The 144,179-nt window shown below is 44.2% G+C and overlaps 1 protein-coding gene across 1 annotated transcript; it reads left to right on the top strand.

Moving 5' to 3' along the window:
* Nucleotides 1–32,222: 32,222 nt before the first annotated feature.
* On the top strand, nt 32,223–137,181 carry LOC144784224 (vomeronasal type-2 receptor 26-like). Its single transcript, XM_078662875.1, has 4 exons — nt 32,223–32,444; nt 40,464–40,691; nt 85,281–85,404; nt 136,274–137,181. The coding sequence occupies exons 1-4, from the start codon at nt 32,223–32,225 to the stop codon at nt 137,179–137,181; spliced, it is 1,482 nt and encodes a 493-aa protein (XP_078519001.1).
* Nucleotides 137,182–144,179: the final 6,998 nt, after the last annotated feature.

The raw sequence follows: 144,179 nt of genomic DNA, 5'->3' as shown, positions 1-144,179 counted from the left end.
TAATGATCACACATCTGGGGCGGAGGTGTCAAGCACATCCCAGAGCCACATGGGCTGTGTTCGTGTGGAGTGGGTGTTGTGGATAATGCATCAGAGGTGGTTGGGTCCACTCCATGGGGGTTTGGTGGTTCACTTGCATGTGAAGCTGCATGTGCGGCAGGAGAAGGGTCCGTGTGTATGTTATTGTGGTGGCCTGGAAGCAACTGTTGTGTTGGATGGCATTGAGTGCATGGAGGGTACTGGCGTAGTACTTGAGTCTTGTGTAGTGGCGTTAGTGGCCACAAGGGGTCCTGGCGCTGGGCATGGTCCAGGCACAGATGGCTGCAGACTGGCTTGCTTAAGGTGTGTCTCTGGTGCGCAAGTAGCACAGTCGAGCACAGTTTGGGACATATGGGGATGTGGGAGGGAGGAGCAGCTGGTAGGCGGGAGCAGCAAGTGTGCATGGGGTGGTGGAACAGTGGCACTGAAACCTAAATGGTGTGCAAACAGGGTTAAAATAGTTGTAATGGGGCCAATAATGGGACACTAATATGGTGGTACTGCACACCTGCCAGTGTGTACTCAGCAGCGGCAGCAGGGGCACACAGGGGGAGCTGGGTGTAGGTTGAGCAACATACCAGGAGCAATCTGTATTATCAAAATGTAACGTAATTAGCATGAAGACACAGGAAATGGTCCACACACAAACAACACAGCTGTGATGGCTATGACAGGTGGGATGATGGGAGATGGTAAGAAATCCATGTCCCCAATCCTCAGTAATTGTGGCCTGATACCTGTTGCACACATATAGAGTGCAAAAAGCCACTTGGACTTGCTACTGTGCTGGAATGTGTCCCCAATATACACCAACAAAACAGACATCAGGACATGCACTCAAGTTGAATGTTGCAAGTGTGCAAGCACTGTCTGGCCATGTGCCATGTTTTTGGGCAAACATTTTGAATCCATCAAATGATTCATGCCATGTCATTTTAGGTAACATGAGTGATGATGTGTAGCTTTAACTTTGACATGTTGACACACATCAAACTCAAAAAGGGTAGATGACTGAGAATTGTGCTTTTGTACACCATATGTCAGACATGATCATAAACATACATCTATTTTTTATTTCAGAGCATGGTACACATCCTCATGAGCAGGAACCTATGTTTGAATCCGATGATGACGGCGTGGAAAGTGTACCAAGTGTGGACACAGACATCATCCAGGACCTCTTACTATCAATACAAACTCCCTCTCCCCGCACCAGAAGGCAAACCAGCACAGTGGGATCTCCGCTTGCCCAACCTGGAAGCACTCCTACGCCACCTCCCACAACATCTCTGCCTCACCACTCGCCAAACACGCTGAATTCTTTTGAACAACGTGTCGTGGGTGTACAGGGGCAGTTGGCACAGGAGGTGCGTAAAGGCATTGACACCATGGCAGGCACCCTAGCGGGAGTGCTCCGTTGCCTAACATCCAATAGTGGCAGTGCGGAAACTGGTAGCAGCAATGATGCACCACCACGTACTTTGTTTCACGCCATGAATGAGATATCAGAGGTCATGCAGCAGAGGCACAGACAAATGCCTAACACAAGTGGCAGTCTTGAAGTGGCCAACAGGCTGAGGGAAATTCACGACACCCTTAAAGACATGAATGCAAAACAGGATGCCTACCTGACAAAATTGGCTAACTACCAACGTGATGTAACAGCTGTGCTTGAAAATCACCAACTCATGCTCAGTGCATTCATGCGGTACCTGATGGGCATGGAACATGATGCTGGTACAATCCCATCTACATCTGCAGCCCCTGATGTGTCTATACCTCCTGTGTCTACTGCACCACTGAGTCCACCATCAGCTGTGACAACAAACACATCTGATGAAGAAGAGTCAGAAGATTGTCCAGTCCTCCGCAGAACCATGCGTTAGCATGACATATTGTACCTGGACAATACATATACACTGTCTGGTGCACATAATACTGACATTGTAGCACAGTAATGATGAACAACAAATTACTGCTAGCCAATGGATGTACAATAAATTATCTGTGGCCTCCCTCCGTGAGGTGAACATATGATGTTGACACTCCCTTCTCACACAATAAAAACACTACTCACTCATGCATGTCTCAAATGTCATGTTGATGTATGGACTGTGCATGTACAAACTCAACCCTACTGTATGTGTCCCTTGATCATTATAGTCCTGTCATACATTGCTAATTGCTAAGTTGTGTCACTTACATAAATGTGCACCCACAACATGCAATGTCCAACTGGCAACGTTCATAAAGTGACTAGTAACGTGTGTACAACAGCATTGCTAATGTGCAACATTACGAATGATGACTTTAGTTCGAATGAGTAACACTACAAGTTTGTACAAGGAGGGGGTGACTGGGAACATCAGATATGCTTGCACGCTACCATGATTGTGGGTCAGTCCAAGGTGTATGTATGTGATGATGAAATATCTGACATACCACATGTATGTATGAAAGGAAAACATCAGCAGGTGGCTGGCATCAAAGGCACATCCTAAGGTAAGATGAGTAGCACACAATTTTATTAACTTAAGCATGGGAATAGGGACATGCTTCACACCAGTGATTGAAACAACATCACTCAACACTCACATGGTGTCTCATGTATGAAGTCCTACAAAAAATTCAGTGCTGCTGCAAAGACTGTGGCCCTCATGCCTCAATGCCTTTGATACACACTTGGTACAGTCTCCTACCACTAGATCATCAAAGTGAATGTGAACCTAGATGAACATAAGCAAGGCATACCACACAACACCTTAGCCCAAGTAAGCCACACTACACACCATCCTCTGGTGTCCACATGTCTACATGTTTCACATCACAAACACCGTGATGGACATACTTTAAGGAGCACCCACACACCCCTGCCTACAGCACATCTTCCACAGGGCTGCATCCCCCATAGCACACAAACAGTGACAGTACATGGCCTCCACCATTGGAACATGCACCTCCACAGTAATAGCAAATGCTGAGAGCTACATGACATTAGCAGTTACACCCCTGCTGACCAAACAGATGTCAAGACCCACAGGCACATCTTTCCACACACATATGCAGTCAGTCAGTCAGAATATCTTTATTCGACTTATTCCAAGTCATACAAAGAAACAAAACAAAGAAAACAATAAAATATAACATAGAAAGCATACTTGATCTTCCTAATATCTAAAAAGCATCATACTAGATGTTCATTATAAATACTATTTACAAGATTTAAGATAATACATTTATATCTAAAAAGAATACATATTGACTCATTACAAGAAACGATTTTTAAGACGAAATTTGGCCAACAGCTTTCACCCTCGCAGCGGCCACTAAGAAGTTTGCAAGACTAAACGTTGTGCGTGGATTTGTCATGAGCTGTAAGTAGAGCAGCGCAGGGCGCACCTGTGTGAACCCTGCTTCTTTCAGAATGGGGAGCAAGTATTTTTTCCTCTGCTCATGATACAGACTACAAAACATGACAAAGTGCATTGTATCCTACACAGAAAAATGGTCACAACTGCAGGGGGCGGCTAATTCTGGCTTCTGCCAGCCCTTAAAAGAACCAAGATAAAAATGTAAAAGGTTAAACCTGAGTTTGGTTAATAAAAACCTGTGGTAAGGGATTGTTACAAAGCGGAGATAAGGTGCCAGATAGGGTACGCTAACCAATAAATAGTGAGCCCTGACTGCAGATTTCTGCAGTTCGACTGCCTCACGGCATGCTTCCTTCCTTTCTTTGAGTACCTTTTTTATGTAGGCTATATCCTGGACCCTAATTTTTTCTGGGCAAAGGAAAAGTTCCGGGCGGCCCAGTTCTTGAAATGATTTAGTTAAGTAGGCCAGCCATGGGATTTTACTATATTTATCCAATGATTGGACATCCCTCAAAACTTTATGATTCAGTGGGAGATCGTCGTTTAACCACAATTTCAACCACAGGATCAAGGGCGCTACACTAAGTGAATCCGACAGATATGGCAAACCCACCTCCTTATGGATGGAATAAGTTGGGGTTGACTGGGGCACAGAGAGAAGAGATCTTATGAATCTGTTTTCTGCTCTCTGAATGGGATCAAGATTTGCGTACCCCCACAGAGGGGATCCATATGAAGCGATGGCCACAGGTTTACACTTATAGATCTTTAACATCGCTTCCATAGGCCGGGCTCCCAGCTTACCAGCGAAACCCAAAAGTGCAGAAGCAGATCTGGTTACCGCCAGCCTCTTTGCACTTATCTGCGGTCCCCAGGTACCTTTTTGATCGAACAAAACACCCAAATAGGGGAATGTGGTTACCTCGGAAACAGGGACCCCACAGCAAAAGAATGATTTGTGTCTTCTCTTAGTACACTCACGACCCATGACCATCGTGTGGGATTTGGACACATTGACCTTAAGGTCCAAATTTCCCATAAAGGAACCAAAAGCATTCAGGAGAACCTGGAGTCCAACACCAGTGCGGGCAATCAACACGGCGTCATCCGCGTACAGGAGTGCCGGGATTTGGGCATCTCCTGCGCGTGGAACGTCCGTGCCCTGGCCTCGCAGGTGCGCCCCCAGGCCATTAATATAGATGGTGAAAAGCGTGGGGGCCAAAATGCAACCTTGCCGTACCCCTTTTAAGGATCTAAATAAAGGGGTACACCTGCCGTTGTTTGACACTCGAACGGCTGCAAAAAGCTCCTGGTGCAGACTGGCCATAAACATGACCAGGGCTTCGTCAATGCCCAAATCCAACAGGGTCAACCATAGTTTGGACCTATTAACGAGGTCGAAGGCCGAGGAGAGGTCCATAAATGCGAGATACACTGAACCCTCCTTGGCCACCGTGTACTTAGAGATGAGTAAATGCAAATTAATACATTGCTCGATGGTACCTTTTCTCTCTCTAAAGCCATATTGCAACTCGCACAGCCCTCCACAACCCTCAACATTCTCCCTTAGTCTAAATAAAAGGACTCTGCCCAGAACTTTTATAGTTGAGTCTAAAAGGGATATAGGCCTATAGAATGCTGGGTCGTCCCGCTGGCCTTTATTTTTATAAATGGGGACGATAGTAGATATAGCCCAAGATGCGGGAGCTGAATTGCCATTAACTGCATTAAACACGTTGGACAACACCCTCGACCACATTTTAGGCGAATACATAAAGAAGTCAGCCGGGACTCCATCTGGGCCAGGTGCCTTATGTTTGGTGGTTTCCGCGAGTGCCTTTTCCACTTCTTGGGGATTAAATACGATAGGATGTGCAACCCCACTAGGCAGTTGACCCATATTAATGCCCTCATCAACTACATCACCCCCATATACATTTTTAAAGAAAGACAGCCATTTTTCCTCAGTGATCACACAATCCATGGGTACGTTACTATCCTCCGAGAATAGGGGCTGCTTAATGATCTCCCAGAATCTCCTACTGTCCTTCAGCACCGCCGCCGAAAGGAGATTATTCCATGTTTCACGTTTAATGGCTTCTTTGCGGTTCCTTACGGCTATCTTGTAAATTTTCCTTAGCCTCACGATGTCATCTGTTACTCTCGGAACGATTTTTAGAGCCACCATCAAATCTCTATGGGCCTTCGAACATACAGAATCGAACCATCGCTTGTGACCCTGGACTCCCTGGAAGGGTTTAGCTAAAAGTTCGTTAGAGACCTGGACACATATTTCCTCGTAGGCTACTAACATGAGATTCCCTTGAGTGTCCGGGTTCTGACAAAGCTCAACCTGGTCTTTAATCTTAGGGAAGCATTTTTTGTAAAAATTTTCCGGGATCACATTCGCCCACTTCACTCTTCTATCTTGATCGGTAGTCCTCAGGGGATGGGCTGGTTTTATGATTGATGGTGATGCACCCATATGAGCCCCCCAAGCCACTTCGAGTAGTACTGGATTATGGTCACTGAAGTGAGTTGCTACCATACGATAGGCGGAGGTCCGAGTTAAAATACCCAGAGAGACAAAGATGTAATCTATCACAGTTCCATGGTGGCCGCCAGTAAAAGTTGGCAATCTCAGACCGTGATCGGGTTCGTATAGATTATAGTTTGCAAGTAAATCTTCGAGCTCCTGGCCCTCCACTGAATGTTCGAAGTGAGGCACTACTGGGGCGGCATCATCATCTTCGCTGACTCCTCTTCCCTTACAGGCTAATTTGCATAAATGTATGTTAAAATCACCTAATAAAATAGACTCAGAAGCAAATGCGATATTCTGTAAGACTGTGTTTAAAATGCTGTCCAAACTAGCAATGTTACAGCCATCATAGACACTGTTCCCAGAGTTATAGAAATTAACATATAAGGTCCTACTAGTTTTAATAATGACCCTTTCGACAATTAATATATTATCAGATTCAGAGATAATCTGCCTATAGCTTCCTTTTAGGTCCAAGGCGAATAAAAGCGCCAGACCGCCTTTGGCCCTGCCCATTCTACTAGGGGCAGCAGGTCTTGTGAAACTGGTGTACCCGTCCCACCAGATGTTACTGGCTGTGTCCCAAGTTTCTTGCAGGGCGATGATGTGGTGCTTTGAAATATAGCTCCGCCAAACATGCAGTCAAAATCATTAACCAGAGGGTCATCATGCACCCAGTGATGTTCATAGGAACATAGAACATCCCCAATCCTCCGCCATGACAAACAGCATCAAGAGGTCCCTCCTACATGCCACAACAACATCCACACAATCCTCAAAGTAGGTCACACTGCCACTCCATATACACAATACATCGCATCATTGCAAGAAACAATGTTCCACAACACACTAGCAGTTAGACTCCACTATGGCATGAGGCAAGGTAATACACCACACTGGAATGTCTCCACCCTTGCAGACCGGAGCAGATGATTCAGCCTAATACATTTCACAGCACAACACACAGAGTACTGATGCTGAGTTCCTCAGGGACTGTCCCTCAGTACCTTTGTCTGCTATGTCTACATGGCTCCGCTTGCTGAGGGCATCAGTGAACATGGACTCTGCATAGTACCCTACGCCTAATACACCCAGCTCTGCCTCTCCCTCACCAAGGTACCCAACATCACAGGACACGACTAACCACAATGGATGCGAGATGTGCCAACAAGTATGTGCCTCAGCTGGACAAATCTCCATTTGTTGTCAAAAAATAGTCATCATAATCCCAAGAACCACTACCACATGGAACTATACCTGGGGGTACCCTGGGCTGGATAAACAGTTCTGCACTCATATGTGCCACACAAACTATACATTGTACAGAACACTTCCCTCACCCCGTCATTACGGATAATAGCAGTATCCTCACCATACTTCTTCACCCTCTGCTAACTCTGCAAGTGCCTCAAAATTATTGCCAACTGATGCATTGATTGGATCTGCCACACATCCATCATCATCAGCCTGTGCAATGTGAAAGCCCTCAATAACAGTATCAAAAATACCCTCAGTACAAAAAAGATGAATGTCCAGACAACCGTAGGTAGACGTTCCCTGTGGCTCACATGATAATACCACTTCCGCCTGCACATACAGGAGCTCTACTGCATCCACACCCATACAGATATACTGACACTCAAGGAGCTCACACACACCTACACAGTCAGCCAGAACCCTGGGCCAGCAAACCTCTACCAATGAATCTGCTTCTAGGCCCACAAGACATACGTCTGCAATACAGACCTATCCATGGTCACATTTCCCTGCATCTACATAGCCAGGCTGTAAACCAGCTTTCTTTTCCACTTGCAGGAAAGACGTGGGTCATACTGGCCCTCAGCATTGGGAAACACTGCAAACATTGAGGTACAGTCTCAATACCAGGTGGCCCAATAAATGACGGCCCTTGTGCCATCTGACCCTCACTTGTTGTGACGTTGTGTGATGCCTAACCCTGCCTAACAGTCATCATCCATCACCAAGGCACATAGTCATGGGATAATGCTGCATGCAGCAAATCCAACCCTTGCACGCATTGATCTGTGTTACAGGCACGTGCAATGGGTGTTGCTGGGTGCCTTCCCAGCAACATCCATTGCCTTTTGACACTGCCACAGATGTAATAGGAACATGAAATGTGAGGCACTGTCCAGAAATTACACAGACCCAGTGCAGGCGTGAAGAAGGCTCAATGTTGACAAATATGATGAATTCTCCTTGTCTCCCCCTTTTCTCACAATGCAGTAGACATAGTAAGAGGAAGAGGCCGTTGTGATGATTGATTAACCGAGAGGTGTCCGTTCCTGTACAAGTCTGATGTTCACTGCAAGGCAGACACACTTGCCCCATTGTGCAAAGGTGACTGCGTTAGCGATGAACAGGACATTGTGCAACAGTGCTGGTGAGAACAACAGGACTGCGCAGTAACTAGCAGATACGGCACGGTCCTGCACTTCATCCTGCAAAAGGGTAGCGCTACAGGAAGGCCTGCTGTGCTCCACTACGGAAAAACGTCATGAAAGAGGTCCCAGAATCTTTACACATGATTGTTGATCACATGGGCTCACCTGAGACACATTACCTAAAGTCCCTCAAGGGTGAGTATTGGCCTGTATGAATTTGTGATAGTGTAATGAACATTTGGCTTACAATAGCTAACATGTAACGGTAATCTCAGCTATGAGATGATTGTTGACATTCCTTGGCCAGCAAGGGTAAGGCTCACCCAGAGCTGATTTCTCTACTTCATATGCCTACAAGTACAACTTATTGTAATTGAAACAGATATTTTATTAACAAAAATTGTTCAGACTATTTAAATGTTATGCTAAACTACACTACACTATTCAAAAATATTTATAAAATCCTACACTAATCTAATCTAATGCACTAACATCTACACTTATCTTGTCTAACTGTTCCTATACCTACCTTACACATACTACACAACACACAGATGACCCCCCACCCCCTATTCAACAATCACACATCAGACATACATACACTTAATCTAAACACATACTAATTAACCTACCTAACTAAACAATGATATATTTTTTTTATATTTTTTTTATACATCTCAAAATACATTTAACATACACTATACATCAACCCCCACCCACTCCTAATAACTTAACACTTATCCTAACACTATTCCTAAGTACTACAACTATCCTAAATACTATCTAACTATTTTTAAAATGTAAACAATAACAAGGTCCGTAACTTGACATGTGAAATTCCATGTCATGGACAACGACCACAGTTGTTCACTCTGTGTTCATTCCTGCTCGTCCATTTGTGCAATGGTGGTCTTCATGTCGGCAACCATGGACAGCAGGGTGGCCAGCTGCGGTTGCATGCCCGCAACCTTCAATGTCAGTTCCTTTTGGCCTTTTTCAAAAATTTCCATTTGCCCCTCAATCTTGTTAATTTTGGCCATCAGGAGCACACCGTCGATCTCGGGGGGAGCTGCTGCATGCCCTGTTGTTGTACGTACAACTTGCGCTACTGCAGCTCCACCTGTCCTCGTTGGAAGGGCCTCTGCTGTGGTGGGTTGTGATTTTGGAGCAGTGGTTGTCACTGGGGTCATATCCGAGGGATGTCCAGAAGTGGATTGAGTAGCAGATCCTGAACCAAGACCAGCTGGGGGTGCAACCAAACCAGATGTTGATGGTGCTGATGTCTGAATGCCTGAGGGTCCACTCTGTGTAGGAGATTCAGTGTCCATCTGGGGATGTTGATCTTCACAGGATCCAGTTGGTGGTCCGGAGTGCATGAGTGAGCTTTTAGCCTTTTCCTTCCAGCTCCGCGTGTTGGATGGTGGAGTGGGAGTTGGTGATCTCCATGCTCCATCAGCACGTGAGTGCTCATGTCGGCGTCCCATCTGCCTGAATGAACGACCAACATTCCGTATGTGGCGGTATCTCTCTAGACGGATGCGATACTGCCTCTCCTCATGTTGTGTCATGTTTTCTGTAATGGAGCAATGACATCCACATCAGTCTGCACTAACACATTGACACCTGTACACATGCACATTAATGCAATCTTCATTAAAATTTGTCAAGGGGCTATCGTTCACAGGGCATCAATTTAAAAGCATGGTGGCATCATCATCGATGGTCATACACAGGGATGCTAAGTGATGTTGCGTACTACCTAACATGATAAATAATCTACATGACATGTAAGGCCTCAATACATATGAGATGGTGCATTCCAATGCATTTGTCCTGGCCATGAACCCAATGCTCGCCATTCACATATGCAGGCCCCTTCTCAAAATGATGCCAGTGCATCTGTGTGCAGGCAATGTTTGTATAGGCATTGTAATTGTGCTCTTCATACGCAGATACATAGCAAGGTATATGGACCATCATCCCTGTATGCTGCACAAGCCTACACACATGTAAAATGCACCATGGAAACAAAACATGGCCAAATTAGGATTGTGTTTCAAGGAAAGACACAGGTGTGCACTGCAATTGATTTGTGCACCGCCTCCTATCATTTAACTCTTGTACATGGGGTGCTGCTTGGGAGTAAATACGTGCTGCGTTTTCACACTACGCAACACACACTGCACAACACTTTCATGGTAGACGCATCTTGACAGGGGACGTCATATCATGGTCAGCATCAAGGCCTGGTATGTGAGTTGACTATGCATGATAAATGATGCAATGGCCATTGATACACATGTACATCAATGCATATTTACTACGATGTCAATAGTCAAATCTGCCGGTGGCCCTTTTAGTTGCATAGGTAACTGCATGATTATTGTGCTAATTGATGATGGACTTGCAGCACTGTTGCATCCCTCTAACAATGGCAAGTACTGACACACGTGGGGCACAAGGAAATCCTACTTGTAGGAGGTATGTCTATGTTGTACTACAATTAGCATGTGTCATGTAGCCATGGTCTACATACACTGACTGTCACGTACCCCAAGTCTCCTTGCTCAGCATGACACTCTTCGACATCTCCATGTGCACACTTGCCACCATTGCATGCACACACCACCACAACATACAAACCTATGCCAATGACACCCATCTGGTACAGTCCCTCACCCATGACCCAGCCCCAAACAAAAACAACCTCCATGAAGGAAAGATAGACGCTGCAGAATGGAAGAAGGTCAGTCAGCGGATACTGTAGACACACAATACAGAGGTTATCATTCTTGGCAAATCAACATCCGCCAGGGACGACGCCTATTGGTCCACAACAATGGTCACTGCAAGAACACCCACGGAGCATACACCCCACTTGGGATTCTTCCAGGTCTACTCACTCACAACTAACAAACAAGTGGACGTCATGTCATCCTTATGATTCTACACCCTGCACATGCTCCGATAGATATTCTGGTGGATCACCACCGGAACGTGTGAGACGGTCACCCAGGCCCTCATCAACAGCCAATTGTACAACGGGAAGGCCCTATACACAGGAACCACTGCCAGACTTCACTTACAATTACTACCCATAGTAAATGCATCGGCACAACTCATCCTCGACGGCCCTCACCACTGCAGCATTTCTACAGGCCTACCAACACTGGGTCACCGTCAACACAAGGATCACGTTCTGCATCCTCACCCACACACACACACAGACACATGACATGGGCCCAGAATGACTCCTCAACCGCCTCTCGTTCTCACATCCTACCCGCCACCTCCGCTCCACCAGCCTCCCACTGGCCACCATCCCAAGGATTGACTCATCCACCACTGGACGTAGATCATCCTCCTACCTGGCCACCAAGACATGAAAGTCCCTTGTCGCACAACTACGACTGACCAGGACCATCTTACCTTCATTAAAGAACTGAAGACCTGCCTATTTCATCAGTAGCAGCACACCCCCTCCCTTCAGTGCCTTCAGACCCTCACACCTGAGTATGGTGCTCTATGGAGGTATAGATGTATTGTTTGATTGTGGTCTCATTTTATGTGATAGATACTTACAGCAGCACAAGATTAGTTACTGTGTCCCTTGCACACTGTAACACCTCATACATGTGACCCTTATCATTGAGTTTATGGATTTCCACATGGTGCCATTGAGTCCTTCACACTTCCATGCACATGTGATGTGTAAACATGCTGCATGCAAGAATGATGATTTTGGCACTGTCTGCATACTTGGCATGCACGAGGAGACATTTTAAGCATACAGACAAACATAGTAAGGATTTCACAATCACCAATGGCCTTAGGATCCTTGAAGGACTCCACCTCATCCCTTGTGTATGGTGGTGGACCACCTACAAGGGAAAGACAATAGAGCAGATTCTCAGCGTATGTTGCATATTTCAACACAGTACAGAGATTACATGAGAGTCAGTGGTATCTTCAACATTGGCTTACGATGCATCCCATGAGGCAACCTGATGCATACAACAGTCTCTGGCTAAGTGCTTCACATGTGAAGCACACTCTTCCACTGCATGTATGACACACATGTGATCCCTTGTTTGTGGTGTCACATTGAGATGGCATTTGCCAAATACTTGCACACTTGTCCCATAGCGATAATATGTTTGCATTGTGTAGATGATGTGATTGTGCTTTTATGGGGGACTTCATTTATAATGCAGCACACCATGGTGAACAAACGGCACAGATGCGCCAGGCATCTGTGCGGGAATTGTGGGCCATTGCTGGAGTTGCGTCGCAAGCGCAACGCAGCTCCAGCAAGGCTCGGGGATGCACCATCTGCACAATGCTGCGTCAAGACCTACGCCTGCTTCAAGCAGGCGCAGGGTTTTTACGCAGCATTGCCCAGAAAGTGACTGAGTGAAATTTCATAGATTTCACTCAGCCACTTTCATGAGTGGTTCCTGCGCAGGAAGGCCCCCCCCTGCACAGGAACGCCTTCTTATGGCGCAGTGCTTTACAACGTTGTAAATAGTGCGCTTTATTTGCGCGGCAGTTGGTCAAAAAAAGTGACGCAATTGCGGTGCAAAGAGGCACAACTGCCTCATAAATCTGCCTTTATGTATGTAGCATTTTTGTGTAGCAAATTATGTTTGATATTTAGCAAATTAACACCAACCTGTAGTTGATGGTAAGGTGCTTTTTTTTCCAAACATGCACAATTTTGCTTTTTGGAAGGTGGCAGGTGATGCACACACATGCCCATAGGGCATGTATGTGCACCATATGCACACACATATACTTTTGTGGGCTGCAGCAGTGTGTCTTTGAGACACCCCTGCACCCTTGTAATAATTCACAAATGTCGATTAGCAAATAGCTGATTTGCAATAAGTGTATTTATTTCAAATTATTCCTATGGCCCTCCTGGGCCATGGCATGCATATGGAATTACCCCTTAATTGCAAAGTATAAACATGCAAAGTTGCACATACGAAAGATTAATGATTTCCTAAAATAATACAGATTTTTCTTAATACATACCATTTAGCAAATCATAAATAGGGATTCCTTGATAATCTCAAGTTTAGATTAGCCAAAGGGTTTGTTGATAGATATGGCCCTATATCTGATGTCACAGCGGTGCAAGGGGATCATCAGTGAGACCCCTGTAGTTTCACAATGGAATAGCTTAACCTTACAATACAGCTGTTAATACATGAAATAAATGTAATTTGACTTACCAATTGTTCCCTCGACTTCGATTCCAAGGTGGTCCAGGAGATCCTGCTCACGGTTGATGACATCAGCCCACCGATGCTTGTACTGTCTGAGGGTCCGGTCCACTCCAAATATTCGCAACATCTGGTACCGGACCCTCTCCCACCTCAGCTTCCTTTCTTGGGTTGGGTAACCCAGCAGTACCCTGCCTCCACTCCCAATCATGTTTGGGAGGTAGTGGACAATCAGCCACAGTAGCCCCCCATACTCCTGCTCAGTGAGGTTCCTAGACCTGGGTGACATTGTGACAAAGCACAAGCCACGCTGTGTGAATGCTACAAATAAAATTGTGCCTTTCACAGGAATCCCCCTATTAGTATAAATCCACTAAACAGAACACTAATCCCCCTATTACTAACTTTGAAAACCCCTTAAAACAACACAAATCCCCCTATTAATGAATATTAAAACCCCTAAACAGACAGACACCCCTTTACACACAACACACAGGTAGACAATACACAACACTACAGAGACTATTTGGACACAGTTAGCAAGACACACACTGTAAAACAACTGCAGGACAGGACAAAACTCTCAAGCACTTTGCAAACACACTCCTACACCTCTCTGAGACTACAAAGGAGTGAAAGAGAAAGCGAAAGTATTATATAACTTCCTGTTTGTGACCAGGGCAGGCTGGTTACATCATTTCCTGTTGCGATGCGACTCGTTTCCGTCGATGCGTCATTATTGGCATGCGAATAAAACGTAATTATGTCGCATCGTTGACTTGAAGCATGGTACAGTTAAAATATTTCCCCTTACGGTGTGAGCAGTTCTGGTGGAAGCGTCATTATTGTCATGCAACACAATCTTTATTATGTCGCATCATTGATTTGAAGCATGGGTGACTGATGACATATTCCCCTTACGGTGCGAACAGTTCTGGTGGAAGCGTCATTATTGTCATGCGACACAATCTTTATTATGTCGCATCATTGATTTGAAGCATGGGTGACTGATGACATATTCCCCTTACGGTGCGAACAGTTCTGGTGGAAGCGTCATTATTGTCATGCGACACAATCTTTATTATGTCGCATCATTGATTTGAAGCATGGGTGACTGATGACATATTACTCTTACGGTGCGAACAGTTCTGGTGGAAGCGTCATTATTGTCATGCAACACAATCTTTATTATGTCGCATCATTGATTTGAAGCATGGGTGACTGATGACATATTCCCCTTACGGTGCGAACAGTTCTGGTGGAAGCGTCATTATTGTCATGCGACACAATCTTTATTATGTCGCATCATTGATTTGAAGCATGGGTGACTGATGACATATTACCCTTACGGTGCGAACAGTTCTGGTGGAAGCGTCATTATTGTCATGCGACACAATCTTTATTATGTCGCATCATTGATTTGAAGCATGGGTGAATGATGACATATTACCCTTACGGTGCGAACAGTTCTGGTGGAAGCGTCATTATTGTCATGCGACACAATCTTTATTATGTCGCATCATTGATTTGAAGCATGGGTGACTGATGACATATTACCCTTACGGTGCGAACAGTTCTGGTGGAAGCGTCATTATTGTCATGCGAATAAAACGTAATTATGTCGCATCGTTGACTTGAAGCATGGTACAGTTAAAATATTTCCCCTTACGGTGCGAGCAGTTCTGGTGGAAGTGTCATTATTGTCATGCGACACAATCTTTATTATGTCGCATCATTGATTTGAAGCATGGGTGACTGATGACATATTCCCCTTACGGTGCGAACAGTTCTGGTGGAAGCGTCATTATTGTCATGCGACACAATCTTTATTATGTCGCATCATTGATTTGAAGCATGGGTGACTGATGACATATTCCCCTTACGGTGCGAACAGTTCTGGTGGAAGCGTCATTATTGTCATGCAACACAATCTTTATTATGTCGCATCATTGATTTGAAGCATGGGTGACTGATGACATATTACCCTTACGGTGCGAACAGTTCTGGTGGAAGCGTCATTATTGTCATGCGACACAATCTTTATTATGTCGCATCATTGATTTGAAGCATGGGTGAATGATGACATATTACCCTTACGGTGCGAACAGTTCTGGTGGAAGCGTCATTATTGTCATGCGACACAATCTTTATTATGTCGCATCATTGATTTGAAGCATGGGTGACTGATGACATATTACCCTTACGGTGCGAACAGTTCTGGTGGAAGCGTCATTATTGTCATGCGACACAATCTTTATTATGTCGCATCGTAAATTAGATGCATGGCTGACTGATGACATATTTTCCCCTCAAGGTGCGACCAGTTCTGGTGGAAGCGTCATTATTGTCATGCGACACAATCTTCATAATGTCGCATCGTAATTTAGATGCATGGCTGACTGATGACATATTTTCCCCCCAAGGTGCGACCAGTGTTAGTAGATGTGACTTTATTGGCATGCGTCACAATCTTCATTAATGGCACATTGCAGTTATTATCTGACAATGTTGTTGCATATCTTAAGTGCTGTATGTTTTGACGCTGGCCAAAAGATGCGTGTTTACGCTTAGCGTGAAAGTGTCTCAACAGGAACACAAAATGTTTGTGTGTAAATATTTTATGTTTCTATATTCAGCTGAGTCAGACTATGACATGTGTTGACCAAAGTCACTTTTAGTCCTTGTGTAACGTCACTTTTGTGCGTGGAGTCAGGAATGCATGGGTCAGATTGTGACGTACGCAGACCCAACGTCACTGTTGTGTGTAGAGTCATGAATGCATGGATGAGATTGTGACGTATGATACACCTACTTCATTTATGTGCCTGCCACATTAGTTCTATAATGCAAACTTGTGTGAGCACTGAGGTCTACTTTTTCATGGATGGTCATATTTAGCCTCACATCCACTGTGTAACATATCAATGAATGTAATGTTTGTCCTATTATTGATTTACCTCCAACATGACTTAGCAACATACAAGAAATGTTTAATATTTTTACCTGCTGTGTGATTTCATAATGTGGACTCATCTTCACCTGTGCTTTTATCATTTTCTGCACCACTAAATGGGGATGGTAAATGTTGGTTTTTGACTATTGTGAATTTATACCCTAATTTATGATTTTTTTGTGTAGATTATTACAGCATGCATTCATGCGGCACTTCCCTGCAGCAAGCAAATAGGGCAGGATGGTGCTGTGTCTTTGACATAGGGGAGATTCCTGTGCTTTTCATGTGCGCTGACTCACAATGGCCGGCCTGCCTACATGCACTATGTATGCTGTGTTGCATGGAGGAATATTTTAGTACAGGAACGTTCACCTTCATACACATGTGCATTCATACCCTGCACACAGACACACATGAACTATGGTGCCAGGGTACCTGTGTTGAACATACACTGGTGAGTGTGGCCATTGCAGGTGAAATTGCAAGGCAGTACAATGTAAATGGATGTGTGGCCTGATGTATGTCTGATGTCAGCCTCCAGACATGAGAGTAAATGTCATGTATACCTGGTGACCTATCCTTAGGACACACCCGCGCCGCACGCCCACCAGCTGTCGCGTGTGCCCCCCGCCTGAGTGCCACTGCTCTCAGCCTCGCTGAGCCGTCCTTCCTCTGGCCAGGCCCCCCGCCGCTGCTAGTTCTCCCGCATTTTCTGCCTTTTGTTGTTTAGTTTGTAACTGTACAGCATTCCGTATTTACTTCCTGTTTTGCACTCTGCTTGTACTGGTGTCCCCCCCTGTGTATTTTGTCCCCCGCTCCCCGCTTTCCGCTTCCCGCCACCGGGAGTGTGGACACGCCCCCTCCCTTCTGTGCCCTCCCCGCTCCCGCCTCCCAGCTGCTCCTCCCTCCCTGCACTTGGCCATAAATGGCGACCGTGCGCACGCGCAGCGTTGACGCACAGCGGGAGCGCCGGAAGTGTGCCGAAGGCGCGCCAAAGGTAAGCCCGTCTGCACCCGTCCACGCCTGGACCGCGCCCAGTGCCAGGACCCCTGGCTCCCGCAGACACCAGCCCACCCGCCGGACCTACGCCGCCGCCAAACTCTACGCAATCAACGCCGGCCGAAGCCCAGCCTGGTATGGAGCCACCCCGAGACGCACCCACGGACCCTTCTGCTGCCACTCCTGCAAGTTCACCTGCATCCAGACCTGCACTACACCAGCACCGACCAAGCCGAGCACCAGCAGCAACCACCTCAAGTGCATCCTGCTCAACACCCGCTCCATCCACAGACACGCCGTCCAACTCTGGAACCTGATCGACACCACATCTCCAGACATCGCCTTCCTCACAGAAACCTGGATGAACGCCTCCTCAGCGCCCGACATCGCCATCGTCATCCCGGACGGCTACAAGATCATCCGGAGGGACCGCGTCAACCAGACAGGAGGTGGCATCACCATCATCCACAGGAACTCCATCCGCATCACGACCAACACCGACGACGCCCTCGCACACGCCAAACACCTGCACTTCCAGATCCACATCAACCCCAAGACCACCCTCAGAGGCACCCTCATCTACAGACCCCCGGGACCACGCACACAATTCAGCAAAGACATCACCGACTTCATTAGCCCGCACGCCCTCCTCTCCGCTGACTACATCCTCCTCGGGGACCTCAACTTCCACCTGGAGAACAAAGATCGCAACAGCACCACCCTGCTGAACAACCTCGCCAACCTCGGTCTCAAGCAGCTGGTGACCACCCCCACCCACTACGCCGGACACACACTCAACCCCGTGTTCTCATCCAGCATGGACATCACCTTCAGCCACGCCACCGGACTCCACTGGACGGACCACAGCTGCGTCCACTTCAGCTTCAAAAGGACCACGATCCACCACCACCAGCAACAGCTAGCACGCAGAAGCTGGTACAAGATCACAGCCGACCATCTTGCGACTTCCCTGAGCATGAACCCTCTCACCAGCGCAACTAACCCAAGCCAGGCTGCCACCAACCTCGCAAAGTGGATCATCAACTGCGCAGACGACCTCGCCCCTCTGAAGACAACACCTAGCAGACCCCGCAGCAAGAAAGCCCCATGGTTCACCAACGAACTCGAGAGCTCAAAGAAGAACTGCTGAGCACTCGAGAAAGCCTGGCGCAGAGACCCAACACCAAACAACATGACTGCCCTCAAGCTCCCCACCCGAAAACACCACCAACTAATCCACGCCACCAAGAAACATGCATTCAAGGAACGACTGGACAGCAACGCACACAACAGCAAGGTACTATTCAACATCATTAAGGAGCTCCCCAACCTCAACGGCGGAAACAACGACATCACCCCTTCGCAAGACCTCTGCAAGTCCCTCGCCTCATACTTCCACAACATGATCACAGACATACACAACTGCTTCAGCACTCAACCAACGCTCGCCACGACTGAACGAACGCCCCCCACCACCACCCTCTGCGCCTGGACCCCGATCAGCACCAAAGACACCATCCGCACGATGAACTCCGGATCTCCGACCGACCCCTGCCCTCACCACGTATTCAACAAGGCCGACGCTGTCATCGCACCCCACCTGAGGGACATCATCAACGCCTCCTTCGACACCGCCACCTTCCCGGAGAGCTGGGAGCACGCCGCAATCAGCGCTCTACTAAAGGAGCCTTCATCCGACCCCACCGACCTCAAGAACTACCGCCCCATCTCGCTGCTCCCGTTTCCTGCTAAAGTCATCGAGAAGACCGTCAACAAGCAGCTGGCCGCCTTCCTCAAGACGAACGGATCCCTCGACCTCTCGCAGTCTGGCTTCCGGGCCAACCACAGCACCGAGAGGGCCCTGATCGCAGCCACCGATGACATCCGAGCCCTGCTAGACAGTGGAGAAACAGCGGCCCTCATCCTGCTAGACCTCTCCGCGGCCTTCGACACTGTCTGCCACCGCACCCTAGCGCAGCGCCTCAGCAACGTTGGACTCCAGGAGAAGGCACTGGAATGGATCACCTCGTTCCTCGCCGGAAGGACACAGAGAGTCCGCCTCCCCCCGTTCAGATCAGAAGCCACCACAGTCATCTGCGGCGTTCCTCAAGGCTCCTCGCTCAGCCCAACCCTCTTCAACGTCTACATGAACCCCCTCGCAGCCATCGCACGCCAACACAACCTCAACATCATCTCCTACACCGACGACACACAGCTGATCCTCTCCCTTACCAACGACTCGCCAGAGCCAACCTACACGAAGGGATGACAAACTTAGCCATGTGGATGAAGAACAGCTGCCTGAAATTGAACTTGGACAAGACGGAAGTCCTCATCCTGGGATCCTCACCCTCCGCCTGGGATGACTCCTGGTGGCCCCCCGCCCTGGGCAGTGCACCCAAAACGACAGACCACGCACGCAACCTGGCCTTCATCCTGGACTCCTCCCTCTCCATGACCAGACAAGTCAACGCAGTCTCCTCGTCGTGCTTCAACATCCTGCGCATGCTACGTGAGATCTTCCGGTGGATCCCCACCCAGACCAGAAAGACTGTTACCCAGGCCCTCGTCACCAGCGACTGGACTATGGCAACTCCCTCTACGCAGGAACCACTGCCAAACTCCACTAGACACTCCAGCGGATTCAGAACGCCTCAGCACGACTCATCCTGGACATTCCCCATCGCTGCCACATCTCCGGACACCTGAGAGATCTGCACTGGCTCCCGGTCAAGAAGAGAATCACCTTCCGTCTCCTCACCCACGCACACAAAGCCCGACACAACCAAGGCCCAGGATACCTCAACAGCCGCCTCAACTTGTACGCTCCCACACGCCAGCTTCAATCGACCGGCCACGCCCTCGCCGGCGTCCCCCGCATCCGAAGAGCCACCACAGGAGGAAGGTCCTTCTCCTACCTGGCCACCAAGACTTGGAACTCCCTCCCGACCCACCTCCGCCTGACCCAGGACCACCTTGCCTTCAGGAAGTGGCTCAAGACCTGGCTGTTCGAGCAGTAGCGGACCCCCCCTCCCCTAGCGCATTGAGACACTCCGGGTGAGTAGTGCGCTATATAATAGCTTTGATTGATTGATTGATTGTGTACTCCACATATGAGATTGTCATGCAACTTGCAGTGTAAATTTTGGAAAAATAATCATGCACAAGGGAGTAAAGGTTGTATGATGTATTTTTATTAGTCCTAACAAAAATCAAAATGCATGATGAGGATGTTATTTTTCACATTCTTAAAAACAATTATGCACTATGTCAGCACGTCTGCGGATGCCTGCTGCTGTGCTTTGGTTTACAGGAGCATGGCCGTCCTCCTGGTCATCCTCCGGCATTTGTGGATTTAAATCAGGTCCCTCATCCCAGGGGACTTTTGTGAGCACACATATGTTGTGCAGTATTGCACAAGCCAAAATTAATTTGCACACTGTCTCTGGTGAATACAGCATACGTCCACCGGACTTGTCCAGGCGCCGAAACCTGGCCTTGAGCAGACCAAATGTTCTTTCAACAATGTTCCTGGTCCTGCAATGTGCTTGGTTGTACGCTACTTCCTGTGGCGACTGTGGGTTTCCATAAGGTGTCATCACCCATGGCTGGATGCTATATCCCTGGTCAGCTGTTATGGAATAAATGAGAAGGTGCAATGAAATGCTTGTAATCGTTCTGGTCGAGTACAGGCCATATGTTGTGGGCAATATTTCATTTGACAGTGTCCATTGGCCATGGATGTTGCAGAGAACACACCCAGTGACTCACATGCAAGACACCTTTGGCACATAGTTATGCTGGGAAATGGACACAGATTTGGACGGACATGCATTGACTCCCTATATGCCTCTACATGACCTTGGCCCTCATTTATGAAGGACTTGCGCCACTGGTGTGTGACTTTTTCCCATTTTTTAAGTTAGGCACCAGCAGCGCATGACCTTAATTAATTATGCCCCTTCTATTGATGTATATGTATATGCTAGTACAACATTATTCCATCCATGCCCTCATTAAAGCGTCATTGAAGCAATATTAACAGTATGGTAGGATGGATGGTGCATTGTATCATACTCTTTTGCTTACCTACAAGTAGGCCATTGCCATACTGGCCATTCTTGAAGCGGTCATTTATGATGCAGTTCCGGAATATGAAGGCATCATGTACACTGCCAGGGTATTTTGCCAGCACATTAGTAAATAGTCCACGGTGATCCACAATGGCCTGTACATTGATTGAATATGTATGTTTGCGATTTATGTACAAATGTGCTGTTGCTGCCGGAGGTACTAATTGCACATGTGTACAGTCAATGGCACCCAGCACATGGGGTAAGCCTGCTATGTCATAGAATCCTTGCTTGATCTCCATCTGCTGTTGTGGATTGTTGGGGAAACAGAGGTAGCGGGGTGCCAGTTGGATGATGGCATCCAGGACAGTTGGTAGGAATGATGAGAAAGCTGGCTGGGATATTCCTGCCACTTTGGCAACTGTTGTCTGGAAGGAGCCCGACGCTAGCATATGCAACACAGCCAGGAGCTTTGCCTGTGGCGGTATTTTGGTAGGCCTGTTGGTTCCTACCTCTAGCCTTGGTCCAATGAGTCGCAGTAGATGTAGTATGGTCTGCTTCTTGAGGCGAAATAGACTTATGACCTCCTCATTCCTGAGGCCTCTCAGGACGCTCCTTTGACGGAATAACTGCTCCTTTCTGCGGCGTTGCCTTGGGGGGGGGGGGGTTTGTGGGGCGGGGGGTTGTGGTTGGATTCCTGGTGCTAGTCGTCTCCGTCTGGCAGCTACTCGCAGCATTACCACCTCCATGGTGTGGGGATAGTTGCAGCAATGTCCAGTGTGGCCTCTCCTCTTGCTATGTGCCGATGCGTCATTTCCTGCGCGTCCGTTTTGTAGGCGCACCGATCCTGACGCAACCGCAACGCTGCGCATTTTCCGCAACAGATGCGACAAAAGTGGATTGAGTCATTAATATGGATGCGTCACTTTTGCGCGTGTTTCTCCGTGGTAACACCCACCTTGCATACATTAATACTTACGTGTCGCAGGGCATTTTCACGCAGTGGTTTTCCGTGCGCAGTGGGCTGAAAGTGGCGCATCGTCGGAGATGCGCCACTTTATTAATATGGCGCATGCGTTGCGCCGACGATGCGCCATTATTTTTGACGCACCGGCGGCGCAAGCTCTTCATAAATGAGGGCCCAGGTGTATACCAGGCTCTTTTGAGTGCAGCTTTGACTAACTTTTTCCGATAACCTCGATTTAGCAATTTTGTTTTCAATGTTTCTGCATTTTTAGAGTAATCCTTCTTATTCATACAATTTCGCCTAATCCGGAGAAATTGTCCATAGGGAAGGTTCTCTTTTAAACTGCGTGGATGTCCGCTAGAAATATTGCAACAATCTATTTCTGTCTGTTGGTTTTGTATACAACTAACATCTAGATGAATATTAATATGTATAATCCTTACATCCAGAAAATTGAGTTTTTGATTGTCTTTGGATACAGTACATTTTAAATCATTAGACCTCATATTCAACCATCTATGGAATTCCGTCAGTGTGATGTCATCACCTTCCCAAATCATAAAGATATCATCTATATAGCGACATCAAAACCCAATTTGCGTCTTAAAAGTGTTGGTGTCGCCATATATCCATACCTTTTCAAGTTCATCCATCACAAGATTGGCAATTTCTGGTGAAAAACTGCCTCCCATCGCTACTCCTTTTACTTGTACATAGAGAGCGTTCTTGAAGAGAAATAAATTATTCTTGAGACACAATGTTGCTGAAGCTACTATGAAATCTGTAGGCACCTGATGTGGTCGTTCTATTTGATCATTACAGCTAGTGCCTCGTCTTGCGGTATATTAGTATACAGTGATTCTATATCAAAGGATACTAAAAGCTGCTTGTCTTTATCATAAGGTAACTGTCCTATTTTGGATATCAGGTCCATTGTGTTCCTCACATAGGATCTTGTTTCTTTACCTAATGGTATCAAAACGTGTCAATATATTTCGCAAGCGGCTCTAATAAAGAGCAACAGGCTGACACAATTGGTCTACCAGGAGGACTTTCAATATTTGTATGTATTGTAGGCAATACATATATATTTGGTGTCTTATATGTATCGGTATTTAAAAACTAAAACTCCTTTTTGCATATCCAGCCTTCTTCTAATGCATCAGGAGTCAACTCTAATATTTGTGATTTTAACCTTCTGGTGGGTTCTCTGCCACAGATCTATAATGTGTAGGATTAGATAGTTGTTTCATGACTTCTTTATCATAAGCATTTGTATCCCAAAGTACAATCCCTCCCCCCTTATCCGCTGGCTTTATACTTATAGCCGCATTTTCAGACAAGAATTTAAGGGCCTTGAGTTCTTCTCTTGTAAACAATCTAATTTTCATAAAATCAAGTTTTCAAAGTGCAATATTTCAGATGGCATTAAGGCACGTTCTGGGCAGAAGGTAGACTTGGTCCTTAGTCCACTGACATTGATCTGTTCTCTCGATTCCCTTTCTAGAAAAATAACTCCCTTCCTTGGTGAGATCCTATGCCCACAGTGGGTTCAACTAAGAATCTTTAAGACGTTGAACCATTATATAATTTAGTCTGCTTTGTAGATTTCTGATTATTAGACTGGTCAACATGAATTATACAAACATCCTTAATTGATTATAATTATCCTTATAGAATCTATATTAGGCAGCACCACTTTTTTGACTATACCGGACTAGGTGCGGCGAGAATCGTTTTTCAGGTCTGTCTATCTTTAAAAAGAGCCAATAAGAGATATAGATGTAATAAGTGATGAGAGCACAGCGAAGACCCTTTGGGTTAAGGTGTTTACTGTTTATTCTTCACTTTTCACTTTAGAACTGGTACACACATAAGAAGGACTCATGAATTGTTGTCCATTGATGTACTTTCCAAAGATAAGAAGGGGCGATCTCTTATCAGAATGCTTTTGAGTAACCCTGGGCGAAGCACTACGCTACGCTCGCGGAGTTTGCGAAGTTTTCGCAACTTCGCACTACGCGAGCTGCATGTAGCACAGTGCGAACATGCGTAGTGCAGCATAGCGTAGTGCAGCAGTCATTTTTTGCTTGTTCGCGGTCCTGAACGTCATGTTCGCGAGCAAGCAAAATGACATCCCGGCGAGATTCTCAACGCGAGGAGGTCAGGTTTCTCATTGTGAGTGGTTGCGCATGCTCGCGACCGCTCTCAATGAGAAACTACCTGTTCGCGTTGAGAAAGCTGCCGCTCGAGTAATAATCTACTCGAGCAGCAGAAAACTACAGCTCGCACTGTGCAAGATGCCGTTTTCAATGCTTGCACAGTGCCGGATGCTTGTCCACACTCTGCAATCATTGAAAACTCATCTTGCACAGTGCGAACATCCTACTACGCAGCTCGCGTAGTGCTACGTGAAGTTCGCGTAGTGCGAAGTACACTTCGCGTAGCTTCGCGTAGCGCTACTTCGCGAACTACGCCCACCCTTACTTTTGAGTACATATGAGTAGCATCTCTAGGAGTGAGCAGGGTAATAAGGGATTTTTTTTAGTTGAAATTATGTATAGAGGATGTACCTTTTCTAATTATATGTATATATAAAAAATCATTTTTGAGAGCTACAGTTTGTGTTGGTGACATGCATTTATTTCAAATAATTGTGAGAATTTGGTTCCTTGGAAGGATTCATTAATATTTTCCTATCCATGTATTGGTGACTGTGGTATTGATTCCAATGCATTATCTTCTGTATTTATGAGTTCATGATAACAGTCCAGCCAGAACTGCCAAGCCAGGTCTTCCCTGGACCAGAAACAAGCATCCTGGTACCGGTTTTGGGGTAACACCCTGCATCAACCAGGCTAGCTTGAATCCAGTTGCGAAGCAAGCAAGGGACGCATGTCTGGGTATACCCAGCCAACGTACAAACACAAGCCAAGGAAATCTTTGAAGGATCACTGAAACATTTCAGACACTCATCACCAGTCACAGATATGGGTTGAATCCATCATCATTCTTTAGCTCTCTTCGCCACCCCAGTTCAGACCCATTCATATGCAAATCAATCTTGACCCTGACCTCAGGGGAACAGTCCAGCCCGAACTGCTAAGCCAGGTCTTCCCTGGACTGAAAACAAGAATCTGGGGGTCTGGTTTTGGGGTAACAACCCTTATCAGCCAGGCTAGCTTGAATCCAGTGGCAAAGTGAGCAAGGGTCCCACGCCCGGGCATGTCCTGCCAATTAAAAATGCACATACGGGGTGTACTATGGACAATAAATTATGCCAGGCATGTATTGTTGAAAACATTGAGCCAAGTGCACTGTGACACCTCAAAGGGTCACATAAAGGAGCCTGAGAGAGGGAAAGGGGGTCAGCTGTTTCCCTCTCAATGTACAGATGCAGCAAGTTATATGGGCCATAAAGCCAGTAGAGAGCATGCAAACTCTGAGCTGCCCTATAGTATAGCTCCAGCTCTGATGTATTCAACCCCCCCATACTTATATGCAAAGTAAGAATGTCCCACTTAACCCTGGGTTTTTTACCAGCCCAGGCCAACCTAATAATTAGTGAGCATTGGGTAGCAATTAATGACCTCACGAGTAACATTGCAATATTATGAAACAGGAACCTAGGAAGTATAACCCCTGTCATTAGGGCTATACGCCCCATTAACCCCTTGGCCGCAGCGCTAATTTCGCCACAGCGCTGGGGGGTGTGGGGTGAGCGAGGCGCCGCTATGCTCGCGAAGGAACCATGCCATCATGAGTCACGGGCAGGCTGTGCTCATGATGGCGTGGTTCCGTCATGGCCCCGCCCGCTCATTAATGCTGCGTGGGCAGAGTGGCAGCCGCATGACGGAAACATGCCATCATGAGTACCCGTGTCCCGTGGCTCATTACGGCGGGGTTCCATCATAAGCGGGCAAGGGGTTAAAAATACTGGCACCCTGGTCCAGCAATCAACATCAGTCTCTAGTTTGTGAATCGCTGTGCCATAGTTATCGTTTATTACTAACTCCGGGTCTGTATGTATTTGGATGCCAAGGTACCGCACTGAGTCAGATTTCCATTGCAAGGGAAATTCAAATGTTGAGGGACTCATGGATGGAGTGAGAGGAAATATTATCGTGTTCTCCCAGATAAAGCACAATCCAGAAAGGCCATCAAAACAAGTCACCTCACTGAGAACAGGAGAAAGATTCATCTCTAATTTCTGAATTTACAACAAATTGTCTTTCGTATAATCTTATATGATGAGGTGGTAACCAGGAATATGCAGCCCCTATGACCATGAAATTCTCTCAAAGCACAGGCCAGTAGCTCTGAATTATTCACATGTAGCAAAGGTGATAATGGGCAGCCCTATCGTGTACCTATAGTAATCATAAGGGGTCTGGAACCAAATTTCCAATGCAAACCCAAGGGCTCATATTTAGCACATTCACTAATTGCAGAAATATTTCCCTAGCTTCATTGAAGCGCAGGACAGTCCTCATAAAGACCCATTCAACGAAGTCGAACGCCTTTTTGGCATCTAAATAAATGGTAGCTGCCTTAACCTCAGGGTCAACGCGTTGTATGACAAAGAATAGGGTTCTAAGATTAACCTTTCTGCTATGGCCTGGCATGAAGCCTGTTTGGGGCTTACTATAAATGGGACCAATGAAGCTAGTCTATTTGCCAAGATTTTAGCAAAAATCTTGTGTTAACATTTAAAAGTGACAGGGATTTATAGGAGGAACATAGGTTGAATTGCTTACATGGTTGTAGTATTTCATAGTATTTCATTAGGAATTAAATATATATTTGTATAGTCAATATGATGTATTAGAATGTTAGGTATGTAAGATAGTTTCCAGGCTTAGAGGATTCTGAGCTTGTGGAATGTTGATTTTAGCAATAAAAAACAACGGAGAGAAAATATCGGCCAATTTTCATCACGGCATGTTGATTATTAGTAACTGGATGACAACTAACTGTCTCAAGTTAAATTCCAAAAAAACGGAAGTAATGATATTCGGAAAGCTTTCTCCTAATTGGCCAGGAGCATGGTGGCCCACTGAATTGGGCCTTCCGCCCATACCAGTGACCAAAGTAAAAAACCTAGGAATACTCCTGGACGATAAACTAACATTTGCTGCACATGCAAACTCTATCGTCTCAACCTCTTTTTACAAGCTTAAATCCATCAAGAAAATCCTTCCCTTCCTTCCCCCCAACATTGGTCACTGCTTTTGTCATGTCATCCCTTGACTATTGCAACGGACTTTTCATCAATGCCCAACACAAAGTTATTCATAAACTACAGTCTGTACAAAACGCAGCTGCAAGAATGCTTTCTGGTACTCCAAAGTTCAAACCAATCGCCCAAGTGATCAAAGACTACCACTGGTTGGCGGTAAAAAATCAAATTAAATTTAAGGCACTCTGCATAGCCTATAAAGCCTCCCGCAAACTAGGGCCCCATTTCCTCTTGAAATCCTTGGCATTCTATGCCCCCAATAGAGCACAACGATCTATGAATGCCTTGCTGATGACCGTGCCCCGGACTAAAACAGCTTTGTGGGGTGACCGCCGTTTTACTGTCGCTACAGCTAAACTGTGGAACTCCCTTGATATGGGCATTAGATCTTGCCCCACTCTCACCGTTTTCAGAAGAAAAATAAAAACCTGGGGGCATATTATCAACACAGGCGATAAAATTATCGCTGCTTTTATCGGCAGAAAACTGCCGCAAAAGCGGCTTTAGCGGCAGTTTTCTGCCGCAAAAGCGGCTTTAGCGGCAGTTTTCTGCCGATAAAAGCAGCAATAATTGTATTGCCTGTGTTGATAATATGCCCCCTGGTTATTTAACCAATAATTTTCATTGCCATTTCTCTGGTCTGCCTCCGTTCACAGCTCCGAGACGCCCTTGGGCATTTGTTTGCATTTGTTTGCATTTGTTTGCACTTAATAAATTTCATAAATAAATAAATAAATGTTTTAATGTGATTTGAAGCTCCCAAATGGCTTGTGGTGTATGGGATCTTCCTCCCAGAATAAACTGCATTTGATCTGCCTTCCTGTGTCCATATCATCATTAACTGGATTACTTCACTGGCGTAGTCAGCAGTTGATGGGTGGAGAAGATCTCAACTCGAGTCTTGATGAGACTTTACAATTTTCTACTTAATTCTCATCAAAAAATAAGCTGTGTTTCATCTGAAACAATTTGGAAGACTTTAAAACGATTTGGAGAACTTTAAACCATTTAAACTATTATTATTCCATCACTTGAATATAGTTTAATTGGTCTTTGAATCGTTTCAACGCCTAATATGAAAATAATAGATGGAAATATTTGTTAGCAGAAATTTGGTCTGGATGGATTCAATTGTACATCTATGAACTTCTTCATTTTGATAAGACCGACATTTTATTGAAGTTGATTTATCAGCGTTCTTAACAGTTTCTTCAAAATCATTCTTAAATGAATGTGACTGTTTGATGCTCACAACTTGTCTAAAAAGGCTGAAGATGTGCATGCTTTGTAAGGATGGAAGATGAATTAATTTGTAATTTATTATCGTCATTTTTATAAATTTGCATGTGAATTGAGCTGTGGACAGAGCAACCGATTCAACCGTCTTGGATCTCTTAAGATTTGAATGTACTTTACTCACCTCGTGCTGATCTCCTCGTGCTCTTATTTTTTTTTTCTTTCGTCAACAATGGTTCTTTGCGGTGTGAGTCATTCCTCTTCAAACATTGGCTACGTTCTCTCTGCTAGCGTCCCATTGAAGGTCAGGTTATTTCCTCTAATCGCGGCTAGCGTCATCACGCATTGCATGGACCCATTGTGATTTTCCTAAAGTTACCTCAGGTTCTTTTCTCTAATACCATCTGTGACATCATCATGCACTGATTAGAAACTATCGTAAGTTCGTCCAGCAATTTTTACAGTTACTGGGCTGCAGCAGAAGAATGATAAAAATAAGTTTTTCTTATTGAAACTGGAATCGGTCTTCGTTTAAAAGAAATGGAAAAAATAAACGATACTGTTTTATACCTTGGTGTATTTGTAATACTTTTATATTTTGGTGATTATTTCAGCGTGCACTACAAGGATGATTCTGCAGTGACACGCACACTATTTTTCAGCGTGCACCAACAAATAGCATGCACCAACAGATAGTACTGTGTAATAAGTTGTAGTGATTTGTGTCTCCTTATATTTTTTTGGTTATTACAGCGTGCACTACAAGGATGATACTGCAGTGATGTGTACACTATTTCAGCATGAAGCTTATGTTTTGTTTTTAATGAGACAAATGTTCTGCTTATGTTATTTTATTGCTTTATATTGCAGGTATTTTTCAGTGACACGCACATTATATTTAGCGTGTTCTACATTTTAGGGTATCTTTCAGTGTATCACATTTATATTTTTGTGATTATTTCAGCGTGCACTACGAGGATGATATTGCAGTGACACGCACATTATATTATCAGCGTGTTTACTGTAAGGAATATATCAGTGGTACGCACACTCTTATCTGCATATTCAAGTTGACATTTAAGTAAATAGGTGTAATGACATTGTATTTTTAATTTCAGTGGCATACACAGTTGGTCTTTTCCACGTATTGACGGTTTAATTTAGTGAAAATGAAGAACGTCACTGCTGCTCCATTTTTTTGACAGATCCAGGAGATCCTCCTATTAGGTGGAAAAAGTGGAAAGTAGTCTTTGAGAGATATGCAAGAGTGTGCGGTCCATCACTCAGTGCAGAAAGGAAATCTGCTCTTCTTTTACACTGTTTAGGATCCGAGGGACAGGATGTGTTCCTTCATCTTCCTGATCTCTCAGCTACTGATGCTAGAGGTTTAAATGATTATGAAATCTGTATAAAAAAATTGGATACTCATTATCTTCCCAAGGTTAGCACGATTTTAGAGAGATACGAATTCGCTAAACGTATGCAGGCAGAAGAAGAATCTATTGAAACTTATAGCACTCATTTAAGGAAGCTTGCTTCCTCGTGCAAATTTTATATTCTTACTGATGAAAGAATACGTGATCAATTCATGTTTGGTTGCAACATAGAAAAGGTCAGGGAAGAACTTTGGTTTCGTGATGAGCCATCTTTAAAGGAAGTTTTAATGGTGGCTAAAAGAATTGAAGTGTGTGGCGGTCATCAAGAAGGACAGCAATAAAGATTTAAAGGTTCAAGTGGTCAAACAGAAGCCTGAAAGATAAGGTAAAGTGTTTGTTGGTAATAAGAATGAAACCAGTAAATCTGATATCGAAAGAAAATGTTTTAGATGTGGAAAATCTGATCATCTTGCTAATGATAGGAAATGTCCAGCTATTAATCAAACGTGTAGCAAATTCAAGAAAAAAGGGCATTTCTCATCATTTTGCCGAACTAAGCCAAAGAGCAAGGTAAAGAAGGTTGAAGTGTACAATGAGTGTGAAGGTGAAGAGAGTTCTGAGGATGCTGACTGTGGTCAAGTTGTAGTACAAGTTGTTAGCAATTCAAAAGGTAAACAGAGTTCCCTTGATTTGATTCAAGGGCAAAGATTACCCTAGTGTCAAATGACTTTTATGTTAAAAAACTGAAGGGAAAAGTTCAATTGTTGAAACCTGACACAATCCCACTTGCATACAGTGGTGGTGAACCAATTAAATTGCATGGATATTTCATGGGTTTAATTGAATATAAAGAAAGATTAACCTCTGGGAAAATGTATGTGTCAAAGAGTGGTGATAGTCTTATAAGTTGGTTACATCAAGGAGATTTAAGGGTTTATCTTGATCCAAATTCCAATCCTCCTATTTGTATCAGAGAAGATATGTGTTCTGTTTCTAAATAAGAAATCTGAGTTAAAAAATATTTTTAAAGAAGAATTGGGGTGTTTAAAAAGGTACTGCCACAAGATTAAGTTGAAAAAAAATGCTTTTCCTACATGCTCTAAAGTAAGAAATGTTCCTATTTCTGTAAGGGACGACATGAAAAAAGAAATTCAAAAGTTATTGGAAGGTGGAATTGTAGAGGAAGTTGAGGGCACAGAATGGTTGGCTCCGGTCGTCGCAGCACGTAAAGCCAATGGGGACCTTCGTCTCTGCATAGATTTGAGAAGTCTAAATAAGAATGTAGTTGTCGATAGGTATCCCTTGCCCAATATCAATGAGCTTTTAATTCTCCTCGGTGGTGCAAAAATTTTCAGCACAATCGATTTAACATCTGCATATCACCAGATTGAGTTGCATGAGTCCTCTAGAGATTACACGTCTTTCATCACTCTATTTGGTACGTACAGATTTAAACGTGTGCCTTTTGGATTGGTGACAGCGTCCTCAGTGTTTCAGCGAGTGATGAAAAAAGTTTTAAGGGATCTTCCTGGTGTATGTGTATATTAGGATGGCATCTTGATATTTGCTAAAGACATGTTTGAACATGACTCAAGATTGAGGAGTGTGTTAAATAGCTTAAGTGTACACAATCTTACGGTTAAAGTTGAAAAGTGCAAATTTCGGTCAGATTCCATTAACTATCTTGGTCATAATATAACTGGTGTTGGCATTAAACCTAAATTGGAATTAGTCAACACAATTAACAATGTGTGTGCTCCGGTTAATAAGAGTGAGTTGATGAAGTTTATAGGCATGATAGAATATTATGCTAAATTTGTGAAGGGTTTTGCTTCTTTGACCGTTAACATGAGAAATGTATTATGTAAAGGTGTGGACTTTATGTGGTCTTCACAATGTGAGGAGAAATTTGTTGACATTAAAAAGAGACGTAATGATGCTCCATCTTTGAAAAGTTTTGATCACTCTGCCAAGTCCATTGTGAACACTGATGCGAGTGAAAAGGGACTAGGAGCGGTATTACAACAAACAGATGCTTCAGGAATTCAAACGGTTATGTTTTTGTCCAGATGCTTGAGAGATCCTGAAAAACTTTATTCAGTAGTGGAAAGGGAATCTCTTGCTGTAACATGGGCTATAAGAAATTGAAGACATTTTTGTAGGGCATTGAATTTGAGGTTCATTCTGACCATAAACCTTTGGTTGAGATTTTTAACAAAAAGGTCTTAGATTCCATCTCGGGTAGGATATCAAAGTGGATTATAAGTTTACAGGAGTGTAATTTTGAGTTGAAGTACTTGCCTGGTGTTAATAATGGGGTCGCTGATGTTTTATCTTGTCTCGTTTCTTCTGAATTTTCTTGTGAAGAAGATGCAGACGATGATGATGAGTGGGTTTGTTGTGTTGATCATTAAATCATTTCGGAAGAAAAATGGCGTGAAGAGGTGGACCAGGATCCCACTTTGGTTGAAGTTATGTCTTTGATTCAAAAAGGTTGGACTACTAATAAATGTGGTTCCAAAGACTCTAAACCTTTTTGGGTTTTGAGAAATGAGTTATTCATAGATAAAGGTTTGTTGTTTAGAGGATGTAAATTAGTTCCTCCTTGTAATCTTAGAAAGGAACTCATTGATTTAGTTCACTCTGCTCATACTGGAATTTCAAAGTGCAAAGAGCGTTTGCGTATGTCTGATTGGTGGCCAGGAATGGACAAAATGGTTGAGAGGGTCATTAGAGGTTGTGTTCCATGTTTGCTTAGTGACAAATCCAAGTGCACATATGAACAAGCAATGATGTTAAGAAAGCGTCCTTGTAAGCCCTTGCAAGACATTGCATTGGATATAATTGGTCCTATACATGGCAAAGCATCTGTTTCTTATGCTCTGACGATGTATGTATGTATTCGAGATTACCCATTATTTTCTTCTTATCTAGTATTGATACTAGTTGTATAATTAGCTGCTTGGATAAGGTTTTTGCAGAAGAAGGGTTTCCTGAAATTTTGTTGAACGATAATGGGGTACAATTAATCTCTAAAAAATTGAAGATTATTTGGCTTCAAGGGGTATTGTTCATAAAACTTCTTCGTTATATCATCCCGGGGCAAACGGTATGATTGAAAGATTCAATAGGGTTGTAAAAGAGTCTGTTATGTTGGCTAAATCTCAATCCTTAAACTGGAAAGAAGAAGTTCAGAGGAAAATTGAGGAATAGAGGTTGTCTCCTCATTCTACCACAGGCAAAACACCTTTTCTCTTGTTTAGAGGAAGGGTATACAACACTGTGGTTGAACCTACTTGGGTGAACAAGTATGAATTATTTAAAGGGAAAGAGAGTTTATGTGATGGTGAGGTTGTACAAATGAAAGATGAAGAAGAAGCGAAGCATAGGAAAAGATATTTTGATGCTAAAAAGGGTGTTAAGAAAACCATTGTAAAGATTGGTGACTGGGTAGTGATAAAGCATCCGGTTGTGTTAGGGGGATCTTTTCCTAAATTTATTAAACCTATTAAAGTTATTAAAGTATTTAATGACGCTATTCAGACACAGGACCATCGAATATGGAACTTAAACAGAGTTGCAATTGTCAAAGGTAAATTTGATCATATTATCAAGGATGACAATGTTATGGTGGATGCTCGTAATACTTTGATTAAAGATAATGATTTTTCTCTGAATATAAGACGGTCATCAAGAAGCATCAAAGGTCCTATTCGTTGTAAAGATTTTGTATCATGAAAATGTATTTGTTTTCTTTTTCTCTTCTTTGTTGGTAAATTGTTTGTTGATAAAGAAGGGAGATGTGAAGTATTTCATAGTATTTCATTAGGAATGAAATATTTATTTATATAGTCAATATGATGTATTAGAATGTTAGGTACGAAAGATAGTTCCAGGCTTAGAAGATTCTGAGCTTGTGGAATGTTTTAATGTGATTTGAAGTTGACAACTCCCTTGTGGTGTATGGGATCTTCCTCCCAGAATAAACTGCATTTGATCTGCCTTCCTGTGTCCATATCATCTTTAACTGGATTACTTCAATGGTTTAAAAGAGTGAAAATCAATGCTTCCTGCATTGAAGATGGCATACCATTAGCATCACCCATCTCCTCGTATAATGTAAATAAGTGGAGTAGGAGCAATTCCTGATATGCCTTGCGAGACAGTGAGGCCATCCATACCAGGGGCATCCACAGCTCACATGTTCTTTAATACCTCAGGGATCTCAGCAGGCTCCAGGGGGGTCATAAGGTGCTCCCTGTGCTCAGGGGTGAGCCACAACATGAGTGTGTGCTCCAAGTAATGAAGTATAGCCTCATAGTTGGCAGTAATTCATGAATTGTACAAAGCGGTATAGTATCTGCAAAATCTATCTGCTATTTATTCACTGTCATAGAAGGACCGTCCAGTTTTGTCTAAAATTTCTGTGATTGTTCCGACGTCTCTCCTAGACCGCATCAGCCCTGCCAGAGTAGCTCCAGGTCTTCCACCTTCCCTATACATCCTAGCAGTTGAGAATTACCCAAGTGTTTAATTTCACTGAACACCATGCCATAATTCTTCTTAAGCTTCGTCTTGATGTCATGCTGGGTTTGGGGATCACTGTAACCTTGATGTTCCCTCTCGAACTGTGCAATTTCTACTTTCAGTTTCATGAGACTACCTCTCAAAGACCTGAGAACCCATACGTGCTTTGCAATGGTGACCCCCTGATAGAGACTTTAAATGTCTCTCAAACTGTCGCAAACTTGTCAACTGTGCCTATATTATACAGTTTTGCCTTAAAACGGTATCTAATAAGGAATAGGGTGGGAAGCACAAGGCGAATAGCTCAAATGTTCAAGGAGGAAGTGCTAAATCGAAAATTATTGGTGAGTGGTCATAGTAGATCCTTGGAAGAGGATCACATTTAATTACTCGGCGACCTAAGGTTTTGGACACTTACTAAAACGCAATGCGGGTGTAAATTTTGTGTAAGCCAAATAATGTATATACCCAGTGATTTCTGAGAACGTATGTTTCCATATGTCGATTAGGCACGGTTGCACCATTCAAACCAGGATCGCCTCAGCCTTACTATTGCAATCACTGAGAAAAGTAGATACAACAACCTATTCCTCCTCAGCGTCTCTCTCCAATAACAGCAGCACCCACCCCAATGTTGAAAATGCATGTTGTGCATTACAGTGCACTACGTGGCAGGCACCACACGGTGCCTTCCACTTAGCGTACTCAAATATAGGGGGGTACCTATGCACAAACACCACCCCCATTAGGTGCCTGCAACAGGCCGCCAAACAAGATCTCCACCAGCCTTTTCATGACAGTGTTGCTGCCATGGAAAGGCTGGCTCACAGCCTGCATCATAATATGGTGGACGCGCCTGCTATGCACCACCACCATTTTATGCATGCAGACGGCTCCGCCAGGCATTCGGTCTGATTGCCTGTGGTGGTTCCGTGGTGGAAGGTCTTTCCGTCCGCCATGATTGCAGTCTAGATCACCCGCCATCGTAATGTGGCGGGGGAAATTCACGGTCCAATGGCGGAAGGACTGCTACCGCATGGCTGGCGGTGGCGGTCCTTCCGCCATCGTAATGAGCCCCTTAGTCCCTGGTCCAGTGTTTGTACCTCAATATAGTCACTAGTTGTTACTGCCGCCAGACACTCTAGACGATTTTAGCAAATTATTGTGACTTCTGTTGTGCTGTTTAGCAGAGTCAGAGCCCACTCTGTTCTGAAGCAGAGTCCTCATTATGTGTGGCATGTCTTTTATCTCAGTCACCTTCTTCTTTTCAAATTGAGGTTTTTACTGTGGAAATGTTTCTTCCTTTTTTATTATCAAGTCAGAAGAGCATTGTGACTCCTTCATCTGTTTCACGTACTCCTCCAATCTGCGCTCTGATCGACCTCCTCTCTCCCAGCATTTTTTGGATGACTCCTGAAAGGAATGAGAAGGATGTGTATCAGTGGCCTTATACCTTTAAAGCTGTTCAATTGTTTCATAGTTATGCACATTGTAGCTCATCTCAGAAGACTCCTGTGGAGGAGATCCACCTTGTACTTTAATCTTGTCTTTATTTTTCTTATTATCCCAGCATTATTTTAAAGACTGTGGTGCCTGTTTGCGGTTATCCTTTTCAGAATTATACTTAATTTGTAGTTTGTTAGGCCTGGCCCCCAAATTATCTCAACCTCTAGATGTATAGGCTTGAGCAATAATCATTTTTGGCAGTTCTCACTCCTGATTCACTAATGGTATCTGGGTGAGACATTGCTCTACCGCCAAATGCTGCTGCTTCCTCTTTAATAAAACTAGAAATAATTCAGGAGACTGTAGCATAATTGCTAATAAGTTTAATTCCCAGATCCAGGACATGGCAACATCTATTGATGTTGTATAAAAAGCAGCAATTACTGTGCCCCAGTTGGTGCAGTTTTCTACCGGGGGACCATCTCCAAAGGAAGGCACGTTGTGAGAATTCTATGTTTTTCTTGGGGTCCTGTATGGGGAAACACTGCTTCAAACTGATTTCTTTTGTGCACTCCAGATCGGAATCTGCTCCGTTCTAAGGGGAACCTTACCTATAACTCTGTAATCATTTTGGGCATCTCCAATTGTGGTTATGCAGATTGAACAACCCTTGCTGGGGTTGATCTTATAGCTCGCATAAAAACTTGTATTAGTTGTCTGTATAGTGTTATTATAGCCGTATAAAGTCTACAAATTTCTGCTGCGGTGAGAACTCCTATTTGCGGATATGGTCTATAGCTGGCTAGGACTGGCCATGTTACCTCTGCATTACTGAGGTGACCCAGTCTGACATTTTCTATTGTATGTGGTAGGGTGCCTTGGATGAATGTGAAGGAATCAAAAGCAACTCAAAATTGTTTTTAAAAAGACATACTTCCATTACATTTTGTATAATATCAAGGGCTCACAATAACACGAGTGCAGAGAGAATATCATACAAATATTTCAATTATTCTTAACAAGGTTTTAAAAACACATATTATTCCTTATAATTGTTGTATAAATACCTAGGTGCACATATAAATATTAGCAATCTAACTACTCAAACATCCCATCATTCATGACCTCATGCATTCACCTCACCTAACACTAAAGGAACAAAACATAGAATGTGTGTAATGTAGGCTAATATTAGGTTTTGATAATGATTGCAGGCAACTTGACAGTACTTTTTTTCATAAGAGCGCATAGATTAAATGAATATATAAGGAAAGAGGATTAAGTAAATGTGTATTTAGAATCTGCTAGTTGCTTCGATCTACCCACGTTTCAACACAATGTGAGGAAAATGTGTTTTTTACAAAGTTTGAGGTTTGCAAGGAATTCTGGGTAACAGACCTTGGTGAGAGCCAGACGAGTCACCCCATCCTGTATTCCCCTAGGTTTCTAGTTTTAAAAATTGCATAGTTTTGCTAGGTTTTTATAGGTGCCAGCAGTGCTAGTGTTCAAAATCTACCGCTAGGCTCTTTGCAACAAAAGGGCCAGTTTTCACTGTGAAATTGTGGTGTGTCCACGTTGCGTTTTGGGCCATTTCCTGTTGTGGGCACTAGGTCTACCCACACAAGTAAGAAATCATTTTTCTTGGAAGACTTATGGGAATGCAGGGTGGGTGTAATTGTGTGTATCCACGCAGATTCCAGGAATTTGCACCACAGAAATTTGAGGGATATGTGTTTTTTTTTTACAAAGTTTGAGGTTTGCAAGGAATTCTGGGTAACAGACCTTGGTGAAAGCCAGACAAGTCACCCCATCCTGGATTCCCCTGGGTGTCTAATTTTCAAAAATGCATAGGTTTCCTAGGTTTACTTAGGTGCCGGCAGAGCTAGGGTTCAAAACCTACAGCTAGGCAGTTTGGGCCGTTTCCTGACGCGAGAACTTGGCCTACCCACACAAGTGAGGTACCACTTTTTTTCTGAAGACTTTGTGGAATGTGGGGTGGGCGGAATTTTGTGGATCCATGTATATTCCAGAACTTTCCATCACAGAAATATGAGGAAAATCTATTTTGTTTTACAAAGTTTGAGGTTTGCAAGGGATTCTGGGTAACAGAACCCGGTGAAAGCCAGACAAGTCACCCCATCCTGTATTCCCCTGGGTGTCTATTTTTCAAAAATGTATACGTGCCAGCAGAGCTAAGGTTCAAAATCTACAGCTAGGCACTTTGCAAAAAAAAGGGTCAGTTTTCACTGTAAAAGTGAAGTGTGTCCACGTTGGGTTTTGAGCCGATTCTTGTCGCGGGGGTACTAGACCTACCCACACAAGTGAGGTACCATTTTTATTAGGAGACTTAGGGTAACACAGAATTGTGAAGCAACTGTTATTACATATTGACTTTTGATGCATTACTGCCTTTCAAATGAAAGACAATGTGTAAAAAAGAAGTCACTTATTATCATGCTACTATGGGTACTTACAATTTCGGAAATTTGCAAATAGCTACTGTTTATAAACTCTATATTTTGTTACAATTTCCGAAATACATAGGTGTCTTTCATCCCGATTTCTCACTTTTTTTTTTTTCTCAAATCAATTGCTATATACCTGTTACATAACAAAACATTGCAAGATGCTGCTCAGTTATTGGCTTTGGGTACGTCGGGTTCTTGGTGAACCTACAAGTCATATATACCCCCACGTCCAGGAAGGTCTAGTGGATGTAACTGTATATTTGTTTCAAACATCTGTCATAATTAGAAGAAGTTAGAGGTGAAAACGTTGGCACAAATGGCTGTTTTTTCAACAAATTTTCAATTTTTCCTATTTTCAACTTTTAGTTTCGTTAAAGAAACCCTAAAGGATCTACACAAATGACCCCTTTGTGAATTCAGAATTCTTAACACATTTTCTAAAATGTATAGCTTTTCAGGATCCATTATTGCTTTCATACCCGTTTCTACCATTAATTAGAAGAAGGTTGAAAGCACAAAAATTGCAAAAATAGGTTATGGCCCAGTAAAATGCCAAAACTGTGTAAATATTTTTGGTTTTCAGACAAACGTCTCTCAGTCCCTGAAATCTGGAAAAATTGTCATTTCAGCCCCAAAACCCTTTGTTCATACAATTTGCTTGGAGCACTTTTTATTCGCATTTTCCCCCCAAAAAAAAATGTTGCTGTATTTTGACTAATTTCTCGGTCCCTTCCAGGGGAATCCACAAACCCTGGGTACCTTTAGAATTCCCATGATGTTGGAAGAAAAGGATACAAACGTGGCGTGGATAACTTATGTGGTCAAAAAGTTACAGGGGCCTAAGCGCAAACTACCCCAAATAGCTAAAAAGCGCTTGGCACGGGGAGGGGTAAGGCCGAGCAGCGAAAGGGTTAAAACTCTTTGCACTTGCTGTGCACTGTTGTCATATGGCTGTATTTTCAAAAGATAAAATTATCAGAGATTGACCGGTGATGATACTGAAGCTCGGAGCAGGGCGCCCAGTATGTACGAGAATCCCTTGATTGATAAACAACTCAACAAGCCTCCTCGTGCAGGTGAATAATTATATAACAGCATTAGAACAAAAATGTTCAGAAAATATATAATCCATTATATTTTAATATGTTGCTGAAAATGCATTAATAGGCACTGTCCACTGAATAGCTCCAGTTATTGCCTTCATGGCCTGCCATCATGACCAACTCCTGCAACACCTCTCACTTCACTCTGCCCTGTCTGCCCAGTGCCAGCATCCAACGCTCTTCAACAGCGGCGGTGTGGTCTCTACCACTGATGTCCATCTTGTATCAATAGCACATTCATTGCCTCAAACCCAGTGCAGCAGCTCTTTCCCTGCATGCTCTGTCCACATGACTAAACTGGACAATATAGTTACCATGTGGTGCATTGATTTGGAACCTTTGTGACCTGTGACCCACCAAGCAGGCTTTAATCTCAACCTCCAGTGCAACAATGAAAGTAGCAGCTTAGTCAGGACCCTACTGTAGGTATTATTGCAATGTGGGGTTATTTATTTGCTGTGTCCTCTTTCTATTTCTCTGTCTTCTTCCAGTTACATCATTACATGAGGGATCTTCATTTTAAAACTACCTCTGGGGATGAAATCTACTTCGATGATCTGGGGGACCCGCCCACGCACTTTCACATTTTTAACTGGCATTACCTTGATTGGGGTAATTCTACAAGATTCAAAGTGGGAAGCTACCATCGAAGCCCTTCCGGGGAGGAACAGCTCACCATTGATGACCGAGCCATTCTTTGGCACCCCGACTTTAACCAGGTAATGTCTCCTGTCCGAATTGGGAACAGACTTGGAAAAAAGGTGAGAACCATATGGATGTGCAAGAATAAGAATAATCAACAGAGATGCAATTGTTGCCTCATTTTGAGTTTGTATCAGCAGGTGAATCACAATCTATCATGGTTCAGTTGCCCCACTTAACTCTCAAGGACATATTTACAAGCCATTAGCACCACTGGAATGACACTTTTTTTCTATGCTCCGGTGGCTTGCTAATCTGGCCCTCTGCAACACAGTTTTCTGCAGCAAAGGGACGTGCAATGGATGATGCTGTGGGCATTCCCAGCAACACCCAGGGCTTTTTGACACCGCCCCAGATGTACAAGGATCGGTAAATCTGAGGCAGCACCAAAAATGTGCCTTTCAAAAGGAGGACTTAATGTGATGTAATGAGTAGAAATACTTGTATTTCTCCTAATTTTTTCTATATAATATTTTGATGCACTGCAGCACAGCAAGCCTTCCTGCTGTGCTACTGTGCATCAAAATAAAGGGGTAGGAATGTGCAGTATCTATGAGGGCGCCTGGGTTGACGCATGCCATCCCATTGTGCACCAGTGCAGGGGAGAAGGACAGGAATGCACCACATCTTGTGGATATTGCACATTCTTACCCTTATCTTTTGACGCACGGCAGCACAGCAGGAAGGCTTGCTGTGCTGCAGTGTGTCAATCTATGGTAAATGAGGCTCATAGAAAGAGGTCAAACAATATGAGTTTTCTACCGGTAGAGCCTAAATATTCTCAAGTGGCAGAAACCTTTAACCTGATAGCTTGTCTTCCACTTGACCGCCAGCTTACAGTAGCAAATGCCTGGGCTGTATTGGGCAGAATGAAGGTCACAATGTTTCCCAGTCCTGGCTTACCATGTCAGGCTTGGCGACCCATGGCAGGGAAATTGTCAAATGATGCCCACACTCAAGGACAAAATTCCTCAAATTCCAGGACCATTTACTTTATTGTTTTTCATGAAAAAACTCATGAACTATAATATAATATAAAACACAAAAGTTTGTATCTTGCAAGTTCTTATGCCTTCAAAGCAAACACCACTGCAGTGGATGCTCTGCAGGCTTAGAGGACCCCACCAGGAATGCGGGGTCTCTAAAAGCAAGTGCCAGCACTCTATCAGAGGAACAGAGAGTGTAGCCTTTGCTGACCTCATGGGTAAGCACATTTTCCACCACAGTCTAAATGCCAGTTGTCATGTGTGCAGGATTGGCCACATGCTGATGACGCTGCTAATATAATCAAGTTTACTAACCACGTACAATGGTTGTTGTTAACAAAATAATACACTAAGGGCCACAAGTACAACCAATTCATGTTGTGACTCTCAAAACACAATTTGCAAGTTGCTCAATGAAAAGTACTGTGTATCAGACACATCTTGCAAATGACCTATCTCATTCATTTTCATGAGGTAGGTTGCAATTTCTGACCTATTGGGTATGGCCTGTGATCACAGGGATGGTGGACTTCTAGGGTCAGCCAACCACCATGAGCGTGGTTGCTTTTTAATTAAAGCAATATTCTTTATATTTAAATACAGCCCATTTTCCTTTAAGGAAAACAGGATGTATTTAAAAAAGAAAAACAAAAAGTGTACTTTTCATTTTAGAGTAGGGGACCACTGCCTGCTCTTAAGAAAACAATTGCTGCCATTCACTAGGGGGAAGGGCTCCCCTTACTGTTTGCAACTCGCTAACCACCTACTTGAAGTAGGCAGTAAATTGAAAATATTTTGCGGTCGCAAAATAAGTGTACATACCTCCGTGACCCGCTGTTAAGAAGGGACTCCCTTGGCACGCTCCTTCCTAATAGCAACTAGCAAACCCTATTTACCAAGTCAGAAATAGGTTACTGAGGGTTGGTACATGGCAAAAGCCATTTTAACGGTGGCAAATGGGCTGAATCTCCATTTGCAACAGCTAAAAATGGTCGTATATGTGCCAACTTCTAGTCCTTGTAAATTACTCTTTCAATCAGCCATTTGTAACTGGATCCAAATAAACTTAATTAATTAATTTTAAGCTTCAACTATGATTTATAATGCTTAGCTAATATTTGAGAAACAATTCCTGGGCTATATCTTTAGCTGTCAATCTTTTATTTCATACCAAAGATCAGACAATTTGATGAGTGCAGCGAGAGTCCGGACCAGGGTGGGTCTGCTCAGTTCTTTTGCAGAGATTCACCCAAGGAACCAAATCCTCAAATATTTTGGAAACAACAAATTCTTGCAGTCGGAGATTTGGGGGGTTAGAAATTGAGAGTGCATCAGAATCATACTCTTCTTGTTTCCTAAGAAGGTTACGTTTAGGTAATGTAAAGTGGTGATTCCTTTTCGAGGGTACGAGGATAAGGTCCAGCAACGATCCTATGCCCTATGTGACTGGGAGTAGCTGCTTTATTTCCTGTGCATTCTCTAGAATAGTAGGTGCTGATGGGACTGCTCACTTCACATCAGGGTAGAAGTCTTAAAGATTAAATACTGAGGTGCAGTAGTCTGGTTGACTTCTCACAAGATCTGAGTGGACTGAGACAATGTGGCTCCATGCCTCAAAGACCAATCAGCAAATCCTTATTAAAACACAAAGTTGAGCTCAGCATCTGGGTTGGATGCCAGGCAACAGTTTTGTCCAAATAAAACAGAGTTGCTAGCTGTTTGGTGATACCAAATACAAACAATCACTACTGCAGTTTGGAATAGAGATGCATGTTATGATATGATAAGGTTTTGTTATGCTAATCACCCATGAGGGTACTGAGGCTCTTGAGCAGACATGCAGGCATGTAGTCCCTGTGGTTTTATTCAAAGAATAAATAAATACAAAACAGGAGGTACGTGTTTCTATAGGAAGAAACAATGTCAAATATAAAGTGTAGGTGAAAATGATTCAATTAAGGAGAGGGTCTTCCTACATGGAAGTCCAAGCCCTCAAACACCCGACGGGTATCATGATTCATCGTGAGGCTTTGCTCCTCCTGGGGCAGGACTGCAATTACGCACGGACCTTACTAGAGGGCTACTTGGAAGAAATCTTCTGTTTAAGCGACATAGGTGAGTGGAGGTCTGTGAATCTAGGGTTGAGTGTATGTGGAGAGAACTGTGAGTACAACTACCTAAGGAAATCAAAGAAGTGTAGTGTAGTTCCTATTATCCCAATAGGCTCTGCGCATTGGAATAATACCTTCAATAGTATAGGCCTAGACCAGACGTTAACTAGGTCTTCTACTGTTGATATTAGACTTAAAGTTTTGGGTTTGCCAGCTAGCTCAGAGTTCACTAGAAACTTTCTCGAATAGGCAAGGAGGAGTTGAACCTCCCTGGATAGACAAGAAGGGATTTAGTTTCTGACAACCATAGAACATGACAACTTTGCTCTCCCCTAATCAAGAGTGTATCTCTAGAGTCGTGTGAAAACAAAAGACAACTTATTTTACTCAGTCAGTACGTGCATTCTTAGTCTCACCAGATTGTAGAGAAAAGGAAGAGACGGGCGTGTTCAATAAAAGATGGTATTTATTGATCAGTCTCTTTTCTCATACAAGAGAAATGGATCGATATTATCGCAATACTTATGGTTAAGTAAAGTGCATACAATAAAAGCAGAAGTATAAAATAATACTGTAAAAACATTTATATGGTTTCTAAGCCATAAGGTGGTTTAAAATGGATGAAATAGATACATACATATATACATTTGACTAATCGTACTCAACTGGTGTTTTTACCTACGCCTACCCCAGTGTACCTGACCTAAGCCTAATACGTGGGCGGGAATAGAAAGTAGCAGTTTAAGTTAAGTTTGTTTTGCCAAGTGACTGACTCAAGAATTCTCTGCAAGGGGTTATTCAGTTCTGTACCTGGAATCTAGGATGAATGAGGGATGGTATCTCTCGTCTCTGGTCTCGATATTCCAAGCTGCCTGCGAGGGCTGCTCGGAAGCGCCGGAGCTGGATTTCTCGGCAGGAGAAAGGCAGCGTCTCGTTCTCAGCGCGTCAGGAAGGCGGGGCTGTGCCAGCGGGGTCTGCTCTGCTCTGGGCTTCGGCAAGTCTGGCTGCTCCGATCTCGTCACCACCACGTGTGTTTGCTTAAGGCAATACCGGTAATATTTATACCTGTAAGGTGCCGAGATTGACGTAAGGATGGACATAGATACGTCAATAAGGATGTCATACGACTTGGTCGTTAGCACATTCTTTTGCTGAAGTTCTCGATGAAATCAAAACAATGGCCGCAGGGTTTTTCCCAGGTTGTCATAGGTTTGATTTGTTTTGAGAACTCCGTATGCCTTATCAGGGGCTGGAGGAATATCGCTTGTCTAATTAGATGGCAAGCATTATGACCTAATCAGATAACACGTTCCTGTGCCGTGGTGTGGCTTAATCAGATAACGGTTTCTGCATCATGGGATGGCTGCTAGTTAACTTGTTAACCAGAACAGGGTCAGGAATAGGGGGATCGATACAGAACCTATAGGAATACATCACACCCACTCCACGCTAACTATGGCCATGTTTACGAATCTAGGCATAGTAAAACATACTGTAGAGTATTGTGTATACCGTACCACCCCAAAATACATATAATGCATTTCGAATTTATCTAATATACGAAAAAATAGTCACATGTACTATATGCACTCAAGCTGTAGAATAATGCCAAAGTAATCAAGCATATGTATACATTATTACTAATCGAATATGAGAATTACACATGAAATGGCTCTTAATACAGAAGAAAAAGTTCGAGACCATTCCATCACAGAATAAAATAATTATGAACATACCAGCCGGCAGCTAATGTCTATAAAGTATCTAAAAATAGAAATTTTAGTTCTCTAAGAATAGTTCTTACTTTAAGCAGAAGATAAGTGTCCCGAAAAATCGTAAAAATATTTTGGGGCTGCTAAAAAAATTGCTGTCCGTGAACTGGAGGGAAAATTGTTCATGCTACTTTATTATTTAAAGTTGAAGGCCAAATTCAGGGTGTTGGGAACGCCGTGTGCTAGCTTGCTTCAAAAGTCTCTATTTCTGCTCTGGTGAGAACATCATATCATTTAGACTGTCGAAAAAGCTGTCAACAGCTTCCTGGGAGAGTTCCACTAACTCGGAAAAAGGTGTAACCATGCATTCGTGCGCATGATTGTCTCCATTGACGTTTTGATTAGTATTGCTGACAGAAGGTCGTACCTGATCGATGCTGCTTTCATCTTGAACTTCACTACCCCTTAATCGTAGTGGTGAAGTTTCCACGAATGCCGTCATCAGGATTGGTAGCCGTTGAGGGCAGCACAAAGCATGAGCCTTTATCGGACTCAACAATGTTTCTGCATCCATTGGCGCATCTGATTGTAGCGTCAGACAGGTGTCCAACACGCATTCTTCTCCGCACAGCAGGCACCTTAATACAGGTAAAACACATCGATGCCACATTGGTCGAAATGAAAGAAACCAAGTCATGTTCAGGTCTCTAAGCCGGGATAGTCCCAGGATTTTTGATATCCGGTCCCGGTATCCAATGGCTCGGATTGTTTCTTCCCTTGTCGCAGGTGTTTTGTCTGTGACACGGTTTGCCATAACGAAATATTAGGACCAAGAATAGGATTCCTGCAATTAGTCCCAAAATGAGGGGAAGTCCGCCAAAAATCGAATGGACGAAATCTGAAAAAATACCCAGTATGGCTTTGAATGGTGTTAATGCCATTGAAAATGCTGTGTTAAATACCTTTGAGACTCCACTGGTATCAGAAATATTTAAGATTTCATTCAGGATTTCTGCGAAATGTATGGGGGAATTAGTTGATAACAATGAGTGAATCTCTGCAATCGTCCTTGCGACTAGGAGATCATACGTTTCTTTTGATGACGTGAGCCTGGTCGGCGTCTGAAGGAGCACTGTTTTCATTCTGCTTAAAGTATCAATTCGAATAGAAGTAATTTTCAAGTTGGGCCATGTCCTTGCCTCCCTGTCTGGAAAGGAGCTGGGGAACAATGAGTGTCCACAGCACATGACCTTCGCAGTCGTAGTTACGAGATAAGGAATCCCGGGTAGAAGACTACAACATCTGCGATCCACAATTAGAATGTAACTCCCATTATAGAGTCTTTTAAAGAATGGTTCTATCTCTGTTGCAGGTGCGCCTAGCTGGTGACATGAAAGGTTATTTGAGTTCCCTTCACAGGCTCCATGCAAACTAATTCCATTACACAGAAGTGTACCGCTTAGTGACATCGCACAATTATTGCCACTAAGAAACACTTTCTGTCCTTTATTACTGACACATGCATGTGAATAGGGCAAGTTCCATGTTGTCTTAATGTACCCTTTTCCCAATTTTTCGTACATGCCAGCCTGTATATATTTTTGGCAGTATTGAAACCTGAAGGTTGATATTGAAATATTAATTATCCCATGTATTATCCATTCACTGACAGGTCGTTCTGACATTGTCACTGGTAATCTCTCGAGTTTCTCAATGCTCAGGATTGTATAATCAGCACCCTTCTGTGCCATACTGATTTGTTTATCAGTAAGGTTAAAGATATTGAATAGTGACGTTGTGTTGATTAAACGCCAAGGCACATAGCCTGAATGCAGATTTTGTAACGTCCAGCCAAGCTGTACAATAGAACGCAATTGAGACTGACCGTGTTGTAACAACAGTAAGTCTTGCGATATTATGTCGATTGCTGAAGACACAATGCTGTCCAAAGAAAAAATTCTGGAGGACAGAGTCATTAACCCATTGTCCACTACAGAAAGTGATTTTTCCAAATTAATACGGTCAATTTCCCGTATACTTTCTGCTGTCTCAATTTGAGTCACCTTCCAGGCCTCGTTGTAAGCTGCATATACAGAGGCTGCTATGAAACGTTTCTGACGCTGTTTGCGCGGTCCCATAATGAAATCACGCAAGTCAGCACCATCAGTAAGTAAAGTTAGGTGTTGCTTAATTTCTGTCAGTGTGGAAGTTTGTAGCCATTGAAGGCAGAGTTTGCCCACACTGTAGGTGGTTATTATCCCTGGGTGTTGTCTTTGGGAATATCTAGGGTCTGGCCTGGTCAATGTGAACCCCTGTGTTTTGTTCAGGAATCTATCTTGACAGTTATTAGTATCTGTGGGCCAGATTAACCATTGTTTCCAATCAGGATGTGTTCTGTTTTGGTTTAATACATAGTTTACGTCTATCTCTTCATCTGTAGAGCTATTGCTGTTCATTGTTGGCTTTGGAATAGAGTGTTTATTTAAGTCTTTGATTTTGGCTAGGCCAAGACAGGTAGTTTGTTGAACAGTGTCATTCAAAAATATAATTTGTTCTGGGATCATGCAGGCTCTAAACAATGATTCTATACCTTGTACTTGACATTCTTTTGTACCCCAAACACTGTTTACTTCAACATTTTTGTCCCAATAATCAAAACCAAAAGTATTCATTTGTTCAAAAAATGAGTCTGAATATATCAATTTCGTGTTTGTTAGCATGGTCTTTGTCCCTGTCTTATTTGACAATTTGAAATAAAATGTTTCAGCATTACTTGTGTTGAATCCTGAAAAGTATGAATATTTGTCATAACAGGTTCTTGAGCTTCCTTTTGGAGGGGTTGCACAATGTTCCCATTGATTATAATTTAAAACATTTCTAGGTTGTGCCGATTTATGTAAAAAATGGTTACCATAGTGGTTGTAACAGTACATACTATCATAATTAGTCGAACCCTGCAAATAATCATGTTTGGTAAATTTAGCAGACATCACTAAGTCAGACATCATATTATTTACACTTTCAAAGTCCCAATCATCAGCAAATGAGCTTGGTTTTACAAAGTCACTCAATGAGATCTTGATTTGGTGTGGATATTTCAGGATTTCGACCGGACCATAAATTTCGTAGTCAGTATTGTCCCATGCTACCCCACCCGGTATAGGATTGGCTGTGAAGTTGACTGAAGAAAGTTCTCTTTTCTCGACGTGTGAAGATGTGTGTGGTTTGAGGATCAAGTTGATTTTCTGACTTGCTGTGTCCATTTTAGCATATTTTCCCTCAATGAAGCTTCCCAAAGTTAGTACCATGATGAGCCAAAGTATGAGGATAAATGCACCAAAGCCCACCCAAAAATCAATCCATGGAGAAATCAGATATGTTTCTTTCAGTTGTTTCAAAAGTTCTTTAGCTTTATCTTTAAAGGTTTTTGTTGATGGCTGTGTTTTTGATTCACTTAGGTCTTCAGAGGAATCATCGAAGTTTATGAAGTAGCCGGATGCAGTTCTGTCAATTGTTCCAATTGCTTCAGGATTACTGTTTCTTGCATATTCGTTTGTTACTTCATTGTACGTTGGTGTGTCTCTACTAAATGTTTTTATTTGGGTTTTCAGAGGTTTAAGTTCCATTGCATTGTTGCACAGTCCTTGTTGTTCTTCTGTAGGCGTTTCGAATGTGATTAGCCTCTTAGTTAGGACCTCTGTATTGGTAGCAAATCTTGGTGTTCTACTACTTATCGGGAGTCCACTTGGCCTACTGTTTGTTATCGGCCACATGATTGTGGTTTTACCAGGTCGATGGATACAACTCGGTTCTCCTTTTTGCCAGCAAGCTGCGGTAGTACAACTGATCTTGTCCCGTTGATAGACAAGACAGGAACTGCTTTTCTGTAAGAAGGCCCAAATTCCTTTTTTACCGCGATCTTTTCTCTGACTAGATCCCCGACTTTTGGAATCCAGACAGGTCTTGCTGGGACAGGTGGTGGTTCTTCAGTGGTTGTTGGCTGCTGTTTCAACTTTATGTTGCTCAGGTCTTTTCTTGTTTTGTTTAAGTCCTGCAAAATAGCCAAACGATCTTTGATATCAAAGCTTTTTTCCTTTACCACTGAAGTCTGACTGTCAAGATCTAAGACTAACATCCTAATTCCAAACAATAATTCGTACGGACTGAATCCCTTCAGAGAATTTCTTGGCAGGTTATTTAGACTACGTTGGACACTTATTAGATGTTTGACCCACCCAGCTCCCGAACCTAATATCCTTTCTGTTATAGATAGCTTTATGCCTTGGTTTTTTCTTTACACCATCCCCTATCCCTCAGGAAGGAAGTGAGAAGAATCCTGGATCGCTATGCTCATTTGGCCGTGCTTCCCCACAAGCTTGAGGGCTAAAGTGAAAACATTGGTCAAACGTAGCATGCTCCTAGCGTATATGCCATTTAGACTCGCAAATCTTTGTATAACAGTCCAGACGTCAGCCGAGTGCTGGGGATCTACATTATAAGTGGAAACTAGCCTGTATATGTTAATCGGACGCTTTGCTTTTTACTGTTGATCTTTTCTGGAGTGAAACGCCACGGTAGTATACCGTTTTTCTCGCCACTGCGATCTCTGTTGCAGTCCGGGCATTTTTTTACAAAAATGTGATGCTGCAGGCTCATGCCTGGCCACCAGTACATTGATTGTAATTCTTCCAGAGAATCTTTTAGTTTGAGGTGTCCGAGACCCTCACCCATATGTGCGTCTGCAATTAACAAGGTTCTCCTGTCCATGTTTGGAATTACTCTATCCCCCACTCCAGGGATTCGAGCAAAAGGGACGGAGTTTGCATCGATTATGTATGTATAATTGAGTGGATAGTTGATCGGTAGCGCTGAGCAGTCGCCTTTTGATGACGTTTTCACCGCCAGCACTGTTTCACCGTCAATGTATTTCACTGTACGCTTTTTTCTAGCTACGGAAGCCGATTCAGTTGCTACCGCTGTGGCTGTCTCAGCCAATGAATTCCCTGCAACGTGAACGCCATCACGCTGATGACTCAGTGAGTGTGTCACATGAGTCTTTGGTAGTTCTTTTTGTAACAGAACTATTTGTTCCCAAAGCAGTTTTTGCTTTATTGTTGCACCTGTGTCATCTTTGTAACCGTTTTGAATCCATGTCTGCAAATCGTTGTTATATCATTTGACGCAGGAATATGAATCGGACACTATAAGTGTCGGGAATTCGCGATCCGCATTATCTAGCGCCATTTTCAATGCTATTATTTCAGTCTGTTGTTCTGAATTAGTTTCTACTGAGTGTGTTTTTGTTAATAGAGGTCTTAGTTTACCTCCGCGCCACACTTCTTTTGTAATCTCACATGTGGGGTTGTATGCTTGTTCTCCCCAAACGGAGGGTTGAGCATGTCCGTCTGTATAGATTACACAGGCGTATTGTTGTAAGGGCAGAATGTCGATTGGCAGAGGGAATGTTCTTTCATATTCTAAATTTTTCAATTCCTCTAGTTCTGGATCAAAGTAGTAGTTTACTTTGTCCATTGTAATGGAATTCACCCATTGTATCCATTCCGGATTCAATGCTGTTGTTGGTAAATTACACGGTGTTTTTAATGCCTCAAAGGCTGATTCTGCTGTTCTGACTGTGATACGTCTACCGTCAGCTTTATCTTTTTCTCTAGCTATTGCGGTTTGAACTGCATGAACAATGTTTTCTTTAATGCTGAACTTCTTTTCAGCTTCTGTGTACAAGTGTGATTTGAATGCAATTGGTACCTTTTCTCCCTCATTAGAGGTCAGGTATGTGAATCCGCATCTTCCTGGGATGACTCGAATCACAAGATTGCGTGTGTTATCACGTGTTTCTAATTTTGTTTTTATTAACATGTCTGTTTGTAAGGATCTCAAAATTTCTGTGTGTATTTGAGTCCAATTGGTTCTTTTAAAATCTGGTTTTATTAGATCATAAAGGGGCTTGACCCTTTCTGCGTAATTTGCAATGTATGTTCTTCCGAAATTTAGGAAGCCTAGAATTGACTGTAGGTTTTTTAGTGTTCTAGGTGCTTGGAGTACGGCACATTTCTCTAGGAAATTGTCAGCCAGGCTTTTGCCTTCACTTGATAATTCATATCCTAAGAACAGGACTGTTAGATGGGCAATTCTGGATTTTTTAAAGTTGAATTTGTAACCCTCTGCTGCTAACCCAAGTATTATGGTGTTCACTCTCTTCAAGTGAGTATCCAAGTCATCATCTGTTAGGTATATGTCGTCGACATAAGATAATGCTTCGTCATCATAGGTTTGTAGTAACTCTGTTACTCTCGCTGAGAATAATCCTGGGCTGTTCTTGAACCCCTGGGGTAACCGACAGAATTGTTTTTGAGCGCCATTTATTGAGAACGCGGACAAGTATCTGCTCTCTGGTGCTATATTTTGACAAAAGAATCCATTAGAGATGTCTAATGTTGTTTTGTATTTTTTGCGCACTATGTTATTCATTAGTGCAGCACTATGCGAGTTTTGCACTGCAAAAGTTTTGCAACATGAGTTAAGGTGTCTGTAATCCAAAACTAGACGATATGAATTGTCTGGTTTGGAGACAGGAAACAAAGGGTTGTTCATTTGTGAGGTGCAAGTTTCAATCACCCCCTGGTATTCTAGTTGATCTAGGATTTCTTTTACCTGTTTTTTAGCTTCTTGCTTAATTGGGTACTGTCTTTGTGCAGTAGGTTGTGTTTTTAACTGGATTTTGTGAGGAGGAGAGTCCTCATCCCATCCTACGTGATTTTTATATAAAGCAGGAGCTTGAGCTACTGCCCACTTTCTGGCAAGTGTGTATTTTTTATGAATTGGGATATGATTTGAGAAGGCAGGCATAATTATTTCTTCGCCATGAGGGCAGTCCCTGACAAACTCTGGTGGCCAGTCTTTTTCAGCTAGAAGGATGTCATAGCCCTTGGAGAGATTATCCCAAAATAGTCCCCTTATTTTTCTAGTCTTATCCCCTTCTATACGTAAAGTTATTTCATATATTTTGTGAGTTTTGCTAACTCTGGTGTCTGCAGTTTCCACTTGAAGATATTCATTCGTGTCCACTGTCTCCAGATGATTCATAAGGACTTTGCGAGCTATGCTCACTTCTGCTGCGCAGTCTAGCATTGTCTGAGCCCATTCTCCGTTTTTCAGTTGTGTCCTCAGTATTCTCGGCATTGTTAACTACTTTAATACTGGCTACCTTCTTTTTTGGAAATTGTAATTTCTTTTTTAGATGAGCAGGTTCCTTGTCTTTGGACTTGGCGTGCTCTTCTCTTTGTTCTGATCGTCCTCTTCTTTCCGATTTCTGCGAGGAAGTCTGAAAAGATTGAGAGGGGCGTGTATCAATTTCTTGATATCTATCAGGCTTCTTATTATTATCCCTATTTCTAAGGTTGTATCTTTTCCCAGAGGGCTCACTTTGGGGAGACCTGTGTCCTTGGTTTGGAGATTTTTCTCTCCACCGAGGAGACCTTCCTCTGGACTGGAATTTCTTTTCTTTAGGATTGGATTGTTTGTTTCCATCCCAGCTCTTTTTTTGTGATGTTAAATTATTATTAAAAAATACTTTTTCAGGACTTTCAATCAGTCGGGGTTTTACTGGTATTCCACCTAAACTATCTCTACCTAGTTCCTCATAGGATTTTTCTATAATTCTGGCAATTTCAGCTGGTTGGTCTGCTATATCTGTTTCTTTTAACCTTTGGCGGATCGCCACGTTTGCTGCTTCTCCCTTTATGTTGGCTAGTAATATAGCCGAGACCTGCTTGAAGTCTTTCAGTAATTTCATACCAAGAGTTAAAGCGGGTTCTGGACCGTATTCATCTTGAATTTGTTTTAGCACATCTGGTATTACCGAGATGGATGGAACACCATGCGTTTTTGTGTAAATGGAAGCAAAGACTGTACCCCAAGTGTCACAGTCCTCCACGTGTGGTGCGATTCCCATTGGAAGACAGATAGTCAGAATCCTGTGTTTTTCTAACGGGGTGGTGTCTGGAAACACCGCCTCTATTTGGGTGATTTTTTGTGCTAACCAGAATGGTATTTGTTCCCGTTTAGCTGGTACTTTACCCAGGCAGGATTGTATGTTCTGTGGTGTAATTTTATTTGTGTTCCCCTGATGAGGGGTCAGCTGTGGAATTTTAATTGCTGGTTGGATTGTTGAAGTCCGCATTACATATTGGACTAATTGTCTATGTACTTTTATTAATTGTTTTAGTTGTATTAAAAGGTTTGCTGCAGACATCCCATCGATGTCTGGATGTGGTGTGTATCCGGCTAGGACCGGCCACGTTGCTCCTGGTCTACCTAATGGACCGAGCCTGGTGATGTGATTATTATGTTTTAGGGCGCCATTAAACAAGAGCAGGTGCTCTTGAAATTTAAGTGGTACTTCCACCTCCTCGAAAGGAGTGTACTCATTAGGAGGTTCCTCTGTTTTGTAATAGTGGAAGACCTTTGTTACAGCGTTTGCTGCTGGAAAGTGTATCCATGAATAGAACACCTCTGTCTGCCGATATTCGTGTGCCTCTATTACGAATATGACTGTGCCACCTCTAGGTGTCAGTCCATTTTCTATAAGTTTTAAAGTTACAGATTTTCTTATGTTGACCGCGATGAGTATTATATTCGGGTCTGTTTCTTGCATAGCATTATCAGCTGCTACGAGTTCAGCTGCTATTCTAGCTGCCTCTCTTTCTCCTTCACTGTCTGACATTGTACTGTCCAGAAGGTTATTCCGTTTGTTTGCAGATCAGGTTTCTTATGGAAACAAAGATTAGATGCACAATATTTTGGAACAGTGTATCCTTCAACGTTGACTAAACCAAGAACCATACATAGGAGTTTCCTCCTGCGAGGTTTGGCGGATATGACCTTTCACCCACTCCAGACGTCTTTGGAGTATTATGGGAAAAAAAGGGGTCTGAGTGAAAAAGCACGACTGAGTTACTCTAATGTCTTGCGTTAGTTTTATCGCCTTTCCAAACGTTTGGGCGCCATGTAGTGTAGTTCCTATTATCCCAATAGGCTCTGCGCATTGGAATAATACCTTCAATAGTATAGGCCAAGACCAGACGTTAACTAGGTCTTCTACTGTCGATATTAGACTTAAAGTTTTGGGTTTGCCAGCTAGCTCAGAGTTCACTAGAAACTTTCTCGAATAGGCAAGGAGGAGTTGAACCTCCCTGGATAGACAAGAAGGGATTTAGTTTCTGACAACCATAGAACATGACAACTTTGCTCTCCCCTAATCAAGAGTGTATCTCTAGAGTCGTGTGAAAACAAAAGACAACTTATTTTACTCAGTCAGTACGTGCATTCTTAGTCTCACCAGATTGTAGAGAAAAGGAAGAGACGGGCGTGTTCAATAAAAGATGGTATTTATTGATCAGTCTCTTTTCTCATACAAGAGAAATGGATCGATATTATCGCAATACTTATGGTTAAGTAAAGTGCATACAATAAAAGCAGAAGTATAAAATAATACTGTAAAAACATTTATATGGTTTCTAAGCCATAAGGTGGTTTAAAATGGATGAAATAGATACATACATATATACATTTGACTAATCGTACTCAACTGGTGTTTCTACCTATGCCTACCCCAGTGTACCTGACCTAAGCCTAATACGTGGGCGGGAATAGAAAGTAGCAGTTTAAGTTAAGTTTGTTTTGCCAAGTGACTGACTCAAGAATTCTCTGCAAGGGGTTATTCAGTTCTGTACCTGGAATCTAGGATGAATGAGGGATGGTATCTCTCGTCTCTGGTCTCGATATTCCAAGCTGCCTGCGAGGGCTGCTCGGAAGCGCCGGAGCTGGATTTATCGGCAGGAGAAAGGCAGCGTCTCGTTCTCAGCGCGTCAGGAAGGCGGGGCTGCGCCAGCGGGGTCTGCTCTGCTCTGGGCTTCAGCAAGTCTGGCTGCTCCGATCTCGTCACCACCGCGTGTGTTTGCTTAAGGCAATACCGGTAATATTTATACCTGTAAGGTGCCGAGATTGACGTAAGGATGGACATAGATACGTCAATAAGGATGTCATACGACTTGGTCATTAGCACATTCTTTTGCTGAAGTTCTCGATGAAATCAAAACAATGGCCGCAGGGTTTTTCCCAGGTTGTCATAGGTTTGATTTGTTTTGAGAACTCCGTATGCCTTATCAGGGGCTGGAGGAATATCGCTTGTCTAATTAGATGGCAAGCGTTATGACCTAATCAGATAACACGTTCCTGTGCCGTGGTGTGGCTTAATCAGATAACGGTTTCTGCATCATGGGATGGCTGCTAGTTAACTTGTTAACCAGAACAGGGTCAGGAATAGGGGGATCGATACAGAACCTATAGGAATACATCACAGAAGGACTTCAAAGCTTCAAAGAGCCAAGTCTTCTCCTCTTGCGGAACTCAAGAAGTAAGGAGGAGGCTCAGATGTGATGAGGGAGGTTGTTCCATGTTTTTGTGGGATGTAGGAGAATGATAGACCTTCTGCTTTGCTTTTACGGATATGCGGGGTGCGTGCAAGTAAGAGTGAAGTAAAGCAGAGTTGTTTGGCAGGCTGGTGCAAGTGTATGTGACTTTTGAAGTAAGTTGCTCCAGTATTGTTTAAAATGTATGTGTGCATGAGAAGCTGGAATTAGATGTGCTTGTGCATGAGGAGCCAGTGAAGCTCTTTGAGGTGAAATGTGATGTGGGTGCGGTGTGAGAGGTTACATTTCAGTATTATAGTAGTGTTCTGGAGGGACCTGAAATCTGTGAATAAGTTATTTGGAGATTCCCACATATAATGCGTTGTCGTAGTCTAGACAGCTAGTAAAGCCAGCTAGCAAAGTGTTCTTGCATAACTGTCCTTCTGGTGTTCTGGGGCATCACCTTGAAGTCGTTCATAGTATATGTAGGATGTGGAAGCAGGAGGCACTCTCTGCATTGACCTGTGCCATCATTGTGTTCTCTAGGAAGACCCCCAGGTTTTCTGCATGGTTGGTAGATGTTGGTCCTAGTCCAATGGGCGAAAGTTGTAGCCCTATGAAAAGGTCCTGGTTGCAAAGATCAGAACCTCTGTCTTGTTAGAGTTGAGCTTAAGACAAATGGTTTGCATCCATTCTGCTACCATGGTCATGCATTTGGTGAAGTTGGTTCTAGTGGCAGTTGTATTGCCCATCAGGGAGAGGATGAGCTGGGTGTCATCGGCACAGGGGATGAAGGTGATGTCTTGTGATTGGATGATGTTGGTGAGCGGTGTCATGCAGATGTTGAACTGGATAGGGCTGAGGGACGATTCCTGAGGGAGTCTGCAGATCAGGTGCTTGGTTTCTGATGTGAAAGAGGCAGTCTGGCCCTTTGTGTTCTTCTTTTGAGGAAGGAGCAGATTCAGGTAAGCGTGGATCCGTGGATGACAATGTTATGGAGTCTTCTGATGAGCGTGTTGTGGGAGACAGCGCCCAGAGCAATGGAGAGGTCAAGGAGAATGAGGACAGCTGTGTTTCCTCAGTCCAGGATGGTTTGGATGTCATCGGTGGCTGCCATAAGTGGTGCTTTGATGCCGTGGTTCTTACTGAGTCCTGAATGGGGATTGTCTCGCAGATGGTGATGCAAGAGGTGGGTTGAGAATTGCTTGTTGATGGCTTTCTTTTGCAGCAAGGCACAGCCACGTACAGGCACTATGCTAGACAGTTGCATCAACTTTCTCTGCCTTTGGAAGCTGTTCCGGTTACATAGCCAATTTGACTTGACTGGGTCAGGTACAGACACTGGGAGCCATATTCATCTGGACAAGGAAGAAAAGGCAGAAAATCAGAGAACAATATATTTTATCTTGGGGTAGGAGAACATCAGGCTTGTGGTGTAGAACAACAATCCAAATTCTGGCATGTGTTCATTTCAATTCAGTTTAAATTTTTAACTTGAAGGCTCTCTTCTCTCAACACTCACGCTTGTCCACATCCTTGGGTGACACGTTTAACAAATACTACTCTGGACCTCCAATCAAACATTTTAATGTATTGATAAAGTCATTTCAGAGACAAAGGTCAGTCTAGACAAGGTTGTTTCTACTATTAAACACAGCCTAGTAGGGAATGCCCATCCCTGATGTTATTCTTATGAAATTCTACATATTATGTTACAATAATTTATATTGCACACAAATCACCTCCAGTGGGTTATCTCGGCACAAGGAGCCTCCTGACACCATACCGCTGTCACCACAACAACTATCTCTAACACAGTTCAGTTTTAAGTGATTTGCTACATTTGAGATGATCTGTACAGAAACATAAATGAACAGGGAGAGCATTCCAGTAGAGAGCAGCTAGAGAGGAAAAAGCTCTGCCCTTTAAGAGACTTTTTAATCCAAGGGATTACAAGCAGCCTTTTTCCATGGGAGCAAAGAGCCTTTGTAGGTCTTTCCAGAGTGTGCCTCGAGGTTAAGCATTGTGGGCCCTTCCCTATTTGGACTTTGTGAGTCATACAACAGATCTCAAAGACAATCTTCTTACGAACTGGCAATCAATGTAAAGACCGTAAAAGACAAGCAGATGAGGACTTTGCAGGAGCTTTGCAGATGAGGAGGGCTGCTGTGTTTTGCACCACCTGTAGTTTTGTCAACTTGGACTCATTGATAGAAGTGAGTAAAGCATTGCCATAATCCAAGTGACTCCCCACTAAGGCTTGGACCACGGTCTTCCTTATTGACAAATGAAGAGGCGGGATGGCACTTCTTCACAAATATAACATTTAAAAACAAAGTCCCACAGTTTTGCACACCTGAGCTTCCATAGACAGGGATTGGCCCAGGAACACTCTGAGATGTTTTACAATCATCTTATTGGTTGGAGCAATACCAACTTCTTGTGACCACCAGTTTGAGGCCCATAGGTTGGACTCTGTTAGAAAGGGGGTCTCTAGTTGGTAGAGATAGGCACCTTTGTCCAGACCCCTGGAGCGGAACCCCTTTCCAGAATTGTAAGGGTACCTGTGGCAGGTGTCCTACCTAATCTGCCCACCAGTTCAGGGGTTCTATCCTGCAACTGGGATCCCAGCCTAGGGTCTGTACCCTTATACTGGGCAGAGGTCAGGGGTGAGGCTGCTCTCTACCCGACCTCCTTACTGGGACCCTGCACCCTCCCACCTAGACCGGTGCCCCGAGAAATCAACCCAGTAGAGGTACTGTTAGCAGTCTCCCCTTCCTTCAAGTCAGGGGGGACACCCTGAAATTGGCCCTCCAACCCAGGGTTTGTACCCTTAGGCTGGACCTGTGCCTAGACTTCTGGGGGAGAACACCAACACCCTCTAAGGGAAACACACTCCTCTGTGTAAAAGTCAATCAATCAATCAATCATGGGCATTTGTATAGCGCGCTACTCACCCGGGAGCGTCTCAAGGCGCTGGGGGGGAGGGGTCCGTTACTGCTCGAAGAGCCAAGTCTTGAGGAGCTTCCTGAAGGAGACATGATCCTGGGTCAGCCGGAGGTGGATCGGGAGGGAGTTCCATGTCTTGGCTGCCAGGTAGGAGAAGGATCTTCCCCCGGCGGTGGCTTTGCGGATGCGTGGAACGGCGGCGAGGGCGAGGCTGGACGATCGTAGCTGGCGGGTGGGCGCGTAGAAGGTCAGACGGTTGTTGAGGTACTTGGGGCCCAAGTCGTGGAGGGCCTTGTGTGCGTGGGTGAGGAGTCTTAACGTGATCCTCTTGCTGACGGGGAGCCAGTGCAGGTCTCTCAGGTGGCCGGAGATGTGGCTGTGTCGGGGGATGTCCAGGACGAGTCGTGCAGAGGCGTTTTGGATGCGCTGGAGTCTTTCATGAAGTTTGCCTGTGGTTCCGGCGTAGAGGGCGTTCCCGTAGTCCAGCCTGCTGGTGACGAGTGCCTGGGTGATCGTCTTCCTGGTTTCGGTGGGGATCCAACGGAAGATCTTGCAGAGCATGCGCAGGGTGTTGAAGCACGACGAGGAGACGGCGTTGACTTGTCTGGTCATCGAGAGGGAGGAGTCCAGGATGAAGCACAGGTTGCGTGCGTGGTCCGTTGGTTTGGGAGTCGTCCCAGGCAGAGGGTGATGATCCCAAGATGAGGATTTCTGTCTTGTCTGCCTGGTGCAGGTCTCCTGCCTCTTGTCCACCTGACAGAGCATGAAGACTCCCCAGGCCTGAAGTGGCCTCAACAGGGTTAGTCCTGGGGGGCTCTGACATCAGAGCTGGCAACCCCTGACCGACTGTTCTTTCCACTGGGGACTGCATCCCCCCTCACCCCTCTCTCTAAACTCACATACCCCCCAAATGGGGAGGGGCTGCCAGTCAACAGAGCTGGTAGAATGCTAGTTACAGCAGTATCCCATAGCTCAACTGACACCTTTGGATCCCCTCAGGGAATGGCCTCCCAGTACAGACTAGACACCCCTCCTGATGTTCCCTCATGGAACCAACCACGCCTTGAGACTGGGTGTTCGGGCACCTCAGGACACAGCCCACTCCAACTCCTTCTCCTCTGAGACAACACATGGAACCCAACACCCCTCTCACTACTCTGGGACCTAACTGGGCCATCTCGACCCTCCCCTACTTCACTTGGTTGGGGCAAACCTTCAGGATCAACCCCAGATGCCTCTTGAGACCCTACAGAATCCACCAAAAGGTCTGCTTCCAGTGTGAGCTCCCTAGGGTCAGAGAACTCATGCTCCACCATGTGCTGGCATAGCTCTGGAAAACAGGGATTTAAAATATGCTCTCCACCAATTGAATCACACAGCCCCACACAGGTGTTAACCAAGTTACCCTTTGCCTCAACATCCAATACCTTCCACAAGTATCCCACATAACCCTCCTGAGATTGGCAAGACAGTGTCTGACTGTCTCTGTCACTCAACCTACACTCTTCTGGGTGGTCTCCACACTCACAGACTAGGACATCTAGCAAGGGGAACCACTATCCCTGCAACTCTCATCTAGAGTCAGTAGAGTGTCCCTCCCACCACTAGGAATATGATCCCTGTGCCAATTCTCCAATCCACTTCAGTGACACTACGTACCACTGGAGCTACCTCATCAACCTGAAACCCGCGGTGTATGTCAAGCCCTTCCTTCAAGTCAGGTACCACATCCCTAGGTGTGTATGCTGCTCCCTAAGCACTAGATAACACCTTTCAGCTGACACCACCTGAGCTGGACTCCACCTCCAGCCCAGCAAAGCCTACTTCCTGACCTAAACACATTTCTTTTTCAGCAAAGGCCCGCTCTATGGATGACAAACGGCTGCCTGAAGCTCAACTCTGTGAAGACTGAAGTCCTCATCCTCGGACCCTCCACCTCCACCTGGGACAACTCCTAGTGGCGCTCTGCCCTCGGGAGTCCGACCACCCCTACAGACCACGAACAGAACATTAGCATCATCCTTGACTCCTCCCTCACATGACACGCCAGATCAACTCCATCGCCTCCGCCAGATTCAACTGCCTTCAGATCCTCCACAAGACAGTCAAATAGATACACCCGAATGCAGAAAAAACGTCACTCGCGCGCTCATAACAAGTAGACAGGACTATGGTAACAACCTCTTCGCCGGAATCAACAAAACTCTTCTATGCAGGCTTAAACCATCCAGAACACCACAGTCAGACTTGTCCTCGGAACCCCACGACACAAACACATGACCCAACACCTATGAGAGGTCCACTGGCTCCCCAACAAGAAGAGAGTAACCTCAAAACTGCTCACCCAGGCCCACAAATCCCTCCAAAATATCGGACCCAAATACCTCAATGAGAGCGTCTCCTTCTACGTGCCCAAGAGGAACCTCTGCTCCGGCAACCTCACCCTCGCGGAGACCCCTCACGTCTGCAGAACAAGAGCAGGAGGAAGAGCCTTCTCTTACGTCACAGCCAAAACCTGGAACGAGCTCCCAGTCAACATCAGACGATCCCCCACCCTGCACTCCTTCAGGAGGAACCTCAAGATCTGGCCCTTCGACTGAACCGGAGCTGCCCCCTTCTCCCCAGCACATTGAGACCCTCATGGGTAAGCAGCGTGCTTTATAAATCCCTGATTGAGTGATTGATTGAGTAATCTGCCTCCTCGAACTCCCGGTCCAGCTGCCTCAGCCTCCGGTAACAAGCACAAATCAGATTTCTCACTTCATGAGCCAATCTTTCCCAAAATGTTTCCTCCTCAGGGACACGGCCCTCTTAGTATTCTGGCTGGGGATCCTCCCCTCACATTCCTCCTCAGAGTCATCTGCTAGTGTTGCTTCTCAGTGTAGCACCTCATAGCTATGCAGGGCTGCCTCAAAATCCTGCCTTGTGGTTCGCCTCATCACAGGTAGCCCCCTCTCCTTACAAAATACTTTTAGTTCCCTTATCTTGTAGATGTGCAGGTGCCAAAAGTTGACTTCCATTTTGACAAGGCCCAACAGGTGCAACAATTAACCAGAGTTTCATCAACCAAATTCCAAATGGAAATAGGGAAAAATAGTATGTGGTTGTGTAATGGTCTGCACTGTACTAGTAGTGTATACCACTTACTGTATGTGATACACAAATGGAAGGCCGTATCCTCACCGCTAACCACCAATGTTAGAAATAGACATCTCTAGTTTGCAGTGGTTGGTCCCTTTGACCAAATAGGGATCCTTGTGTCTAGTCAGGGTAAGGGGCTACACTTCTAAAATAACCCCTGCTCACCCCCTTGGTAGCTTGGCATGAGCAGACAGGCTTATCTCAGAGGCAGTGTGTAAAGCATTTGGTGAACACATACCGTAATACAGTGAAAACACTACAAATGGACATCATAACAGTTTAAAAAAATGTGTAATCCTTATCTAAACCAAACAAGACCAAAAGGTAAAAAATCTACATTACCGTATGGAAAACATGACTTTCAAATGGTAGAAATATTTCAGTTCAAAGCAAATTGAAGATGCAACACTTTTTACTCAAAGTACCTTGGATGCGTCACGTACACAAACAAAAAGGGTCACAGGGAAGGTGATGCGTCCATTTCTTACACTCAAGGAAGATGATGCATCAGTTACTTGCTCCGGGGAGGTGATGCAGTGGTTTTGCTGCCCAGGGGCGATCAGTGACTGAATATCGAGGGACACAATATTGAGTGCCTTAGTGAGTGTCCAGAATATAGAATCAAAAATATCGAGGGACATAATATTGAATACCTATTTACAAACAGGTAAGTACCAAAATATCGAGTACAAAATATCGTTGTTAAAAATATAGGTAACTAAAATATTGATTTTTTAAATATATTAAAACTAATATAAAAGTAATTAAATAATAAACACAATTAAAAAACATAGTTAAAATAATGTAAAAAAGCTTAAAATGTAAAATTAATAAAAGTAATGTAAAAAAATGTATTTTTTAACATATATATTAACTTAATAATATTAAAAAATAATTAAAATTCTTAATGATAAAATCTTTAAAACATTATTACAAATATAATTATGTATATATATATAGATATATATATATATATAAATAAACATATTATATATATATTTCAAAATAAATAATATACAATTATATAAATAATAATATTAATATTTTTAATGCAAATTACTATTTTACACTACATTAAATGGAACGATAATAAAAATGTTGCATAGTGTAGTGAATAAAAATAGCATTCACTCTAAAACAAGTGCAAAAGTATAGAATATGTTGGATAGCGGGTGGGTGCCAATTACTATTTCCTCTCAAATGAATGGAACAGTAGGGAAAATGTTGGATAGCTGGTGGGTACAAATTACTATTCCCACTCCTACGAGTGCAACAGTAGGGAAAGTGTTGGATAGCGGAAGGGTAAAGATTACTATTCCCACTCCAATTAGTGGAACAGTAGGGGAAGTGTTGGATAGCGGGAGAATAAGAATTACTATTTCAACTCCAGTGAGTGAAACAGTAGAGAAAGTCTTGGATAGCGGATGGGTAAAAATTACTATTCCCACTCCAGTGAGTGGAACAGTAGGGAAAGTGTTGGAAAGCAGGAGGATAAAAATTACTATTCCCACTCCAAGCAGTGGAACAGTAGGGAAGATGTTGGATAGTGGGAGAATAAAAATAACTTTTCCCACTCCAGTGGGTGTAACAGTAGAGAAAGTATTGGATAGTGGGTGGGTAAAAATTACTATTCCCACTCTAGGGAGTGGAACAGTAGGGAAAATGTTGGATAGTGGGAGGATAAAAATTACAATTCCCACTCCAGTGAGTGGAACAGTAGGGAAAGTGTTGGATAGTGGGAGGGTAAAAATGACTATTCCCACTCTTATGAGTGGAACAGTCGGGAAAGGGTTGGATAGCGGGAGGATAAAAATTACTATTCACACTCCAGTGAGTGAAACAGTAGGGAAAGTGTTGGATAGCATGTGGGTAAAAATTACTACTCCCACTCCTACGAGTAGAACAGTAGGGAAAGTGTTGGACAGCAGGAGAATAAAAATGACTATTCCCACTCCAGTGAGTGAAACAGTCGGGAAAGTGTTGGATAGTGGCAGGGAAAAATGTATTATTCCCACTCCAGTGAGTGGAACAGTACGGAAAGTGTTGGATAGGGTAGAGGAATAATTTAGTAGACACAGTCCTACAATTTAATTGAAATTAATTAAATAATAATTAATTATTTAAATTTAATTTACCTCCCACTATTTTCCTCTATAAACGTCACCTCCAATAGTCTAAAATATTAATACATTTACATAATGAATTAACACTTAATTAATTAGCTAATCACAATTAACAAAAACATAATAACATTATCTAAATTAATCAACACAATTAACATTATAAAATAACTTTGATTAAATATTATATAAATATTAATACAAATTTATTTTCAATTAATTCAATATACACCATACCCCCTATACACACTCAAAACACTCCTCCAAAAATGAACATAATTAACATATTAATACATTAATTATTAATAATGCATTACTAATTAATTACTAATTAATAAAAATTTCCACAATTTGCATAATTGTCAATTAATTAAAAACGTGTATTAATAACGTTTTGAATATTTAATAATAAATGAATTAACATAATTACCAATATTAATTATTTACCATACAATCATTAGTTAATAATTTATAATTTTTGTAAATTAAATTACTTCCCTCCCTATTCGTCTATAAACCCACAACCCGCTATGGAACTAATACATACACAAAAAGTTAATTACCAATATTAATTATTAAACAATAAATTATTAATGAATACATTATTTTTGTTTTTTAATTTAAATTAGATTACTTCCCACCCTATTCCCCTATAAACCCACAACCCGCTACGGAAATAATATACGCAAAAATGAATTAACATAAAATTCATTACCATAAAAAATTGTAACGTACATTAAAAAAATATTATATACTTTTAACACATATACTAACATATAATACAAATAAAAATCAATCGATATAATGACATTCTATATAATGACATTCGATATAATGACATTCGATATGACGACATTCAATATTACTTACTTATATGTCAATATTATTTCTAACTATTATATGTCTATTCTATATTCTATTCTCTCGATATTTTCTATTCGATATTGTGTCCTTTCGATATTTTAAATTCTATATTTTGGGTGTTTACCGCCCAGGGGAGGTGATGGGTCTGTTTCTTACTGCATGGGAAGTTGATGAAGCAGTTTCTTACTGCGTCCCCCAATGATGTGACAGACTTGGCGCCTCGATGTGATGCAATGATCTGTGATGATCTGTGATGATGTGTGGGTTCTTGCGGCCGCACAGCAGTCCTTGTGTCAGAATCAGTTCTGTTATCTCAGACTTCGGAGATCGGTGAACTTGATGCACCGTGCGGTGATATCTCGAGCCGGCGGAAGGTGCTGTGACAATTTCTTTGGCGATGCATGAGAAACAGGTGCAAATGCGTCGTGCTTCTCAAAGTTGTGTTACTTTTCCCCGCTTCTAGCGGCAAACTGCATGCAGAGGTCCAAAACGATAGCAGGCACCTCTTAGCATGAGCAAAATCCCAGCAAGGAACTTCAGGAGAACTGGTGGTGAAGTATTTGTGTCCCTGAGACTTCAGAACAGGAGTCAAAGTGAGGTTCAAACCCTTGGAGATCTTCCTCAAGAAGGGACACAGCAAAGTCTTTTCTCCTTTCCTTTGCAAACAGCACAGGGGCAGTATTCCACCTCAGCTTCTCCAGCTCTTTTCCTTGGCAAAGGTTCCTCTTGATTCCCAGAAGTAATCTAAAAGTCTGGGGTCAGGGCCCCTCTTTTTATACATTAAGGGCCAGATGTAGGTAATGTGAATTTACCGATTCTTAAATACTGAATTTTACCGATTCTGTATTTAAAAATCGGTAAATGATATGTAGGTAAAAAAATCTGTATATTTTACCGATTCGGTAAAAGTCGGTATCGGACGATCGGAAAATACCGATCGGTATTTACCGATCGGTATTTACCGATCGGTATTTACCGATCGGCTTTCCCAATGCATTCCTATGGGCCTTTTGGCCCATAGGAATGCATTGGAAATACCGATCGGTAAATACCGATCGGTAAATACCGATCGGTATTTTCAAAAACGAGCAGAAAACAAAAGTGAAACTTAACACAACAGCCAATCAGGTGCAACCACCCTCCCCCTTCCTACCAGGAAGTGCCTGCCCAGCCAGCTGCAACTCATTAGAAAGTTCTGGAGGCAGGCAGAGCTGAGCAGACAGACAGAGCAGCAGGGAGAGAGTTGTTTGGACTGAAAAACACAGAAAGAATGGCAAGCAGCACAGAGAGCCAGAAGGCTGAGAGAAAAAGAAAATTAAAGTTTAGCAACATGGAGTTGCAGGTACTAGTTGAGGAGGTGGTCAGGGTGCACACCCAACTGTTTGGAAAGCTGTCCCTCACACTAGCAGAGTCAGAAAAACGAAAGCTCTGGCTGCACATTGTAGAAAGGGTGAATGCTGTTGGAGTCACCACCAGGAGCATGGAAGAATTAGAGAAACGGTTCTATGACCTCAGGAGCCACACTAAGAAGAAGATGCTGAGCTGCACAAACAGGCTGGACTCACCGGGGGAGGCAGGAATTCAGCACCCCCCCTGACTGACCTGGAGGAGTTGGTGGCGTCTACCATCGAGCCTGACAGTGTGGTGGGACTGGGAGAAGTGGACAGCTCTGCCAGAGCCAAAAACAAAAGGTAAGAAGCATGCGCAGCACAACACCCCATACCGAGCAGCATCCCTTAACCCTTTGTGCACAGGCCAATCCCAGTCCAGTACTGCTAGCACTATACAGGAGCAATGCATTATGGGAAATGTAGTCAGCTAATATTAGACCATGTATAACTGAACAGACATCAGCAAGGCAGTGAAAGTAATGCAGATTAATGAAAGTTAAATGTGTAAAGATTTATTTTAAGTCAATGTGACACAGTAGCACTCAGTTGACATACGCTTATTTACACCTAGGGGCACCATCAGCCAGTCAAGGCACACCGACAACAGGGACTGCAGCAGCGAGGGAGGAGAGTGAGGAGGCAGGGCCAAGCCATGTCCGTGCATCGCAGAATGAGGAGGACACAACTGCCATCACACAGGAAGAGGAGACCATCCTGACCCCCGAGTGTCCACACTCCCCACACCTTTCCCAATCCCCAGCATTGCAATTCTCTCCTGAGACATCCCCATCAATGCTACAGGCTGCACCTGCAACCCCACCAGCCAGGAGGCGACTCGTGGCCCCACTGTCAATAATGGATACCACAGAAGCTGAGGAAGATGACACTGCACCTAGGCCTCAAGCTGCACTGCAGCCCAACACAGATACTGACACCATGTGCAGACGTCGCCGCATGCCCAGCACTGCAGGTGGCTCAGGAGATGGCACTGTCTTCCGTGGGCTGGAGGGAAGCATGGTGCGCATCCAGCGCATGCAGGGCAAATATATACAGGCTTGCCACCGCCAAATCCGTGCCCTAAATCAAACAGTAGGAGAAATGGGGAAGGGCATTATTGACATCGCACAGAGCAACAGGGACATTGTAAAATCTAATGATAACCTGGCTGCAGGAATTACTTCTGCAATCACGCAGCTGTGCACTGAAATGAACAACATAGAGCATGCAAGGCGCAGGGACGCCCGAGCAACCAATAGGGCCATTAATCGCCTCGCCACTGCCACTGCCCAGCTATGCCGTAGAGGCAATATTATGCAGGGAAGCCTCACCCAGAACACGGGCGAGGTCACCAGGGGCATGGCCAGAATAACCAGTGCCCTAGAGGCAATGATGATCTCCCAAGCAGCTCAAAATCCTGCCCTGCATGTGCCTGAAGGAGAGGACACCAGTAGCCGCAGCAGCTTGGGAAGTGCTGTGTTGCCACCTCGTAGGAGCCGCAGGCGCCCAGCTGAGCCTGCAGCTGAGCCTGCAGGACAGGAGGAAGGTAGTGAGGAAAATCCCAGTGGCTCTGGGAAGCGGGCGCGAAAGTGACTTTGCCAGTGTGGGTGATGTAACCCAGGACATGTTGTCCCCACCTTTGTTTAATTTCATTAGTTGCACTTAAGTGCTTTAACTTCGTGGCAACATATAAATACTTTTGTTACATTCACAACCTGTCTGTGTCTCATTACTTACTCAGAAATAGTTGCTTGTTATTTCCTCACGTCTGTATCTGCCGTCACTTGGTGTTGTGACTCCAGCAAGTTGTCTCTCAGGCACAGCATTATCGTCGTCATGATCCTCGTAGTCAGACAACTCGACTTCTGTACCCTTCCTCACAGCCAAGTTGTGCAACATAGCACAGGCAGCTATGATCTTGCAGCAGGTGGTGGGGGTATACTGCCTTGCGCCTCCACTCTTGTGAAGGCATCTAAATCTGCTTTTCCATATGCCAAATGTCCGTTCTACCACATTGCGTGTACTTTTGTGGGCCCGGTTATACCTCCTTTGGCTGGGTGTGGAGGGGTTGAGGTAGGGAGTGAGGATGAATGAACGTAGGGCATATGCACTGTCTCCTAAAAGGGAAATGGGAATACATTACTCACATGCATACTTGTAATTCTCACTGCAATAGGTGTGGAAGGGGTCGCAGACTCTCTCTTACCTAGGAGGTATCCTTCGCCAAATTCCCCTGCTGACAGACGTGCATAGATGCCGCTGTTCTGAAATATATAGGAGTCGTGGGTACTTCCAGGGAATTTTGCAACAAGGTCTGTGATGGCATACTTTGCGTTGCAAATCACCTGGACGTTGATGGTGTGGCTTGACTTCCTATTGCGATAAATGTATTCTGTGGCAGCAGGGGGACAAATGGGGATGTGCGTGCCATCAATGCATCCGATGATATGGGGAAATCTTGCCATCTGGTAGAACTCTGATTTTGTTTGCACAAGTTCAGCATGGGTGGATGGAAAAGAAATGTAATGCTCCATCCTGTGCAACATGGCGTCAAGGAATTTGTGAAAAAACCTTGAGAGGCTTCTCTGGGTCACCCCTCCCACCGCAGCAACCACGCTCTGGTAGCTCCCTGACGCCAGCAGGTGGAGACTGCACAGCACCTGCACATGGGGTGGAATTGCATGTGCCCTTGGGGTAGTGTGCTCCAGCAGTGGGTGGAGGTCCCTGATAAGCTCCAAGATGGTGTCTGGAGCCAACCTGTACCTTTGTAGTATCTCTTCCTCTGTGAGCATGAACAGGGTCACCCTCTGCCTGTAGACCTGCTCCTGTCTCAGCCATTCCCTCTCTCCTTCCTCCCGTAGCCGTAGCCGTCTTGCTATGACATAAAATGCCGCCATTGTGCAAACTGAATTGCATTTTGGGTCCTTTTTTATAGGCTGCACCTGGTTACCACCTGATTTGAATCCATGGTAAATACCAACTCTTAAATACCGAATTTGAGCCAAATTCGGTATTTCAGAGCCTCCCTACATCTCAATGTTCAATTTTACCTATTCTTATTTACCGATCGGTAAATTTACCGATCGGTAAATATACCGATCGGTAAGTTTACCGATCGGAAATGTTACCGATCGGTAACTAAACCGATCGGTAAATTTACCGATCGGTAACATTACCGATCGGTAAATCTTCATAATCGGTATTTTACCGATCGGTAATTTTACCGAATAGGTAAATTTACCGATTCGGCCTATTTTCTATCACCTACATACCGAACGCTCAATACCGGTCGGTAACGGCCGAAAATCGGTATTTTCGGCCGTTACCCACCGGTATTTGGCTACCTACATCTGGCCCTAAATCTATTTGTTCTCTTCTGGCCCAGTGCTCTGAGCCCAGTCCAAACCAGTTCTGGGGGGGGCACTTTGCAAGTGTACAACAACCTCCATTTTCAGTGTAAGCCCTGGCTCCAGACACACCACAGGGGGGCAGAGCCATCAACGATTGAGGTCCGTGTCTGTTTTGTCCATGGAGTAGGAATTGAAAAGGAGCAGAGTAGTTTTATATATATATGTATGTTTATCATTTTTTGGGTGGAAAAGGTATGTGTAGTAAAGGCATATCTGTTTGAAATAAAAGACCTTCGTTGTCATGGCCTTTGTTGTTCTGACATACAGCCTTTGTGTAAATGCCTCAATGATTTTCTCATAGTAGCTAACAGTTGAAATAAAAGAAAATGAAAATTGGTAGGAAAAAATGTTAATTGTGACAACATTTTTATTCGTAACTTCTCCTCATGATGGCCGATTTACAAAAGCAATATGCTATTAAATCTGCTAGAGACTTCTGGTTGTGGGGATATTTAGGGTTTGTGGCTTTCCAAGAACTCAAGGAACCCATAGCCAATAACTTAGCTGCATCTTGCAATGTTTTTTCATTGTTTAATGAGTAAAGAGCAATTCACATGGTACAATTATAAAGAGTGAAAATAGGTATCAAGGAAACCTATATAATAACAGGTGAATTAGATGGCAATTCTCAAAACTTCTTCTTTCTTACACACTGGGTTACATTTGGAAGGCACAGATGCAGAGAAACATATTTTGTAATAGCACTTGTTCTACTATTCAATGTTCCCCTAAGTCTCCTAACACAAATGGTACCACACTTGTGTGGGTAGACCTAGTTTCTGCAATAAGAACGGCCCCAAAACACTACATGGGCATCACATATTTCCACTGAAAACTGACCCTTTTTTTACAATGCGGCTAGCTGTGGATTTTGGAACATAACATTAGCAGGCACCTAAGTAAACCCAGCAAATATGTGCATTTTTCAAAAGTAGATATCTGGAAAAATTTACAGTGGGGTGACTTGCATGTCTCTTACCAGGGTTTCTTACCCAGAAGTCCCCGCAAACCTCAAACTTTAACTAAAAAACACATTTTCATGAAATTTCTGTGATTGAATGTTATGGTTGTGTAGGCAGAAACTAATGTCCCACCACCTACCACTCCTCTAAGTCTCCCAATTAAAATGGTGCCCCACATCTGTGGATAGGGCTGGTGGAAAGGTGCCAACACATAACACAGACACATCAGATTTTTCCACTGAAAACAAACATATTTTTGCAAGTGGCAACCTGCACATTTTTAAAAACTAAACACTTGGGGAAATCCTGTTTGGGGTGACTTGCATACCTCTCACCAGTTTTACTTACTCACTCTTACCTTGCAAACCTCAAACTTTGACTAAAATTTCTGTGATTAAATGTTCTGAAATCGTCAGGAAGCAACCATTCCCCTACGTCTCCCTATAAATATGGTACCTCATGTCGGTAGAGTTAGTTCCTGGGACAGGAAAGGTTGCAAAATGCAACAAGCACACATCACATTTTTCCACTAAAAACGGATCTTTTTTTTTTGTAATGTGGCTGGCTGTGGATTTTAGGCCCTAGCTCAGCCAACACCTATGGAAACCTAGCAAACCCATACATTTTGCAAAAATGCTGATAAATCCTGATAAAAATGGTACCTCACTTGTTTTGCTAGGGCTAGTTCAGTCAGTCATAATACTTTATTCCGGTTTTTGTTCAAAACATAAGGGTACATATACGATAATAACACAAATAAAAAATACATTTGTTATAGGGACTTATCTGATAAAGTGCAAGAGTGTACTGTCTACATTACATACAAATCAAAAGATTAAGAAAATAAATTCATTGCAAGAATCCACTACTGATCCAAACATTTTCTCAGTTTAACACTTAATTTTAAAAATTCAGTAATTTGGAGAATACTATCACTGTGCAAAAGTTGTAAGTAAATTAACGCCGGTCTGATCTGAATAAAATTGAGTTTTTGGCCTAACCAGCAGATGATGAAAAAGATTCATCCTGAACCTTGTTAGTAGGAACTTTTCATGGGAGGTCAGGGAGCCCAATAAATATTGCTCGGTGGTTACAAACGTTTTCAACATGACAAATTTTCTCACACTTTGGGGTCCATTAGGATGGCGGGCGGACTTTGTCTGCCCGCCACCCTAACGGAGATCAGGACCGCCCGCCATAAGGGCGGGGGTCCCGTTCGGGGTATTAGGATGTGCCCGCCACAGTGGTGGGCACATCCTATATGTTTTACATTGTGGCGGGCGGTGGTCTCTGCACCGTCCGCCACAATGCAAAACATAAGTTGACGCATTTACATATGCAAAGCGGCAGGCACCGCGCGGTGCCCGCCGCTTTGCATATGTAAATGTAGGGGGGTACCAAAGGTACCCCCCATGTGCCCCCCCCCACAGTGGCGGCAACCTGGGGGCCCTGCAGGGGGCCCCCGCAGCAATCTTCGCCCGCCTTTCCGTGGCGGCATTGCCGCCACGGAAAGGCCCCTACATTGTGCCATCGTAATATGGCTGGCGGTGTCCATTGGACACCGCCACCATATTAATCTGTTACCGCCGCGGTCGCAAGGCGACCGCGGCGGTAAAGCGGCGGACGGTCTTTCCGTCCGCCGCTGTCCCCTCCACCATCCTAATCTGGCGGAGGGGAAAACGAGAGTGGTTGTCGGGAGGATTGCCTCCACCAGGGTGGCGGTGGCCACCGCCACCCTGGCGTAGACAACCCGCCCGACATCCTAATGGACGCCTTAGTTTCTGGAGCTCCACTCCTCCCCTCTGGATCTTCCTATCCATAAGGAAGGCCCCTTTGATTACCTCCAGATCTCCCTTGACAATCCGGCTTGGATGTTCAAACAAATCAGGACGCCCCAGCCTGGCAAAGATGGATTTCAAGTATTTTATCCAAAGGATTCCCAGTGCCTTGTCCTGGGACAAACAGTCCCTCACAATCAAATGTGTCAATGGAATATCCGGATTAAGCCACAGTTTTATCCAGCAAGTCAACGGGCGTAAGGAGAAAATGTCACATAAATGTTGCGTCCCCAATTCTTCGTGTACTGCAAGATTGGATGTACCTGCGGGGACACACAAGAGACGCTTCATGAAGGAATTTTCAGCAATCTGCAGCTGCTCACCACCGACATACCCCCATATTTCACTACCGTATGTAGCCGATGCCACGGATTTAGCGTTGTAAAGTTTCAACATGGCACCGGTAGGTTTTTTTCCCCAGTTTCGAGGCACAGTTAAAAATGGAGGCATTCACCCTGACCAATTCTCCTTTCTTTTTAGCGAGATGCGGACCCCAATTTAGTTTAGTATCAAAAAGAACCCCAAGATAGGAGAACGTTTTTGATATCGGGATTACCGCTTCATCAATTTTAAGTAAGAAATTCCTACTTGGTTGTTGCCCAACTTGCATGACAAATGATTTTGAGTTATTAATCATAAGGTCTCTATCTGTCATGAAGGTTTTAAAAGCATTTAATAAAACTTGGAGGCCCCTTTCAGTTCTAGATATTAAAACAGCATCATCTGCATATAAACGTACTGGAATTCCCCCATTGCCGACTCTAGGACAGTCAGCCGGTATCTTCTGCAAAACACTATCAAGATCATTGATGTAAAAATTAAAAAGGAAGGGGCCAAAATGCATCCTTGGCAAACACCCTTTCTAATTTTCAAAATTGTTCAAAATTGTTTGTTACGCTCAAGTCTTGAGAGTATCTGACATTAGCTCTGGTATTGCTGTGAAGATCTGTAAGAAAATCAACAATACCACTGTCCACCCCCTTCGCCCTCATGAACTGCCACAACTTCCCCCTGTTCACGCAGTCGAAAGCTGAGGACAAGTCCATGAAGGCGAGGTGGATGGTGCCCCTATGAGCCACTGTGTACTTGCTTAGGATTAAAAATAGGTTAAGGCATTGTGTTATTGTCGAGCGACCACTGCAGAATCCGTACTGGGAGATGGACATGATGTTGTTTTCCACCACCCAGTCTGAGAGTCTCTGCAGTAGTATCCTTCCAATTATTTTAACCATAGAGTCTATTAATGAAATAGGTCTGTAGCAGTGTGGACTAGACTTGTCACCCTTTTTGAAAACCGGGACAATCATGGAGACCCCCCATGATTGTGGGCAACCACTTTTCATTGCAGCGTTGAAGACAGACTCTAGTATAGGAGCCCAAAAGGTTTGTTCAGACTTAAATAAGTCAGGAGGGATCCCATCAGGACCGGGTGCTTTCTCGGCTGTTAAACCCATAATACCCTCAATGACTTCACCCCTATCAATACTAATCTGCTCCCCGGAAGTAAAAGGTGGTAGGTTCGAAGTTTCATCCATCAGGCAATAGTATAATTGCTTGAAGTGTGCTTCCCACTCCCCCTTTGGTATGTAACATTCTAAGCCATCACCAGGCTCATGAACCAGAAAAGGCTTTTTCATTACAGCCCAGAATCTGGAACTGCACCTTAAAACAGTGGGATCAAGGATCTCGTTCCAGGCCTCTTCCCTTAGGTATTCCTTACGTTTGGCAATAGTAGATATATATTCTTTTCGACAAAGTTGAACAGTGGCCTGTATTCTTGGTTTAGCTACTAGAGCCAGCCTAAGGTTACTTGGTGCTTTGGAACAGTCATGGTTAAACCACTTTGGTCCCACATTAACTAAATTTTTTGCTGGTACCGACAGCAGCTTAGAGACCTTATCCGAGAGTCCTTGGAACGCACTAAGTACCTTACTCAGCTGTACGCCTTCTTGAGTGCAGGTAGTGATTTCATCTACACAAATGACTTTAATGTCTTTATACAGCAGATCTGGGGTGATCTTGGACCATCTCACTCGGCGTCTCCCATCAGTTGTGGTCACCCTACCCTGAGTATGATTCGGCCCTTGTTTGGCTATCCACGGTCCCGACAAGTGCACAGTGAGTGGATTGGGGTCACTGAATTCACTGTCTTCTACAGTAAAAGAGTCCACAAAAGACTGCATTGATAATGAGATTAATATATAGTCAATGAAAGTTCCCCTCCCATGCCCCTTAAAAGTCGGGATCTCAAAACACTTAACAGGATCCATCAGTGCCATGGTCAGTGTCACATCCAGATCATTCAATAAGTCATTAAAAAGTTCCCCCTCAGTTGTATGTTCTAAATGTAAACCATTAGATCGTACACAGTTCAGATACAGAATACATTTAAAAAGGGGGTCGCCACAGGGGTGAACATTAAAGTCGCCCATAATCATAAGGTTATGAAGGCTCTGTTTCATTGACATGCTAATAAAAACATTTAGCGCAGATACATGACTAGATTCTGAGCGTGGATTAACAGAATTATAAAAATTAACCAAACCAGCTATGCAGTTTTCACCAGTTAAAATTAGACCGATAAATCCCTGGTTGGCAGATGGTACTCTACGTACTTTACAAGTCAATGCAACAGAAATGTACGTAACCATCCCCCCCCCCTAGGTCTTCCCCTGGTGGTTGCAATGGCGGGGACGTAAAAAATGCCTTGTACCCTTCTAAAAAATGATTGCATTCAATGGACCAGGTCTCCTGCAAACAAATTATATGATATTGTTTAATGTACCTAATCCAATTACAGTCCTGCACCTTAGCACCCAGACCCGCAATGTTCCAGGAAATTACATTGTTATGACTCCTCTTTACTCGTGTGGCTTCTATGCATCCCAAGTCAGTCGGTATCTCCCTACCCTGTTCCACAGAGTCCTCACGTCAATCACACGCCTCTAGGCCTGAAAGTAGGTCAAATCTATTTTGTGTCACAACATTGAACCCATTCCTACTGCCGTTATCAGGATTATTGAGTTGTGTTACTACAGGGGCAAGACAGTGAATAGGAGTGAATGGTCTACTTCTACTCGGATCAGGAGGCGCTTTAATGAGATGAGTGTAGAAGTAGCCGAGTGGTCGTACACATATACTATTCACATCATAGACTAAGGAGGCTGCTCTTAACAAGGCTGTTGCAACATGTTGCGGTTGTTTAAAATTAACAATAAGACAATCACCACTGCATGTCTTTCTAGACGGGCCAATCCAATTTACTCTTCTGGTGGACAGTATTTGCTCAGAGTAAGTAATTGGGAAGCCACATCTCTTGTTCAGCCATGACACTGTTTTATTTTTAAGTGACTCAGGAGATTCCTCATGGGGTTGAGCAGGATGATGATCAATAGGCGGGACATTGTTTAGAACGACCACATCGGGTGCACAGTCAGGGGGAAGATTAGTAAAGCGGCTTTTCCTTACCACTCTAAGACCCAATTTACCTTCTGGTACTGCTATAGACTGTTTGTTCTGACAACCTGTTATTGTTGGATCAGGCAGAGCAGTTTCAATTGCTGGTATTAGCTGGGTAGATTGATGTGGAGTACTTTTACTAGTACCCTGCCCCTCTCCAGCAGGACCCTTAGCGACAGCCTTAGTCAATTCAGCAGAGGCCAGATGTGTTGCTATCAAACTTCCTAGTCTGTTAACTTCTAGAGCAACAGTATACAATTTGAGAACTAGAGGTTTAATCATCTCTTCCATCTTAGCCTCTATCTTGGCTTCTATGGCACAAACTACTAAATCAAATTGTTCAGGGTTTATATTTACACTGGCTATGCTTTTTCTTTCCTGTGGGTCAATTCCACCAGAGGGGCTATTATGGGGTAGTTGGGTTGATTCTGCTCTTTTTTTACTACGATTCCCCCCACGTTTAGTTTGTAATTTCCTACAAGCCCTCACTGCTCTGGGGACTGGCGGGCACTGCTCCGTTGCCTCAATAGATGTGTCCAGGATGTCCTGATGAGGCTCAGAGTGAACCTGCGTTACAGTCATTACAGGTACCTGATTACCCAGATCAAAGCTATCATCCACTGGTAGTTCCAACAGTGGGATAGGAGTGACTGGGTGTAAAGCAGGGGGACTCCCCCGTCCTAGTGAGGCTCTCCGGTCATTATTGATTTTGTTGACCACTTTCACTAAGTTATTGTCTATTGTAGCCAGCCCAGATGCGGTTTTATCAGATTTAGATTTAGACATGATCAAATCATTCAAAAAATATTTAAATGTTTCAATAACAAAACAAACTTAAAACGGAAATTACCCTAATACAAGGGTTACAAACATATCTCCTAAGAAACTGACTGGACAGGGCCCTGCCCAAAGTCAAAAGTTAGAAATCTCACTTGGGGGATATGAATCCACAGCTGCAAAACCAGAATCTGTGGCCCAGCCCAGCCTCGTCCGGCACCGGACGGCCACAGACGGCCCCCCCTTTGTCAGGTCCTCGTCCGGCTCGTCCCGCGCGCGTCCAGCGGAGCGTGACCCGGATGTTGTTATAAAGTACCGGTGGGCGGGTGGGCGTGCCTCCGCACATGTTCAGTCACGCACGGACTCCTGGTTACTGGAGTCCTGTGCGGCGTGCGGTTTTGCCCCCACAGCAGGTGTTGGTCTCTGGCCCCTTAACGTAGAGCCCCTCCGGGGGCGACAGCAGCTCTGATTCCAGTAAGCTGAGGAAAGCGATGCGGGACCCGCACCAGCGTGTCCGGCGAGGTGTTTTCAATTGCGGGTGGGCGTGCCTCCGCACAGGTGCAGTCACGCACGGAGTCACTGGAGTCCCGTGTGGCGTGCCGGTTTTGCCCCCACGATTCAAAAAGGGGGGTGGTGATGGACAGAGTATCTGAATTAAGCAGGACACTCCTACCTAGTCAAAAGATCAGGGCTTGATCCATCACCGTTTTTTAGCTCACTGAACCATCCCAGTTCAGAACCTGGCTACATGCAAATTAGTCTGGCCATGGCCCAGTGCATCATGGGAACAGGGCAGACCAAACTACCAAGCCAATTCTTTACTGGGAAGGAAACAAGCTTCCGGGGACCGGTTTCAGGCATTGCAGCCGTCTTCGGCCCGGCTTGCTTGAATCCTGATGGTGCAATGAGCAAGGGACTCACATCTGAGTATACCCTTCCACACTTGATCTTTTGACTGGGTAGGAGTGATCTGCTTAATTCAGATGCTCTGTCCATCACCACCCCCTTTTTGAAATTATTTTGGCCACCAAGAGTGTGGAAGGGTATGCTCAGACATGAGTCCCTTGTTCGTATCTAAGTTGTTTACTGTTTGGGTTCTACTGTCTTTCAGGCACATTATACCACACTATTTTCGTGTTCCTTTGTATCATTTATATTTTATATTTTTTATTTTTCGTATTTTGTTTGTTGAGTGTTTATGTATTTTACTCTTGTAGTCCACTGTCTCTTTTTCTACTCTCTGGTACACACTTTCACCTGTCCGCTTTCTATGTTCATGTTACACTCGTTCGTGTATTTACTTCCTGGTTTCTCATTCGGCACTTCCGTCCGTCTGATTTACCCGCTTTGCGTGTAACTCGTGTCTTGACTCCGGTAAGCCTTGAACACTTTATACGTTTCACACGGGTGATTCTGCACAATAACTTTGTCTTTTTAATTCGGATATTATCCACATTTGTAGCGTTTCTCGACCTGCGTGCACCCTTGTTTTTTTTCGATGTTTCAACTTCTGGCACTGTCACCTTCCCATCTTCCGATAGATTTTCTCTTTATGCTTTTAAGGTATTCAAGATACCACACGCGTTTCCTTTGCATGTCTATTTTTTCACTATCGATTAATGACTATCACAAATCATCCTTGTTTGAGTGCTATGTATTTATTTCTACACGTTTTGGAGGTAGTTCCCCTTCCTGATACATTGTAAACTTTCTTTTATTTTTAGATTGCGACATGTCCGCTGACGAAGGGTTTTAGTCCCGAAATGCATAGGGACACTAATTATGCAATCGGATTCCTTCATACTTGAATCATGTACTATGGAGAAAAAATACTTTAACTCAGTCACTATGATGAAGTATGTGACTTTCTGAATAAATTGCACCTATGAACATTGATGCCACAGCATTATTCCATTTTTGAATCTGTAATTATCCATTGAACTTTGTTTGAAGAAGTCTTCTTCTCTCACCGGAGTGCCATAGGATACAGTGCAGGACGTCTTCTGCACTCCCTTATTTACCCTAATAAAAATGATAACATTTTAGTAGATTGATTTAAAGTCTGTTTTATTTCCATGTTCAAATGGCGGGAACTTATAAGTGTTTAAAATCTCTGTTAAATATAATCTCCAGGTGCTGACTTACTCTGTCTTTTTTAGGTCGAGCCTGAGTCAGCGCGCATGCGCTTCTCCGGAAATCTGCTGTTGTAGAGTATAGAAGAGAATCCCCGCCCACTCTCGCCCCATATTTGTCATTGGCTTCTGTATTTGTTCTTCGTAAATGCAGGCTTCTGATTAAGTAATGGTTTGTTAGTCCCTCCTTAGTACTGCCTTTTCTTCATTTGTATCCTCCCATGGCTACTGGCCCCTTTACTTGGGTTGTTACACAGTACGTGTTATTCAGTCTTGTAGGCAATATTTTCTTGATTGTTTTCTCTTCCTGCAGGCATGACTAGCTTTGCTTACATTCAGTGCCCCGCACCCTTGTTTTAACCTCCTGCTCTATTAGTTACCCGCCCTCCCTGGCCTCATTCCCGCCCTGCTTATCTCTTCACTTTTCCACTTTTCTCTCTCTTTGTTCTAAGGAAAAGCAAAAGTAATTACCCCAGCGCATCGGTTAACAAAGTGCTGCACCCTTTGTTACCGTGGTCTGGTGTTGGCTGGCCCAATGCTTGCACGCAATTAAGAGAAAAACTACACTTGCCTGTGCCAAAAACAGTGAAATAAGTGAATTTATTGCAGTGATCGCATGACGCTGTTCAAGCAGCGGGCAGAACTTTCTTGTTCGGTTGTTTATTTTAGAAACATAAATGTGTTAAATGCCTTCTGCTTTACCCTAAAGTGCATCCCTGTCTCAGGCAAGCAGAACAATGGAGGTGACATTGAGGCAGGCACTCCCTGCCTCCACTGTAAGGTTTTATTGCACCAGCTGCCAGAGTGCGAGGCTCACAGATACAAGGTTCCACTTTCACTTCTGCTTGCCGCCACCAAAAGCTTCACACAGTTATGGCTCCTACTGTGGCAGAAACAGAGCAGTTAGATCAGAACAGCACAGAAAAGTTGGGTCAATCTGAGAAATGGAATTGAGTCTCCAGTACCTATGTTATGTTATGTTATGTTATTTTTATTTGTACCGCGCACAGCTGCCCCAGCAAAGGGGCGTCCTGGCGCTTTGCAAAGGTAAACACAACACAGCATTAAAAAGCAGGTAAAAGAAAGAAGAGACACCGCGAAGGGACTAAAGAAATAAAAAGGTCTTAATGGCCCGTCTAAACTGAAGGAGCGCATCAATGGCCCGGATTTGCGGAGGTAGAGAATTCCACCAGCTCGCCGCCAGAACTCGGAAGGAGCGGCCACCAGCTCTGCTCAGCTTAAAACGCGGGACCACAGCTAAATTCTGGCCAAGTGATCTGAAAGTGCGGGAGGGGACGTAAGGAATCAACAGGTTCTCCAAAATTTGTGGGGATATACCCTTGAGGATCTTAAAAGCAAGGCAAAGAACCTTGAATCTAATCCTCTGCTGCACAGGGAGCCAGTGAAGAGAGCGCAGGGTGTTAGACACCGGGCACCGCCTAGGCAAATCTGTCACCAGTCGGGCCGCGACGTTTTGAACCTGCTGCAGTCGGGAAAGTTCTAACTGGTTAACCCCTGCCAGTAGTGAGCTGGCATAGTCCAACCTGGACAGCACTGATGCTTGGACCACCAGTTGTCTTGTGGGTGCGTCAAAGAACTTGAGGATGGGTCGGAGTCCTCTAATGATGCCATAGCAAAAAGATGCCACATTCTTGGTATGGCAGATGAAACTCAGAGAGGGATCAAGCGACACCCCCATGTTTTTTAACTCTGACGCTGGGAGGGGGGTCACACCCAAGTCCGATGGCCACCATTTGTCACCCCACAAAGCCACCTGTTTACCAACCACCATAATCTCCATCTTCTTGGAGTTTAACTGGAGACAGTTGGAATTCATCCAGTTAGCCACTTCCCGCAGACCATCACAGAACCTGGGAGCCTCCAGACCTGAGTCCCCACTCAGTGTGACCGCCAGCTGCGTGTCATCTGCATACGAGACCATAGTCAGGCCACACCGCTTTACGACCGCAGCCAGCGGTCTCAGATAAAGATTGAAAAGGGTGGGACTCAGCGATGATCCCTGTGGGACCCCCTGGTCTAATGGGTAAGATGGCGACTTGCCGGGCGGGAACGCCACCTGGAATGACCTATCTGTAAGAAAGGATCGAAACCAGCACAAGGCGAGGCCAGAGACGCCCATCTCCTCCAATTTCTGAAGCAGAATCCCGTGCGAGACCGTGTCGAAGACGGCACTGAGATCTAATAACAGTTGTGCCGCCGTTTGACCCGAATCCAGCACAGAACGCAGGTGCTCGACCATTGAGAGAAGGGCTGTCTCTGTGCTGTGACCCGCACGGAACCCGTTCTGAGTAGGGTCAAGAATGCTAGACATGTCTATGATAGACATCAGTTTGTGTCAGCAACAGCCTAGGCAACAGAAGAGTGGAAACTAAATATAAAAAGATAGTGCATTGAATAATGGTGTACACAAAATGTGTGTAATACCAATACAATCGTACACAAATGTGTGGTGAGTTAAGGGAAGGAGGATATACCGCTTCGCGGCCGGATGCCTGCTTTCACCTTGTAGATACCCTGCCGGGGTATCTCACAGGGGAATACCAGGACGGGTTCCCTAAGCAAGCGCTTAGATACCGTGTCGGTGATTTGCGCTATATAAATACATGTACATATATAAATACATGTACATTCTTCAAGCGGGGACTGTGCTCACCTCTTAGTCAATAGCTATTCTGGTGTGCAGATGATAGGGTGCACAATTTATCAATCTATTTTGCAAATTTACACTTATTTGACATAAATTAGCTTTTACAAATGCAGAAACAGTTCTGCACATTTAAACACAGCACGGGGTAGGATGTCACACACCCGCCTCCACTCTACATTGTCAGCAGAAGAGGCCTCGCCTGGGATAACAGGGGCAAAGAAACACATGAATCGCAAATATCTGGATTTTCTGTCTAGTAACTGGTCAAATACCGAGAAAATGCTCAAAAGTTTGACAAGTATGCATATCATGATGTTATTACACTCACAGTGTACATATCATAATACTACTACACTCACACTATTGATAACAATAACATTATTTTTAATAATTGTCAGCTCTATTGTTATTATTAGTTCTACTGCTTTTTGTGCAATTGTTGTGAATGATATAAACAAGAATGAGGATGTGGCATAAGGTCTGGAGCGGTCGACATTCCAGCTGGGAACTAGGAATCTCGGCAGGGACACTCAACATCCTGTGATTCTTGGCAAATCACGTAATCTCCCTGTGCCTAGAAATGAATGTGTCCATCTGTAACGCAACTGGTGCTCATGTAAAGTGCTCTGATCTTTGGGTCGAGCTCATGCTACATAAAATTCAAATACATAATATTAACTTTATATAAGACGCTAAATGATCTTTGGGCGCCTAGATAACACAAACTGTTACTAGCACAGTCGGCTCCCGCCCTCAGCCTGGTTGAAATTCTGCATCTGCCTTGCTTAGTCCTCATGTCAGCACCGAGCTCATTGTGTTCTCTCTGAGGCCTAGGACTTATGGGAACTCAGTCTAGATGGTTCTACATTACTAGGTGTGAAGTGCTTAAAAGTGACACAAGATAAGAACCTTACATGTAGGCTACACTTTGTAAACAAGAGAGGACCCTGGAACTGCTCTGGAGCTTTAGATTATCTAAAGCTGGGAGTGGAGTCTCGACACTAAAGGAAATCCAGTAGATTTATGACAATCCGGAGTCTATGTTTTTAGGCTTATGAGGGTGGCGCAGAATAGATTTCTCGCCTGATGTGATACTGTGCGTAATATGATCTATGTTACAAGATGATGCTGAGTGTAGTGTTTGCCAGTAGTTACTGGTTGTGGCATGCTTATAATATATTCCTACTTGTACTATTGTTACTTGTGGACACTATCACGAGTGTCTTGTGGGCTTCTTAACAAAAGGGTTGATCCCATTTTAAACAAAGTTCTATGATGTTTGGTGGGCTTCTGCCAACCATGAAAGTATTGATTTGCCCTTACAGGGGTGGAGGGATAGAATACAAACAAAAAGCCCCAAAGGGGAGCGACCCTTGCCCATGGGGTCACTTCCCACCATAATTGCAAAAATTATATCCCTGGGGTCTAGTTGGTACTGATTCCCCCGGGGGCGGGGGAAGGGGGGGAGGGGGGGGTAAATCAGCGGAAAAAGAAAGGCCTAACTATCCCGTGGGGGAGCTGAAACATAGTCATAACATTAGCCCCTAAGGAGAGTGACTCCTGCCCAAGGGACCACTACTCCAACAAAAAAGAAACTCCCATTGGCCTGGTAGATTCAATTTCTTGCTCCACAATCACAGTCCCATCCGCAACCATAGAGCAGACATGCGCTACAGACAGTCACGGCAGGAAAGGAAAAACTCTCTCCTTTCCCCCTATGTGGGTCTGCTTAGTAAACTCCTCTCTCCCGAGAAGGACTTATCTAAAAGGAGTCCTCTCTCTAATCCATGCATGCACTAACATCATCGGAATGCTGAAGGAGGATGTAAGTGCTGCTGATACCCCCAATGAGGGCATGTCATGGGGTGGCATGGGGGTACCCCCAGTGTTCTCCATATGGGTGGGTGCCCGGACAGCCTGGATTTCTCCCCAGCACACATGCACTGTGGCAGCGGATGGCTCCAGACCTTTGGGAGATCCCCTTCATCTCTCTTCTCCCTCCAAGGACTTGTTAGGTGACTGTAACATACACAAATTAAATTGTAAAACTACTTCTACAGGTTCATCCAACATTTAATTAAGATTTTAATTATTTTTGGAATTCACAAATACTTTCAGAGTAATCCAGAAAGTGATTGTCGCACTACTGTTAATATCAATGTAGAAATCCCAATCTTTGAATGAGAAATTGTGCACATACATTCATCAGAAAAACCCTGAGGAAGTGAAGCTTACTTGCTCACTTTTTCATTTTCTCTACGCAAAAAAATATTTTTCCGAGGGCAAAAACACTTTTTTGCATTTTCACCAATTTTGGGGTTGTTTCCTTCACATTCACACTTTGCAAATGGATTTCCACCTGCCCTTGACCGATGTGTATCTCCACCATTTACCAGGTTGTTATGGATCAGCAAAATCTTGTCAACCCCTTCAAACAAGAATGTTTACTCAGAAGAAACTCTAATTTCTAAAGTATGTTTACACTTCATAAGGGTTTGAATATGTAAACTACACCTACACATTCAAATAGGTCTGTGAATTGACAGCCCTGTTCCTCCTCCTTTGGATGCTCCGTCTCTTAGTAGTGTCTTTTAACCTGTTGTCCTCAGACCGCCTGGCTGTGTAATAATATGGCATGTCTCCCCATGAAGACTCTGACTCTGTTATATTAAGTGCCCTTAAATATGTCCTCTCTGTTTCACTGATGTTATCTCATCTGCCCCACACCTCTTCCTTTCTGGATCTCTCACACTAACATTATCACGTCTTCCCAGGCTCTCTGGACAATGGATACCTCACACTGAGTTATCACATCTTCCTCACACCTCATTCTCTCAGGACCCTCACACTGATAGTATCACATCTGCCCTGCATCTCTCACTACCTGGATCCCTCACACTGATAGTATCACATCTGCCCTGTATCTCTCTCTACCCGGATCCCTCACACTGATGCTATCACATCTGCCCTGCTTCTCTCTCTACCTGGATCCCTCACACTGATGCTATCACATCTGCCCTGTATCTCTCTCTACCTGGATCCCTCACACTGATGCTATCACATCTGCCCTGTATCTCTCTCTACCTGGATCCCTCACACTGATGCTATCACATCTGCCCTGCTTCTCTCTCTACCTGGATCCCTCACACTGATGCTATCACATCTGCCCCGCATCTCTCTCTACCTGGATCCCTCACACTGATGCTATCACATCTGCCCTGCTTCTCTCTCTACCTGGATCCCTCACACTGATGCTATCACATCTGCCCTGCATCTCTCTCTACCTGGATCCCTCACACTGATAGTATCACATCTGCTCTGCATCTCTTCCTTCCGTAAACCCTTGCACTGATACCACCACAGATGCCATTCATCTCGTCTTCTCTGGAATCCACTCACTAATATTATCACATCTGCCCTGCATCTCCTCCTCCCTGGATCCCTCACACTGATGCAATTACATGCTCTCACATCGTTCACTCCCTGAATCCCTCCCACTGAACCTTTGACATCAGCCCCTTATTTCTTTCTTCTCTGATCTCTCACATGACAAACTATACAAATTCTTTCTCAGTCCGCAGGATGTGTGATAATGTTGCATGTCCCCTTTGTTTCTTCCCCTGTTGATGTCTCACACATCTCCATCTCTTCCTCCCCAGATCCCAACCTCTGTGTGCAGTGAGAGTTGTCCTCCAGGATACAGGAAGGTCCCTCTAGAAGGGAAACCTGTCTGTTGCTATGCCTGCGCCCTCTGCTCAGAAGGAGAAATTACTAACACGAGTGGTAGGTGATAAAGCATTGCGTGACAACCAATGATCCTTTTCAAAGACCTAAATGAGAAGATGTTCAATTTCCTCATGAGTGTTAGTTATCTTGGCAAATAGCCCTCTTCATTTAAATATTTACTTTACATATGTTCACCATGTCAGTCACATGGAAATAAAGTTATTACAACAGATGATAATATAATTTAAGGATCCGCCAAACCTAGAATTAGTCCATGGTCATCAATAAGCCACACCTTTCTTTCTTTTATTTCCTCTCCATTCTCCCAACCCAATGATGGCTTTGAGGTGCTGTGACTGGTACAGTGGCACTAGGTGCCAATGTCAAGGAAGTGCCCTCTGCATGGCAGACTGAACTGAGATAAGAGGATCCTGCAGAGATCTTTGTGTGAGCAGCATTTTCAGGTGGTATTTAAACTAGAATGACAACTGTGGTGGTAAATGCACTTGAGGGAGGATATTAGATTTGTCTATCACAGTTTTGACTCATGATATAGAAGCATAGAGGGTTAATGTTCCTGCTGCAATGCACAACATGTAACATGCAGATCACAGATTAGTATTTTATGTCGATAGCTTACTGGGTTATCGCTTTTATCATATAGATCCTTCTGTACTTGGAGTTTAAAAGTGACAATCCTTCAGATATAACCCATTGAGCTATGAACTGGCCTCAACATCTTGCATGCAAATAAAAAGGCAGATGTTTAGATCATTATTGTTTTTCTTCTCAATCTTTTGTTATTCCAACATTGCTAAAAAGGCATCCTTTGGGGAGCAATGCAATTTTATTAGCTTGAATCCTCGATCATGTGTTACATTTATGGCCAGGTTTACAAAGACTTCGTGCCTGGTTTGCTTCAGAAAAGTGATGCAAACCTGGTGCAAAGTATTTTTGGGGGGCTTACCATGGGCGGCAAATTGACCTTCCCATGCACTCACCCATAGATTTTGATTTCCATTTACTAACGTTGGTATGAAGGGATTGAAATAAATAAATCACGCATCAATGAGACAGACATAAAGTTTGAAGAAGCATTTATTTTCTCCAAACCTTTCAAACTTGGCATAGGTTCTGCACAGTACAACTCACATACAAAGTGGTAAAGGGTTGCACTTTGTCAAATATAGAATTTTGTGCTGGAAGGGCACCCTTACAGTATAAAACCTAAGCTTGAAATCACCTGCACTCCTGATAGAGATCGTAGGTCACCCGACCAATAATTTCACCATATAGTTTTCGGGCCCATAAAATTTAATTAATCATATACATTAATCGGATGACCTCACAATTCTACCACCAGTAACCCTAATTCCTTCCTATTGTTCCTAGTGTACCCGACTTACCATCCTCCGTTACGGGTACCTATGACCATGATAGATCAGGGAGCTAGCTGTAAAAGAAAGGCAGGCAAAATGCAAATACCAACTTTAATCTCTTAATTTGTATTCATTGAAAATGACCACGGACAACTGAGAAGTTTTAAAAGTTGTATCTAGAATTCGTTTTCTGAGAGCATTAGGCTTACAGTTAAAAGGCAATCAATAATCAGGATAACGAAAACCATATAACCATAAAGGAACAAGGTAAGGGCAATCATTTAGGCTTTCTGAATAATAGTTAGACAGGGAACATGCTAAGTAGATTGAAATGCAAGATTGGATATCTATAAATGGGCAAACCTATGCACATATAAGATTACACTATTTGGATATACTTCATGAGTGAGTTTCTAGAAAAACCCTATACAACCTATAGGAAGGGTAGAAAGTGGAACACGCTATAGTTCTAGCATTATTACTTAAAAATTCAGAATTTAGAGAAATTATAAACCATATCAATAATTCAAAAACAGTTTGAGAAATTGTGCTCTAAAAGGTGGGGCAACATAGGAACATGCTATGGTAAATATAGACTTTGGGCCCGATTCACAGAACTAACTTAAGACAAAATCCTAAACTTACTACTTTTGGTATTCACAGAAGTTAGGATTTTGTCTTAAGTTTGTCTTAAGACAGACTTAGGACAAAATCCTAACTTAAGTCTGTCTTAAGTCTGTCTTAAGTCTGTCTTAAGACAAACTTAAGACAAAATCCTAACTTTTGTGAATACCATAAGTAGTAAGTTTAGGATTTTGTCTTAAGTTAGTTCTGTGAATCGGGCCCAGTGATTCTTCATATAGTAGATTGCGGAAAGCATGGAAAATTTAAGGTATGCAAAGGTATGTCTTTATTGAAGCAAAGACAGAAAAATAGAAAGGTGCAGTTTTAGAGTTTCGCTCTTATAATTACCTAGACTGGTGTGAAAACCAACCCTGGCCACGGGTCAGTCAAGGACAGGAAAACCCTCAAGGAAGGATAACCATCAATGGGACAGCAGGTGCAGAATGGACACCCCAGGACAGGACAGGAAACCCAGATTAGGATCAGGACAGGACCACCAGGACGCGACCAGCACCCGTAGTTTGGAAGCAACGCCTGCGCTCCACCCTCTCTGCAGATATCAGTCAGAACCCCGATTGGGTTAGCGAACTCCCCAGCAAAGTGCTCCGCCAGCACTTTAAGTTTTAGTAAAACCTTTAAAAGTCTATGGTCAAATTCGGACAGAGTGCTCCGCAGCACCTCTGTATCAAGTCACCTATTGAGTGCGATGGGTCAGTGACAGGTCAGCTATTCAGACAAGTCGGACAATTTCTCTAGCTGAACCCAGGCTAGTTATACTGTTTTCGGGTCAGTGTACCACCCCTCAATGTTGCAAAGTGTCAGAATCCCCAATTTCGATTGGTCCTAAAGTAGGATAGGTTAACACACCAATCAGAACAGACTACTGTAAGCCTAAATTTACATTCTAGGGATCCGCCTAGCAAGTTTGGGGTTCCCACGGAAAAGTAGCACAGAATACAATAAAACATTACAAATGTTACAAATAGAGAACAAATTCTGCTCCATCCTCCTGGGTCAGAGGTGGCTTTCGCAGGAGCATCTTGACTGTGGCTGCCAGCTGGCTGAGTTCCACTGCTCAAGGCTACATCTCTCCCTGGCTGCACGATTCTGCGCAGAAGGGACCTTCAAAATGGTTCTTGTCTCATTTAGACCCCCCAGTTATCGCGGTACATGAAAAGTAAGCGAAAACAAATTAAAACATAGAAATAAATGAATGAACTACATCTTATATGTGGGTACTTTATATTTCGCCTTATAAAAATATACTATGCAAGTATATATTAGTGCAATACACAATAACACGAGAGCATCTGCACGAGCTTCACCACGTTAATATGATGAGTAGCCATCTTAACTGCATTACGCATGCGCACCCTTTCCCTCCAAGACTCCAACAACGTCACGTCACGTGAGTATGACTAACGCATGCGCAGAAGCAAATTTCAAAGCAGCGGCCATCTTTAGGAACAAGAGTTAATGGGATTAGTAAAACACATAGGCAAGCATCACTAAGATACACGCACATTCAAAAATAAATTAAATTAGTAAAACGAACAATTCGGATTACCGGGTTATAACAGATTAGAGGTTCATGACTCGAGCAAGTTGCGTAATATGCAAATTCTTGCTCTATCAATCCCCTCTTTGATGATATTTACTATCATCACAAACAAATGGAACCAGATGCCAACTTCTCTCATACTTTGTACATCTCAATCTCTTCCAACAGGCGATTCATTTTCTCTTTTACTTCCTTATCAGGGTGAGAATTTTTCACCTTTTTGTAAATCTGATTATTCAAGTCCTCCAATTCAAGTTCATCCACACTTCGTTCACACCTCTTCTATTCACAGTGTATTTCTTCGGGTGTTTGCGACATTTGCAACAAATGAATATTAGGAAAATGATGAAGCCTATTACTCCAATTGGCATCAGTACCTTTAGCAATAAACTTTTACCTAAATTAGCAAACCAATGACCTACATTGGAGAGACCATCAACAAGCCTCTTCCAGGCACTATCAACCTCGAGTGGTTTGGGTTCCTTTTCCAAATTAGTAATGTTTTTCACATATCTTTTGATCTGTACACTTTTGTCCGGTATGTAAGTGCAACAATGTTGCGCCTTCAGCATCCGGCAGACTCCGCCCTCTTTTGCTAATAAGGTGTCAAGAGCAAGTCTGTCCTGCAAAACCATTGATCTGATCGCAACCATTTCGGTATTGACCAATAGAAATCCATGAGCTGTGTCAGTAGACAGCACATCCACTATTGTGGATAATTTGCAAATTCTGTGTGTGTTCAGAACCACTCCCACTCCAGGTATCAGTGCACTAAAAATACTACCCATTATTTAACCTACGCTTTCTCTTTTACTACGCACTAAGCCATTAGTGTTTTCATTGCTTCTAGCAATTTCATTCACATGGTATATTTTCGGGAAGACAATGCCAAAGTAGCAGCTTCCATACCAGTGATCCGGCAATTTGAAATAAGCCTTGTTCCCACATATATAATAAATTCCGGGAAACACAGGTTCTGACCCATTTTTGAAACCCCAACCTCCAATTACCTTGTAATTATGTTCACATTGACTGGAACCAATGAAAATGTTATTATAATAACTAGTCTTCTCGCGGTGAAGACAGAGTTTCCCTTTCTTTTCGAAATCCAGCAACAAGGCAGGACCAGCCCCACCATTTGAGGTGCTTTCCATGTTTTCAGCCCATTTAGGAGTTTTCTGTCTCTTGTCATTAGCCTTTCTTTGGAAACTCTCCCTTCTTTTCTCTGCCATGTTTAGAAACATTTTCTCTTGTTCATGTAATGAACAGGTCAAGTTGTCTCTGTGTGCTTCATTTAAATCTATGGTACCTATAGTCAGAAAGTATTCACCCATATAACGTGTAACATCACTTTTAGTGTGTACAGGATTCAGATTTCCACGTATAGGGAGTTCAGAAAATATCACGTCTGCGTTAGAGTAGTAGTACTGTAACGGTCCTCTTTTGTAAAATAAGCTTGCTAAAATACTACAGGAAATTCCATAAGTCAGGGGTAGGTGATGATAAGTCACGCCTTCAGCCACAGAAGTAGGTAGCTTCATACAAACATAGCAGTCTTCTATTTTCATTGTTTCTACATAATGCACTAACAGGTTTGCGAAAACATTTAACTGAGTCTGGTTTTTAACTCCGTGGTAATGTAGTCCTTCCTCATCTGATGCTTCTAAGTCTCTCTTTGTTTGTCTGAGTGCTTTTTCACGTCTTTCTACACTTCGTGTTGTCAGTTCTTCAGTGTCAGTAGTCACAGTCTGTGTAGAGTTAATGTCAGTACTTTTGCTTATCATAAAAGGAATGAAAACTGTTAGTCCTATCCATATTATTATCACTATAGCTATACTACATATGCATACCTTGCAACATGTTTTGCAACAATTGCGTTTAGGCCTTCCATTCACTATTGAATCAGACATTGTGCTCAGAAGAAGTTTTCAACCCCTCTTTGTAACTTTACACAGGTAGCTTACTCTGCGTAATTTCAGGTGAGTTCGTCTTCTTCGGCAGATAGATCAGCAATCTGTTCTTCGTCACTTTTGTCAGTTATATCAAGATCCTCAAACTCTTCTAAAATTAGGTATGTCCATTCAGGATCTTGGTATTTCTCGTTCAGCCTTTTTATTCGATCACTCCTTCTTTTGGAGCTTTCTCCAGCTTGCCCTGTAATTCGTGGACTTTTCCTTCTTTCTGCAAGTTTTTCCTCTACTGTTTTTATTCTCAGTCTCAATTTCTTAATATATCCTGATTCAATATTTTTCTTTTTCTTGAGTCTTTTAGCTGGCACTGTAATTTGGCTTTCTTCTAATGTTCTTTTGTTTTCATTTACTTGTGGCACTTCTGCTTCTGTCTCTTCCCTTCCTGTCTGACTAGTCCCAGGTCTTGTATCTATTTCTTCTGCCTGGTTACTAAGCTGGCCTGGTTCAGGTGAATTTTGATTTTGGCTTTCGAATGTCTCTGTTTCTGTGTCCTGAACACGTTCTTCTAGTACTATCTGATCCTGTTCAAACACTTCGATCCCTTGATTTTCTTCTGCTCGGACTTTTGGACTAGCTCTAGTCTGTCCCTTTTCAATTTCAGGAGTTTGTGGAGGTGTGTTGATCACTTGCTCTGCCCCTGTCTGACCTTCCTCTTCGTCCTCAGATTTGACGTGAATCTCAATGATCTGAGGGTCTTCGCCTGTGCCTATCTCGTCCTCTCTATTCCACTCTCTATCTTCGTAGTTTCGCTCTCTTGTTCTGATTGGGTCTTCAGTAAGGTCGATTATTGGTATCCAATTATCTTGACTGGTGCTCGGTTGTTCGTCTTCAGCTACTTCAGGACCAACGTTTGCAGACCCCTCAGCTGGACAACCTTCAGCGCCCTTTTCCTCGTCTGGAGTCACCTTCTTTGTATGGCTGGCATGGATCCACTTGGGAACGCCTGCACACTTCACCGCTGTTGTGGTCACCAGTATGATTTGGCGTTTTTCTCCCCACCTCGGTGCAAGGCAACTCGAACGAGTATGTTTCTTGATTCTGACCCAGTCACCAGGGACCAATTTGTGAACTGGAGTCGTTGGATTGGCAACGGCGTCTTCCCCAATCTGGCGAGAGATAGAACGCACTTGGTCACCTAGTTGCTTGCAGTACTCAAGTACCAAATCATCAGAAATGCTTAACAGTTTGTATCCTGGTACCCATGCTTGTCTCATCACTCTTCCCATCAGGATCTCATGGGGACTCAGGCCTGTTTTTTGGTCTGGAAAACTTCTGAGTCCCATCAGAACAAGAGCTAAGGCATTTACCCAGTTCATGCCAGTAGAGTCACACATTTTTGCTAATCTCGTTTTGATCGTGCCATTTATTTGCTCCACTATTCCAGAAGCCTCTGGACGATATGCACAGTGCAGCTTTTGTGTGATTCCAAATGCTTTACAGAGCTGATCGATCACTGCACTCTGAAAATGTTTGCCTCTATCTGATTCAATAGTGACTGGAATTCCGAACCTAGGTATCAATTCTCTTAGTAACAATTTTTGCAACAGTAATGGCGTCACTCTGTTTGGCAGGGTAGGCTTCCACCCATTTTGAAAACAGGCAGACAATGATAAGGACATATCTTTTTCCCTCACAACAAGGCATTGTAATGAAATCAATCTGTATTCTCACAAAGGGACCCCCGGATTTTCCAATTTTCCCCAGTTCAACTACTGTTCTTTTCCCAGCGTTGAACTGCTGACATGTCAAGCACCTCTGGCAGAGTGATTCTGCCACTTTCATGAATTTTGGATTGTACCATGTTTGTTGGAAAACCAGAACCATGGTGTCCCTACCAGTGTGTGAATTCCCATGTATCAATCTTGCCATAGAGGAGAGTAGGTGTCTAGGTAACACAGGCATACCATTTGGGCCCACAATGACACCATCCTCATTCCTTGGTCGACAACCAAGTTCCTTCCACTTCTCTCTATCTTCCCAGGGCACAGCATGCTGCCATTCTCTCACTTCATCCCAGGTAGGCACTTCTTCAAACACCATAAGTTGGCAGCTGTTTCCAGTCCCTCCCAGTTTAATATTTATTGACATGCGGTCTCTAGCACATTGTTTTGCCACTTCATCAGCAAAATGATTTCCCAAAGATACAGCGTCAAGGCCCTTCTTATGAGCAACACATTTGACCACTGCCAATTCTTTTGGTAATTGGATTGCCTCTAGTAAATCTTGTACAACCCTTCCATTCCGAATAGGGGTACCTGATGAAGTCAGGAATTCTCTTTGTAGCCACAATTGGCCAAAGTCATGCACAACCCCATAACAGTACTGACTGTCAGTATACACTGTTATTCTCTTGTCCCTCCCCAATTTGCAAGCTCTTATCAAAGCTACCAATTCGGCTACTTGTGCAGACTTTACTCCAAATAAACATGATGCTTCTTTAATTTTGTCTAATGCGACCACAGCATACGCAGCACTTAGGCCCACCAGTTCGTGTCTCATACATGAGCCATCTACAAACCATTCCTCATCATGTACAGGCAAAGGTGTTTCTTTAATGTCTGGGCAGGGTTTTGTACTGCACTCTGTCAGGTCAATACAGTCATGCTCGTTCTCTCCCTCATCTTCTACAATCATTGAGTCAGGGAGCAAAGTGGCTGGATTCAAAATATTACACCGAGTAATGACTACATTTGCAGCACCCACGAGAATCCTCTTGTATTTAGTCAGCCGACCAGGGGTGAGATACTGGGTCTTAGTTCGGGTCAGTAAAATTACAACTGCATGTGGAACATATACAGTTACAGGATGTCCCATCACAATGGATTCACTCTGTTCTAGACTTGTGCAAGTTGCAGCTACTGCTTTCAGACATCCAGGCAATCCAGCAGCCACTGGATCCAAAGTGGCAGAGAAATATGCCACGGGGCGTCTAGTCAGGCCATGCTCTTGAGTTAGAACTGACAATGCACAATTATCTCGAGTGTCACAGAATAGGGCAAACTCTTTAGAATAGTCAGGCATCCCTAAAGCAGGGGCTGTACACAGGCAATCTCGCAATTTAGTGAATGCTGTTAAGCTTTCATCATCCCATTCCACTGGGTCCTTTGCTCCTTTCTTTGTCATATTTATCAAAGGCTTTGCCAGGATTGCAAATCCCACAATCCATTGCCTGCAGTAACCTACCACTCCAAGGAACATTCTGATCTCTTTCTGAGTACGGGGTAACTGCATCTTTTGAATTATTCTGACTCTCTCAGAAGTTACTTTTCTGATGCCTTTTTCTATCTGGTGCCCCAGATATTTCACTGACTTTGAACAGAACTGCAATTTTTCAGGGGCCACTTAATGTCCCCTTTCACCTAGGTGATTCAGCAAGGCAATAGTGTCAATCACGCAATCTCTGTGACTTTTAGACGCCACCAAGAGGTCGTCTATATATTGCACTAACACAGACTTTCCAGGTAAGACTAAAGTTTCAAGGCATTTTTTCAAGATCTGATTAAAGATAGAGGGGCTTTCTGTGTACCCTTGAGGGACACGATTCCAAACATACACGTGACTGTTGAAAGCAAATGAGAAAATAAACTTGCTGTCTGGATGCAATGGGATCGAAAAGAATGCATGACATAGGTCTATCACAGTGAACCACTCAGCATCCCAGGGAATCTGATACAGGATCACAGCTGGGTTCGGGACAATAGGACAGCAAGGAACAACAATTTTGTTTACCTTTCTCAGGTCCTGCACTACTCTGTACTTGCCACTAGGTTTCTTAATTCCAATTATGGGAGAGTTACATGGGCTACTCATTACTTCCTGTATGATGTTTGCTTCTAGCAATTTCTGTATTTCAATGGCAACTCCTGCTCTCACTTCTGCACTCATTTTGTATGGCTTGGTATTGGGGTAAACTGCATTTTCTTTCATGGTTATTTGTATTGGATCTACATTTGCCATTAATCCTACATCTTTTCCTGTAAAATCCCATACCTCTGGTTTCACTGTCTGTTGGAGTTCTTCAGGTAAGTCTTGTATAGTCATTCGTTTAATTTCTGAGTCAGGTCTGATTAACATTAATTTGTAGATGCCATCTTCGTCTGGGGTTTGAATTTCGACGCCCTTTGGTGTGCAAAAGATGGTGCAGTTCATTTTGCACAACAAATCGCGTCCCAGTAAGTCTACTGGACTGGTATCACAAACGACAAACCTGTGCATTTCTTTGAAATTCCCTATTGTGATCTCCATGGGCTCAGTAACGGGGGTACTAATCAGTTGATTAGATACGCCCACCACTTGGATTGCTTCTCCCGAGAGGGGTAGGTTTGGAACGTCCGCTGTTCTCACAGTAGAACGGGTAGCACCAGTGTCCAATAGAAAGGTGACATCATTTCCATCAACCTTTCCTTCAATATATGGCCCTGTCTGGTCTACCGGCAAGGAGGCACCAAGTACATACTCCTCGTCCTCCCCTCTCAGGCCCCGTCAGTACTGGTCATCACAGAGAAAAGTGTCATTTAATAAATACTGCGAAGTTGCTGTATTTCTGTTCTCATTGCCTCCCCAGATTTCTATGTCGTCACCCTGCGGTGATTTTCCCTTAATATTCGGTTTTTTGCACTCGGGGCACTTGGATTGTTTTTACCTGCTGCTGGTTCTTTCTTGGCTTTTCATTCTGCGTCTGTGGAATTAAATCAGGGGATTGGGTATTATCATGCTGTAAATATGGACACTCGTCTCGCCAATGTCCAATTTCCCCGCACTGGTGGCAGGGGAATTTCTTTTTAGCTTCTTCTCTGCTCATTTTTACTTTGGGCTTTCCCCCACCCCCAGGGCCTTGATTTTGGGTATTCTTACTTATTTTACTTAATTGCTTTTCCTGCTGTTAGGCGAGCTTTACTTGTGCCCACATCACATTTTCCTTCAACGCCTTTCTCTTTTCTGCCATTTCATCCTCACAGTACTTTGCGTACCGGAGGACCTCATCCATTTTCTTTGACAGCCAACAAATTTTATTATCTTTGATCCACTGGCAAATTTCGGGTCTTAAACCGTTTACAAACCTGTAAATGAAGTGGGTCATGTCTTTCATTTCGATGTTATCTATACCACTGTATGTCTTAAACACCTGTAATAGTCTTTCATAAAACGAATGTACAGTCTCATCCCTTTCCTGCATGGTTCTATCTATTTTGGTCCAATCTGTTTCCTTTGCAGGCACCTTTTGCTTCAGATGTTGGATTACTTGTTCGTATTTTTTCATTACTTCAATAGAGGGTTCCCCTGTTTTAGAGTCCCTCGGGTATTCCTCACTAGGCCAAGCTATGGCAATCTTACACTCGGTCCATAAATCCACAGGGACCACAATGTCAAAGAACCCATCCAGGTCCTTCCACAGGCCTTTTTGCACCTTTACAAATCTTTCCACTTGTCTACACCAATCTACAGGTTTCTCTCGTAATTTTGGAAAGTCATTCGTAAAGGACACAATATCCTGTCTGGACCATGGAACATGCACGTATTTTCCACCTGGTACTTCTCGCATAGGATATAACTGCTCTGGTTTGTCAGCTTCCTTTAAAACAAATTCGGGAGTTACTTGTTTAGACCTAGCCTCATCCTTCTTTTTGGCCCATCTGGCTTTCCATTTTTCCACATCTCCCCATTTCTGCAACACTGTTAATAATTCCTTGACTTGTGCCTTTTTCCCGGACACATTCAAGTTTTCTAAATCTTTGTCCGAGAAATCTGCTCTATACGGTTTCTGCAAGGGTTTCGGTTTTGAGATGTCTATTCCCATGCTAGCAGCAGTGTCTGTTAATTTTTCATGAAATACTCGGACATTTCGGGTGAGACTTTTACAAATAAACAGCAGCTCTTCTTCAGAGTAGTTATTTAGTCTGTCTAATCCTACATTTCCGGCCAACAGTTCTTCTATTTCTATTCTTAGTTTGCAAAGATCTAAAGGTTTCGACTGAGGAGCTTGTTTTTCTATTTCTCGACTCCATCTCTCAATTTCTTCAGGAGTAACCACTGTGACGCTCTTTGTACCTGAGGCTGATTCCATTTGAATCTCTCTTGTATTGAAAGGAATATGTCTTTTCTGCATCCTTTTTCCGGTGTCCCTAATGGGCAGATCCATTAGTGAAACTTCAGACTCACATTCACTTGTTAGATCATCTACAATTAGGGGCTCTGGTCTCGGCTGAGCTACAACTGGGGTAATAACTGGAGTTTTTGGACTCCCCTGTCGATCCCCATACAATGGAACCACGGGTCCAATAGTAACCGGGATGGTTAAGGACTCAGGACTTGCATTTAATTGGGAGATTTTCTGAATTATTTCAGCTCTCTGCTTAGCTAGAGCATCTCGTTCCCTGTCCTCCAATATCCTTTCGACTGAATTGTCATGTATTACCTGTGGGGTCAACGTTGGAGCGTAACTCGGGGCAGTGGGATGTGTCTCTCTCAGTCCCTCACTATAATTAGGTTTTGGAAATAAACTTCCTGTGCTTAGGGATCTTGGTTCTTCCTCATAAAGAGGGTTTAAGGTCGGCATTCCTGAACTTGATGGTCTTCCCTCACTTTCGTAGAGAGGTCTAGGGAAACGATCTCTTTCGCGTGAGTATCTCGCCTCTCCACCTGCGGGTATTCTTGGGTATATATCTCTCATATCTATGGGTCCCAAATTCTCAGTATAGGGAGGTATTTGACAACCCCCTCCCACACTTGCAGACCTGGCCTCCTCCTGGGGAGGAGGTCTTCGGGAAATATCCCCCTCACTGGAAGGTCGGTGTCCTTCATTATAAGGAGGCGGACTTCTCATACACATGTCATCTAATAACTCATCATCCGATTCTCCAATGGGCACCCAATGTTTGCATTTTTCTGTCCTTTTCTCCCCCCCGGGAATACCACCCGCTGGCATCATTGGAAACAGTCCCTCAACAATCATATTCTGTCTCCACTGTTTCATCTTTTTGTCTCGGGTCTCTTGTTTTAATTTCGGATAACATTTTGTTAACCCTTTATCCATTCGGGGCTTGTCCCTTTCAAAAGCCTCGATTTCCCATTCCTCTAGTGCTTCGTACTGCGTTAGTCTAGGTCTGGGATGTAAATCATTCATTCGGGTCCTCAAATTAAATAGAATCCTGCCATTAAATGTACCTTCTAACGGAAAAGCCAATACTCCGTCATCTTTTGTGTATTCCGCCCAATTTTTCAACCATACACATGAGTGGTACCCTTTATCAAACATTATAAAAGATGCGGGAGTATTAGGTGGCGGAATGACAACACCTTCTCGAGTCCTAATTGGTTTGACCTTTTTGAAATAATTCTTTACTTTGTTCACAAGTGACAACTTTCTCTTATTTCCGTACATAATGCTAGTGTTATGACCTTTCCACTGATCATTCTCAAACCCTAAATGCCTTGGATCTGGTCTAGTATGCGGTCTGTACGTATGCCACATATAATCTCCTTCAAGCGACTCTTTGTTTACAAAATAACTTCCAATCTAAATGCGTCTCTTATTTTCGTGCGTCTAATGAAATGCACGAATTCAAATAATCTCGACCAATGGGTCCGCGGCCTTTTCGCGAGACAGACTCTCACGCTTCGGCACTCACCCCTCCTTTACAATTTCAGCTCCGCTACACACCCGCTGCGTCTACCAATCCCAGCGCGGCACGGAGTGACGTCAGAGCAGCTTCGCGACTGACTCCCTCCTTCACAAGGTAACGGCAACTAAATTTCCCTCTAAAGTGCTTGTGCTTGGTTATTTAACAACGAATACACATTCGCCACTGTACTCAAGTGTCTAGACAGAAAAGATTTTTGTTTTACTGCAAGTAAACTACTTCCATTTACTTTTCACACGCTACGGATAGATCTCTTCCGCCTACCCTTCACTCAAGCATTAGGGAACCTGTTACTTCCTCAGACTCATCCACTTTCTGGGATATGTGCTAAGTCTAAAGTTTCACCTGCGAACCCCTTTGCTATCACACAAGCTCCGACGAACCTGCTACTCCTTCCTATGTGACCCTAAATAGGTTGTATCACACTAGAAGTTTTGCCAGTGATCTCGTTGCTAACATTTATTCAAACATGCATTCGAAAAAACCCTAGTTAGTGCTTCCAGTTCTACCTAACCTGCACCAACTTTCCTTAGAGTCAGTGACCTCACAACGAGTGGATTCTCTTCACCACTCGCTATTCAATTCCCCGGGGATTCTTAACAAACATTTAAAACACTTTACTAACAAATGGGTTAATACATATATCAGTATAATAATAGAAAAAAAAATTTAAAACATTTCATAATTTTTCAAAGAAAAACATTTCACGCGAGTGATCGGTTCACCTGAATTTGTTTAACTTTTCACAGCAGCATAAACACAAAAAATATAAACCCTTTTAGCAGCATCCAACTTTATCTAGCTTAACTAGTCCTACTTAACTTTAACTAGTCCTAACCATCTTCTCTGCTACCAGAAAATTACTGATAGAGATCGTAGGTCACCCGACCAATAATTTCACCATATAGTTTTCGGGCCCATAAAATTGAATTCATCATGTACATTAATCGGATGACCTCACAATTCTACCACCAGTAACCCTAATTCCTTCCTATTGTTCCTAGTGTACCCGACTTACCATCCACCGTTACGGGTACCTATGACCATGATAGATCAGGGAGCTAGCTGTAAAAGAAAGGCAGGCAAAATGCAAATACCAACTTTAATCTCTTAATTTGTATTCATTGAAAATGACCACGGACAACTGAGAAGTTTTAAAAGTTGTATCTAGAATTCGTTTTCTGAGAGCATTAGGCTTACAGTTAAAAGGCAATCAATAATCAGGATAACGAAAACCATATAACCATAAAGGAACAAGGTAAGGGCAATCATTTAGGCTTTCTGAATAATAGTTAGACAGGGAACATGCTAAGTAGATTGAAATGCAAGATTGGATATCTATAAATGGGCAAACCTATGCACATATAAGATTACACTATTTGGATATACTTCATGAGTGAGTTTCTAGAAAAACCCTATACAACCTATAGGAAGGGTAGAAAGTGGAACACGCTATAGTTCTAGCATTATTACTTAAAAATTCAGAATTTAGAGAAATTATAAACCATATCAATAATTCAAAAACAGTTTGAGAAATTGTGCTCTAAAAGGTGGGGCAACATAGGAACATGCTATGGAAAATATAGACTTTGATTCTTCATATAGTAGATTGCGGAAAGCATGGAAAATTTAACGTATGCAAAGGTACGTCTTTATTGAAGCAAAGACAGAAAAATAGAAAGGTGCAGTTTTAGAGTTTCGCTCTTATAATTACCTAGACTGGTGTGAAAACCAACCCTGGCCACGGGTCAGTCAAGGACAGGAAAACCCTCAAGGAAGGATAACCATTAATGGGACAGCAGGTGCAGAATGGACACCCCAGGATTGGGCAGGAAACCTAGATTAGGATCAGGACAGGACCACCAGGACACGACCAGCACCCGCAGTTTGGAAGCAACGCCTGCTCTCCACCCTCTCTGCAGATATCAGTCAGAACCCCGATTGGGTTAGCGAACTCCCCAGCAAAGTGCTCCGCCAGCACTTTATGTTTTAGTAAAACCTTTAAAAGTCTATGGTCAAATTCGGACAGAGTGCTCCGCAGCACCTCTGTATCAAGTCACCTATTGAGTGCGATGGGTCAGTGACAGGTCAGCTATTCAGACAAGTCGGACAATTTCTCTAGCTGAATCCAGGCTAGTTATACTGTTTTCGGGTCAGTGTACCACCCCTCAATGTTGCAAAGTGTCAGAATCCCCAATTTCGATTGGTCCTAAAGTAGGATAGGTTAACACACCAATCAGAACAGACTACTGTAAGCCTAAATTTACATTCTAGGGATCCGCCTAGCAAGTTTGGGGTTCCCACGGAAAAGTAGCACAGAATACAATAAAACATTACAAATGTTACAAATAGAGAACAAATTCTGCTCCATCCTCCTGGGTCAGAGGTGGCTTTCGCAGGAGCATCTTGACTGTGGCTGCCAGCTGGCTGAGTTCCACAGCTCAAGGCTACATCTCTCCCTGGCTGCACGATTCTGCGCAGAAGGGACCTTCAAAATGGTTCTTGTCTCATTTAGACCCCCCAGTTATCGCGGTACATGAAAAGTAAGCGAAAACAAATTAAAACATAGAAATAAATGAATGAACTACATCTTATATGTGGGTACTTTATATTTCGCCTTATAAAAATATACTATGCAAGTATATATTAGTGCAATACACAATAACACGAGAGCATCTGCACGAGCTTCACCACGTTAATATGATGAGTAGCCATCTTAGCTGCATTACGCATGCGCACCCTTTCCCTCCAAGACTCCAACTACGTCACGTCACGTGAGTATGACTAACGCATGCGCAGAAGCAAATTTCAAAGCAGCGGCCATCTTTAGGAACAAGAGTTAATGGGATTAGTAAAACACATAGGCAAGCATCACTAAGATACACGCACATTCAAAAATAAATGAAATTAGTAAAACGAACAATTCGGATTACCGGGTTATAACAGATTAGAAGTTCATGACTCGAGCAAGTTGCGTAATATGCAAATTCTTGCTCTATCACTCCCTTGCAGCATGGTGCAAGTGTGTGTGCATTGGTGCAAGGCAGCCTAAAGTATGCAAACACTGGAGGAGAGAGCAAAAGCATCCAATTTCCAATTTCCAATTTAAAACATTTATAAAGCGCAGCGTGCACCGTACGGTTTCTTGGCGCTAGTGGTGAGTTCGACAACTGAGGCAAAATAAAACCTGTCATAGGAAGGAGGGGAAATTACACGGAGAAGGCCTGTTTGAAGAGAAACGTTTTTAGATCTTTACGGAAGGAAAGATAATGAGTGGCAGAGCAAAGGTGATCAGGGAGGGAGTTCCAGAACGTGGGGGCTAGGGTAGAGAAGTTAGTTCCACCCCACTTTTTACGTTTGAAACGTGGGATCTGGAGGAGGGATTTGGAAGAAGAGCGAAGCTCTCTGGTAGGGACGTATTCATTTATTAGCGAGGAGATGAAAGCGGGGGCAGTGCCTTGACGGGCCTGGAAGACCATGCAGCCGGTCTTGAACAAGGAACGTTCCTTAATAGGGAGCCAATGAAGCTCCCTGAGGAGGGGTGTGGAATGATGATAACGTGGGAGACCATAGACCAGCCGGGCCGCCTGGTTCTGGACCATCTGGAGTCTCCGCAGGCTGTATGCTGGAATGCCGTTGTAAATGGCATTGGCATAATCAAGCCGCGATATCACCAGTGCGGCCATGATCAACTTGAGTGCCTGTAGGGAAAAGAAACGGGAAACAGTGCGGATGGTTCGGAGGGTGAGGAAACAGGAAGAGACCACAGCACTGATTTGTGAATGAAGGGTGAGCTGGTTGTTCATTCTGACCCCCAATGTTTTAACTGTGGTTGAAGGAGTGGGGGAGGGACCAAAAGAGGAGGGCCAGAAGAGGGAGTTCCAGGGACTGGACGAACCACCGGTGAGAACCAACTCGGTTTTGTACGGGTTCAATTTAAGATGGTTGTGTTTCATCCAGTCCCTGATGAAGGTCATAGTAGACTGAAAGTTAGAAACAGAAAGAGGAGAGGAGGACAGGTCAAAGATGAGCTGGAGGTCGTCGGCATAATTGTACACGGTGACCTCCAGCTGCTGAAGGGCGAAAATAAGGGGAGAGATATAAAGGTTGAATAATAAAGGAGAAAGAGAGGAGCCCTGGGGAACACCACAAGTGACAGGAAGTGGAGTGGTCGTAAAGTCTCCTAGCCGGACCGCCTGAGTGCGGTCCCTCAGGAAGGAGGAAAGCCAAATCAGGGCTGAACCCTCAATTCCAGCCGCCCTGACACGGGACAGTAAGATGGTGTGGTCCACCGTGTCAAAGGCGGCAGAGAGATCGAGGAGTACCAGCGCCTGATAATTGTTATTGTCCATACCCTTCCTGAGGTTATCCAAGACCGAAACCACAACTGATTCGGTCGAGTGCCTGGGGCGAAAGCCAGCCTGGCGGGGGGCCAATCCCCCATTAGCCTCTACGTGGGTGCTGAAAACCGCGGTGGCATGGCGTTCCAGCACCTTGCCCAGGTAGGGCAGCAGGGAAATGGGGCGGTAGTTGGCTGAGATGGATGGGTCAGCGCCAGGCTTTTTTAAAATGGGCACTATAGTGGCTGATTTGACCGCCGGGGTCACTATTCCCTGCGCAAGGGAGTTGTTGAGGAGAGTAATGGGGGATTCAGGGCAGGAGGAGTAGATATGTTGCAGGATCCGAGCCGGACAGATGTCTGCCGGAGAACCCGACTTTACTTTGGGGAGTATCTCCCGGAAACTAGCCTCAGTAAGGGGAGGGATAGAGGTGAGATGGCAACGAACAGTGGGAGGGGAGGGATCCACAAAGACAGATGAAGGGGGGGGGATATTAGCCTTGATGATAGCGATCTTCTCCAAGAAGTAAATGTTGAGTTGGTCGCATAGTGACTGGGATGGAGGGATTTGAGGTGAAGCTCTATCGGAATAGGCCAGGTCGTTCACTATACCGAATATTTCTCTAGATTTGTTTTCAGCTGCCATTATCTTTGTAGAAAAATAGGTGGTTTTGGCAGAGAGAATTGCAGTTTTGTAATCGGCAAGTGATTTAAGATAGAGGGTTTTTAATGAGGGGCAATAGTTTTTCCTCCACTGTCTCTCTGCCTGTCGAGCGGTCAGTTTTAGTTCTTTTAGGTGGTCATTGAACCACCTGTTGGAGTCCTTTGGTCGCCGGATGGAAATGCGACGCAGGGGAGCCACTGAGTCGCAACCTCCAGTCAGCCAGGTATTAATGGCGGTGGCTTGAGAGTTGGAAGAAAGACCGGAGAGAGTCGGAGTGGAGTTCCGAAGCAGGGAGGACAAGGAAGGGAGATCGACTCTGTTCCAATTCCGCGCCCAGGTATTTTTGACGTTTGGGACTTTGGATGCACGGTTGTGAGAGATGGAAAAGGAAATAAGGGCATGGTCAGACCAAAAACAGGGGGATACAGTCACCGAGGATATTTGAAGATTGAGGGACCAAACCTGGTCAAGTGAATGACCGTGAGAGTGAGTGGGGACAGTTATGTGTGGAACAAAGTTCAAAGAAGAGAGAGATTCTGTAAACTCTTTCGAAGCAGTGCACTCAGAGGGATCCGAAGGCCAGTAATTAAAATCCCCTAGCACCAAGACCGAGGCGTAATTGACCACCAAGTTGGCTAGCAGGTCTTGAAATGCCGGTAGGAACAGAGACGAAGACTGGGGTGGGCGATACATTAGGAGACAAGTAATAGGGGGAGAAAAGGATAGGGAACGGACTACAAGGAACTCAGTGAGGGCGATGGGAGGAAAGGGAAGAGTTTGAAAGTTTAATTCTGATCGAGCGATTAACGCCACACCACCACCAGCCCTGCCTGCCGGACGATCGGCACGCAGGGCAACGTAGGAATGGGGGAGGGTAGCCAGGAGAACAGGAAGGGAAGAATCACAAAACCAGGTTTCGGTCAAGAGCAGTAAGTCAGGCTTCTCAGTATCAAGCAGGACAAACAGCTCATGATGGTGCTTGACCGCTGACCTGGTGTTGAGTAAAAGAGCAGATAGCGACGGAGTAGGGGGGAGAGGGTCAGGCGGGGAAGAGCCATGTGGCGGAGGGATCGATCGGGAAGGCGGCGATGTAGGAGTGGAAAAGGAGACAAGACCTAATGAGGCGATGTGCCTATGGACAGTTTCTGAGAGAGGCCAGTGGCCTTGGAGGATGGTAAGCTCCTCAGAAGAGTATGAGGTGAATTTGGCATGGGGTCGTGCCCCTGGCCCCGTCCGGCCGCGGACGGGCGCAGACGGGCTTGCCTTAGGCGTGCCTTTGGCGCGCAAACGGCGCGCCCGCTGCGCACGTCCGCTGCGCGTTCTGGGATTGCACATTGATATGGGAGATCTAAAGGCGGGAAGGGGGCGTGGCCTCTAGGTGGGCGTGGCCAGGCGTGGAGGAAGCCGGAGGGAGGGGGTCACGTGAGCGCTAGATCCGCTGCACGGCGCCCTCGAGATGTAAATAGCAGTGGGAGTCAAGGTAAGTTTTAAAAACACAAGTTACACAAATATCACGGTTAAAAAAGCACACTCCCGGCTATTTTGCCTCAGGAGACTCGAAATCAACTGAGCGCTAGCGTTTCAGCGCTTTAGAAGGGCGGGAAGGAGGCGTGGCCTCTAGGTGGGCGTGGCCAGGCGTGGAGGAAGCCGGAGGAAGGGGGTCACGTGAGCGCTAGATCCGCTGCACGGCGCCCTCGAGATGTAAATAGCAGTGGGAGTCAAGGTAAGTTTTAAAAACACAAGTTACACAAATATCCCGGTTAAAAAAGCACAATCCCGGCTATTTTGCCTCAGGAGACTCGAAATCAACTGAGCGCTAGCGTTTCAGCGCTTAAGAAGGGCGGGAAGGGGGCGTGGCCTCTAGGTGGGCGTGGCCAGGCGTGGAGGAAGCCGAAGGAAGGGGGTCACGTGAGCGCTAGATCCGCTGCACGGCGCCCTCGAGATGTAAATAGCAGTGGGAGTCAAGGTAAGTTTTAAAAACACAAGTTACACAAATATCACGGTTAAAAAAGCACACTCCCGGCTATTTTGCCTCAGGAGACTCGAAATCGATCATATCATATCTTAGTGCCTCTTCGTTTCTCCATGGCAAGCACTGTAAATTGTAATGCCTACCTGTGAGAAAGTCATCCTTTTTACCCCGATCAGCCCCATTGTTTGATTGATACTGGTGGTAAGTCACTCTGAATGTGCCCTGGGCCATGAGAACCAAACCCAGGGCCAGTAGTCTGTGTCACCCCTAGGTGCCCCAGGGGTAGGGTGCCTTGCAACTATAAATAGGAACATTATATAAGAGATGTTTATATGCCCAGGTGTAAGAGTAACTGGATATTTCCCTATTTTAGCACATGGGCTCCAAAGGCTAACATAGGAATACTTTAACACATGATAACTATTGATAGAAGCTAGCTGATAATGCACTTCAAATATTAACATGATCATTAGAATACATCCAACACCTTGCCATGGTTAGATGTATTATAACTATCACAGAAAATAACGTAGAGAACTATCGGCCTGATTCATGTACATGCCGTTTTGCGTGTCCCTAATAGCGAATCATAGCGATTCGCTATTGAGGACACGCAAAACGGCATTCATGTAGGAATTGCTACTTAAATAGCGATTCCTACATGTTCTTTATTTGCGAGTAGCAATTTGCTACTCGCAAATACTTCCCATTCATTCCTATGGGCCAAGAGGCCCATAGGAATGAATGGGGATTTGCGAGTAGCAATTTGCTACTCGCAACTAAGATAGCGATTTTAAGGGTGCCAGGGGTGTCCAAAGGACGCCCTGTAGCACCCCTAAAATGCACTTTTGGACAGGTGTTGCGCACACACATGTCCAAAGGACATGTGTGTGTGCTACATGCAACTTTGAAAAATGCTTTTAAAAGCATTTTTCTGAGTTTTTGCTATTTACCGACAGGTCTGACCTGTCGGTAAATAGCGGCCCCAAAAGTCCAAAATCGCTATTTTGTTTTGTGTCATGAATAGCATTTGAGGAATCTCTATTAGAGATTCCTTAAATGCCATTCCACGCAAATATGCGAATTCTTACATAGCGATTTTTGCATTTGGTATCATGAATACCAAATGCAAAAATCGCACTCGCAAAGGGCCAGATTCTCAGAATCTGGCCCTTTGCGAGTGCAATTTACCTACATGAATCAGGCTGTATGTTTTATGATGTAGTAACAAGCCAGCCTTCCAGCAGTCTCTCCTGATTGGCCAGCCTTCCAGCAGTCTCCCCTGATTGGCCAGCCTTCCAGTAGTCTCTCCTGATTGGCCAGCCTTTGACCGGCTGGTCCACATTGCTCTGATGAGGTGTGAAGTGGCCTGAGCTGGGACAAAGGGCATCCGGTAGGAGGAGATCTGAAAGCTGCAGAGCAAAAGGCAGGGTGGGCGTGGAGTAGCTACATTGGTTTTTAAAGTGGGAATGAGAGTTAGGACAGGGCACAAGCTCACACTCACTTCCTGCACCCCACGCCAGACAGGAGCCCCAATAATTGAATTAGCAGAGGAGCTTGAAAGGAAGTGTTAAGGAAACTTAGCCATGCCTGTGGTTTGGCTTAGCCAGATCTTAACCTCCAGAGATAACTCTCCATTTTTTATTTTTAATAAATAGTGTTTCTGGGACAAGAACATGCCACACATTGGAGGAAGTGATCATACCTGCGGGTGGCCCCCTGCACCCCATTGATCAGGAGAGCCCTCATGCTTATCACCCAAGAACACTGGATACATCTGGGAGAGCTGCCCAGCAACTTAGATCCCTGCTTGAAACTACAAGAAGAAGAAGGACAGACCCGCTGGAAGTCTGGCCTGCACCAAGAGGACTGCACTCTGAATGACTGCACCTGCTGCACACTTTTGGAACTACAGATTTAAGGTCTTTGCCTTGCCTTAAAAAGAGAAGGAGTGGACTCCCTGAAAGCAACATGTTAAAAGAGCTCCACGTGCATCATCTCCACCAAGAAGAAACCAGCTGACAACCTTCGACTGGACTTTAGAGGATTTGGCCAAGTTCATTGCAAGACACATAGTAACAACATCCCATGGAGTCACCCAGGCCCACGTCACCAGCCGGCTGGACTACGGAAACACCCTCTACGCCAGAACCACAGCCAAGCTACAGAAAAGACTACAACGCATCCAGAACGCCTCTGCCCGACTCATCCTAGACATCCCTCGACGCAGCCACATCTCCGGCCACCTGAGGAACCTGCACTGGCTCCCCGTCAACAAGAGGATCACGTTCAGGCTCCTCACCCATGCACACAAGTCTCTCCACAACCTGGGCCCCAAGCACCTCAACGACCGCCTGACCTTCCACACGCCCACCCACCAGCTACGGTCTGCTAGCCTCGCCCTCGCCGCCGTACCACGCATCCGAAGAGCCACCGCCGGAGGCAGATCCTTCTCCTACCTGACGGCCAAGACATGGAACTCCCTCCCCATCCACCTTCGGCTGACCCAGGACCATCTCGCCTTCAGGAGACAACTCAAGACCTGGCTGTTCGAGCAGTAATGACCCCCTCCCCCAAGCGCCTTGAGACCCTTCCGGGTGAGTAGCGCGCTATACAAGTATTTGATTGATTGATTGATTGATTGACTCAGAGCTTCTCGAACCTTGCATTGGTGTTTCTACACTTCAGTAACCCAAAAGTTCATTCTGGAAAAATGTCAAGAAGTTTGGAGATGATTAGAGAATTTTTGGTAAAAATCACCATGATGGTGACCCACCCATTGACGGGAGTCAAGCCTGAGACGTTGAATTACAACCCGGCCTGATATTCACAATTGCCCTGCTAAAGCTCTGGAGCTTTTTATTGCTGACAAGACTTCCAGGAGATGACCTAGGCCTCGCAGTGAGCCAAACTTCTGTCATTAACTTGAAACCGGGCCTGACAAGGTACCTTGCTTGACCTCAAGAGAGAAAGCTCCAAAAAATGATGTAGTCAGAAGGTAAAAACTTGACAGAGCCCTACTGCTAAGTGTCAGTCCAGAAACTTTGACTTTGCTCCGGTTAATCACAACCAGAAGTCCCAAAGTGGTGCTTTTAGGTTTTAGACATTAGTAATAGTTTATTCTTTAAAAAACAATGTTTCTAGTTCCCTACATTGGGTTTTTGTTGTCTTGGTGTCATTTTAATCATAAAATGATTTCCTATTTTCATAAATTGGTGTTGGGTTTTTCTTATTTAACATATTGGTGTTTTTAAATGCTTTGCAAACCTATCGCCTAAGTAAGGCCTGTATGCTCATAGCCAGCTTATAAGGGTTGAGCAAGGGGATAATTTTACCAGACCTTGATTGGACCTTATATTGTTATTGGGGCCGTATTACTAGTGGTAGGTACCTACCTTCATCTACTAATAAACTCCATTCCAAACCTAAAATGGGGGTGACACGTGACTCCTACATATTTTAGTCATTATTGTTTTAAGTGACATGTCCTATTCATTGGTTTACACACTTTTACGGCTCTCGGTATATGATGTGAAGTACTATGACAGTCTATGTTGGGATGATTAGCGCTATAAAATAAATACATGCCAGGTAGTGGCTAACGAGAGATGGGGGCACCATTGGTGGGTGGCAGAGCGGGAATATATGAAGAATAAGGCTATGGCGCGGTCAAACAAAGATTGTTGCACCGGGCGACACTAATGATGATGCCGGCCCTATTTCAACCCCTCACTGAAAGACCTTCTCTCCCTTTTCTTCAGTTTTCAGGATAATGGATCACTCACTTGACCCTCTTGTCCTGTCAGCACAGCACACTCTCTTCCTTTCCGTTTTCTCGGTGCAGTGATCTCTCATTATTCCTTCTGTCCCCTCCTTGCAACACATTTTTCCTTGATGTCTGTCTTTGTCAGTCTGTCGGTCTCTCTCTCTCTCTCTGTCTCTCTACTCCATCAAACTCTGTCCCTCCTACCCTCTTTCTCTTTTCCCCAGTTGTCTCTGTCTATATCCATCTTAACCATGTTTTCACTTTCTCTCTTTTTCATTCCTTTTACTCTCTCTTCCTACACTGCTTTGTCTCCATTTGGGTCTTTTGTTTCCTCTATCCACTGTTGTCTTCCCTTTCTTCTCTCAATTCTCCTGGGTTCCCGTTCACTCTGCTACTCTGTCTCTCTATGTTGTGCTCTCCTCCTCTCTCCATTGTCTGCCTTTCTCTTCATCTATGTTTTATCTCTTCTGTCTCTCATCTGAAGCCACCTTTGCCACACTACTCCCCATTAGACCATCTATACATATGAGCAGGAGACAGAGGTGAAGTGTAAAGACACAGAGGTTTGAATAAGAGGGGGAGAGGCAAACACCTATGGTATCAAGCAAAGAGGAGAGATAAACTAAGAGAGACAGAAGGGGCCAAGGAAAAGATCAAAGATCAGACAAAGATGTTGATACTCGGGTCAATTCAAAAGCTGCATTTTGTAGCACAAACAATAGTACTAATCACATAATACAAAATACTATTCAACAGTCTACATACAGAGGCCTACGTCTCTGTCTCTCCTAATATTTAAATGCCGAGATCTCTCTCTCGTTGGAGGAGATCTCCATAAACATACATCTATGTTTTTGTTGTAAATGTGGATTAGGAGCAGGGTGCAATTACTTACTACAAACTGAGAGGGGACTAGAGAGGGTTAAGGAGGAGTTAAGGGAGGCTCAAGGATGGATTTTGGGAGGGACAAGCATTAACCCACAAAAGAGTAAGGCCATTGCTATTCACAGACCTAGACTAATCCCTGCACCATGCACAGCCACTCACTGGTACTGCAACACTCCTAGAGCAATAATACAGCAAATATTGTTAAAATATATTAATGTATTTTTAATTTTTATATATATGTAATTCTAAATGCAAACCTATTTCCAATGTGTTGTAAACATAAGAGGTCCCACAAACACCCTATACTCTCCCCATGAGGTCAGGGGACTTCTACCCTGACCCCTTCTATCACTCTCATTGGTTAATTTCAGCTCCCGGGGACCGCGTCCTGCTACATAACATGGTGGCCGCAACTTTCTACAGAGGTTGCTCCCAGCCAATCACAGCATTCCTGTTGGTCCTCGAATGTGTGATTCATTGCAAAATAGGCCCAAAGGATCTGTGCATATAGATATATAAATGTATTTTTACATTAGTATCTCAAAGCCTACAGAAAGAACCCTTTTTGTTGTTTGGTGTAAATTCATTCAGTAGTTTTCGAGATATTTCAGGAAAAACAAATGTCTATATCAAAGATGCAATATTCATTTTGTATTCATATAAAATAGTTTAGCAACAGTTTAAAGTAATAATAAATGTAACCTCAGTTATTTAAAAAATGAATAGATTTAAATACATTTTCTCTATAATTTTTGGTCATTTTGTACTACATAATAAATAAATAAATATAAACATGTTACGTTTGGTAGGGTTTTAAAAAATAAATCTATAAAAATACATCTTTGTTAAATTTAATATATTTTAATTAATTAAATATTTAGTTCAACATTAGCCTACTTGTGCTGTAGTATTACTTTATTTTGTTCTACTGAGAAAATACATAGTTAATATTAAGTTATATTAATAGTAACCATGGGAATATGTTTTAGATGTTTTTTTAATGTTGAATATATTTTTTTAAATTTCACTCCACTTTACCATGGGGAGATATCTGCCCAGTGGTTAAGAACTCCGCCTATATGTGAAACGTTATTAGTTGTGACTTTCCATTTATAAAATGAGGCTCTTCCTCCGTGCTTCATGGAGTGGGGACACATAATTTTACACTATGAAGCCGTTTACGATGAGGCTCGTAAAGGCTCTGACCGGCAGTCAGAGCCTTCAGGGCCGCATCGTAATGGGCTGCTTGGTTTTGGTTCTAGGTGGTCAGAAAGTAAACCAGCTGTTCATACCGGCTGGCTTCCGATGGCCAGTATGAAGCCAGCCAGTAATCTCAAGGGTAGGCCTTTCTGCCCTTGAGGGTACGATGCACAGTTTTCAGCAAGGTTTCTATGCCGGCCTGTCCGGCATGAAAACCATGTCAGAAACATGTTTGTAAGCCCACAATGGGGCCCCCTGGATGTGCAAAAGAGGGCACCTATTGTGCCTCCCTGTTGCTCCCTGCATCCATGGCAGGCTCCAAACCTGCACCCCATGGCAGGCACCTGTAGGTGCCTGCCACGGGCTGCAAGGATGAACCACCCCTCCCATTTCCCTATGGGAGCATGCATTACGGCCATAATGCATGCTCCATAGTGAAATGTAGGAACGTGACTGAACAGTGTTCACTCACGTCCTAATTACGGGAGTGGGACCGCTGACCGGTTGTCTGTCAGTCCCAGGACCGAGTCAGTGTCGGGCAGAAGAAATTCCTCCCGACATCAAAATAAGGCCCTATGTAGTAAATTTACACGCGGAAATAGTGAAAAGCCAAAATGAATACATTTACTACAAAGTGTAAGAGTAAATTTAAATGTGTGGATTTTCTCATTTGTGAATTTCCTACATTTGGTTATTCACCATGCCCAAATGTAATATTAATACATAATAATTTTCAAATAACATTAAAGAAAAGAAACAACCTAGCAATTTTATTTTCAGTTACTATTTATTAAACTTGGCACAGGCACCCAGCCGGCCCCCACACTTTTTACATTGGTCACCACCTTTTGTTTGGCCTCTCTCCTGGCTATGTTGGATCCTGCTTTTGCCTGTTTCAGTGGCCTCTGCCTCTCTTGGGGCACATTGTGGAGGGGGCTTGTATATCCAGGATGATGGGCCAGGCCATGAACAGAGCTCCTCAAAATGCCTCATTCCTGACTGCCATCTTAGCCTTGCCCCCATTTGCTACTGTTGTGTCACCATTAGGGCAGTAGGAACCTGCTGTGTCACCACTAGGGCAGTAGGAACCTTAGGCCTGTAATTTGTGAATAACAATGGTCTTACTTATTTGTGGGCGTATGCTGGTATTAGCATGTTCATTAATAAACTCCTCCTTACCTCATCCTAAACCTCTCCTTGCTCCTCCCTAAACTACTCCCATTTATTTACAGCTATTCCCTATTTTTGCACCGCACCCAGATTCCCTTTTACATTAACAACAAAGGGCCCAAATCCGATGTCGGACGGGCCGGAGTTCATTCGACATCAGTTGGGAACTGGAACCAAATGACCTCCTGTCTTTAGTTCCAGCTTCGCAAATAGGGTTGGTCGCAATCCTGTTCTTTACAATGGGAGCATGCATTCTGAATGGAATGCATGCTTTCATTGCAAAGAGCTGAGGTGCAGTTCATCCCTGCACCTCAAAGTGCCTGTCACCGGGTGCACGGTTCATCAGGGCGGCACGATAAGTGCCCTCTAGACTACCATTTGGTGGCCTTGCACCATGGGGGCCCTGCTGGGGGCTCTCAAACTCAGACTCCCAAAGCCTTTCTGTGTCAAAAAGGCCAGCACTGAAAGGCTGTGGGAATTGGCCATCGTAATCTCTCGGCCAGAAAGAGCCGGCCGAGGGATTACGGAATGCTTCGGAATGGCAAACGGTGTCTCTGAGCCCATCAGAGGCCATTCAGAAATTAGTTTCAGATTCCCTTTCGACCGACCCTATCAATATGGGTCAGTTGGAAAGGAATCCAACCTGCCGATTATGATGCGGTCTGAAGGGTTCCAACCGACGGTCAGAGCCGTTTCAGCTTGCATCATAATCGGGCCCTTAGAAGGGGTGGGTGGAATTTGCGAAATTGACTTTCGCAAAATTCCGAAAAACGGCAAAAAACTCAGCAAACACCCGGAATTTCGTTTGCAGATATTTTAGGGGTGGGGCTTCTTTGCGAGTTCACATGCCTCTTGTGTTTATAAAAGGTTAGAGACCGATCAGAGCAGCAGATGAGGAGAGAGAAGCTCCTGGTCATATGAACTGTACGGGGATTGCGCTCGTGAAAGACAAGGATGCAAAGGCCTGAATCAAGCATCACAGCCCTGCATATTTATCCAAGAAGACGCCACCATTTTTTGCAATACCTCTACTCAACTGGAGTACTTTCTACTGGCTAATCAGTAAGTGCTACCTCGTTGGGTAAATGTATAGTGCTTTTCCTACACTACAGTTGCGTAAAGGGCCAGAAGATTTGTTTCCAGTGACCATGTGTGTGTAACTTTGCCATCACGCTGAAGGGCACCACAGTCCCTTGAGTGAGCTGTCCATCATAGTGGGTAAAGGGTGGGAAGACGGTGCACACCGCTAGTGTGTGTGGCGGGGCCACCCGGGCGGGGCTTCTATGCGAGTCCACGTGCCTCTTGTGTTTATAAAAGGTTAGAGACCGATCAGAGCTGCAGATGAGGGGAAAGAAGCTCCTGGTCACAGAAACTGCATGGGGATTGCGCTTGTGAAAGTCAAGGATGCAGAGACCTGGATCAAGCATCACAGCTAATTTTCAACAGCAGATATGGGGAGAAAGCACACCTGCCCAGCCTTAACAAAGCTCACGATTTTTTTGGGCTGATTAATGAGTTACTGAATTTGAGCTTAAACTCAGGCACCTGCTTTATTCATATCTGTAAGTGCTTCCTGTTGAGGTTTAATTTTTGTGACGGGAGTACTGTGCCAGAAAGATTCCTGCCCTGCATATTTGTCCACGAAGATGCCACCATTTGTGCAAAACAATTCTGATCTGCCGCGGATCGCCTAAGTTTTGACATTTTTGCTTTCCGAAAATGCCAAAATTTCACAATTTCCGCGAGCGGAACGGTATTTGACGCCCACCCCTAGCCCTTAGTAGAAAACACATGCATGTTAAATATACAACAGCTGGTGGTGGAGATTTTGAACCGAAGGTTTTTGACCTGCAATATGTAGGAAAGAAGGAGTACTACAGTAGTACTACTTTATGTACTACAAAGTGCAGTTTATGAAATAGACCCCTTGTATGCCCTTCTCTGAATGTAAATGGGTTCATCATGCTTGAAGAAGGCTGAAGGAGGTAGAGTACGACTTGTACAAATTATTTGCCCCCAGGATATTCAGGATGGTGCCCCTTTTCTACCACACACACTCTGGGCATGGACATAATTTTCTGCATTACGGTTCAGTACCTTGCAAACTCAGGGCTCATACATCATTTTTTTCAGTAGAGTGAAATATCTTACTCACTCAGGCCACAGATCTCAGTTTCTGCAGTACTCTACACTACTGTAGACACTCAGGCATAGAACAGTACAGTACATTGTACACTGATTGCACAGATGTTAGTGTCTGCAGCACAGTATGGTACTGTGCACACTCAGGGACAGATTTCACTTTATGCAGCACAGCGCATTATCGTGCAGACTCAGGGCACAGGCATTCAGTTTACAGATCAAATATGAAGCTCCTACGTTGCAGACATGTAACTGGAAAGTCATTTACGTAACATCTTAAATGGCAATCAAAGACCTCTTGGCATATGTGGCCCGGCTGCATTAAACTTCTGGTCTAAAGATAGACTTTAGATCTAAATTTAGGGATATATTTACAATGCCCCAGTAGCAGTTTTACTGGGCATCTGTTTTGTGACGCTACGTAGGCGCAGTGTCCCGGCCTTTAGCCACAAGGCCAAGCAAAGACACCCTGTGTGGCTTTTCATGGCCTTGTAACTATGCATTAAGGCAATGCCTTACTCTGCCTGAAAGGGACGTTCCATGGGTGTTGTTGTGGGTGTTGACACTCCCTCAGACTTACAACATAGCGTAAATCTGAGTCAGTGTCAAAGCCAATGACTTCCCGAAGCATACAGAGAACGGGAACAATGTCCCCTTTGATGTCCCTTCCTGCTAAAAAATAATCATGCCAACGACACAGACTCCCTTACACCATTGTGAAAGGGTGCATGCATTGGTGCACGGCTGCAGTTTGTGTGCCAGCGCTGACAGAAAGGACAGGAATGTGCTATATCTTGTAGATACGGTGCATTCCTCCCCTTATCTTTTGCTGTAGAGCAGCACAGCCAGAAGGCTTGTGGCGCTGCCCTCTGCAAAAATATTTTGAATATGTGCCATAAGGTCTGAAGTTAGAATTCAGATGTAGAGTTTGATTTTAGGTCTAAACGTAGAATTGAGGTCTAAATGTTGATGTCAGGTCTAAAGATAGACTTTAGTTCTAAACTTAAACATCAGGTGTAAGTTAAACTTTGTGAATCTGGCCCCCTTCCTCTTTAGTTTACACATGTGACTTGGCCCAGGCTACCTAAGTAAACCATAGATCCATTAGCAGAAGAAATTCCGAAAATGCCTCAAACACTCCCTTCTGAAGAAAAGCGTTCAGGTGCACCAGTTACAACAGAGTATCCCACCTGTGTGGCTAAGAGACCGGCTCCAGCACACAACATGTGTCAATCCATGATCTTTTGCACTATGACATTCAAACATTATCCGAGGAATTGGTTCTAAATTGACTAGAATAAGATTTGTTTCCTCAAAAAACAACACTCTTTATTCTGGAAAATATATTATAGGATTGATTCAAATTAGATTTTGTAAAGCAACCATTGGGAATATTTACAAGGGGATTGCGCCACTGGAACATCCCTTTTCCCAATGTTCCAGTGGCGCATTGCCCTGCATCAGATCTATAAAATGGCGTTAAGCCACTTTTGTGGCTTAACGCCACTTTGTAAATATGGTACCCGTTTATGCAGGTATCTGCATGAAAGGGGTGTGCAATGGGTGTTGCTGTGGGTGATTCACCGCAACACTCATCTTTTTTTGATGCTGCCCCAGATTTACATGAAGCCAGCGCCATGCAGGAGCGGGCATTAAAATTGCGAAACGAGGAGCGCACACATAGAAAGAACAAAATGTCATTTTTGATTGTTTATGTCAACATTTATCAGAGGAAAACTTTGAGGGTGAGATAATTACCCCACAAACATGTGCTTGCACTGGGATCAAAGTTCAGACCTACACATGCAATCAGAGCCTAAATGAGAGTAGTGGACTCTCAAATCTGAGGTCAAAGCAGCCCAGCTGAGCAAGATTCCTTCCTCTCTGTAACACTCACCGAAGGCGTCTCCCGACCTCAGGAGGTCTGACAGCAACAGAAGAAAAATAAGAATAGCACAAGTCAGTCAAATTACAATGCTGATATGGTTTAGAAAGTCCACTTGTGTTTGAGAAGACAACATTCTGGCAAAAAATCTATGGATTGCAAGTGTACATTTCCTCACAGTCTAAATATTGTTTTGTTGTTTACAGTATGATATTTATCTATTTATAGTTCAAAATCTGACAGTGGAAACCTTAATTAGAGAGCAAAGAGCTGTGCATGGAGGTATTGGGATGCAAGCACAGAGAGAGGAGACATTTCAAGATTGTGTCTATACTGCAGAGGAGAGGTCTTGAAGTTAATGGGGCTTATGTAACTTCAGGAGATTAGGTTAAAACATTGAGAAATTCACATAATGTAGCATAAGGGGCTGTATTTCCAACCCAGCAGCACCAGGGTAAATACAATAAGGAGACTTTTTCCAAGCAGGGGCCAGCCCCCTACATTACAGGTGGTGCTAGATGATCCCTTCTCTAAAGATTTTCTTTTATTAGTTGAGGACATGCCTCTGTGAAAAGGAGCATCTTAATGTTGCCTATGTGCAGGACCCAAGTGCTGGACTACTGCAATTATCTTTTACTGGCCTCCCCAAATCCCACTTGTCCCCCCTGAAATCTGTTCTCCATTCAGCAGCTCGTTTCATTTATAGGGCCAAAAGAAGCGACCACATCACACCGATGTTATCCACCCTCCGCTGGCTTCCCATCGAGGCTAGAGCTATCTACAAGACTGCCTGTATCACCCACAAAGCCTTGCACTCCTCCTCTCCTTGCTACCTGGCGAATACACTGAAACTCTCGGGAGGCTCTAGATCATCACGTAATGCAGAAAATCTACTGCTTGAACCTCCCACTTTCAAGAAGGAAAGATCGATGGCCCAATCCTTTTCAGGCAACGCAGTGAGAATCTGGAACTCCCTTCCACCTCAGCTCCGGACCACCACTTCCTCCTAGGCCTTCAAAACGGACCTCAAAGTTCTCCTCCTCCAAAGACACCTCCAAAAGTAATTCATGCCCTCTCTATTATCTGAAGGAAGACCTCCCATTACTGAAAATGCTATTCTCCATGACTATGGAAGTGCCTTCCCAGTGTGTTCTTGTGGTTGGAGTGTTTTATTGAAGTATTATCCGTGTACCTGTGTTTGGTACTCTTTTGTAACATGCTGTAGTGTAGTTCCTATATTCCCAATAGACTCTGCGCATTGGAATAATATATTCAGCAGTGTAGACGTAGGACTGAGGTTGACTAAGTCTCTACCGACTATATTAGACTTAAGGTTTGCCAGCCAGCTCAGAGGTCACTAGAAACTTTCTCGAATAAACGAGGAGGAGTTTAACCTCCCTGGATAGACAAGAAGGGATTAGCTTCCGACAACCATATAACATGACAACTTTGCTCCCTCAGAATAAGAGTGTATCTCTAGAGTCGTGTGAAAACAATAGACAGCTATTTCACTCAGTCAAATGTGCGTACTTAGTTTCACCAGAATGCAGAGAAAAGAAAGACAGGCGTTTTCAATAAAAGGTGTAATTGATTGAGTAGTCTTCTTCCTCATTCAAGAGAAATGAATTGCCACTATTGCAATACTTATAGTAAAGTAAAGTGCGTACAGTAAAAGGAGGATTGTAAAATAATACTGTAAAAGCATTAATATGGTTTCTTAGCCATATGATACTTTAGAAATAGATAAAATATATACATACATATATACATTGACTAACGTACTCAACTGGTGCTTCTAAATACGCCTACCCCGGTGTACCTGACCTAAGCCTAATACGTGGGAAGGAGTAAGTAAGTAGCAGTTTAAGTTAAGTTTGTTTTGCCAAGAATCTGACTCAAGAATTCTCTTCAAGGGTTTAGTCAGCTCCGTACCTGGGTAATAGAAAGCAGGAGGTCTTGTATCTCTCTCTCAGGACTCGATATCCCAGTAACCCGCGAAGGTATCTGGAAACACCGGAGCTGGATTTCTCGGCAGGAGAAAAGACAGCGTCTCTATCAGTGCGTCAAAAGGGAGGGGCAGCGTCCGTGGGCTCTCGCATCAGCTGGGCTCTCGGGCAAGTAGATAGCTGCTCTGCTCCAAAACCACCACCGTGTATTTGCTTAAGGCAACGTTGGTATATTTATGCCTGAAAGGTGCAGGGTTTGACGTAAGGGTGGACATAAGATGTCAATAAAGATGTCACTAAGAACTGGCCGTTCTTACAGTGCTTTACAGGAGTTCTAGGACGAAATCAAAACAAAAGCAAGGGGGATTTCCCAGGTTGCTGGACGTTTGGTTTGTTTAGAGAACTCGTTCTGCTTTCTAGGAGTCTGGGGAAGTAGCCTTGCTTAATGTGACAGCATGTGCTACGACTGAATATGGATATGGTTATTATGCCGTTATATGGATATTATTGATTATAACCGAACAAGGGCATAAAATAGAAATATCGATTTAGGCTCCTAGATAAAACACAATACCCACTCCACGATCTAATGTCCATCATTACTAAAACTAAGCAATAGTAAACATTTAAAGGTGCATGTGTCTTCCAGCCCACCCCAAAATACATTTTTGCATTTGAAATGGTGTATACGAAATACATGAATATGATATTGGTACTGTACGCTTTTCAAGCAGTGTAATCATTCAGTTAAAACGATGCATATATATGATTAGCTGAATGATTTGCGAAATTTACACATGAAATGGCTCTTAATACAGAAAAGAAGGTCGAGACCATTCCATCACTTATAAATACAGTCGCTGTAAATGTGCTAGAGGCTGAGGTAATATATTGTCACTAGAGTTCCTAAAAATAGAAGCTCTGTTCTCTAAGAATAGTTCTACTTTAAGCAGAGTACGAGTGCCAAAAAAAAGGTAAATATTTTGGAAGGGAAGAGAAGAAAAAATAATTTCGCTTTCAGGGGAAAAAATAGTTCTAAATATTTTCAGTAGCTTTTGTTTATCAAAGCTGAAGGCCGAATTCAGAGTTCAGGGAACGCTGTGTACTTGTTGCTTAAAAGGTATTCTTTCTGTTCAGGGGAGAACATCATATCAGACAGACTCGCAAAAAAGTTGTCTACGGCTTCAGGTGAAAGTTCAACCAAGTTTGAAAATACCGCAACTTGTACTTAACTACGACCTAATCGTAGTGAAGAAGTTTCAACGAATGCCGTCATCAGGATGGGCAACTGGTGGGGACAACACGATGCATGAGCCGTTACAGGACTTAGCAAAGTATCTGTATCCAATGGTACTGCTGATGGTAGTGTAAGACAGACGTCCAACACGCATTCTTCTCCGCATAGCATACATCGAAGCACAGGTAAGATGCAGTTCTGCCAGATGGGTCTGAATGAAAGAAACCAGGTCATATTCAAATGTCTTAGATGGGCTAATCCAAGGAATTTAGTTATGCGGTCCCGATAGAGTATAGCTAGGATCGTTTCTTCCATCGTTGCTGGAGTCTTGTCTGCAACTCGGCTTGCCATATCGAAGCAGAAGTAGCAAAAATAAAATTCCTGCTACGAGTCCCAAAAGGAGTGGTAGGCCGCCAAAGACAGAATGGACAAAATTAGGAAAAATGCCCAGACCTGTTTTGAAGGGTGTTAACAGTCCTGAAAAAATTGTCTTAAATACATGTGGGATACCACTGGTATCAGACATATTTAGGATTTGGCTTAATGCAGGGGGCAATTTGTTGATAATAGGGTATGTATCTCTGCCGTTGTCCTTGCAACTTGCAGATCATACGTTTCTTTTGATGACGTCAAGGGCACAGTTGTCTGTAAAAGAACAGACTTCATTCTGCTTAAAGTATCAATTCGAATAGAAGAGATTTTCAAAGAAGGCCAAATTTTCGCCTCCGTGTCTGGAGTGCTGTTTGGATACAATACTTGCATACAGCAAGTGACCATGGAACTAACGCTCACAAGATAAGCTTTTCCTGGCACCATGCCACAACAGCTGTGGTCCACTATTAGAATATAGCTCTCGTTAGAAAGCCGTCTAAAGAATGGCTCTATTCGTGTTGCAGGTGTGCCATGCTGGTGACATGAAAGGTTATTTGGAGTCCCCTCACAGGCCCCATGCAAGTTAATACCTTGACACAGAAGTATACCGCTTAGTGATTGTTTACAATTGTTACCACTAAGAAATACATTCTGTTTCTTTTCACTATAACATGTGTGTGTGTAAGGCAATTTCCATGATGACTTAATGTACCCTTTACCCAACCTTTGACCAACCTCCACGCTGCTCCCGACCTGCCTCCCCTTACAACCTGGTATCGTTGTTCTCCCCAGCTGCTTGCACTCGCCGCTACCATTATTTCACATCGCTCTGCAGGACCGCTTATTTGCATACAGCGCTGCTATTGATTTATTTATTTAATCATCTCGCATTGTAGGAGCGCTCTATTTGTTTACACCGCTGCTAGCAATCTAACTATCCCGCATTACTGGACCGCCTGAACTGCAATCATTGCTGCTAATCACTTAATCATCTCTGACTGCACGCTTTCATTGCAAACATCGATATTACTCATCTAGGCTACTCGCATTGCAAGACTGTTATCTTTGTAATTTATGTGCCTTAGAACGCAGAATCACCTCGCCTGCTACGTAGTTGCTGAGATAATTGTGCCATCGCTGTGTTGCCTTGAATGACTTTTATTTCGTGTCCTCTGCACACTTTGAATAACTTTGCCTGCTTGCTCCGTCCCGCCGGCCATTTTGTGTTGATATTATTGTTGTCGCCCTGCCCGAGTCTCCGCCCCGCTCCCGCCTTCCCAGCTGACCCTCCCTCGCCCCTCCCCTCCCACTACCCACTTATGACAGATGCATTGGCGCGCAGCGTTCACGCGCCGCAGTCACGCCGAAGGTGCGCCAAAGGTAAGCCCGTCTACGCCCGTCCGCGCCTGGACTGCGCCCAGCGCCAGACCCCCTGGTCCCCGCCGCTCCCAACCCTCTAGAGTCACATATGATGCCGCTACTCTCCTCGCCCTCAACCCCGGACGCACCCCACTATGCTGCGAAGCTTCCCCAGGACGTACCCACGGCCCATTCGCCTGCCTCTCCTGCAAGTTCAACTGCTTCAGGACCCTCACCAAACCCACTTCCTCCACACACAGCTCCGAACTCAACAACCTGAAATGCATCCTACTGAACACCCGCTCGGTCCACAGACATGCAACAGAACTCTGGGACCTAATCGACACTGCGTCACCTGACATCGCCTTCCTTACTGAAACTTGGATGAACGCATCTTCTGCCCCCGACATCGCCATAGCCATACCGGACCGCACCAATCAAACTGGAGGAGGCATCGCCATCGTCCATAGAAACACCATCAAAATCACAACCAGCTCTGACGACAATCTTGCAACCGCCGAACATCTCCACTTTCAGATCCACACCGACCCCAGGACCACCCTTAGAGGCACCCTCATTTACAGGCCTCCAGGCACCCGATCTCGATTCAGCGACGACATCACAGACTTCGTCAGCCCGCACGCCCTCGCCTCCGAGAACTACATTCTTCTAGGAGACCTCAACTACCACCTTGAAAACATACTCGACAACAACACCACCACCCTTCTGGACAACCTGTCCAATCTCGGACTCAAACAACTTGTTGACACCCCCACTCACACAGCCGGACACACGCTCGACCCTATCTTCACCTCCAGCAAGCACATCTCCTTCGATCGCACTACAGCTCTCCACTGGACGGATCACAGCTGTGTTCACTTCAGCTACAAAACCACCCTAACCAACAACCGTCCACAACCCATTCCCCGGAGAAAATGGAATAAAATCACCACCGACCAACTCCTCACATCACTCAACCAAAACCCTCCCACCCTAGCAACGGACCCAGACCAAGCGGCCACCAACCTCAGGCAATGGATTACCCACAGTGCGGACGAACTAGCACCCCTGAAAAAACACCAGTTGAAATCATCTAGAAAAAAGGCTCCCTGGTTCAATGATGACCTTAAAAAATCCAAGAAGACATGCCGCACCCTGGAGAAGATTTGGAGAAAAGAACCAACCCCAGACAACATGGCCTCCCTCAAGACAGCCACCCGCAAACACCACCAACTGATTCGTTCCGCCAAGAAATCAGCATTCAAGGACCGTCTCGACAACAATTCTCATAACAGCAAGGAACTCTTCAATATCATCAAAGAATTCACCAACCCTTCCGCAGCATCCAACGACATCACTAACTCCCAAGACCTCTGCGATGCGCTATCCTCCTTCTTCTACAACAAAATTGCCGACATCCACAACAGCTTCAAGAATACTCCCAGTGACCAACCCGCCCCACCCCCTTCAGATCCCACCCCTCCAATTAACAACCTCAGCTCCTGGAACCCAATCACCATTGAAGACACCATTCGCATCATGAACTCAATCCACTCTGGCTCGCCTTCTGACCCCTGTCCCCACTACATCTTCAACAAAGCTGACTCCATCATCGCTCCCCAACTCCGCGATGTCATCAACTGCTCTTTCAACTCTGCCACCTTTCCAGAAATCTGGAAACGCGCTGAACTCAGCGCCCTTCTGAAAAAACCCACAGCAGACCCCTCAGAACTGAAAAACTACCGACCCATATCCCTCCTCCCTTTCCCGGCCAAAGTCATCGAGAAAGCCGTCAACAGCCAACTCGCCGCCTTCCTTGAATCCAACAACTCCCTGGATCCCTCACAGAACGGCTTTCGAGCCAAACACAGCACCGAAACCGCCCTCATTGCGGCGACCGACGACATCCGAGCACTCCTAGACAACGGAGAAACAGTGGCCCTCATTCTACTCGACCTCTCCGCCGCCTTCGACACTGTCTGTCACAGCACCCTCATACAACGCCTCAACAACATCGGCATACAAGGAAAAGCCTTGGACTGGATCATCTCTTTCCTAGCTGGGAGAACCCAGAGAGTCCGACTCCCCCCATTCTACTCAGAGCCCACCGAAGTCATCTGCGGCGTACCTCAAGGTTCCTCACTCAGTCCCACCCTCTTCAACATCTACATGAGTCCTCTCGCCTCCATCGCACGTCAACACAACCTCAACATCATCTCCTACGCCGACGACACCCAGCTAATCCTTTCCCTCACCAAAGACCCCAACACCGCCAAAACCAATCTTCACGAAGGTATGAAAGAAGTAGCCGAATGGATGAAACAGAGCCGCCTAACACTCAACTCAGACAAAATGGAGGTGCTCATCCTAGGATCCTCCCCCTCAGCTTGGGACGACTCTTGGTGGCCTTCCGCTTTGGGATCAGCACCCACACCCACAGACCATGCACGTAACCTTGGCTTCATTCTAGACTCCTCTCTCTCTATGTCCAGACAAGTCAACGCCGTATCGTCCTCCTGCTTCAACGTCCTTCGCATTCTCAAAAAGATCTTCCGCTGGATCCCCCTCGAGACAAGAAAGACTGTCACCCATTCACTGGTCACGAGTCGACTAGACTATGGCAACACACTTTACGCCGGAATTACAACAAAATTGCAGAAAAAGCTCCAGCGTATCCAAAACGCGTCAGCGAGACTCATATTAGACATCCCGCGCCAAGAGCACATCACCGGACACCTAAAAAACCTCCACTGGCATCCCGTCAACAAGAGAATTACTTTCCGCCTTCTTACCCACGCACACAAGGCCCTTTATAATCTGGGACCCGAATGCCTCAACACCCGACTGTCCTTCTACATTCCCATCCGCCAACTAAGATCATCCAATCAGGCCCTCGCCGCAGTCCCGCGCATCCGAAAAACCACCATGGGTGGCAGATCATTCTCCTTCCTGGCTGCCAAGACCTGGAACTCACTCCCCACCCACCTCCGCCTTACTCAGAACCACATCTCCTTCAGAAAAGAACTGAAAACCTGGCTATTCGACAAATAGTGAACCCCTCCCTCTAGCGCCTTGAGACCCTCTGGGTGAGTAGTGCGCTATATAAATGCCCGAACTTGAACTTGAACCTTTCATACTGGCCTGCTGGTATATACTCTTGGCAGTATTTAAATTGGAAAGTTGTTATCGGAATCGTTATTATCCCGTGTATTATCCATTCAATGACAGGTCTTTCTGACATTGTCAATGGTAATCTCTCAAGTTTTTCAATGCTCAGAATTGTATACTCTGCTCCTTTTTGTGCCAAACTGATTTGTGTATCAGTAAGGTTAAAGATAGAGAATAATGACGTTGTGTTGATTAAACGCCAGGGCACGTAGCCTGAACGCAGGTTTTGCAACGTCCAGCCAAGCTGTACAATAGAACGTAATTGGGACTGACCGTGTTGTAACATTAGTAAGTCCTGCTCTATTATATCAATAGCAGATGACACAATACTGTCCAGTGAATATATTCTAGAGGACAGAGTCATTAACCCATTGTCCACAACAGAAAGTGAGTTTTCCAAATTAATACGGTCAATTTCCCATATTTTTTCTGCTGTTTCAATTTGCATTTCTGTCCAAGCTTCGTTGTAAGCAGCGTATATACCGGCCGCTACGAAACGTTTTTGACGCTGTTTGCGTGGTCCCATAATGAAATCACACAAGTCAGCACCGTCTTTAAGTAAAGTCAAGTGTTGCTTAATTTCTGCCAGTGTGGATTTCTGTAGCCATATGAGGCAGAGTTTCCCTACACTGTATGTTGTAACTATCCCTGGATGTTGTCTCTGGGAGTATCTAGGGTCTGGCCTGGTCAATTTGAACCCCTGTATTTTGTTCAGGAATCTATCTTGACAGTTATTTGTGTCTGTGGGCCAGATCAACCATTTTTTCCAATCAGGATGTGTTCTGTTTTGGTTAAAAATATGTGATACGTCTATCTCAACATCTGTAGTGCTATTACTGTCAGGTGTTGGCTTTGGAATAGACGGTTTGTTTAAGTCTTTAATTTTGGCTAGGCCAAGACAGGTTGTCTGTTGAATGGTGTCATTCAAGAATATAATTTGTTCTGGGATCATGCAGGCTCTAAATAATGCTTCTTAACCTTGTACCTGCCAATCTTTGGTACCCCAGATGGTTTTTGTTTCAATGTTGTTTTTCCAAAAATCAAAACCAAATGTAGTCATTTTTTCATAAAATGTTTCTGAATAGATTAATTTAGTTTTTGTCAGCATTGTTTTTATCCCTGTCTTATTTAACAGTTTGAAATAGAGGAGGAGCCTAGCCTGCAACCTTGATGGCCGCCTAGATTCTCGGCTCCGCCGACCCTCGCGCTTTCCCCCATCATCCTGTCTTTTATCCTGCTTTTACACCCAGCGAGTGGAATGGGGAAACGATCCTGAACATAACGGCGTGTCTCCCTGCTCATTCCGGGCAATTTCGGTGGTGAACCGTCCTCGCTCCTTTCCCGGCCCTACGTGGCAGTGGTGGGTCTTTGTCTGTGGGGGTCGGCCGGGTACGGCCACAACAGCAGCGCCCATCGCGGAGGAGGAGGAGCCGATCGGCTGGTGAGAGGCTGTCGCGTTGTGCTCGTCGGCGCAGCGCTTCATTCCGCCCAGCGATTTTGCACGCCTGGATACATTGTGCCTGCTGGAAATATTCTGTATCATTGCCCGGCTTGGAAGTGGTCTGAACAGTTTCTTTGTTACCCCTGCCTGTAACGGAAGCCATTTTATGCACCGCACTTCAGCACCTGCGGTAGAATCCTCGGAGCGCGCTTGGGGGTCCAGACGCTTGTTGAAAGCGCATCAGCCGGTACTGCGATGCCATCAGTTGCCCCCTTGTCTCTGGCCCAGTTGTACTTGGCGGAACGTCGGCGGAGTGGTCTGTGGGTGGCGAGTGACAATGGTGACCGGCTTCCGGAGCGGCCACACGTCCGTGAGCCTGGAGTAGAGGACACTGCTGCATCCTCTCTTCCTGAGACACCGCTGGGGATCGGTGCAGTCTTGTTCGCTCTGGGGGCTGTAAAAGTTGCTCTTCATGTCAACGCCCGAGATCTGGAGAGCCGGCTTGATGCTATTTCTCCTGTGGGCCGTGGTTGCCCCCAAGTGCTGCACACTGCGCCACACTCTACACCAGATCGCAGTGAACTCCTTGCCGAGGTGCCTATGGAGGTGTTGGCGGCTCCCGGTTCTGATTCTGCTGAGGTGCTGATTGCAGTGGTTCGGAAGAGGTCTGGAGTTCGTGGTTTCATGCATTGGTTGGTGTATCGTCCCCGGGCGCCATGTTTGCCATCTCCTTTGTGTTCTGGTTGCGTGACTTTTCGTCCCTTCCTGGAACTGTTGTTGTCGCTCTGGCCTGCTGCTTCCGATGGATTGTTGCGCTGCCTTGATCCTTTTTGTATCACTCTCGGACTCGCAACAGTGGTTTTCGTGGACTTTTGTGGACGACCCCCCATTCTGTGTTGGCCGTCCCGGGCGCCTCTCTCATCCACGGCGCCGGCCGGACTGTTGGACTCCATTTACCAACTTGATCGCAGGGGGCAAGGTTGAGGCCGTTTTTTGGATCACTATTCCTTGCATTGCTGTGACTGTGTGGGATGAGCGGGACATTGACTGAATCGACCGTTGGTATCATATCGGTTGCGGGGTCCGGGAGCGGGCGGCCGGGAATATATCTGTTGATTGTCCTCCTCCTCTGCTGATCCGTACCACCTTTGTTGTTTATTTCTCTCCTCCTCCACTTCTTGTACTTTTTGTACTTTTTCCCTTCTTTGGGGCAGTTCCGGGGCGACAGGCACGCTGTTAATGGGTTAGGCCGTAGCCATTACAGGGGTGCAGGGTGGCGGGTGTGGGGGGGGGTTTTGTTATTTTAGTTTGTTTTGTTCTGTGGTCCCTATCGCTCTTTTCTAGCTTTGGGAGGGTTCTACCTCTTTAGTGGGGTTGGCTGTCTCTTGGTCTTGCACCTTATTTCCTTTTCGGGCGTCTCCACAAGCCCCTGTTTCTCACTTCTTTGGGGTGGGGATTCTGGGGTATTTAGGGATGTTGTTTATTGTATTATGGCCTGTTGTTTAGTATTACCGCCATGCTTGCCTTGATTATTTAGTTGCGACAGTCATTGCCTGCCTCCGCTTGCCAATGGGGTATGTCCCCCTTGTCTCTTCTGGTCTTTCTGTGAGGTGCTATGTCCTTGTCGCTGCAGCCCCTACTCTTCTTCAAAATTTAAAAATGAAAACCTCATATCCTTTGTTACAGTCCCCACTACCGCGTCTGATGTACTTTAACATATCCTATTTGCCGATTGGTTTGCATTTCTCCTGTTTTTAATTGACTGTCTTTGCGGCCGGCCATGATGGTTGTGGGCCTGCGCATGTATCTCCTTATTTCTCCGAATAAAGGTTTTAAAAAAAATAAATAAAAAAAATAAATAAATAAGTTTGAAATAAAACGTTTCTGCCTTACTTTTGTTAATCCCTGAGAAGTATGGGAATTTCTCATAAAATGTTTTTGAACTACCTTTTGGTGGAGTTGCACAATGTTCCCATTGATTATAATTAAAAATATTTCTAGGCTGAGCAGATTTATGCAAATAGTGATGTGCAAAGTGGTTGTAGCAGTACATTTCTTCATAATTAGATGAACCCTGTAAGTAATCATGTTCTGTAAATTTTGCTGACATTACTAAATCTGACATCATATCATTAATACTTTCAAAGTCCCAATCATCAGAGAATGTGCTCGGTTTTATAAAGTCACTTAATGAAACCTTAAATTGGTGTGGATACTTATAAAGTTCGACCGGGCCATAGATTTCGTAATCAATTTTGTCCCAAGCTACCCCACCGGGTATTGGATTGGCTGTGACATTCACTGATCATAGTTCTCTTTTCTCGATGTGAGATGACTTGTGTGGCTTTAGGACCAAGTTGATGTTCTGACTTGCTGTGTCCATTGTACTGTATTTTCCCTCAATTAATTTTCCCAAACAAAGAACCATGATGAGCCAAAGCAGGAGGAAAAGTACACCTAACACAATCCAAAATTCAATCCATGGAGAAATCAGATAGGTTTCTTTGAGTTGATGAAAGAGTTCTGATGTTTTGTCTTTAAAAGTTTTTGTTGTTGGCTGTTCTTCAGGCTCGCTTGGATCCTCAGAAAAGTCATCGAAATTGATGAAGTAGCCTGATGCAGTTCTGTCAATTGTTGGAATCGCTTCTGGATTTTCATTTGCTTTTGGAATTTTCTTTGTTTCATTAGCATAGTCTGAGGCTACATCGTTGTAGACTGGTGTTTCTTGACGAACTGTTGCAATTTGGGTTTTAAGAGGCATAAGTTCCATGGCTTTGTTGCATAGTCCTTTTTGATTCACTGTAGGTTTATCAAATGTGATTAGACTCTCAGTTTGAACCTCTTGTATTGTAGCACGTTTTGGTATTCTACTACTTCTTGGGAGTCCACTGGGCCTACTACTTATTATTGGCCACATGATTGTTGTTTTACCAGGTCGATTGATACAACTCGGTTCTCCTTTTTACCAGCAAGGGGCGGTAGCACAACTGATCTTCTTCCGCTGACAGCTAAGACAGGTACTGCTTTTCTGTGAGAAGGCCCAAATTCCTTCTTCACCGCGATCTTCTCTCTGACCAGATCCCCAATCTTTGGAATCCAGACAGGCCTTGCTGGAACAGGTGGTTTATCTTCAGTGGCTGTTGGCTGCAGTTTTAACTTTACGTTGCTCAGGTCTTTTCTTGTTTCATTTAAGTCCTGTAAAATAGCCAAACGATCTTTGATATCAAAGCATTTTTCTTTTACCACTGAAGTCTGACTATCTAAGTCCTGAATATGCATTCTAGTCCCGAACAATAGTTCGTACGTACTGAAACCTTTTAGAGAATTTCTTGGCAGGTTGTTAAGACTACGTTGGACACTTGTTAAATGTTGGACCCACCCATCACCCGAACCTAATATCCTCACCGTTACAGATTGCTTTATGTCTCGGTTTTTTCCTTCCACAATCCCATTTCCCTCAGGATGGAAGGGACAAGAGTACCGCAATGCAATGCCCATGCTGGTCATGGCCTCCTTATAAGCTCGAGAGCTAAAAGCAGGACCCTGGTCAGAATGTAGCATGCCGATTGCGTATGTGCCGATATAGACTCGCAAATCTTTTATAACAGTTCTGGCGTCAGCCGAGCGCTGGTGTCTACATTTTAAGTGAATCTAGTCTTAAATGTTATATGTAACGCATTTTTCTTGCTGAGTTTTGTGTATAGATAGCCTTGTGCGTTATCTATTAGAAGAACCATGGCAATACACCGGCGGGTTCGCCACTGCGATCTCTGTTGCAGTTTGAACAGCTTATTGCAAATTTGTGATGTTGCAGGCTCATTCCCGGCCACCAGTATTCTGATGACAATTCTTTCAGAGATTCCTTGATCTTCTGGTGTCTTAGACCCTCACCCATGTGTGCGTCTGCTATTAACAAGACTCTCCTGTTCGTGTTTGGAATTACTCTATCCCCCTCTCCAGGGATTCGAGCAAAAGGAATGGAGTTTGCATCAATTATGTATGTATAATTGAGTGGATAGTTCACGGGTAGTGCTGCACAGTCGCCTTTTGAAGACGTTTTTACCGCCAGCATGGTTTCCCCGTCTATGTATTTTTCTGAACGCTTTTTTGTGGCTATGGAAGCCTGTTTAGTTGCTTCCGCTGTGGCTGTATCAGCCAATGAATTCCCTGCAACGTGAACGCCATCACGCTGATGACTCAGTGTATGTATCACGTGAGTCTTTTGTAGTTCTTTCTGTAAAAGAACTACTTGTTCCCAAAGCGTTTTATGCTTGATTGTGGCACCTGTGTCATCTTTGTAACCGTTTTGAACCCATTTCTGCAAGTCATTATTGTAGGATTTGACGCAGTAATGCGAATCGCACACTATTAGTGTCGGGAATTCTCAATCGGCAATATCGAGCGCCATTTTTAAAGCCAATAATTCAGTTTGTTGACCTGAATTGTCTTTTATAGATTTAGATATTGTTACCAGTGGTCTCAATTTACCTTCGTGCCACCGGCATTTAACAACTTCGCACGTAGCATTATAAGATTGTTTTCCCCAAACTGAGGGTTGTGCTGATCCGTCTGTGTATATTGCACAGGCGTATTGTTGTAGGGGCAGAATTTCGATTGGCAGAGGATATTCTTTTTCATATGTTAGATCTTTCAGTTTTTTCATTTCCGAGTCAAAATAGTATTTAAATTTTTCTGTAGCAAGAGAATTTTCCCATTGTATCCATTTTGGATCTAATGCCACGGTAGTCAAATTGCATGGGCTTGTTAATGCCTCAAAGGCTGATTCTGCTGTTAAAACAGTTATCTGTCTGCCTTGAGCTTGGGCTCTTTCTTTTGCTACAGCTGTTTGAACTGCATTTACAATGTTTTCTGCAAGACTGAATGTTTTTTCAGCTTCTGTGTACAAATGTCCTTTGTATGCTATTGGTACCTTTTCTCCCTCATTAGAGGTCAGGTACGTGAATCCATATCTTCCTGGGATGACTCGGATTACAACGTTGCGTGTATTATCGCGAGTTTGTAATTTTGTTTTAGTTAACATGTCTGCAATGATCTCAAAATTTCTGTGTGTTTTTGAGTCCAATTGATTGGTTTAAAATCAGGTTTTATTAGTTCATAGAGAGGTTTAACCCTCTCTGCATAATTTAGAATGTAAGTTCTTCCGAAATTCAGGAAGCCTAGTATTGATTGTAAGTTCCTCAGCGTTTTAGGTGCTTGGAGTACAGCGCATTTCTCTAAGAAATTGTTTGCTAGGCTCTTGCCTTCACTTGATAATTCACAACCTAAAAATAGGACTGTTAGATGGGCAATTCGTGACTTTTTAAAGTTGAATTTGTAACCCTCTGCTGCGAACCCAAGTATTAAGGTGTTCACTCTTTTCAAGTGAGTATCCAAGTCATCATATGTTAGATAGATGTCATCGACATAAGATAATGCTTCATCATCATATATTTGTAGTAACTCTGTTACTCTTGCTGAGAATAATCCTGGGCTATTCTTGAATCCCTGTGGGAGTCGACAGAAATTTTCTGCGACCCCATTATTGAGAAAGCGGTCAAATACCTGCTTTCAGGTGCAATGTTTTGACAAAAGAATCCATTAGAGATGTCTAATGTTGTTTTGTATTTTTTGCGCACGATGTTATTCATTAGTGCTGTACTGTGTGAGTTTTGTACTGCAAATATCTTGCAACATGAGTTAGGGTGTCTGTAGTCCAAAACTAGACGATATGAATTGTCTGGCTTGGAGACAGGAAACAAAGGATTGTTCATTTGCGAGGTGCATGTTTCAATCACCCCCTGGTATTCAAGTTGATCTAAGATCTCCCTGACTTGTTTTTTAGCTTCTTGCTTAATTGGGTACTGCCTTTGTGCAGTTGGTTGACATTTTAACTGGATTTTGTGATGAGGAGAGTCCTCATCCCATCCTACATGATTTTTATATAATGCAGGAGCTTGAGCTACTGCCCATTTTCTTGCATATAATGTTTTTTTATGTATTGAAATATGATTTGAGAAGGCAGGCATAATCATTTCTTCGCCATGAGGGCACTCCCTGACAAACTCTGGTGGCCAGTCTTTTTCAGCTAAAAGGATGTCATAGCCTTTGGAAAGGTTATCCCAAAATAGACCCCTTACTTTCCTAGTCTTATCTCCCTCTATACGTAATGTTATTTCGTATATTTTATGAGGTTTGCTAACTCTGGCATCTGCAGTCTCCACCTGAATGTATTCATTCGTGTCCACTGTCTCCAGATGATTCATCAGGATCTTGCGAGCTATTGTAACTTCTGCTGCACTGTCTAGCATTGTCTGGGCCCACTCTCCGTTTTTCAGTTGTGTCCTCAGTATCCTCGGCATTTTTGATTATTTTAATGCTGGCTACCTTCTTTTTTGGAAATTGTAATTTTTTACTTTGATGAGCAGGTTCTTTGTCTTTAGACTTGACGTGCTCTTCCCTGTGTTCTGACCGTCCGCTTCTTTCCGATTTCTGCGAGGAAGTCTGAAAAGATCGAGAGGGACGTGTATCAATATCTTGATATCTATCAGGTTTCTTCAGATTATCCCTATTTTTAAGGTTGTATCTTTTCTCAGAGGGCTCATTCTGGGGAGACTTGTGTCCGGAGATCTTTCTTTCCGTCGAGGAGACCTTCCTCTGGACTGGAATCTTTTTTGTTTGGGAGTGGATTGTTTATTTCCATCCCAGTTCTTTTTTGGAGTGTTTAGATGATTTTTAATACATATCTTTTCAGGATTTTCAGTTAGTTGGGGTTTTACTGGTTTCCCACCCTAACTATCTCTTCCTAGTTCTTCATAGGATTTTTCTATGATTCTGGCAAGTTCAATTGGTTGGTCTGCTATATCTGTTTCTTTCAATTTCTGGCGGATCGCCACAGATGCTGCTTCTCCATTTATGTTGGCTAATAATATAGCAGAGACCTGCTTAAAGTCTTTCAATAACTTCATACCCAGAGTTAAAGCAGGTTCTGGACCGTATTCATTTTGAATCTGTGTTTGCACATCTGGTATTATCGCCATGGACGGAACACCATGTGTTTTTGTGTAAATGGAAGCAAAGACTGTGACCCAAGTGTCACAGTCCTTCACATGTGGTGCGATCCCCATTGGAAGACAGATAGTCAGAATTCTGTGTTTCTCAGTAGGGGTAGTATCCGGAAATACTGCCTCTATTTGAGTGATTTTTGTGTGCTAACCAGAATGGAATTTGTTCCCGTTTTGCGGGTACTTTACCCAGACATGATTGTATGTTCTGTGGTGTAGTTTTGTTTGTGTTCCCCTGATGAGGGGTCAACTGTGGAATGTTAATTGCTGGTTGGACTGTTGAAGTCCACATTATATATTGGACTAATTGTCTATTTATTTTAATTAGTATTTTTAGCTGGGCTAAAAGTTCCCGGTCTGACATTTTTTCTATGTCGGGATGTGGTGTGTAGCTGGCTAGAACCGGCTACGTTGCTCCTGGTCTACCTAGTGGACGGAGCCTGGTGATGTGATTATTATGTTTTAGGGCGCCTTTAAACCAGAGCAGGTGCTCTTGGTATTTTAATGGGATTTCAACCTCCTCGAAAGGAGTGTATTCATCCGGAGGTTCCTCTATTTTGTAATAGTGGAAGTCGTGTCTAACAGCGTTTGCTGCTGGAAAATGTATCCATGAATAGAATACCTCTGTGTGCCGATATTCATGGGCCTCAATTACGAATACGACTATGCCACCTCTTGGTGTTAGTCCATTTTCTATAAGTTTAAGAGTTATAGTTTTCTTTATGTTGACCGGAATGAGTATAGCATTCGGGTCATTCTGCAGGAGTTTAGCTGCTATTCTAGCTGCCTCCCTTTCGTCTTCACTTTCTGACATCTTACTGACAGAAAGGTTTTCGTTGCAGATCAGGTTTCAAGGAAACAAATATTAAGTGCACAATATTTTGGAACACTGTATCCTTCAACGTTGATTAAACCAAAAACTATACATAGAAATCTCTTCCTACTAAGTTCCAGCAGATTTTAACCTTTTACCCACTCCAGACGTCTTTTGGAGTAATTACGGGAAAAAAGGGTCTGTGTGAAAAAGCACGACTGAGTTACTCTAACGTCTTGCGTTAGATTTCTCGCCTTACCAAACGTTGGGCGCCATGTAGTTCTTATATTCCCAATAGGCTCTGCGCATTGGAATAATATATTCAGCAGTGTGACTGAGGTCGACTAGGTCTCTACTGACTATATTAGACTTAAGGTTTGCCAGCTAGCTCAGAGGTCACTAGAAACTTTCTCGAATAAACGAGGAGGAGTTTAACCTCCCTGGATAGACAAGAAGGGATTAGCTTCCGACAACCATATAACATGACAACTTTGCTCCCTCAGAATAAGAGTGTATCTCTAGAGTCGTGTGAAAACAATAGACAGCTATTTCACTCAGTCAAATGTGCATACTTAGTTTCACCAGAATGCAGAGAAAAGAAAGACAGGTGTTTTCAATAAAAGGTGTAATTTATTGAGTAGTCTTCTTCCTCATACAAGAGAAATGAATTGCCACTATTGCAATACTTATAGTAAAGTAAAGTGCGTACAGTAAAAGGAGGATTATAAAATAATACTGTAAAAGCATTGATATGGTTTCTTAGCCATATGATACTTTAAAATAGATAAAATATATACATACATATATACATTGACTAACGTACTCAACTGGTGCTTCTAAATACACCTACCCAGGTGTACCTGACCTAAGCCTAATACGTGGGAAAGAGTAAGTAAGTAACAGTTTAAGTTAAGTTTGTTTTGCCAAGAATCTGACTCAAGAATTCTCCTCAAGGGTTTAGTCAGCTCCGTACCTGGGTAATAGAAAGCAGGAGGTCTTGTATCTCTCTCTCAGGACTCGATATCCCAGTAACCCGCGAAGGTATCTGGAAACACCGGAGCTGGATTTCTCGGCAGGAGAAAAGACAGCGTCTCTCTCAGTGCGTCAAAAGGGAGGGGCAGCGTCCGTGGGCTCTCGCATCAGCTGGGCTCTCGGGCAAGTAGATAGCTGCTCTGCTCCAAAACCATCACCGTGTATTTGCTTAAGGCAACGTTGGTATATTCATACCTGAAAGGTGCCGGGTTTGACGTAAGGGTGGACATAAGACGTCAATAAAGATGTCACTAAGAACTGGCCTTCTTACAGTGCTTTACAGGAGTTCTATGATGAAATCAAAACAAAAGCAAGGGGGATTTCCCAGGTTGCTGGAGGTTTGGATTGTTTAAAGAACTTGTTGTGCTTTCTAGGAGTCTGGGGAAGTAGCCTTGCTTAATGTGACAGCATGTGCTACGACTGAATATGGATATGATTATTATGCCGTTATATGGATATTATTGATTATAACCGAACAAGGGCATAAAATAGAAATATTGATTTAGGCTCCTAGATAAAAACACAATAATGCACGCGCCACTTTTCTCTTGTAACACACTGTTTGCTACCTCTCACATTTTGTTTGCTTTTGATACTTGCACAAGTGCCACCATTGCCTACGTAACGTTTGTTCTTGTGCCTGAGTGTCTAGCATATATTGCAGTATTATTCCTCTAAATGTACTTTGTTTTCTCTTGTAACCTGCACACTTGTCACTTTTTCCTCCTGTAATGCACTGTTTGCTACCTCGTGTATTTTGTTTGCTCACAATTGTCACTTTTACCTCATGTAACTCAACGTCTGCTTTTGTAATTTGTTCACGTGTTATTTTCTCATATATCATTACTGTTTCTATTGTGAAGCGCTCTGACGCCTTTGGGTAAAGCCCGCTCTATAAAAAAACGCATAAATAAATAAATAAATTGAAGACTAATACTTACATGAATGTAGACAGGATGAGTGTATCCACACCCTTTCAGCCAATCACTTCAAAAATATGTTGGTACTACTCCTAGGTTTGTGATGGCACTCAAGTGCAGTATGGTGACTCCTGCAAGCTGGCAGTTGTGCCTATGTCTGTCTTTCTGGACACCTCGATGGAGATGCCGGGTCAATATCCTTTTTTAGTAATGACTTGCAAAGCCCAGTGTGCATGTTTCACAGACAGTACACCCGCACACAGGTACACATCTAGCCATAGGAAAGGTCTAAAAAACTATATTGTGTCACATTCCACTCATCTCTCCCTACTTGAAAGTATCTTCGGTAATACTGAACAATTTTCTTTTCCTGCAGATATGGCAAACTGCTTAGCATGCCCTGAAGATCAGTGGTCCAATCAAAATAGAGATGCCTGTATTCCACGGGTGATAGAGTTCATAGCCAATGAGGATCAGCTGGGAGTTGCCTTATCCTCTATTACAAGTTTCTTCTCCCTCCTCACTGCTGGAGTGCTGGGAGTCTTTATTAAATACAGGAACACACCTCTGGTTAAAGCCAATAACAGGGATCTCAGCTACATCCTCCTCCTCTCCCTCCTGCTGTCCTTCCTCTGCTGTCTTCTGTTCATTGGACGCCCTTCAAAGACTTCCTGCCTCCTCCGGCAAACTGCCTTTGGGATCATTTTCACTATTGCTGTTTCTTCGGTTTTAGCAAAAACTATCACAGTGATCATCGCCTTCAACGCCACAAAGCCGGGCAGCAAGCTCAGAAACTGGGTGAACCCACGAGTGTCCAGACTTTTGGTGCTCTTCTGCTCACTTGGGGAGGTGGTGATATGTGTTGTGTGGCTCCTCCGCTCTGCCCCATTCCCAGACATTGACACCAGATCAGAAATTGGGAAGATGATCTTACAATGCAACGAAGGTTCTGTGGCTGCGTTCTTTGCTGTGGTTGCCTATATGGGATTCTTGGCTCTTCTGAGTTTTGTTGTTGCCTCCATAGCTAGAAAGTTACCAGCTACTTTCAACGAGGCCCAGTTTATCACCTTCAGCATGCTGGTGTTCTGCAGCGTCTGGGTCTCCTTCATCCCAGCATACCTGAGCACCAAGGGCAGGTACATGGTGGCCGTGGAGATCTTTGCCATCCTGACTTCTAGCGCTGGATTGCTGGGCTGTATCTTCATCCCCAAAGTCTACATCATCCTCCTTAGGCCTGAGCATAACACCAAGGAATATCTAATGGGGAGACAAGGGACCCCCTGAGACTTACAGGACTGGGATAGTTGTATCTCACAATACTGAGTGACAAATTATCGTTCTGCAAAAATATCAAGTACAGAATATTGGATAGCACTATATCGTCAAGTTAGGCATATATAAGTGTGTATTTAGATTTACTATTCTTAACTTTACATATATGGAACTAATTTGGATGTCGGACAGACTCATGTGCAACCCATCCCTGTACTTGTTACATGCTGGTGAACCGCCATGGAAAGGCTGGCAGGGTGGGACCATCCTAATCCAAACGGCTGTGCCTGGTGTACAACGCCACCATTTTAGGGATTGGGAGGCCTCCACTGCATCGGTGGTCTCAAGGAGCCCGTGGGATTCATGGCAGTCTAGATTTCCACCCGCTTGCAACCCGCCAACCATCAAAATATGGTGGGTGGAAAAGCTGCATTGGATTGCGGGGAGACTGCCACCAACAGCCTGTCAGTATCTCCACCATTCTAATCAGCCCCTAAGTATCTTGACAATAGTTATATCATCAAGGCACATTGATGTGGAGGTAAAAATATTAAGGGGAGATTTATATGGGTTCTAATCACCCGTGGGCCCCTCAAGTGGGTGCAAGGGCCATGTAAATTATAGGGGGGATTCATCAAGCCATGCAAGGCCACCTTACGTGGCCCTGAGTGGCACGATAAATACAAAGTGACGCAACTCAAATCGATGCGTTGCATTACTCTGCCCTGGGAAAGGGGTTCCATGGGTGGATGAGTGGATGTTCCCAAGTATCCACCCATGGATTCTGAAGCATCAGATTTACCAATACTAGTAGACCTGGGAATACATCAGAACTGCCACGCCTTCCCAGGTGAGGCGTAACAAGGAGAAATATCAGTGTATCCCCCTGTTGCTTCATCTTTAATGTGTGCTGTACTCGGCAGCACACACAGAAAGAGGAGAATGCCTCAGGGGAATGTTTTAGTGCAGGGAGAGTCCCTGCTCAACACACAGGCACCCTTGCACCATGGGGCAAGGGCGCCTCCAATGGTGCTAGCCAGGACATTGTGTGCCAGTGCAGAGAAATGACAGGAATACAGCATATATTGTTAAGTGTGCCACATTCATGCCCTTACTCCATCACACTGTGCAGTGCAGCACTGATATCTTGACTTACCAATGTACTTACCTTGACATTACAGCTGCAGATGCTGTCCTGACTTGATATTTTTGCAGGCCAATATTCTGCACTCAGTTTTGTGGTAGAAAATCCACCAGAGCCCAACGTATAAAAAACAAATAGGTGTCATGTTGTACTGGTGTATTGTCACAGTTGATAATTTACACACAATTAGCTTTGTATTGTGCACAGCAAAGTTTTACGGACTCGAAGATGTGATCCTTATTGAATACGTTATCAACTTGTTGTTCTAGTGATCAAAGCTTTACTGTTGAGAGCAATGATTTTGATTTAAGTAAATGTGTGCCTAACATTATAATTCTGCGCTAAAAGAAATACACTGCACTTGGCAAAACTATATTTTGCTGTACTTGTCAGAACTAGGTGCAAACTAGGCCTAAACTCCATCTTGAATTCTAAAGCATCCATGATGTGTGTTTTAATTTCTTCTCTCATCACATGTGACAAAATGTGCATCATGCGTTGACAAGCTGTTGTTTAAGAATGTCGAAGGAAGAATTTACTTCATTTCAAGGCTCCTACGGCCTGTACTCCTGCAGTGGAACTTGATTTGCACTGATTATGACGTAGAGTAGTTTACTCTGAGATTTGACTTCATGTCTTTCTCTTTGCTGCATTTGACTCATACAAATTGCCTGTATTGATGTACCATGCATTTTGACTCACTATTACATGTGGCTTCTGTATCACACTTTATTATTAGATAAACCTTCATGGATTCAAAGTCTTGTATTTGAATTTAATTTGAATTTAAATTTGAATTTAAAAACATTTGTACAGCGCACTTTCACCCAGCGGTTTCATGGCGCTATTTAAGTTGCAGTAGACGGCAGCAGTTGGAGGGGGTTAGACAGAGTAAGCTTGCGCAAATAAGAGGGTTTTGAGTTCCCTCCGAAACTGAGCGTAAGAGGGCGTTGTACGGAGGGAAACAGGGAGAGAATTCCCGAATGCTGGGGCCAGGACAGCGAACCTGGCTCCACCCGTCCTCTGTTTTTTAAAGCGGGGGATGACTAAGAGGGCCATGTGAGAGGAGAGTAGCTCTCTGCCTGGGAGATAAGACACAATGGCAGAACATATAAATTTAGGGGCAGTGCCTGACCTAGCCTGAAAAGTGAGGCAGCCAAGTTTAAAAAGGGCACGCTCTCGCACCGGCAGCCAGTGTAGAGCTTTAAGTAATGGACTGGCCCTATGATATTTAGGGAGGCCATGAATCAGGCGAACAGCCTGATTCTGCACCAGCTGCAGACGGCGGATCGCGTAGGCTGGAGCCCCATGCGAACAGCCTGATTCTGCACCAGCTGCAGACGGCGGATCGCGTAGGCTGGGGCCCCATTGTAGATTGCATTACCATAATCGATACGAGACAGTACCATGGCCATGACAATAATTTTTAGAGCAGGGAGGGAAAAAAAACGAGAGACTTTCCTAATTATTCTTAGGGAGAAAAAACAAGAAGAAACGACTGAACCAATATGTGAGTGGATAGAAAGTTGTGAATCTAAGAAAATCCCAAGGGTTTTAACTTTAGAGACAGGAAGTGGAGGGGCACCAAGTGAAGGGGGCCAAAAGGAAGGGGACCACGGACTGCAACCACCTCCGGTCAAGACCGACTCGGTCTTGTCTGGATTGAGTTTGAGGTGGTTGCAGTTCATCCAATCCTGGATGAACGTCATAACTGATTGGACATTCTGGGCAGATGAAGGGGAAGGGGAAAGGTTGAAGATTAGCTGGAGGTCATCGGCATAATTAAACACCGTGACCTCTAGCTGCTGTAACATAAAGATGAGGGGTAGATGTATAAATTAAATAAAAGGGGGGAAAGTGACGAGGAACCCCGCACTCCACCTTGCGGGAGGCCGCGGCGAAGCCGGCCAGATGGACCGCTTGAGTTCTCCCAGCTAGGAAGGACTCAAGCCACGAGAGGGCCAGGCCCTCTATGCCCGCCGCCCTGACACGGCTGAGGAGGATGGAGTGGTCCACCGTGTCAAAAGCGGCGGACAGATCTAAAAGTATCAGGGCTTGTGGTACGTTGGTATCAATACCCTCCCGTAGCCTGTCCATTACCGAGATTACTACCTTCTCCGAAGAGTGCAGGGGCCTAAACCCAGCTTGACAGGAGGAGAGGCAATGATTTGTCTCTACGTGGGCACTCAGGGTAGTCGTGATGTGAGTCTCAAGGACTTTAGCTAGGCAGGGCAAAAGGGAAATAGGACGATAATTGGAAGGGGAAGGTTTTTTTTAAATTGGAACGACAACCGCTGATTTATGTAGGCTAGGAACGGTGCCGTATATGAGTGAATCATTAAGGAGGGTAAGGGGCGGGGTAGGACAATTTAGATAGATTTCCCTAAGGATATGGGCGGGGGCGAAGTCCAGAGGAGATCCTGATTTCACTCGATCCAACAGCGGAGAGAGAGTGTCAGTGGTCAGCAAAGGAAAAGAAGACAGTTTAGAAACCGTGAGGGGTGGGGAAGATTTTATAAATGTAGGGGAAGGAAGGGGGATGTTAAGTTTAATTTTTGCGACTTTGTCGCTAAAAAACTCATTGAGTGAGTTACAGAGGGACTGGGAGGGGGGAATAGAGGCTGTGGCTCTGCCAGATGATGCAAGTTCATGGACAGTAGAGAATAATTCTTTTGAATGAGACTCTGCTGCCATTACCCTACTCGTATAGAACTCTGTTTTAGCATCAAGGATGCCCTTTTTATAAATTTGTAGAACAGACAGGTAGACAGTCTTTTCGCTCGGAACTATAAGTTCTGCGCAAAGCTCGCTCGGCCCTCCGTGCAGCCAGTTTCTTTTCTTTTAGATCCAAAGTGAACCAACGGTTGGCTGCATGGGCTCGCCTGACTGTGAGTCACCTTAAGGGAGCAAACTCGTCGCCTGCTAAAGTCAACCAGTTGTCGATGGCGGACAGCTGGGAATTGCCTGTAAGGCCAGATAGTTCGGGGCTGGTTTTGGCCAGAGTGGAGCAAAGGGAAGGCATGTCAGTTTTTCCCCACTTCCTAACCCAGGTGTTCTTGGGAAGTTGGGGTTTGGTCAAGGGGGCTAAGGCAAGGGAAAAAGTAATGGTGGAGTGATCCGACCAGGAACAAGGGGCTATTATGGGGGGTGTGGCAGGTTTATTCAATCAACACTGCTGATTTATTTGCTGCCACACTGTCATCACCTGGCCCATTGAGCTCGGCACACCTCCCTCTCCTGCTGGCTGCGTAAAGAGCCTCGGGGTCCTCATTGACTCTGGGCTCACTCTTAAGGCCCAAGTGAGCGCAGTAACATCTTCCTGCATGTTCCAGCTATACAGGATACGGAAAGTCGCCCACCTCCTGACTCCCGAAGCCTTGTTACAAGTCTTAATAGCCTTGGTGATGTCCCGGCTGGACTTCTCTAATTCAATATATCACGGCCTCCCCAAATCTCAGCTGTCCAGGCTACAGATCGTCCAGAACCAGGCTGCTAGGCTTGCTTTCAAAATCCCTAGATGGCAGTCGGCCCAACCCTTACTACGTCAACTCGACTGGCTACCAGTCAGTGAAAGAATAGCTTTTAAGGTCCACTGCCTGGTCTTCAAGGCTCTTACCGGTCCCTCTCCTGCCTTCCTTAAGTCCCTAATCATTCCTTATTGTCCCTCCCGTACCCTTAGGTCCACCCACCTCCAGCTCCTAGTCGTCCCCCGCTTTAAACTTACTAGATCAGGTGGTCGCAGCTTCTCTTGTCTGGCCCCTAAGCTGTGGAACTCCCTCCCACTCTCACTTAAGTCCTCCTGCTGCCTTCTTTCTTTCAGGAAATCCCTAAAAACATTACTCTTTTCCCACCTCCACTAAATTCCTTCTGTCCAACTTCAGGATCCGATCAGCGCCAGGAAACTTACGGTGACAGTGCGCTCAAGAAATGCCTCATACCATAACATAACATAACATCTGTTGGGGACATTGACTCATATGTTCTTGAGATTAACACCATCTCCAATCCTGCACAGGTGCTGAGTCTTAGATTATCTGATAAGATCGCGTCAACACTTTCTCAAACATGCGGTCACTTAGAGACCACCTTAACTGCATATTGTTGCAGGCGGATGGCATGGGTTGTACCTGGATGTTGAGTTTCATAAACCCAATAGAAGCACCTTCATCTGAGCTTGTCTTAAGGACTAATTAGGATGGCGGGCAGACATCATCCAGCCCGCCATCAGTGCATGCTGGGGACCAGGTGCCGGTGAGGCAGTGGTCCCGCTAAGTGAATTACGATGTGCCCCCCATTACGGGGGAACATCCTGGGCCCTGAACATTGCAGACAGTGCTGCTGGCTGCAGCACCATTCGCAGTGAGAAAGTGCCATGTAGTGCATTTCCCTGTGGTACCTGACACTCTGTGCAGGGAAATGCAGGGGGTCAGTGCACAACCACCCTCCCCCCACACAGAGAGGGCCAGCAATGGACCCCCAAACACAATCCCCACCAGCCTTTCCATGTTGGCACAGCCGCCATGGAAAGGCATTTTTAAACACACATCCTAATTTGGTGGACGGTGCCTGCTAGGCACCGTCACCATTTTAGCCATCCTGCACCTTGCCTTTGGTGGTGAAGTGGCGGAAGGACTTTAAGTCTGTCGCGGTGCCCACCGACATCCTAATTGGGTGGTGAGAAAGTCCTGTGCGATGGCGGAAGGACCGCCACTGCCGGCCCGGTGGTGGTGGTCCTTCCGCCATCGTAATGACCCCCTTAGTGAGGTGCTGAGTTGGCCAGCCTTAGGGAAGCACAGTTACAGGGTGATGATACTGTAGACCCACGAGGAAATTGAAATACCTGCCTCCTCTGCTCTTTCCTAATGACATTAGGGTGAACATCAAAACTGATGACAAGTCAACTCATCGTGGCTGCAGAGTGTGACAACTATTGTCCAGGTATTGTGTATTCTTGTGCTTCACTGTCACAGCACCTGCTAACTGTACTGCAACTCATGGTCTATCCAAAGAGCAACCTGGTAAGCACTGCACAATGCTGTCCACATGCCACACTCAACCAAGACCTGTAAGCAACATATCCTGCAGTACCTACTCACAGCGCTGATTATACGCACTATACATGAGAAATCACTGAGTTTTGGACTTACAATGGGTGGACGAGCACACTCCCCACCTGGCGACCACCAGCGGTAATTGAAACTGTTCATGTCAAGAGCCACACAAAAAAGAGATTAGCACTTTCTCTCCCCCTCTGTCTCCATCCCTCATTTCATTCTCTCTATCCATATATCTTTTTATTCTCTCTCTCCATTTTTCTTTTCTGTCTCTCTTCATCTCTCTCTCTCTCTCTTTTTCTCTCCCTATCTCTAGCTCTCTTTCTCTCTCCCTCTCTCTTTCCCACTCTATCTCTCCCCCTCTCTCCTGGCACTGAATGGATCATAAACAAGTGAAATTATCCCTTGCAAAGGAACCCTCTCTATCCAGATTTAGATGTATCGGTAAAGTGCATAGTTAATTAAAACCATTACACCAAAATGTATTTTAAAAACATCACAGTAAGATATGTCCATGCAAAAAAGGATAAATGCTTTCAGAACAACAATTTATCATATTATATCAGTAAGGAAAGTGTTTCCAATGAGGTAGCTGCTTAATTTCCTGTGTCTCTTTTACCTGTAATTGTTTTACACTCACCAACTGGTCCTTTGCCGTCACCAGAGACAAATATGCAAACTTAACAACCCTTATGTTCAAAGCGATAATTTCTGGGTTGAGGGCCTGTATGAGTGCTTGCCTACAAGTTCTACCTCCGACTTGGTTAAAAGAACATCTTAATATTTTTTTTTCCTTTAGGCAGGTAATGCCA

This window comes from Lissotriton helveticus, chromosome 10 (genome assembly GCF_964261635.1).
Source record: "Lissotriton helveticus chromosome 10, aLisHel1.1, whole genome shotgun sequence".
Taxonomy (NCBI): Eukaryota; Metazoa; Chordata; class Amphibia; order Caudata; family Salamandridae; genus Lissotriton; species Lissotriton helveticus.
Note: the sequence above shows the minus strand (reverse complement) of the source record. Positions and strands in the feature narration are given on the sequence as shown.

What these genes read in the sequence shown, in the direction of transcription:
- LOC144784224 (XM_078662875.1), top strand. Translation starts at nt 32,223, where the DNA reads ATGATAGAATATTATGCTAAATTTGTGAAGGGTTTTGCTTCTTTGACC. An exon ending in GTGAAAAGGGACTAGGAGCG is followed by an intron (nt 32,445 to 40,463) that starts GTATTACAACAA and finishes GTCTTCTTCCAG; the next exon opens with TTACATCATTACATGAGGGA. An exon ending in GGCACCCCGACTTTAACCAG is followed by an intron (nt 40,692 to 85,280) that starts GTAATGTCTCCT and finishes CTTCCTCCCCAG; the next exon opens with ATCCCAACCTCTGTGTGCAG.